Source organism: Carassius auratus, chromosome 45 (genome assembly GCF_003368295.1).
Source record: "Carassius auratus strain Wakin chromosome 45, ASM336829v1, whole genome shotgun sequence".
Taxonomy (NCBI): Eukaryota; Metazoa; Chordata; class Actinopteri; order Cypriniformes; family Cyprinidae; genus Carassius; species Carassius auratus.
Window position 1 is genome coordinate 1,729,326 of NC_039287.1, and position 115,147 is coordinate 1,844,472.

Sequence of the window (115,147 nt, forward strand, 5' to 3'; positions counted from 1 at the left end):
CGGAAATAATTTTTAGCCATTGTTATTATTTAATTAGCAATGACAACATTGGTTGTGCAATACCATGAGTCCGATTCCTGTAGACGTTTATTTTAGATTCTGAGTTGCTTTGGATTGAAAGTATGTTTTTCTCTTTCCTCGTTTATCATTATTATTTATATTTTTGACCCAATTAACTATGCATGATTAGCACAAAAAAAAAATTATTTGCCATTTCTATCTCCACCTAAAGTTCAACAGTCCTGTATTGCATCTAAATGTCTTTCCAGTAAGCATGGGGACAGCTTTCATACTTTAAAGATACAGTGTGGGCTCCATTATGGACTTATGTTTTTGAAATTACTGAGCTGATGCAGAGGTAGGAAACAGACGGACACACTCACATGGAAAATTGGAAAGTCCCAAGTGAAAATGTCCCTGTTCCACATATTAGGTAAAATACATATTCCTAGCATCACTCCTCATTTGCCCGCATCCTCCACTGAAGTATTTTTAGAACTTCAAAGTCTCTGTAACCCAGACAGTTATACGAGCTGACAGGTCCATTTTTGGAAATGCTATTTATTTAATGTTTATAGTTGATATTGAGATGAATTGCTACTGGGGCATGTTGTCACAAAGGCCAATGTGTGTTTATTGAACTGTATCTTTTTATTTGTGGGCAATAACAGTGAAAATATCTGGCTTTTTTACAGACAGGATTTGTGTATGTACAGAAATAGATTTTTGAAAATAAATCTACTCTTATAAAAAGACACAGGAATAAAAAGTAGCCCCAGTAACTATAAACTGAAATGTAATTTCACATGCAACAGCCATTCATGGACTTTTTATTTGGTTTCATGATTATGGTTCATGGTTTTTATAAGAAGAAAAAAATAATACTAATAAATGTATGGTTTTTATTAAATGCTTCAATATAAAGTCTTTTTGTAAATACTGCACAGAAGGATGTCTATCAAGGCTCTTGCATTCCACAAAGCTGAAGTTTCTTGACATGGAAAGTCAGGAATATTTTTTTAAAAGCCCTTAGTTGACAACTGTGAAAAATATAACTGCATTTTGATATTCTCTGCAGGGAGCTATCGAGAGAACGCCCTAGATAGCACCAAAAGGTCATTTTCATTTATAAAACAGAACTGACACATTCTATCTTTGATAAGGAAGCCATTTCTGCTCTTAGCAGCAATCCTCCTTTTCATAGTATTGATTTAGCTACTACTAACATGCAACAGCATCAGCAGTATTGACCTTTAAAGCTGATTGGTTGATTTTATTGCACCCTTTCTTTGCCAGGAATGTGCTCCAAACTCTCGGTGGGTGATTTCTGTCACAATACGGTACAGTTTAGAGAAGCAGCCATGGAACGTTTAGTCATATTCTTAATTAAGTCTGATTTTGCACAGCTAGCATAAACCATTTATAGAGTTTGCATAAATGATAAATGGCAACTCCATGAAGCAAGTGTTTGAAGCAGAGAACCTGTGCTGTCATGTATGTAAAACCGTTTGGGTTTCGGAGCGTAGTGCAGAAGTTTTCCTGAGTGAAATTTTCTTGTAATGCAGGCTAGTCTGTCTACAGCAATAACCCTGACCTAGAAAAAGGGATATGTCTCAGTGTGGATAGCATTTCTTAAACTCAGTTGGTTGAGCTTGCATTTTCTGAGGCAAAGATGCATTATGACAAAAAAAGGTGTGTGTGTGTGTGTGTGAGTGTTTGGGGGTTCTCTTTCGGTTCCAGCACTTGCCTTTGGAAATGCAATTAGCCAATATCTTCATAGACTTTCCTGCAATGGGTAATTTGAGTTACAGCTTCCATGCTGCTAAAATGCTAATGATCTCACTGTTGTGTGTGGCATAAATTAAAATATATCACAACAGTATCAATCCAAATAGAATCTGAGAATGCAACTAACAGCACTTGGGGTTTTTACAGCGTTGTTGATTTACATTATAGTAGGACATTTGATAGGACATATAAATGGACTTGATAATATACGCATATTCAAACACAGGGATTGGAATTAGTGTTTCCTCATGTTGTTCCAAGCTGGTATGATTTTCCTTTTTCTGCAGAACATGAAATATATATTAAAGAACATCTGGTTCCAAACAACATTGGACCCCTTTGACTTTCCTTTTACACTTCAACATCCAAACCACTGCACAAAGATTCTTCATAATTGAAGAAATTGTTTAAGATTATTTCAATGTTCTTCACACAAGAAAAGAAAATAATGGTTTTTTGGGAAACCATAAATGGTTCTTCAATGGCATCACTGTGAAAACTTTCTTTTGGTACTGGTTCTGAGTATGGACAAAAATAAAGACATGAGGGTGAGAGAATTATGACAGAATTTTTCTTCTTCCATAAACACTCTCTTTAAAAATCACAATCTCCTTTTGAACCTGGCATGTTATTCATATGCTTTAACTAATTTGGCTTTACCTGGGGATCATATTGTTTCCTGCTGTTCCAGAACATTTTGTACTGGTTCCTTCTTGTAAGCAAAGAGTTTCCCTCCACAGTGCTTTGGTGCTCATGGGTATAACTTTACACTTGCCAAATGTCAATCAAGTGAAAAACATAATGAGGACAGTGAACAGAAATGAATTGTCAATGTCTCAAGGAAAGGTGTTGTGCTTTTAAATTCAGCCCTTTACAAAATAGAGGAGAATCATGACGGCTGAAGCCAAATTCAATTTACACACCAAGATAGCTTACAGCAGATTTTATCACAGCAGACCTCAGTACAGATGAAATCAATTGTCATATTGAGAGTTTATTAGACCATTTTCCCTGATCGGATTTTGGAATACAGTAAAATGGCTTGCGTGGCTTGTTTTCCTCATGAATGATTTACAGAGTTGATCTGGCACAACTATTGTGTCTATCTTAACATAATCCTCTTCCACATTTTGTTTTCTGTATTAATTATGTGAGTGATTTGGGGAATGCATATTAAATCATGTGCATGTGGATTAGGATTATCTTTAATCATTGTTTCTGTTGTTGTTTTTTTCCAACAACTTTAATGACAATTTTAGAGTTGGCAGACTGTCCTGCTCATCCCGCTGAGGAATGCAGAAAACAAGGAAGAAAGATGTTGGTATGCCAAGTTGTAGTTTAATGCTTGCCATTCTTGTCTGAAAAAAGGAAAAGATTTTTCGGATATAATGAAGTTTTGATTGTGGTTAAAAGCTGTTAATTTTAGTACAAACCAAGTGTCAGAAACCTTAGATCTCTGTATGGTCCTATGTTTAGAAACATGTGCATTACATCTGTAATAGCTCTAATAAATGGATTAAAAAGCAACAATACTCCAATTGTTATTTCATGGAGTCTGTGAGGTATGGACTATATTATTATATTATTTATTTAATGCATTGCATAGATTTGAACATATTTCAATCAGATTATTTTAATGTCGGAGCAGGGATGTAGGTCCTAATTCTACTTAATATGTCATATGAACATCTGTACAGCTTGCTCGATGGAAATATAAATACGCTGTGAATATATTCAGATGACTAGGTGAATCCAATAAAACCATGCCACCTATGATCCAAACCATGGCCTTTTAGTGCAAGGGAGTCAGCAGGTTTCAAAGTGCTCATTAGTAATTAAGTACTGCCTAAGCCCAGTTTAAGCCTCATCAAAGCCACTATGACATTAAACCCTGGCTTTGGAGAGCAAGAAGCTTTTACTGAATAAGATAAAAACAGGTCTATTTTTAGTTGGGACAACTTTTTAGAGGTTGTGTATTCAAAAGATGAAGTCATTTGAGAATTCAAAAAGAGGGACAGTAACTATAAACACACAAGGCATTAAATAACTAAACTCAGTGAGTACTCAATAAGTTTCTTTTTCAACATTCTGTTAGTGATGAAAACCACTTTTTAATGCTTTACACAATGAAAGGTATAGCTTGTGATGAGCTTTGTTTCTTCACTTGTCTTTGACTTTACCACCTGTGTTATTATAGAGGTTGTCAGCATGTTAAAGAATCAAAACAGAGTTTGTCAGCAGTGGATTCAGCAAAATTCAGCATAAAATGGCTGTTGGATTTATCTATTTATTTATGTAAATTACAATAGATTTAAACTGTAAAACTTAGGTTGTTCTGTAAAGGATTTTTTATACACTGTATCACAGTTAGCTTATACTGTCAGCTATCATACATACAGTTATAATTTTATTTTTGTGACATGTGACAAATTAGTAATTACTAATGTTTTGTGCTTCTGATACTGTTCCTAAAGCAAGTTGTTGAAGCACCCTACTTGTGATCACCTATTTAGTAAATTCTGACTAACTTGTAATCTACTGTTGTGAGGTGACTGAAATGTTTTTTTTTTTCTATCCCTACATTTTGAAAGACACCCTGGGCCTCCTCATGGTTTTTGAACACACTTGTTAGACTTAGTGTTTAGGACAGAAAAATTAAAGGAAAACAAATGGTGGTTATTTATCCTAAATAACACATATTTAAAATATTATAACCTTCTAAATGTGCTTTCCTATTTTTGTTTTGCTGAACTTGGTTTATTTTGCACTGCGGGCAAATGCACCATTTCTCCCTTTCTGTTCTACTAAAAAGCACCCCAGAAAACTCAAAGGAGAACTGTAATAGTTGAAATATTTGAAATAGTAACAATGCTATGTTTGGCCAGTGCTTAGAGATATTCAAGCAAAAAAAGTGGGCCTGAAAAAGTGGTCTGTTTGTTCCATCACTTTCAGTGAAAAACCACCAACGATCAGCAAAGGCACTTATTTGGCAGTAGCTGCAATTTGCTTAGATTTACCAGGCATTTTCAGCAAGTGAATGTAAGTAAGGCTGCCGTCAGGGGGTGGGCAACCAGGGATATTTTTCAATATTTTTTAAACTGTAGAATGTACAGGAAGTCATGAGACGACCCTGTGTGAGTTTAATGTTTTAGTTAGTTAGTTTAATGTTTTAGCAGGTGGTGTCTTGACCATGTGGTGAAAACATGAACACATCAATTAAATACAACAGATTTAATACAATAGATCAACAATACAAAAGATCAATTGCTTGCACTGTTCACCGGTGAAATGCAGTCATTTCAATAGGAATGCATGCAATCTGGAATTTTGTGTGAGGGTAAAATGTTTCCCCATTCAGATTTCGTAACTGGTTTTGAGAACTGTTATGCAAATTCAGTGTGTGAGCTGTGCTTCATACATCTCTACACATCTCTATGACCTTTTTGTCAGGAAAATGTATTTATATGAAATGCAGTAGCTGATAGTTTAAAAGCCATTTTTAACATTTGTCCTCATTATGTTCTTTTCCGTTAATTGACATTTGGCAAGAGTAAGTAAGGTTATACTCATAAGCACCAAAGCATGGTGTAAAGAAATTGTTTGTTCACAAGGAGGAACAAAAACAAGATTCTGTTCTGGAACAGCAGGAAATAATATCAGCCCCAGACAAGGCCATATTAGAACCTGTTAAAAATACAACACATTGAACTCAAATAAATCCAGCATTTGAAAGTGATGATGGGGATGTGCTACATTTAAGAGACCTATGTACAGTCATCCAGCATTTCATTCTACAGACCTCATGAAATCAAAAGTAGAATATGGTTGTTTTTGAAAGGATAGTTCACCTGAAAATAAAAGGTTTTGTCATCATTTGCTTACCCTCATGTCATTCCTGATGACGTTTTTCTTGTGTAGAACACAAAAGAAGATGTTTTGAAAAATGTGTGGGTTTTCTTGTCCGTACAGTGAAAGTCATTGAGGTCCAGAGTTGTTTGGACCTCAATGTTCTTCAACATTTCAGAGTACCCACCAATTCTGGACCAGAATGCTTTAATATGACCTTTTGTTGTCATTATGATACTAATCAACTTTGACATGCCCTTGCTCCAGGTAGCTCCCAATGATATCCAGTTTATTCAACTGTTCACAAAGCATGAAATGAGTTTAATTTCCTACCATGAGGCATTGTGTGATTTACACCATGAAGCCAGTAAATCATTCCTTCCCCTCGTACTGTTTGACGGACTGGCTGTTCTCTCTTGTCCAGTGGCTCTCTATTTTAAGACGGTTCAAGCCCTGTCTTAAAAACATCTTTGTGCAGCTCATTGGCCAGTGCTACCTTGCCAGATCTGAAGAGGCCATCAATATATCTGGCATTTTACAAGCTACATTACCTTTACTAATCTGTTCCTACCCAGCATGCATCTTTCTCAGGCAAGTGCCAGATTCCACCAAATGTTACCCAAAGCCATTTTACAGATTGCACTTAGCATAACAACTCTGCTTTTATTTTCTGAAAAAGCCTGCTGTCTATTGTAATATAAAACCATGTCCTTGAAACCATGTCATGTTGTTGTAAGAAACATTAAGTTACTGTATTTATCTCTTTTCTATACCACCTGCCAAGGGCAGGAGAAAATGACCAACATGTGGGCAAATTTGATGTTTTTACCTGTTGTGTACATCCGTTTAATTACTTAATGTGATTGCTTCTTCCTCTGTCAAAATGTTATTCTCTCTATATTCCTGAAATTGTACCCATATTGAGTAATCGCCCTCTTTTGTATGTAAAATGTAAAAAAGTCTGATTCATTCTTCTGAATAATTTTGTTCGAACAGTTTGTATAACAAAACCATGGTCATTCAGCATAATATATGTATTTACTGTATGTAAAAATGAAAAAAAAACATACTTATTCTGACCTGTACATATTCAAATTTATGAGTGATCATACTAAATTGTGTTACATTTTTGAAGGATTTTCACTTCCTTACAAATTCCTCTTGCTGACAAATGCGTAAAACCTAAAAAAATATATCTATAAACTAATTGGTTAATACTGAAATATCAATGTCTTTCGTAAATCTTGGTCAAAATGTATGATAGTCAACATTTCTTATAGAAACAAAAATTCGAAGATGTATTAAACGTATTATTTATTTACTTATATCTCTGACCCATAAACGGACAAATGTCAAACTGCATTAAGAATAAACCCAGAGCTTCTTAAGTCTTTCTGAGCTGTGTTTTGAGTCACAGGTAGTTGCATGATAGGCTACACACACCAACTTCTGTATATGATCCTTTAGTATAACCAGCATCACTGACAGAGAGACTATTATAGCTAAATTTCTAAATGAAATTTCTTTTACAGCAGTGTATCCTTTGTTTTCCTATATCATTATGGAATTTTGGAAATATATTACACATGCATTTCTTTTGTTAAAGTTGCTATCTGCTTACACACACACACACACACACACACACACACACAGACACACACAGTCGGTCACTTTTATGAAGGAGAGAAAATGAGAATTAGATTTTAGCTAATGAAAAACCTAGAGTCTGCTGACACTTTTGAGTCGGATAAGTGGTGTCTAACAGAACACGGTATGCACAGACACAGACAGTCATTCTATATGTGAAAATAATAATATATTTGTGTTCTATTTTTGTGCAACTGTGAGATTTGGCTTTAATTGATAAAGGTTAGCTCTTTTTAGGACATTTCAGTCCTTAGTTTTGCTTTTTATATTTGTGGAAATATTCTTTCAGCCATCTGCTGTCATTCTCGTTAGCTTTGGAATGCTCATCATATCACAGAATCAGCCCATTAAAGAATTTTAGAAATGCCCTAATGAAATACACTCCTTATCTCAAGGGCAAAAGATCAATTTGATAAGGCCCAAAATCCTTATCAGAAAGAGATTACATGGGAAGGTTTCCTATTGGAGTCTTTCCTCAGACAAGCCACCTAATTAAAAATCAGAGGGAAGGATGGGTCTTGTGACTCACTTAATGTGACTTAAACATTGAATTAAAGCCCCACATGGACCAACATTGCAGAAATCTGTATGAAGGCTATCTATGTATGTCTTTCTCTTTGTCTAATTACTAATTAGATCAAATTAATGGTGACGTCTCTCTCTTTGTCCAATGAATAAATAGATGGTGATTTATTAGTTGACTCCAGTCATTCATGTAATGCATGGTATCTGCATTTGAAAGAAAAGTCATTAACAGATTTATATGCTTAGTGATTTCCAGCCGTCATACAGTATGTCATACCTTTTTACAAAGGCTTTGTAAATGGATTGTGCATGAACATCCCAGTCAGGCCTTTTCATAGTCAGCACGTGTAAAACAGCTCATTTATAAAAGTGAGATTAATTCAAATCATATTCTTTTGAGTATTTAATTAACGGCATTTTTTTCAATGTGCTGTTTGAAAGCATCTGTATGTAAAAATGTATAAAAAATAAAGAAAATAGATTAGCGCTAAACTGAATGTGCACCATAAAAATTATATTTTTGTGCATAAAACAAAGACTATAGGAGTATCTTTTACAAGAAAATATTGTAGTCTTTCTACTTCAAAATTCTATGTTTAATTCAATGTGTTTCTATGACTCAAAGCAACTTCTGTATAGGATAGAATGTAGGGAACGAGGAGAGAAGGAAGCACAGATCTCCTTAATGACAGTCAGGAAGAAATGCTGCATGTTGACTCATCCTTATCAATATGCATGACATCATTTTTGGCCTTGTAAATGTGCTGATTTAGGCGAGCTAAATCCTCTTTGACGTTGAAGCCTGTTTGCCGAGCACGAGACACAGGAATTGCTTGTTCTTTATTGCTTGGGGCTTCTTTGCTTTTTCTTAATGGACTCTCCTATTATCACAGTATTATTTATGGCCTCATGGAACTTTATTGATGTTAACTTTATTTCCTATTGCAGTTCTTCATATCACGCCTGAAAACGTCCTCAAAGTCCAAAACATTCAATATACAGGGTAAACTGCGGGTAATTAGCAACATGAGCTAATCATGTGTCTGATGTGAACCCACACACTGTTTTTGTGCCATCAGGAACCGTGCATATGGATACAAACAAAGACGTTCTTGAAGACTGGGCCAAAACAGGCCATAATTTAATATTTATTTAGTTTCATCTACAGGAATTACTGGATTTTGGTCTGAGGGCCGGTGGTTTTAGGAGTTTTGAGTCATTATTTTGATTATGGAAATCAAATGATAGGGTTCATAAATATATATTTTTTTACTTTTTTTTTGTGGAAATGAAATTTAATTAATGCAAAAAAAAAAAAAAGGTTGGTTTTGTCCCTTGTCTCAAGAATTATTATTATCTTAAGAATTTGTATTATCTTAATTCCTTTTATTTATCTGGTTGCTATTCAGTTATCTTCACTGCAGTATTTACATATGAGAAAATCTTGCTTCCAGTGTTGAAAAGAAATAATCTAATGTGCTTGAACTGAGGCACTGTTGTTTGGTGCTGAGGTGCATGCACAGTTAATTAGGAAAAAAAAAAAAACACATTCAGCTGGGACATAAGTTTTTTTTTTTGTTGCTATCATTAGGACAAATCCAAAAGTAGAAATTGTATAAAAACAAAGTTTGTTTTCTGCAAGCACAAGAACAAAGTCAAAGATAAGCGCACAGAACTCTTAATGTCCTCTAATAAAAATAGGTCAGGCATATAGCCACGTAGGGAAAACAGAGCACAGTATTGCTGAGTTGCAATCTTGTATAAAATGAAGATTCATGATCAGCTTAATTACCATTTAAGGGTTTTTGAATAATGACACAGTCATCAAATAATACCTATGAGGGTTTGTGAAAGAACCTGAAAGTACCTTTTTCGTGTGTGTTCCTTCCTAAGCAGTGAGTCGATGTTACCACATGCACACACACATAGCAGATGCTGTTTCAGAAAAAAACGCATGCTCTCTCAAGAGGCCTTGCAGCATCTGGCATGCCGTATCACTCTCTGGCTCCTCCATGGCGAGTCTTCTCTAATTGTCAGCTGAAAAGACACAGAGATGCTCTGCCCTCTAACAAGTGTAGCTCTCAACTTGAGTGTCTGATGCACCATCTCAAGGAAGGGATCATTTAATGCAGACTGCATTGTCAACTGTCATTTCTGTACTGTTAAGTGATACTAACATTAATTAAGCTGACATTAGCATTATGTATTTGATAACATAGCATTATGTATACGATATTTGTATCAGCAAACTGTCTTTTTAACCATTTATATTGAGCTTACCCACAGTTTTCATTGTATTCTCCTAGCGATGATCAACTGTATAGCAGAAAAAAATTACAGATATAGAACTTAAGACCTTTTTCTTGAAACCTTGCAGTTAATATTTATAGGGTACTGCACGCGGGCAAAAAATGCCATATTTTGCATTGCTAGTGATGATGCAGCTTCATCGGAGAGATCTAAATTATTTCTTACATTCGTAAAAAAAAAGTTCTTTATTATAATAAATTGGTTGGTTCAAAGAAGAACCTTTAACATCTATGGAACCATTCTAGAAAAAGACTCTTTGGGGAACATTTTTACTTTATTTTTTTTATAGTGTATTTCTAGTAAAAACCCCTTTAGAACCTTTATTTTAAGAATGTTTTTCACAAAAAGAAGGACTCCATTAACAATATGCATTTCTGTTTTACTCCTAATGTAGTCAGAAAGTAATGTTCTGACAGTGCTGATCTATGACTGAACAATGACAGTTATAAACAAATGAAGTCCTACTTTGTTCTCGTTCTAATTAGATTTGGTCTGCTTGTTTCTAATTTTTTCATCAAGCAGTGAAATGTTATTCTTCTCTTTCTCCTTCTCGTCTGTGTCCACAGATTTGTCTTGACCAAAGAGGCCATATGCACAGAAGAAGACAATTGGTTTTAGGACTCAAAAAAATTCTAAATTGGTGTTAACTGCCAATCCTATATTTGCATTGTTACTAGGGCTTTGTAGGGCATATTAAGTCTTATCTTATTCCAGTCTGGTGTTAATCCTCAAACAGACATTTGGGAGATATAAGTACAGAGCTCTCAAGTTAACAATGAGACATTAACCATTTTGAATGAATTAATGTATTTGTAGTATACTAAAGATACGTAATGTAGTATACTAAAGATCGTAAATGCATTTCGTCCGCACGGATCCGGCAGTTTTGGATAGTGGATATTTTTTGAAACTGGATCCAGGGTTGATAAATCTGAAAACGCCACCCTTGCGCTTTCATGTGGACAGCGAATCCATATATTTTCTGTTGGCTGATATCGGATAGGGAAAGCTCTAAAAAGTTCGAGTCTTGGGCTGGCAGGAATTGCGGGTGGGGGGAGTGCATGTACAGTGCTCTCTCTACCCTCAGTACCATGACTTAGGTGCCCTTGAGCAAGGCACTGAACCCCCAACTGCGCCGCAGCATAAATGGCTGCCCACTGCTCCGGGTGTGTGTTCACAGTGTGTGTGTGTGTTCACTTCGGATGGGTTAAATGCAGAGCACGAATTCTGAGTATGGGTCACCATACTTGGCTGAATGTCACGTCACTTTATTTAGCTGGTCAAATTGGGAAACCATCTTAAACCAGCTAAATCCATATAGGTTTAAGTATTTTTTAGGCATCTAATTATATGAGTGCAATCCACATTTAAATGTGAGAGTTTAATTTTCTATAATCAAACTAAATGCCGGAGTCACTCCCTAATTTGGGATGATTGACATAATGACCGTAACATTAACTTCTTGTTGCTGTAAACAAGATATTCCTTATTTTTCCTTTATTGAATTGTTTTTAGCATTTTTAAATACTGTAGGAAAACTATCAGCACTGATTTAAGCTTAAAGTTAATTCAACTTTTTCCTATCACATTTTCTCTAACACGGCCCATTTTTACACAAGAGTAACACATTCCAGTTTTCACACAACTTTATCACTACCAGATCTTCCCCTTGAGTTCATAAGCCACTCTGTCACACTGATGTGCAAAGATCTTCCGCTGTAAAGTCTTCCCAATCGTTAAAGGCTGGAACACATGCCCTTAAGGCTACGTTTGACCTTCATCTGAAATGATTGTTTCAGCAGTATTACAAAACTGGGCCAGTCAGATGAGTCACCATCGTACATGAGAACTCACTTACAGGGATAGGCCAAGAGCGCCAACCTTTCACTGGTGCCGCTCGCTAACATTAGTTACTGGGCAATAAAAAATGAAATCCCTGCCAATGAATTTCACTCTCACATGAGGCAACGTAGTTCTGCGGGAGGAACTGTGGGTGAAGTCCTTTGGCTGAAGATAATGTATTCCCAGAAGAGCAATGTCAACATGGTGTACATTACGACATGTGAAATGATCAATGAGCTTTGAAGGACTACTGCAGACATTTAACAAGGGGTCATATTTTTGATGAGGATGCTTTGGAAATTGAATTATATTTTACATTTTAAAATGCTAGTCAGATTACAGTTTACACGTTATTCATACAATGACAGTACATGGTTCAACAATAATTTTCACTTTTTTCTTTTGTTGACAGAAAAATTATGTTTATAACTATTATATAAAAAAAATTATAAATGCATGTACAGTATATGTCTGTTTTACTATCCAAAACCCTTTCAGAAGAGGCCTGCAACCCATTTTTGGGTCACAAACCACATTAAAATACACTTAGAGACTCATAAAATATGGTCTTTTCATCCTACTAGAACTGTTTAAAAAGTTGTTAAACGGTGTCTGATCTTGATGCATTGGTAATCGTGCATATAACACACAGCAGCAATGACAGAGAGGACGCCCATGCTGTCTTTCACTATTACAGCCTGTTACCGCCTCTCCTCCTCAATGAAGTCTTACTCAGGGAAATTAACATCAGATTTGAACAGCAGGTGGTGCTTCCTGTTTTCCTGAGTGGAAGCCAAAGCAATTCATGACTCAAGGTTGCACGGACTCTGCTGGGAACGAGGCACATTCTGCAGCAGGACAATATGAAGGCCATTCATAATACTGACAACAATAGCAAAGCACACTGTCACCTCAAAAGGAGACCTGTTTCTTTCAGCAATCGTTCACGATTTGATTAATTTATCACAGCTCGCGACTTGAGCAGCAGCGCCAGGAACTGACTTCACTGTCAGCTGCATTATGTTACTGGTCTTTTCAAATTGTTGGTGTTGTAGTGTTAAACAGATCAGTGTTTTCAGAGGATATGAAGAAAATCTTTAATTAAGGACATGATTTAGAGTCTTTTGGTAACTGTTCAATTAGATGTGAATAAGTCGTGACATTATTTTTCATGGAAAAGGTTTTTTGGAGTTTAAAAAATTTGGTATTTTTAATGGGCACTTCGTGTCAGGATTATGGACCTGTTTTGTGAGTGTTTTCTCCCTCATGTGAACATATTTGGTCATTCCTGTTCCTGTCCTCATTATCCAATTATTAGTTGATTCCCCTCATCTGTCTAAGCTCAGTCTGCTCATGTTTCTTTGATGGGCCAACCATTTGTGAAGCTATCTTCCTTCCCTTCCAAGTGTGGATTTACCCTGTGTGTGTTGGATTTAATAAATGACTGTTTCGTTTATCAACAGCTCCTTTGTTCCTACCAGCAGCATATCGTGACACTTGGCACTTTCTTTTTTAGAATCTGTTTAACTGACTTTCAGTTTGTGATATATACACATATATATATATATATAGGTTTTAAACTGTAATTAGACAGCCTGAGTTTTGCAACAGCTATCAAAAATTGCAGAACTCATATAAAATTAATAGAAATGAAAATAACTCATCTGCAATCAGCATTTTTCAAAAGTTAAGTGCCTTTATTAACATTTTAATAAGATTACTTATTAACATAATTTAATGCATTTTTTCCCCTTATTTACTTTTGAAAAGTGCAAGTTCAAATTTAATTTTCCCTGTAAGAACGAACATCTCTCCTACGTTGTCATGGGCAGATATAAGCAAGGTCCCAGGGGCTTCTTTAAAACTGCATTAAACAACTAAGCTATTTATAATGCATGGGATCACTCCCGTGAAATGGATGTATTGACAGCAGCCAATAACATGAGGGCTAATGGCAGGGAAGAGGCTGTTTTAATTAAGACAGGTCATTTCTTTTCTCTTGGAGGCTAACGTGAGCTCTGTGTCAACTCATATGTTATTGGCTGTTCTCATCATTGGTCGAAGCTGTGTGGAGAGGATGTTTGTGAAGGAAAGTAAGCTGTGAACCAAGCACAAAGGAATAATAATTATATTATTTTACCAGCTCTATTGGTCATAATCCTCAGAAGAAACATGGGTGTTAAGTGGAAAGTGTCTGTTCACCCCAATAACTGTCACAATTTTTATATCATGTCAAACCAACAGTTATCAAAGATAAGTTCGGAGGGCTAAATGGAGCTAAATACGTCACAGCGTAAACAAATTGTCCATCTCTGTCCAAGTAGATAAAATATCACAATTCAGTTCTATCTTGTATCTTTAAAATATAAGCTTTACTGTTTTAAAACCATCATCACAGACATATTTTTTTAAGATAATAATAAAGATTCGTAGCATATGTTTAAATGATAATAATAATATTTTTTATTTATATAGCACCTTTCCCGAGCTCAAGGACGCTGAACATTGTACACCAAAGCAACAAAAATGTATAACAAGGAACAATTTCATTGGAAATTTGCCAATGAAATAGTGATAGTGTTGATTAAACAAATAAGTTTTAAGTTTTGACTTGAATTCACTAATAGAGGTGACTGTTCTGAGTGCCGAGGGAAGTGAATTCCAAAATTTGGGTGCAATAACGGAAAAGGACCTCCTCCCATTGAAGATAGGTGGAACCTAGGTACAGAAAGAAGTTCAGAATTAGAAGACTGGAGTGTGCGAGAAGGTATGTAAGAAGATAGTAGGCCGGAAAGATAGGAGGGAGGAAGACCTTTAAGTTCCTTAAAGGTGAGTAGAAGAATTTTGTATCGCACACAAATGGATACAGGCAACCAGTGAAGATAAAATAAAATAGGGGTGATAAATGACTTATATGTTAAAATGACTTGTATATTAAATATACGATAACATGCACCAGTCACTTTGTGCAGCATTGGTCTGCTCACTAACTCATTCACAATGGAACTGGCGTCATCCTACCAACTCATCATCACTCAGTTAAATAAAATAACTGCTCTTGAGCCCTTTGTCAATTTAATCAGACTGAATAAGATTCTTTTTCCAATAAAAATCTTTTATCTGCACTGTTTGTTCACTTCACTGATTTGCACTCTATCTGCCATGTGCCTTCCGCTGCTTTATTTAACTAGATTTTTAATTTTATTATATGTCTTTTTTACATTCCCTTATTGTATAGTTGTATCTACAGTTTATATTTGATCTAGATTTTTAGGACCTACTGTTAATGTTATTTGTATGCACCAGGGTCTGAGAGTAACACAATTTAGATTCTCTGTATGTATGTACTGTACATGTGGAAGAATTGACAATAAAGCAGACTTGACTTGACTTGACTTCACTTGAAATAACTGTAAATGAAAACCCAATATAAAGAACTGTAAAGAAAAGCCACCATACAATGTAAATGATCTTTAGGTTAAAACCATCGTACGGATTACTATACAGGTCTCGTGACTGACAGCCGTGGCCTCAGGCTGTGATGTGAACCTCAGAGGCGCATTATTCACAATCTGCAACATATTTTTCTCTGTTGCACTTGCGCTTATGACTTGAAGTAGCATCACACCGTTTATGGTTTCTCTAACGCAGCACACTGTTATTTGATATATATGTTAACTTTCCATATAATACAGGGTTTGTTATGTTCTGACATCGCTTGCAATGTCTTTTTTTGTATTTGTGCATTTTGTAGCAATTTTACAATGTGGTTTCTCCACAGCTGTGCTTTTAAGATACATGTTTGAGTGCATTTGGCCTGCCAATCTTGCATAAACCCACTACCTGGCAACAGCGGCTGGCAAGAAGTGCACATTAAGCTTTGACTGCAGGCCCGTATCAACTGAAATTTCAAAAAATATGGGATTACTCTCAACCACACAACACCCTGTCCCACTTTCTGCTTTAATGTCCTTCTCCAACTCCATCACTATTTATCTCTTTTTATCTGGGTAGTCCAATGTTGCCACAACTGCTAATTCTAAGAAACTTGGGGCTTATTTTCCATTGCATTTGTCATTCTCATCCCAAGTTGTGTATTTTTGGCTTACTTCTATAATATGGGCTTTCTAGTGCTTGCTTCTTATAGTGCAATAAAATGTGGCTACAACAAATAGCAACTCCTTTTGAATGTCATTACTAATCAGTATAGTTTATTTAGTTTTTGCTCCTATATTTCATCACTTACCTTCCCCAAAAATGCATAAATTCACCCCATTGTGCCACCTTTCTATCTGAAGCAGCAACCTTGCTTATTTAGACTTATTTTACTCATGTATGTTGCCTTTTTTGGGGTTGTTATTCTAGCGAGATCTGGCAACACTGCAGAAGTCTTTACTAAACAGCCCAAATGTTTGCAGTGTCGATACTTACAAGGTGTGGGAAGTGTTGAGAATCTACATATATCAATAATTGTCTCATGTGTTGGTTTTAGGAAAACTTTGATTCCTTTGAGCTCAAGAGGTAAAGAAGACGACTGCTGATGGCTCTAAATTTAGGTTAAATTGAAAAAGGAGTGCAATAATTTTGGTAATAGTCTGGGGAATAAACTAGGACAAGTTATACTATTCTGTGATGGTCTCCATTTTTATCCCAATTATATTGCAACATGCTGTTTTCTGCCATTTCACATTTATGTAGAGTGGGAGGCGTTTGTCTGCACCATTCATACTGTTCAATCCATGAGTGCATCCAATGCTCTTGCTGGTTAGCTTCTGCAGCTATCCCCTGCTGGTAAATGCTGTAACTACAATGTTTTACAGGTTAAGAGCATCTTTCTTCACCAGGTCATTCTGACATAAAGTATGCATTGATTTTGATGTTGTACCATCTCAAAGTAGTTTGTTTAAAGTAGTGGTTCTCAACAAATTCTGCATCCAGTTATGTTCCAGATGCTCAAAGGTGTTAAAGTTCTTACTATTCATAACCAGCAACAACATTACAGTCTTTCTGTGTCAATGACCATGTTTAGCCATTCACTGGTTGTAAACACAACATCATCCACACATAAATAATGAAGAAGCTTTAACCGAACAGGATTACAGGTCATCTCTGCAGTCACACATGATCAGCAGAGCAGAAAATTATTTTATGATGGGCTTCTGTTAAAATATTGCACAAACAGTTTTGCATATGTGTAGAGAGTTTTGTGTCAAAGCAAGGGTAGCTGTTTAGAACTGTGCATTCACTTCACTTCATAGGTTATGCCATTAGGGAAACATTAGTTAAAAATTGCAAATAACAATGGGAAATTATTCTAATGCATGATCACAGTGATTTATTCTTCATTATTTAACTCAAAGATCTTGGTTAAATCTTTTTTTGACTGCTTATTTTTTATTTACTTTATTTTTTATTATTTTGCAACAATGTTACAGACTTTTTCATCATGTTGTCTAGCTATTTATTTACAGAATATGAAATCATATACACGAGTTATGGAGAACCCCGGTTTTTATTACAGGTTGTATTTCAGACTTGTACTGTAAATTATATTTTAGATCATATTAAGTTAGAGCCTGAAGTAAGTTATGTCCCAGAACCACCATTTAACAAAAACGGTTCCTTAATCATGAATAACAAATCTAAAAGAATACAAATAAATTAACTAGACCACTAAATAATAATAATAATAATAATACAATTTTAAAGATAAGAATAACATTAATGGAGAGCAATGTCTTTTTTTTAATCTATTTTTGGTTTTGACAGTGTTCTGCTGTGCTCATTAAAACATGCTTTATAGCTATTTCTGCTCCACAAAGAAATAAAAACATGAAGCTTTTAACAGGAAAGTTTAATTTCTCAAGACTTCAAGTCAGTCGTCTTCTAACTGAAGAACCACCCCAGGCAGAATGTATCTGTATGCAGACAATCATGAAAAAAGCAAAAGCAAAGTCCTAAGGACTAAGATTTGAGTAGCCTCGTATATTTAACGTTATTTTTAGCTTGTCTGCATCGTAACTGCATTTGGCCTTCTGTGTGCCGCCCTAAGCCTTTAGATGGGAATGCCTCATTCATTAGCTAGTAATCGAGTGGCTATTTCAAGAGGTCCACGATCGTGAAGGGCTTGGAATCGCGCGTGTTCTTACAAATGAGCCCCCACCCACCCAGATTTCCCTGTCGTGCCTCCTTCCATGCACACAGCAGCACATGGTTACAATCAAGCCCATAAATCAGGCGCCTCCGATCGAATAGTCCGAATTAAGCACACATGCACATCAGACTGGGGCTGGCTGCTGTTGCAGCAGAAGAAGCGAGAGAAACAGTCACACATCAGGGGGATGGATGGACCCAACAATCCTCTATAGTGATCAATATCTGACTGTCTTTTGCAAATCGCTGCAGTGCTTCACAGGTGTGCACTCGAGTATTCTCATACGGATTGATTCAGCTGGAGCCACATGTCACATGTGCTTCATAGGAAGAACCGGGGCATCATCTGCTGCAAGCTGGATCTGGAGGAGGATGCTGCGGCAAGTGATACACAGAGGGCTGAAATCTTCTTTCTACTGGCTGGGTTTGTTCGTGAGCAGGCATCCGGTGTTCTTCCTCACCGTCCCCGCAGTCCTGACCATCATTTTCGGATTCACGGTGCTGAGCCGGTTTAAGCCCGAAACGGACCTGGAGATCCTGGTCGCCCCGACGCACAGCCTCGCGAAGATCGAGCGGAGTCTCGCCAACAGCCTCTTCCCCGTCGACCAGTCGAAGCACAAGCTGTACTCGGACCTACACACCCCCGGCAGATATGGAAGACTCATTCTGCTGGCCAGATCCGGGGGAAATATCCTGGAACTGGCCGAGCAGGTGCTCCAGGTGCACAAGAAGGTCCTGGATATGCGTGTCAATTATAAAGGCTTCAATTACACTTTCGCGCATCTCTGTGTCCTGAGCCACCGGGACAGGAGATGCCTCCTGGATGATATCATCACCATATTCGAAGACATTCGCTTAGCTGTTCTGTCTAACAGCACTTTTTCCAAGGTCCCCGTGAGCTATCCAAATACAACATTAAAGGTAAGAGGCATTGTCTGGCTGTGTTTCAAAACCTCGCGAGCCGCCTAACGAGACGGCGTTTTTCCGAGGCTTTTGCGACGCAGCCTTTGTGTGCCATGGAGCGACATCGCAACAATGAAACTGTTGACAAAAACCATCTCGGCATATTGCGACTTTCCATTATAAAACCTTACAAAACGCCCAGAATTATGAATAGACTTCTTGCTGCTGAGTGTGCTGCCTCGGAATCAGCTGAATAGTAAGTTCTCTAGCACTGCACTCGAGAAGCCTGCAACGTGCACTAGATAGAAGACACTCACAGAGTCCAAACTTTATTATTTATCCTTTTTTTCATAATAGATAGCCTACCTATTCAATCAATAAAATTATGAGAACATATAACAAGCAATATTATGAATTAAATACACTGTTTAGAATCCAGTATACGCTGTGTTACTGTAAATCATTCAAATGCAAACAGATAATTAATAACACTGAGTTAACTGCAATTACAAGAACCACTAACATTGAGATTCCTTACTTAAATTAGTTGTATGTAATTTTTGAAATGTTTTACACACATTCACAAGTAACAATCAACGAATTATAATTTTTAACAGAGTAACAAACCCATCCTGCCATCACAGACAAGAAAAGTGACTAAAAATTACAATAAAGCAACAATAGTTGTTCGGAAACAGTGAAAGCATATATATTTTTCAGACCCAGTGCATGCTGGGAAGACCATTGCTACAATTATGAGCAAAAACTGTGCTTATATAAGAAATGCTTGAACATAAAACCGCCTTAAACTACTTAGATTCAGCAGTAATCTAAATCTGAAACAAAATAATATCTAGTACATTTTTCCTCAAATATTTTCAATTATATTTATCCAAATTTAGATCATTTTGATCTGTGAAATATACTGTCCTTAATATGTTGCGTTTCACGATCTAAAATAGCACATAATCATAAATTGCAGTGTATTTGTACTACAGTAAATATGAAAAAAAAGAAGCATCAATCGTCGGGAAACAGTGAAACCAAGATTTTAGGCCCCAATGCATGCTGGGAGAACCATTGTTGGAATTGTGAATAAAAGGTGTGCTTATATAGGAAATGCTTGTAAAACTGCTTAAAATACTTAGATTCATCAATAATCTACATGAGTGATTATTTAAAATTATTGAAATATTCTAAAAGAATTATAACAGAATGTATTAGTACTTTTCCCCCCAAACATTTTTAAGTGATTGTTAGCCCAAATGTTTAGCATTAAAACATGAACATAATTCTGTTAAATATAGTTTATATTCATGAGTGGCATGGAGTTATTTAATGCAGTGTAATGCATATTGTTAAAATAAGTGACCTAAGCTGAGTCTGAACATACACCGAATATGAAGATACATCTTGTATCTTGAGACCTGTAAGACTAACAGTCTTTTTCAAAATGCTGCAGTATTCACAGACGAAAGACTAAATATAACACAACAGTACAGCAACCCAGATATCTTATTGTTTTCCCAAGCTTACGTCAGTAGGAGTAGGAGCAAGATCTGTGTGAATGAGGTGCTTACTGTGGCCTCTACAAGAGCTCATTCATATTGTGCCAGTCTTTTTCAGAACATCTTGAGGCTGTATTGCTGCATCCAAGACTACTTCGCTTTCCCAGCATAGCGAAATGCACTGTCCAGGATGTTGAAATATTGAGACTACTGAGAAAAAAAAAACAAAAAAACAGTAACACCCAATCTGCTATGGATTTTTTAAATTCAGCACTCTTTTGGTGCAAAAATTGTGTCATTCAACTGTGGAGACTGTCTTCACATATTTATCCAGCATTCCAGCTTCAAGCTGTTGTTTGATATCAGCTTGTGTTTTAGCCATTAAGCTAAAATCATCAAGTAAACACTGCTTCCTTTAGAAAACCCCCCTTTTTTGTTATGGAAGAACATTTTAATAGATTGTTGAAATGTGTTACATGCATTCAAATACCAGAACAAATCCACACCAACATAGCTGCTCATTAACTGGCTTGCTGATCCTGCAAGTTACACACGATTATAATGTGGAATTAATATTAAAATGCAGCAGTGGCAGCAAGTCAGCCCTTAGCTCATATGCAAAGAATGTTTTAACGGCCTCAAACAATAAGTGCAATGAAGAATCATAGGATATTCGAAAAATACCATACCAAACACATTGTGTCACAAATGACTTTTACAGAATATCTGTATATCTGACGTCTCTACCCTCTCTTTCCTCTTTAAAGCCCCATCACTTTTATGTTTGTATTTTATTGTCCATTCTAAACCTTACCAACTACGGAGCCCTGCACATATTTAAATATTTATTTATCATGGCCACAAATTATGAATTTGTCCCCTCATTTTAGTAAATGTGGTCCCTTTTTTTATTTCTTTCCCCGTTTACCCGTAATGTAGTTTTTAAAAAAAGACTGACACTGCAAATTGCAGTACTTCAATGTGTTATTATTAATCCACTAATAAAACACTAAACTATACAAATGTATAGTGTAAAATTGTGCAGTATATTGATTTATTAAACAGACATTAGGATATATTTTATTATAAGCGTTATATATATATGCATTCAAATTCAGTTTTATTCATAAGTTTCCTATAATGAAATAAATAAATTAGTAACTGGTTTGTTTTTCCTCTAGGATGGTCGAGTGTCCTTTATTGGCCATCAGCTGGGGGGCGTGGCCTTGCCTGTAAATAGCCGTGATCAACAAGTCAAGTTTGCTCGTGCCATCCAAATAACATACTACCTCCGCAACCTTGGACCAGTGGTGCAGGACATCATTTCTGAGAAGTGGGAGAGTGAATTCTGTAAGCTGGTGCACCAGCTGGCCACAGACAGCCAGGAACTACACATCCTGTCACTTACGTCCTTCAGCTTATGGCGGGACTTCCACAAGACAGGCGTGCTGGCCAAGAGCGAGGTACTGGTCAGCTTGGTGCTGGTGCTCCTGGCAGCCACCATCTCCAGCTCTATGCGGGACTGCTTGCGTGGGAAACCCTTCCTGGGCCTGTTGGGGGTCCTTACCATCTGCATCGCCAACGTGACGGCAGCTGGGATTTTTTTCATCTCTGATGGGAAATTTAACTCTACGCTGCTTGGGATCCCCTTTTTTGCCATGGGTAAGTGCGGCTTTGTTCACGGAGACTGCGGTGATTGTATGTAGGATTATTATAATTGCTGTGTGACTCCTCGGGGGTGGGTATAATTGTTTTCCATGGCAGTCATCAGGGTCAGTGCTTCAGCAATAATGGGCTTCATCATTACGGAGGGAGAATCTGTGATATTATAAATAGAAATGGAAGATTATTTTTTCTTTTTTTGTTGTACAATGAAAAAATCTGAGAAAGTTTGCCTGAAAATTAAAATGTATATAAACTGATGTAGCATTAACATGATCTGCAGATCTGATTCTGAATGATGGTATAGTTAATGTACTGCTAATGATAAACCACTTAATGTCTCAGTAATTTGCATAGAACAGAACCATGTGGTGGGACACATTGATCCAGCACAGTGATTCTCACTTTGTGGAAAGCAAGTCTGTTCTGATAGGGTCATCAACAGCTAGAAATGAATTAATTAATAATAATATGCAATGAATAAGATAAACATTTTTAGATAGAATAGTGAAACAATAAGATTTATAAACAGGGGAAAAGGAAGAAAACACTTTCAATATATATCTAAGAAAACACTTTCCACTTATTGTTTTGTGTTCACTTCACAAGATTTGCATCCAATCATATTCTGCCATGTTTACATATTCATGTCATTTGGTAAAACCCCAAATCAAGCAGATGTTAAAATGAACATGTTGGATGCCCTGATTGAGAAAACCATGAAAGGAGAAAGGTAAAACAAGACTACAATAAATGTATTAAACATATTATTATCCTAAAAACATAAGTATAGTTCCCGCTATGTTTGATATTCAGAATACAGTAAAATTGCAAGTGTCATAAATAAACAAACTCAATTAACAAGTATTTTATATCGAGTAACTTACATTTTAAGTTAGTTAATTCTTATTTTTTTTACTTTGTCACCTCGAATAGTTCCAACGAAGTCAACCGTCTCCGAGCAACTCCCTACAGTACAGTGCTGTTTTTTTGTTCCTGAATGAATCAGTGTTTTGAACGAATCGGTTCAGTGTGAAAGATTCATTGACTCACATAAGTAATTTGTCGCCACCTTCTGACTGATGTAACCTGTCGAGAGAGAAAAAACGTGGATAAGATGAAGAATATAGAATAATACATTTTAGTATTACATTTTTGCTGACATTTTGTTTACTTTTGTACCATTTTGTTACTGTGTTGGATCCACTTGATGACAAATGTTTTGATTTAGTCTCCTCCATAATAGTGTGTGCCTGAATGAAACTTAATCCAGCAAATAAATAAATCAATTATATTAGATAGAAAACATGTTATTTCACCAATAATTGTAGTGTGAATCTAAAGGAACATTAGCTCATGCATTTTGGGAGAATAATAAGGAACAGTCATTAATTTCCGACAGTGCTGTGTTCGTTCTTACATGTTATTTTTGTGGACCCCTGGGAACACAATCTAGCCAAAACAAACTTGGAAATTTAACGAACTCCGAACTCAACACATCTTGCAGGTGTTAAAACACCCTTAGATTTCACACCTGTCTAGGTTGCATTAGATGCCCTTAGGTGACGACTGTCACAACCTTCAACTGAGTGGAACTAATTAGCCTCAGATTTAAAACGTGTCAATTTGTTTTTCTCCTTTGGAGCTAGAATCATGATTCTCTCCAAACAAGGATATACAGGGTGCAAAAGCACAATTACAACCTACAGAGAATAACTGCTTACAGCACTCTTACTCTCAGTCAGTGCAATAGCATAATCAGCCATCAGTTACATGTGGCTTCCTAATTTAAGAAGACAGAAACATTGTCAGTAAAGAGACTGACTATACTGTAGGATTTTATGATCATGAATGTCCTTGTGGATCAAAGGTAATAACACTTGGTGCTGTACTGTATACTCACCTCTTAAGCTTCAGCCAGCCGTTTATGGAGTCCCTAATGATCTGGACCCCTCAGATGCTCAGTCTTATTGCAAGGCTAGCCCTGTGTGAAAGATTAATTGCTCACTGAACAGTGGATTTGGAGCTTTTTTAAAATACCAGAGGACCTGTGATTTACTGTGCTTTGCATTTGAACTTCGCAGGAAGGACAATCTGGAGAAATAGATTTTGTCCCGCTGGCGAAAATGAATGGTGACATTCTACAAGGCACATCACAATGTGCTGCGGGGACCCCGGGGACAGGGGTTGGCTCCATCGAGTTGGCGAAGTGACATTGGATTCAAGTTTGTGGATGATTCTGAAAAGTTTTTTGATAGTATAGACACAATTGAAATCATGGGCTTTTCCTCACACAAATTTATAATATGATTTAAAAGTCTCGAATTTGGACTACTTTTTATGTTTTTTTTTTCAATCCTTTTTTAAACAGACGTGGTCAAGCTAAATAAAGCTACTTTGTCTATAATGGGACAAATAAGGTTTGAAATGACACAAAGGTGAGTAAATAATGAGAGAATCTTAATTTTAGGGTGAACTGTCCCTTTAAAAGGACTTTGGCAGAAGATGGATGCGCTGCAGAAAGCACTGTGCGACACTGTTGTCTGTGACAATGAATGGAGTGCATGCTATACCTTCAGTTGAAGTTTAGAGGTTATTTTTGATCAGACGCATACAGCAAAGGGACTATTTATAGACTTGCTTCCTGCCACACATCTTAGTGGCAGAGCGGCGAATGCTTTGTTCTGCTGGGACAAATGACAGGATAGGAAATCAATGTCAGAGTACTCACTCACCTCCTGATCACTGTGCACAAAGCTGTTGACGTATGATGAGCCTTGATCATGAAAACCATAGGAATTATAAAGCTAGTCCTCATAATAACACACTTATAAAGATAAATAAATATCTTTAAAGGACAGAGATATGTATCAAGAATGTAATTTGTGTCATTATTTACTCACCTACTATTGTCTGTTCATGCACCTCAGAAGAATTATTTTTTAAATCTTCAAGCAGCCCTTAAAGCTCTTATTGTGTATGTGTGTGTACATATTTGCACAGTCTTGGCATTCATTGTGGACAGTAAAGTAAGAATTTTATTGCTAAGGGAAACTTGTTTTCCTCACTGGGTATGGTAAATGCCTTGAAAGGGGTCATTGGGTTATACATGCACTTTTACTAGTAGTTTGAACTGAATGTGTGTTGGCAGTGTATAAACAACCACCCTATAATAATAAAAATCCACCCAGTGTTAAAAAAAAAAAACTTTTTATCTACTTGCATGTTTTCCCCTTTATCAAATCGAGTCTATCTCAGATGCCTGTCTTTGTGACATCACACAGACAGGCCCCTCCCACAATAGTTTGATTGACAGTAGTGTTTCATCACAGACTGGAATGGTGTCTTAAAGGTCCCATGACATGGATTATTTCCTTTTCTTTAAATGCTTTTTAATGTGTCCTTAGGTGTATTTATATTGTTAGTATGATTTTTACATTTAAAATTTAGAAATAAAAAGCATATTTATATCCTGACATTAGCCCTCTGGCTTGAATGCTCTGTTTGAAGGGGAGTGTCTGCTGTGAGACTCTGAGTAAACCACAACTGTTGTGATCGGCTGACATCTTTGCATTCGAAATGCATATTACATGTGAAACCCCTCTCAAATATATATATATATATATATATATATATATATATATATATATATATATATATATATATATATATATTCTACTATTACAGCTGTCGAGATTAACGAATCTCGGAAGTGTTGATTATATAATTATTTTTTCGATCTTTTCCCATCACATGAAAGGCTGCAGTGATGAGCATTGAGTAGACAGAGTCTGTTTATCGCGTGGATGCAGTGATCTCGTCATTATTGCAACACGTTTTCTCTCACAAAATGCTTTCACCACAGCTAACAGCAAACACATGAACACAGAAAGAGCTCCGTTGTGGAGCATAACAGCGTCATTCATTGTAACGGCAGTTTGGGCAAGAGTGCAGATATACTCGCGATGTTTAACAGCTCCGGAAAAAAGCGAGCGTTCTTTGATCACTCTCTGTAGTTAAATCACAATTTAAATAACAGATTTGTTTCATGCTACTAAGAGAAACAACGTGAAGTTGATCGTTTGGTCACTGGCTTGATTCACTGATGCATAAACAGTATTAAACGATTTAGAAAGAAAGTCTGTGTGAACTTGAATGATTAGCTAAACATCAGAAATCACTGATCACAGATCAGGCATTAATGAACACTGTTACTCACTGTTTGTGCCAGTGCCGTCGAATCCATATCATAAAAGTCTGTTTGAAAAGCCTGTGCTGACATTGCGACTGAATTATATGTAAATATTTGGGCGGGCAAAGCAGAGAAAGGGGAGGTAACAATTCTCGTTACAACGTCACAACGAGGAGATTCAAGATCAGCCCGTTTGAGCTTCCATTTTCTCAAAGGCAGAGAAAGATAGAAAAATCTCAATTTACACCGATTCAAATTTCTAGAAACTTGGGGACCATATACAGGCTAGGGGAACTCATATTAATGTTAAAAAAACTCAGAAAGTGAAATTTTCATGTCATAGGACCTTTAAATTAGACCCGCCCTGAGTGAGCTGTCATCAGTCCGCCATTGTTTCACAGCTGGACCAGATGTAGACGAGAATGTCTCCTAAGCGATTGAGGTGTTTTGTTGTTGGATGCAATAATGAACAGAGCTGTTTACTCCCAATGTCTGAGCTGCCGAAGACACAGTGTATTACATTTGTTTCTGAAGGGAATGCTCCACCGATCTACCTAAATGTGTCTATCTTTGCGCGAAACATTCATGATCCAGCTTCACCTACAGAAAAAGTGAGTATAAGGTTGTTTGATGAATCTTTGCAAATCGCCTTTCCTAATAATGTGCTATTTAGCAAGTTTCACGATGAATGTGGCTATGATTAAACCAGGCGGCAAGGAAGTCGACCGGAAGTTGAAGTCGGCTGCGAGGTGCCATCTTGTAGCAGAACTTCACTTGCGTTAGCATTCCCATTGACTCCCATTCATTTTGGCGTCATTTTGACAGCGAATAACTTTACATCTGAGGCGTTTAAAGACTCCGTTTGTCCATTATTTATTTTTAAAGATACACGACAATGTATAAAGGGCTCCATTACCTTCTATGTTACATTATGGCCCCGTAGAAACAGTTTTTGTAAAAAATAGGCTAACGATTGCATCATAACCATGCGACTCTCTGTCGCATTACCGTACAGACAGGAGGAGAAGCTCGCAGGCAATTAACTTAATATGGCGTACTGGCGTTACATTTTAAAATACTATACAAAATAATTAATCAGAATACTTACTCCTGCTCACTCACGACAAAGAACTCCCCGCTCAAGCTCGCCGTCTCTGCAAGATTAACAATGGCAGTTTGCACGCACAGCTACTAGAAGATTTGCATCTGTCAGACAGGTTGCTGACGTCGTCACACTTCGTTTGAGTCTGCGCGTCAGAAACGGAAGTGCTAAAAAACGCTAAAAATGGGCTTCATTTGTCTCAATTGAGTTCCAATGGGGTCGCTGTGTCCATTTCTTTTACTGTCTATGGATTAAACAGTCTCTCTGAGAGCAGCTCGGAAGAGGGGGGCGGGATCAGTAGAGCTCATTAACATTTAAAGGAAAATGCTACAAAACGGCTCTGAAAGGAAAAGGTGCTTTTTTACACTACCATTGAGAAATTTTAACCAAACTATGTTACAGACTTTTCATTAAGACCCTAAAGAATCATGTAAACTTGTAGAAAATGGGCATCCGATGACCCATTTAAAATGCCATAAAAAATCCACAAATTGTGTTCTGTCATGCAACTAGTTCAATCTGTGGTCCCCTTCACCCTCTCTAAAAATAGTTGGAGTCTGCTATGCTGAATATTTTGAAACTGAACAGATGCAAGAAGTTCACATGGTGAGAAAGGCCTGTTGACAGCAAAGAAATGAAAACTTATAAAATGAAAGAGAGGTGAAGCCAGTATTGTGCAGTAGCACAGTGCCAAAAAAGCTGAAATTAACCAAAAATTCATTAAAAAAAAATAAACAAACCAAATTATGTTAAGTAGATTTTACAGACCACTGGTGCAAATGCGGCAATCTACACAGTAAAAACAAATATTTAAAATTATCTGAATATGTTTTACAAGAATATACTATACTTACTCAAAATCTGAATTTCACATTTATTTCAGTGTTACTTGCAGTTTCTCTGTAAATTTTTGTGAAACTTACTAGCAATTTCTCAGCAAAAATTGACTCAAAAGTACATCCTACACCAAAAGTTTTGCGGTGTACTTAGGTTTCTGAAACTTTGGGGAAGCTCATCTACAAATGTTTAAACTTACTCAGTAAAATGTAGCATGCTAAAGCTGTCAGTTACAAAGAAAACATAGCTGCACCTTTAGTTTGATATCCTACAGCCGTTTATGAAATTTGGCTAAAATATGATGATAGATGATAAGCATAAGAAATTAGATTTTTAAATGAGAAAACAGATGGAATATAAATATATAACACTGACAAACACAAATGAAAAACAAATCAAAGAGCAGATAAAGCCAAAATTAGGAGAAAGATGACTAGATGTAGCTTGTTACTAGAATCCAGCTGTTTTGAAAATGTCTGAATTGTGCTACTGGGAAAATGTAGTTAAGTTAGTGTCTGGGTTTAAAGATGTGTATGTCAGTTGTGAGCCAGATTGTAAGTGTGTGTACGTGTGTGTGCAGTGGCGTAGTCACTCCCCAGCACGTCAGTCCTATTGATCGAGCTCATTTAGGACCACAGACTGTGGAACAGCATGTGCCCTGGGATCTGGACCGTCTCCTTGCAATTCTCTTCACACAAGCATGATTGTGCCTGGTCATGGCTAACACACATTCACAGTGCCCGGGAAGACCAACCCCATCTCAATCACCATTCTAGAAACAAACACATGCAACCGCCAGCATTTACAGCAGACCTTTGCTGTCTCCCGCAGGAAAATATAAATGATGGAGTGTTAGTAGATTGAAAACTGGCCATAGTGAATGTCATTGATTTGCCTCTGTGCAAGAGGGCATGAACAAGTCCTGGGGAAGAGATTAGGGGTCTTACAGATGAACTACTAATCACAAATGTCTTCAAGCGTCACATGTTACATGCCATTAAGCCTGTGGCTGGATAATTTGCCATTATCAGAAAGAAGAATCAGGATGAGAAAGGTTTGTTGAACATCGCAAGCCAAGAGAAAAAAAAATAATTTGCATAGTTTGGTCAGGCATGATGAGCGACCACTGAATCGGTGCGTGAAATGGAAATAGTAGCAGACGTCCATCAATTCTTCATCCTCCCTCCATTTGTCATTAATATTCCAGTCCTTTTATCCTTCAGCTGTATGATTTATGTTTCACTTTTTTTTTTGATTGAATGGAATAATTGGCATTAAAAATACAACTGTTTTGGATTGAAGTTGTTTGGACTTGACAATAATTTTAAAAGTCATTTTTATGCTTCTTGGGCACTAAAAGGAAAAGTGATGTTTTGGTATGGGAGTACAATTGTTAAGAGAGATCGATCTTCCGGTGAAGGCCTTGAACACACTGACACATGCTGAGAGTGGCATGTTTTACGATGACATGAAATGCTGTCATAGATTGTAAGGTAGATTCTCCCATGAGTTTATGTGACTGAAGCCACGGCATATAGAAAGTGAGTGATGGAAAAGGGTGATCATGAGCTATCCAACCACTTCCTTGATTGCTGCTTTCCTTTTACGACTATAGTTCATTGTCTTTTTGATTTCAAAGTAGCCTCATTACTTTGTGCAAAACTGATAATGAACGATTAAATTGCCTTCCTAGTGGGTTAGAGGTCAATAAATTTCAATAGTGTTGCCCATGGTACAGTAAATGCAGGGCGTTTTGTTCAGCTCATTTGGGATCTCGACAGAAAAGTAGGCCATAAGAAAGATCTGAAAGTTTTAACTATTCATTTGAGATTGATATAAAGCCCCAACTTTTTTATTAGTCTTCTTTTATTGCAGTCTTTTTCATATGTGAATACGTTGTACTTTCCCTTTGCTATTTTTACATTGGTTCTTTATGTTTAGAAAAAAAAAAAACGAGATCTTAGGGTAGCTTGTTATGTCTTATTTATAAGTCTATTGATCAAATAAATTGATATTTTATTCAGCAGGGATGCTTAATCTGATCAAAAGTGATAGTACAGACTTTAACATTGTTATAGAGAAAATAAAAATGAATGCTGTTCTTTTAAACTTGCTATTATCAAAGAATCCTGTAAAAATATCATAGTTTCCTGAAAAATATTAAGCAGCAAAACTGATTTCAGCATTATAATAATCAAAGTTTCTTGACCAGCAAATCAGTGTATGATTTATGACAGATCATGTGATACTGAAGATTTAGCGTTGGCATCACAAGAATTAATAAAACTTTGAAAAGTATTAAAGTTGAAAATAGTTGGTTTACATTGTAATACTCCACTATATTACAATTTTTTTATTATTATTGTATTTTAATCAAATGAATGCAGTCCTGGTGAGCATAAGAGACTTCTGTACACCAAACTTTTGAATGGTAGAGTATCTTGAAATACTAAAATTTTAAATGGAAACTTATTCACTGCCAAACACAGCTAAATATGGTTCTTAAAGTCAACAGCAGGACCGATGAGATTGATGAGGTCCACTCCAATGAAATTACATGTGTGAACTCAAACCTTCTGCTGATTTACATGTGGTGCATTTGCACAAGCTTTTTCATTAGCAGTTGCAGATGCAGCAGATGTGTGGGGTGCCACAAGAAGCAGCAGGCTTTCAATACAATGATTCTCATTACGACAGAAGTGTCACACCATCCTCTCCATCTTCTGACTGCAATCATTTGACTGGCTCTGCAGAGCGCCCAGCTTTATACTTAGACACTGTTGTGTTGAGTTTTGTGCAGATCACACACCTAATCCTCAGCAGCAGGATTAACGGTGAGCAGTGATGTGTGTCGTGTTAAGATAAGGACATTTTTACTGTCAAAGGAGATGCTAATTTTGGGTACTTTTGTAATGCAGCATTCTAAGCATGTTTTTATTTTATTTTTATTTTTTTGAATGAGAAGTGCTTTATACTGGTAATGTCATGAAAACAAAATGAAGCCATTAAAAAAAAAAACTTTCGCACTGCAAATGCAAGATATATTTATTTTAGAAATAAATGTGGGGTAAGAAACGTTTATTTAATGAAAAAAAAAAAAAAATATATATATATATATATATATATATATATATATATATATATATATATATATATATATATATATATATATATATTACTTAAATGAAAAAAAAAATATTTGAAAATTGTTATTTGTTAAATTTATTTTTGCTTCATAAAAAAAAAAAAAAAGATATGTATACATAAAAAGCACTTAGTTCACCCCAAAATTAAAAAAGCTGCAAATTTACTCACCATAAGGCCAACCAAGATGTAGAGGAGTTTGTTTCTTCATCAGAACAGATTTGGAGAAATTTAGAGTAACATCACTTGCTCACCAATGTTTTTATCAGCTGTTTAAACTCTTATTCTGATGACACCATTCACTCAAGGGAATCCATTGGGGAATTACTTCAAATCTGGTGAATTATTCCTTTGAATCAAGCCATTTTTGTTGTTGCATTTGCCCCAAAGAAGAACTATGGTGATAATGCCATGTTGCATTATCCAAAACATGTGGAAATACCATTTGAAAGTAAATATAAATTCAAAATATATTACAAAAATATGACGCACTACTTTCAGAATATATATTCAATGGCTATATAGGCTATTGTACATGTCTTTTCGGAGCAGCATAGAAAGACTGATGTATTATGGAAATCTGTGTAATATTTTCCCCATCTTCTGTCACAACTGGCCATGCTTTATGAGAGGTGTAGGGAGGGTCCATCCGTAGGGTGTTTTCCTGCCAGTGATGAATGTGTTTGCAGCTGCTCTGGTGCTGAAGTTTTAAAGCAGTAATTTTGTTTAATGACTCACTGCACTGCAGTGAGAGAGGTGATGCAGCTTTTTATATTGAAGCCACGGCTTCAGAGTAGCTTTCCTCCAGCCGGTGCCGGCTGGAACTGTCCACGGGAGACCTGTGAGAAACTGCCCTCTTTAGCGATGTGGAATGTTGTACCTGTGCACCAGCACCCTGAGACATGAGGTACAGCCTTTTATTTCCTATTGTACTGCTTGTGAGACTTTCAGGGAACACTGCAGTTCAGTTCCCAGGTGTTCTCACAAAGCAGCATGGGGAAAATGCTCTGGGATAGGGAATTCACTATGAATAAATTGTGCCCTCTGTTTATTTGTGCACATGGTCTGCATTGTTTCAGCACCCAATTCACTAAATGAATTATGCAAATCCTGTGACACACAAACATATGCCTCCCCAAAAAAACAAACACAAAAAAAAAAACACACACAGTTTGCACAGTGCAATTTCTTCTAGTGCAGGTCAGTTCTGAGTGTTTGGTTGTGTAACTATGCTGTTTACTACTCTGTGATCTGAATCTGCTTTTTTGAAATACTGGAAGTCTACTTGACTGCCATTGTTAGGACGTAACTGACTAAAAGACAACACTATATATTTTTCACTGTTAAGAATAAAACTGACTATTGGAGTATGTTTCACAAGAAAATTAGATTATTTTTAAGTAGAAAGACTACAATTGTATTTGATTCAATGTGTTACGTATGTTGTTTTTCAGTGTATTAACAGTGAACTCTATGTTTCAGTATCTCATCTATAACAGTGTTTCATGGTTCTCTCTCTTACAGTATGTAGTGCTGGAAAGTCTGATTCTTTGGTGAATCAGTATTTTTGGGCATTATATGTAAATGAACATATTCAAAATGAATCACACATTTGAGTCCCTATTTGTTCATGGTTTAGACTTGTAAATTATGATATTTTGTTGTATTTACTATAAATTTAAGTGTTCAAATTTAGATTGGCTTATATATTATTATTATTATTATTATTATATAAAATATTGTCACACTGTACAATAAGGTATTATTTGTTAACAATAGTTAATTACATTTAACTAACAATGAACAATACTTCTACTACGGCAATACAGTACATCTGTTTACTTTTACATTTACTAATACATTTAAAAAATATTGTTTTCAGCAAATAACCATGATTTTGCATGTCATTTTTTAAAACTTGCATATCAAACAAGAATATTCTGCAACTGGTCTACCATAGAAGTCCTCTGACGGTCTTCTCATTAAAATGTTTCACTCATGGGATATTTCATAAATGTTAATGTGAGTAAATTAGCATATCTCTGGTTTAGTGCCAATGCAGTGATATTTGAGTCTTACCAACGAGCCGTAAGACTAAAAAGGTTGGGAAACACTTATCATAACATTCTTATTATTGATTACAGGCATTTTAATGATTTAAATATTAAAAAATGTAAATAAACAAAACACACAAACAAAAACACAAATATGATGTGTTATTTTGGCATTAGTACTGCACTGTTGCACTGTGAGTTTGGACAATATCACCTTCCAGATGCTAACATATCACTTAAACATGATGCAAGAGGGATTTCCTTATGTAGGACAAAAGAGAGGCACTGGAGTGGTGTTTAATGTAATACAGAACTCTTTTCTGAATTACATGGCGAATTCTTTAGTGTGGGCTGAGAATGAATCACCACAACACAAATGGAGTGCCATCAGGCTGCTGGTCGAGGGCAGAAATAAAATGCGCTCAGTTCTAAAGGTCTAATGAAACAGGAGAAAGACAAACATTACTAAACTGCATATCTGCCTCGATCCAGCCTTTTTTGTCTTATGCTCCCCAGCAACCCCATCAAAGGGGGCTCAAGCCGATCTGCATCTCCACCTAATCAGGAAAAAAAAATTCTTATTATACTACATATAATTTGAATCAACATTTATATAATCCAAATGACCATTATTACGAGGAACCACTTTTTTTCCCTTAAAAAGCTTTCAATTACTAGAATCTTTTCTATACTAGAATCTTTTTCTATTTTATAGGTAAAATCTTAACAAGGACCTCCACGAACTTGCTTAAGTGCCCCCTGTACTAGCACTATAACAAATATAAGAAAAATATTCTCCATTATATTCTATGCATTATAAATTTATTCAGTTATTAATATCCACTATTATGTTATTCTTTTATTCGCTTCTCCTTTGAAACACGATTTCTTTGAGACAAACGTAATTTTTGACAGTCTTGTGACAGCACGCAAAAGCTTACTCCTAAAATAGCATACTACATCTACTGTATGGCACTGATTTTGTTTCAAACAAGTTATGTCAAAGGGGGTCCATCCATTCAAGGGTGTAAATTAAATCGGGGCCACTAGAGGAGCGTTTAGCAAAGTGACATCTTGAAACAAGATTGACACTTTTTGCCACAACAGCAGCGCCAAACATTAAAGAGTGCAGCAGCAAATAGAGTGTATTCAAAACGGAAAGCACAAAGCCCTGAGTTGGCACGGGGGTGCCGCTTATACATCACGGAATAAGACCGAGATTATTGAGGCATTTTAAATGAAACCATTTCATCAAAGCCTAGGATGATTTCACTCAACCAGCACTTGTGTAATAGGGCCAGTGGGGCTCTGACTGTTCCTGAACGTGGAGTAGTGAGTCACCTATTGCTGTTGCAGACATACACACATTTACTTCACTATCATACATCAGCATGATCATATATCATTAACATAGAACAGCGAGTACATACAGTATAGGAGCAAACCCATTAAACAATATTTTCACTGCTCAGTGTACTTTCTTGACTAGATCCACAATGCTAAAATGAAGTATATGTCATTCTGTTGGAGTAGCCAAGGAGAAGCTTTTAAAGTGTAGACTGCCAAGTTACAAGCTAAATATAATGTAAACTAGTTAAACTACAGCCATGCCACCATTTAAAAAACTATATGAAAAATTAATGTTAACAGATAAAACTGTGGAGTTCAGTGTTCTGAGGAAAGTATATTGCTTTGAGACATTCAGTGGGAGAGCATTATTTAGTTTTTACAACATTTACAGAAATGCTACTTTATTATTTTGTGCTTATTGTTAAAAAAACGAACATAAAAAACATTAAACATAACTAACATAAAAATTTGAATTTTGGAATTCTGGAATATTGCAATGTTTACAGGAACATACTACTTCAGTATTGTGTACAGTGTTTCAGTATAGTGTTACTTGCTGTTTCTTTGTAATTGTTGTTGAAATTCAATACTTTTCTGTGTGAAAATTCTTTCTATGCCTTTTTTTAATGTTATAGTTGTGGTCTATCTACTAAATACAAATAAAACTTTCCTGTTTGGGAATCACTGAACTAAATAAATTAGCCTTCATCAGCCTATAGAGATTACAATTCCATTTACATTTTTTCATGCATTAATTTTACAATTCTTTACACATTTCCAAAATGATAAATGGCAATCACTTCATGAATCTAATTAATCTTCTTAACTGGAGAATTCAAAAGAATTGCTCAAGCAGTAAAAGTGTTGTTCTAGATATGGCACGGTCAGCAGCTAATCACAAATTCAATTCTTTGTACATTGGTTTTGTTGATCTATATAATTTGTCATTTGTGATCCACGTTCACGCTCAGATTTGAATGTTTCATTTCTACCAAACTTTGTCTCTAGTTGTTTAGGTTTTAATTGCCATTAAGCAGAGACATCCCTTTCAGAGCAACCTGAGGCTAAGTGCCTATCTTAAGCATGCTTAATGATAAGAAGAAAGATTGTGATGCTCCTTCTATGAGTATATGCTACTGAACATGAAGTCTTTGTATTAGCAACCTGGATCTTTGACCACTGGGTGACCACCAGCCCACCACGTGTCCTCCTCATCTTGCAGATGAATTCACAGAAGCTAATGGACTTGCTCTTCCTCTTAATAAAGCTAAAAGCAGGGAAAGCCGGTCCATCTGACTCATTACATTGGCGTAATCCTTTATTGTTAATTAGGTTTTTCTCAGTGTCTTGTCAGGTCAATGAAAATTTATGATTTTGTAGAAAGAGGTAAGAGAGTCGTTTTTGTGACATATTCTTGACAGTGACCGCATGCGTAGAGATGAACTGCGGTGTCCTTGATGCTGAGTGAAATATTCAGTGGATGGATGAAAGTCAAAAGTATTAAAATGTTTAAAGGAGTTATTGTGCACACAATAGATGAGATGTAGAATGGTAGAAGGTAGAAGATGGATGGATGGTAGAAGAGTATTTGTATTACTGCTCATCTTACAACTCAAATCATGAAAGGCTTATTAGTCCATAGTCTCAGCCTCAGACGTCATGCTCACAGACCACTGGCTTGACGTCTGATGCATATGGGACACAAATTGGAAACACTTCAGTGTCGAAGGCATCATCGGCTTGGTTGATTTCTACAGGATTTCCACGAAACGTGTATCGCGTTCTTTAATGTTCTGTCTGGAAACAAAGACATGGCATGTGTGGCATTAAACCCCTAACGAAAGAAGAAAGCCAGTGTGTTAACAACTGTGACGACAAGCGCTTATCAGGATCAACTGAATGCTGGACTTCGCAGCATAGAATCTTTAAAATATGTCAGAGAGTTTTACATCCCGGTCTGTTGTTGTGGCGACATTTCCACGCCTCGAAACATTACGATGAACATAACAATTTGTGATTGGTTGTTTGACAAGACTAATTTGCGAGACTAAATATTCCATAACTTTAGTTGTTGACCACTATGACCAATGACCATGCCATTATCTAGCCAATGACTGAAAAAAATGCTATCTATCTATCTATCTACAAAAAAATGTGTATTTAATTGATCTATTTATAGAATTTAATCAGTCGTTTGGAATATGAATTTGTAATTAATTTAATTCAGATGCTTAAAATTCACTGGAATAAAAAAAACTGGGCTGTTGTTAGATTTTGGAATTGACACAGCTATCACTATAATGAGCCAAGTGGGTACAGTTTTCACCCAGTGCTAATAATATGAAAATGGGTTATTAAATTAATCACCCTGGCTGATATATCGGTCTTACACTACTCATGTTTTATTTTTTTGTACATATTATTCATGCTCACATAGCACATGCTGTGTAATCAACTATAAATTGCTTCTTTTTTGTTTTCAGGACATGGAACAAAGGGTGTGTTTGAGCTTCTGGCAGGCTGGAGAAGAACCAGAGAGAGCTTGCCCTTCAAGGAGAGAGTGGCAGATGCATTTGCTGATGTGATGGTGTGCTACACCATGACTAGCTCACTCTATATTATCACCTTCGGCATGGGTGCCAGCCCTTTCACCAACATCGAATCTGTGAAGGTCTTCTGCCAGAGCATGTGTGTAGCAGTCCTGGTGAACTACTTCTACGTATTTTCATTCTATGGCTCCTGTCTGGTGTTTGCTGGGCAGCTGGAGCAAAACCGCTATCACAGCGTCTTCTGCTGCAAGATCCCCTCGGTGGAGTATCTGGACCGCCAGCCCACTTGGTTTAAGACCATGATGAGTGACGGCCATGACTTGTCTACGCACCACGACAGCGTACCATACCAGAACCACTTCATTCAGCACTTTCTGAGGGAGCATTACACAGAATGGATTACAAACACCTACGTGAAACCTTTTGTGGTTATCCTCTACCTGATTTATGCCTCCTTTTCATTCATGGGATGTTTACAAATCAGCGATGGCTCCAACATAATTAATCTGCTAGCTAGTGATTCGCCTAGCGTGTCGTTCGCCCTTACCCAACAGAAATACTTCAGCAACTACAGTCCGGTGATTGGGTTTTACATCTACGAACCCATTGAGTATTGGAACTCCACAGTACAGGAGCACCTCAAGACGCTGGGCCAGGGCTTTAATAAGATTTCATGGATCGATAATTACTTTCACTATCTGAGGGTCGTGAATGTCAGCGCCTCAACCAAAACTGATTTCATTAACATCCTCAAGACTTCTTTTCTGAGGAGCCCAGAATATCAACACTTTGTGGACGACATCATTTTCTCCAAAAATGGAGACGAGTATGACATCATCGCCTCCAAGATGTACTTGGTGGCCAGGACGACTGAGAAGACCATGGAGGAGGTCGTGGAGCTACTGGAGAGACTTCGACCTCTCTCCCTCATAAACAGCATCAAGTTCATCGTTTTCAACCCAACGTTCGTATTCATGGACCGCTACAGTTCCTCCATCATCTCCCCCATCTTAACATCAGGTTTCAGCGTGCTCACTATTCTCATCCTCACCTTCTTCCTGGTCATAAACCCACTGGGGAACTTCTGGTTGATTTTGACTGTCACCTCTGTGGAACTGGGTGTCTTGGGTCTCATGACACTCTGGAATGTAGATATGGACAGCATCTCTATCCTGTGCCTTATTTATACTCTCAACTTTGCCATGGATCACTGTGCCCCCCACCTCTACACATTCGTACTGGCCACTGAGCACACACGGACTCAGTGCATCAAGATCTCTTTAGAGGAGCATGGGGCTGCCATTTTGCAGAACACCTCGTGTTTTGTGATTGGGATAATGCCTCTTCTATTTGTGCCTTCTAACCTGACCTACACACTGTTCAAGTGCTCCCTTCTCACAGCCGGCTGCACAGTGCTGCACTGTTTCGTCATCCTACCAGTGTTCTTGACATTCTTCCCACCTTCTAAGAAGCGACACAAGAAAAAGAAACGGGCCAAACGGAAAGAGCGGGAAAGAGAGAGGGAGCGGGAAAGGGAGAGAGAGGAAATCGAGTGCATTGAAGTCAGGGAAAACCCGGACCACGTAACCAATGTTTGATTGAAAGATGTGTGTGAATATAATTGGTTAGATATCAGCTCCAGTCCACTAGGGGGCGACGTCAGGCAGGCCTTCACAGGTCCAGAGGTGGCCGAGTCTGGCACTCTTGCCCCTGGGATGACCTTTGCGACCCCAGCAGTCAACAACAGTGCTGTCCAGAGTTAAAAACCCCTTTTCACTCATTTCTTGTGTACACTTCGTCCAGAACAGTGTATAACATCTGCAGCTGCTAGATTACATTAGCTGTTAATGTGAGAGGTTTGCGTATAAAGGTTGTCTGTATACATGAACTAATACAAAAGACCTAAACAGAAGGCCTCCAAAAATGTTAGCATGAATCTAAGAAGGTAGTTTCCTGCTTATTTTAGATTTGGGTATTCCCAAGTGTATTCATATATGTTTTGCAAGAGCAGATATCACAACAAGTTCATTTGGTCTTATTTAGCACCAACACAATTATTTCTGATCACTGTTTTTCTAACTGTTATGCACCTCACATTCCTTCAGCCTTTTGCTTACATAATTAATCAAGACCAACTCTGTTTAAAAATAACTAAAAAAAAAATAAAGTAGTAAAAAAAAATAGCAGCAAGCGGAAGTAGCAGATTTCAGCATCCATCAAATTATGCAGCACTATCCTAGAAGTAACACTTGGCATGCATTTATCACAAATGTCCTGTAGCAAATCTAAAAGTGTGTTTGCAGTTTCTCTGGTAGCAGTTATTTAGACATAATCACTCAGACTCCCCAGGAGGCGAAAGGTCCCACCTTATACCTGGAAAATATCCTCAGAGCAAAGCATTAATGGTCAATAGAATGAAATATTAAGGCTTGTAAAAGGTGTTTTTCTCCATTAAATGTTCGGTGAATTTACATTTGTCAGATTTGACATTTAGCAGATATTTAGACTGTAATTTGTTTAACTCTTCCGGGTATATAAACAGTGTCAGCAGGTGTTTTGTTAGGAGACCACCAACATGAATCACTTAAATGTTTTGCATATAATATTAAACTGCATATGCCATTTAAAAAAAAAAAAAAAAGGTTTTCCAAAACACCCAAGTGACTCATTCACGAGAAAAGATACTTGTAGCATGTCTTAAAGCTGCATTGATATGATCCGTTTGTTTACTTGCTTGTGTGATTGTTTGTTACAAAACCACAAATCTTACACCTGTTCATGTAGTTAAACTGCGCAATGAAAAAAAGAGTAGAGTTCTCCTTTCTGTTGTTTTGTTATTTTGCACATTAGACAGTTTCACTGATGGCTGTCGTCTAAAATACAGTACATGTCAAATGACAAGAGTAGATATTGTTTTTGAGTGTAGCATGTTTTGTCTGTTTTTGTGAGTCTTTGCAGAGATTAGCAGTGCAGATGATATACACTGTGTTCATGCTGAAAAAATTTCTTGCACAAATCAATATAAAAGGTATCAAGGTACATTCTGGTGGAAGTTAGTAAGTCTGTTATGTTAGAATTGTTGGTTCTCTTGTCCAGAGGTCAAGACATCAGCTGATGTTGTGTATTAGCAAAGTCGTCGATCCAGACCGTTTTAAACTATGGGTTATTTTATGTGTCACAATTATGTATCGCACCAGTCAAACCTACTGTAGCTCTTGAAGAAACAACACAAAGTGTAAACATCAAAGAATACTTCACCCAAAAAAAATACTAATTCGGTCATCATTTACTCACCCTCATGTCATTCCATACCTATATAACTTTTCTTCTGCAGAACACATACAAAGATATTTTGAGGATTGTTTTTGTCCATACACTGGGGTCCAAAACAACTCCAGGTATGTTTGGAATTAAATGTGGGTGAGTAAATGGTGACATAATGTTCATTCTTGGGTGAACTATCCTTTTAATGTAAAAGTATCTGGAATGGACTGTGTAGATGGAGGCAAAAATCAGCCGATAAATCAGTTTGCTTTTTGTCAGGCTTATACCCCCCATGCCTGCTTCCGGGAAGCCTTTTGGTTAATGTTCCAATAATCACAAATTAACAATATTTTGTATAAATATTTCATCAACCTCTGATTGTCCTAATCAACCGTGTAAAGGTGTAATCAAAGTAATTATATCCTTATCTCATACTACAACAAACTGTTCTCATTCTTACCATGTTTTCATTTGTTCAGATGTAGATTCGAATTGATTCTAAGTCAGTCGTTGCAATGTATGCCTCAAAATGCCCCCCCCAGAAAAAATGCTGAATTTTTCCTGTTGTGTATATTGTACACATTTCACAATCAATGAACTGTGCAAAACGCATGTGGTTTCCAGAGCCTTACTGATCCAGTCAAACAGCTGGGTTCATTATGGAGTCATTTCAAGGGCAGAAGGCTTCTCGTTGGGGGAGGTTTCATTGACTAGAGTTTACTTGAGAGGTTGAGATACATGGACCAAAGGTTTCCTGTAGAAAAGTCCATTAGAAACGATAAAACACTTCATGTACAGCAATGATCTTATGTTGTCATTGATTGGTGTTTAAATGTCACAGGTACTGGGCACCTCAAGGTAATGGCCAACGTGTTTAGATGCAACATTCCAAAACCAGTAGGTTTCATAAATATTAATCGATGGAGCTTTTAATGTCTAATATCGATGGCATCCCCATATATGTAAGAGCTATATAATTTGTGTTGGAAGAGGGCATGAAAATTAAATATACGAAGACATGAGATGCATAATGAAAATTATGAAAAATCATTTACTTCCCAAAATGACTGTGTATGCATGCATTGTATGTATGCATGTATTTGGTTAGTGTGTGTATTATTTTTCCTGACTTTTTGAGAGCTGTAGTTGCTGGAGTGGACACTTTGTTTTAATGCATACTTGATACCATCTTCAGAAATTTGCGTTTTACTTTTTTTTTTTTTTTTTTTTTGGTGTGCTTTTATGCCAGTATAAAAAATTATGAATTGTAAAATAAATGTATATATTTTTATATTTTAAAGAAACAAGAGGTGGAAACATTTTTTTTTTATATTAAGGTCATGTTATTATAAAAAGCAATAAAGAACAAAAAAAAAGGAATAAAATAAAATAATTCTAAAGTCAGTAGGCCACTAATAACGTATGGAATGTTATTTGCATCCTCACAAGTCAGTTATTACCACATCTTTTGTTGTTACTTACTATATTTAGTAGCCTACATGAAAACCACAGTGTAATTTTGCAGGATACAACATCTCTCCCGGCATAATCCATTTCTTTATAAGTTGCCAAAGCTGAATCTTAATTAACAATCTTGATTATAATGCAACGTGTAATCATAGTTATAGAGAGTTTATAAGAAATTTGCTAAATATATCGATAAAGCTATTACAACGCCAAATAACTATGTTGATAATTCAGGACACTTAATTAAGTTGTAATTTTGTAACTGAACTGTGTGTATATTTGTCTACTAGACTGCTGATCATAGCTCTAGAATCAAGACTATTGATAAAAATCTGTATACTGTTCTTTTTGTTTTGATGCATTTTCTTGGATCAGACCATAAATCACTCAGTCGACGTTCTTATTATCTGCTTTATTTAACTTGAAAGTGGCCCACAAATCAACACAAAGTTACCACCATTTTCAAGGAAACTACAGACTTCAGGCGCGCAGCTACGTATTCTGAGGGCCATAAATCAAATATGCACTTTTGGGCTCGAATCATTTTGACAATAATCTTGTCATATTAGATTTCATAAGCTAAGACTGTAAGTCATTGCTAAATATATTAGTTGTTTTCATTAAAGGGGGCTCATTTTGCTGAACCCCATTTTCTGCAAATGCAGCATCAGAGGTCAAAAAAAAAAACGATAGCGTTTTGATTGATTTTCAGATAACTTCTGACTTCTGATTAACTTCTGAAAGTGAAAAACAGCACAGTTGAACATTTAATTTAATAACATGCATATTCTTTTACACACTGAACATTTACATTACAACTGGTGTTTGCTATATTTAATACAAATAACAGCATAAAACTTTTTTCTGTTGTTTGTAGATTTAACTGTACATTACATTTGACTTTACATTGCCATGGACAAAAAATCATCGCAATACACAGAGGGACCTATTTAATAAAGAAAGTTGCATTGAAGGTAATGATAAAATGCTGGACATCAATTAGCTTTTCAGCACACAGCAGCATGCAGTATTTTCCATGAACAGGTCATTTATACTACAGAGCAATAATGTAACAACAAGTGCAAGCTTGTATGCTGTTGTCGTTTCCCCTCTGGTGCAAATCTTTTTCAGACTCTGGCACGGTCCAAAGTTAAACTTTTTAAATTAAAATCAGTGCAGTTCTGTAAGGTTTGTTGAGATTGGAAAAAGGAATATATTAGTATTATTTTTCTTCCGCTTTGCAGTAGAATGGCTTTGAAACCGAAAATGCAGTAGAATGGCTTTGATGGCTAACTTCAAAAGTCACTTCAACAAAGTACATGTACAAATGTATATAATATTTTTCCCCCTATATGTGAAATTTTATTCACAGTTAAGCCAACAAAAGAAAAACATATATATTAAGAACAAAAGCAACAATTCATCTTCATATATTTGTGCAGTTATATTTCACTACAAGTCTATACAATGACCTGCTAATTAATGTCATCAGGATTTTTGAAAAATAAAAATAATGTGAAACATTTCCATGTCAGATTACAAATGTTAACAATGTAGCTAAAATTTCTCATTGCACTGACAATTGTAAAAAAAAAAATCATGTTGGATCCTGGCCATTTTTAGCTAGGTTTATCAAAAAAAAAAATCAGCTTGAATGATCAAGCTAAATATAAATCTGACATCTTAGGCATCAGTTTTACCTTGCTGAATGGTATAACAAGCTCTTCACTGTCGAGAATTTAGATTTACAAGATGCTACATAATTTGTGACCTCAATTCAAATAAAGAGCCCAAACATTCATGTCTTGTGTTGTATAAGACAACAATAAGAAGAGAATCAGCTTCTTCAAGTTGTTCACTGCTGTATCTGAATAAACTCTGCTGTGTAGTTTTTACAGTAAAGCCATCATCAAGCATAATAAATGTGAGGGCCAGTTTTTATTAATTTCTTTTAAGTCATTGATTATTAGGAGTGACGTATTTTTAGTGATCTGATTTGGAGTCTAATATTAGGAAATGATACTTGACAACGCAGAGTTAATGGTGTTCAAGATAATGTTCTGTTCTTTATGTCTGGTCATTTTGGTGGCATTTACCACCAAATTTATTTGTTTAGTGTTTAAGCTAATATGATAATGAAGCACTGAATATGTGCGATTGTTATGCGAGTGCTCATCAGCTTTGTTGAAACAAAATTAGACAAGAATTAGACTGCTATGGATTGTGTCATATCAAAGCTTTTAAAATGTTAGCTTTAACAATCAGGGTCCTACAAGTTCATAAAATATGAGACAGTTCGAAGTGGAACATTTATTTTAATGTGAGCATTTTTATAAGCTGCATACAAAATATAAAACATAATGTGAATTTTCAGTGGTTCATGTAATGCAATTAGTACATACCGGTACCTGATTGGTAAATAACAATGAGACTACCTAAAGATAGATTACCCAATTACTTACTTGAGATTATTAAAGATTGGTGATTATTTTTTTTATTATTATTAGGAAAAAAATTTAATCTACAAGGCTTACTGTTGTCTGCTTAGTATTTATGATAGTTCTTAAAATAAAAAATATAATGAAAAAAATAAGTCATAAGTCAACATCAATACAAAGCAGTAAATTGGTATTACTTTATTGACAAATATAACCGTTGGTCAAATCGATTCATGGGCCCAAATATATGAAATTACAAAACATAATAGGGATGTGAAATGGTATTACAGTAACATGGTAGTCTACTGCATTTTATTCTTTAGGGTCTTCTAAGAGACACACTAAGTGAGATCTTTAGGTAAAATAGCAGTGTAACATTTTCCAAATGGCACTAAAATGATCACCACATTAATGTTAAGATTCTACAGTACGTATGCAAAGATGCTCTTTGTCTTTTTTTTAGTTCCTGTGCTTGTGTATAACACTGTGATGCTCATAAAAAGTTTATTTTTATGGACATGCCTGCATTGGAACGGGAGTGAAGCCATTGGTGTAATGTAAATGGGACATTCGATTCTAAACCTGGTGATAGTGACAAACCCATTTATAAAGAACAAAACACATCAGTAATGAAACCGTGATGCTAACAATGGCTTAAAGCTAGACAATGTTATGGTTGTGTGGCCAAAAACCCCTGTTACGTAATTCCTAGTCTGTGTTTACTTGTGTGAATATGTATTGTGTTCAGTTCCTCCTTTCTTATTTCTCACTGCTTTACTCTCAGCAGCTTCAGTGCTTAATTCAATGAACTGCTGCAAATGGGTTACATAACCTCTCTGCAGTGTATTCTTACTTACTTGATTACTTCTGTGCTTCGTTCAAAGAGTGTGAATAGCCCTGAAAACAGGCCCAAAGCGCAGATCAAATCTTTTCAAACAGGCGAAAGAAAGAAGAGTGAGCGAACCGAAAGATTGATGTCACATACTGATAAGAGTCTGTTTGTGCAGTTGTACACTTGTAGGGTGTCTTGAAATTTTTTTCTGTTCACTGTGAAGTGGATATGTCAGACTTAAAAACATGACGTTTTCGATTCCATTCTGATGCAATGACTTTGTTTTATTGTGTCCCAGAATGCACAACGGGAGACATGAGCATAGCATTAAATGAATATGTCTTCCATTAATATGGTGTTCAGTTTTAGACGCACCAGAACACCGTTCCATTTGAGTTTCGTCACAGTTCAAGGTAGCAAGTAACATGAACTGAATCCATCAGCCAAAAATAGAAAACCATAAAGCGATCATTTAAAGGAATGTCTTTAAGTCTGAATTTATAAGATGTTTGCATTTGAATGCTCTGAATATTTTCATTGTAAACTATTTTTTACTGCCTGCTATGTTGAAGCTATAAATATTATGCTGATGTACATTTTTATATGGAAACATGAAAATATGGATTTTTTTCATTAAAGCCTTTTGTCTATGAAACTTCATGGCATTATGACTGGGAGCCCTTTGTGTATAATGCTTACCGGGTGGGTGGATCGGCCGTCTTTCTCTCTGGCACAAAATAAGCATCTTTCTTCTCCGGTGACACAGAATGATGAATGAGAATCCTAGTATTTACCATTAGTGTGAATCAAACTCATTTCGTTAGTGTCATCCATAATGTAACAGTTTTTGTCTTTATAGTTTCCATTAATTATTAAGACACATGTTCTGATAAGATTTATAATAATAGAGAGTGACACCCGCAGGTCCGTTTGCATGCTTATCAGTTACAGTATTTTACCCAAGAAGGTGGGTAAGGAGGCCCATGGAGGAAATGTTTCCGTTCTTCTCATCGGTTTACCTGGTGAAGCTTTGCCATCGCAGAAATAAATGACATTTTAAAGAATGTTAAAACTGAAAACAGTTGTTTTAAACTGTAATAATATTTCATATTATTATCTGTAAAAAAATCTATCTATCTATCTATCTATCTATCTATCTATCTATCTATCTATCTATCTATCTATCTATCTATCTATCAGCCAATCAATAGCTTTATTAAGAAAACAAAAATATATTTTTATAATAAAGTAAATTCTTTAATTTGAAAACTACTATTGAAAAATGATAGACACTTTAGAGACCCTATTGCACTTCAAGCTATTCATTTTCCAAATAAACTGTACTTTGATCAAATGATAAGTATAAAAATGATATACAGATTATATTCCTAGCTGTTGTTGGTGTGTAGTTTCTGAATAAAAGGTTGAAAAGCATCGGACACCTTCTCTGATTCAAAACAGCCGAAAAAGATTACATAACATACCCATCTTTATAGCTGAAAAATTGTCAAGTAAAAACAAATGTAGCGTTTAACAGCCTGCTATGCTTAATAAAATTGTTCTGCGACATGATTTCTAAAAAAGTGATGCTGCCACCGCTGAGAAATATAGTATAATCATGCTTTGCCAGCTTTCTCGAATCTACCGTATAGGCCTATGTCTGCATTGTACAAAGGAACTAGAAAATAGATGAATGAAAATGAATGAAAATTCTGTCATTAATTACTCACCTTCAAGTCGCTCCAAACTCCTAAGATCTTCATTCATCAAATGATAAATTATGACATTTTTAATACATTCCGAGAGCTTTCTGACTCTCCCACAGCAAGGGTATTATTTTTGTTATTTTATAAAAATATATGTTATTGCATATATTTTTGTTATTTTTGTTTTCTTTGCATAAAAAATTACTCTTGTAGTTTCGTAAAATTACGATTGAACTGATGTCACATTAAATATTTTACTGATGTCCTTACTATGTTTGGACGTTAAACATGGTAGTACCCTTGCTGTCTATGGGAGGGTCAGAGAGCTCTCGGAATGCATCAAAAATATCTTAATTTGTGTTCTGAGGGGTTTGGAATGAATTGAGGGTGAGTAATTAATTAGAGAATTTAAATTTATTTGGTGAACTATCCCTTTAAATGTCTAAATGGGAAGGGACATAAGTTGTTCCAAGAGTGAATAAGAAATGACTGCAACTGTACAAGGCGTTTTAGGCTAACTGTAGTTCCCATCAGGTCATAAGAATGAACGATCAATTTGGGAGGACATGTGTTCGCGCGTGGGTAAGCTGTGTGTGAGCTCATCAGCTCAGCTTGTCTATTGTGTTGAGCTGAATCTCCCGGTTCTCCGCCGCTTTGGAATCAGAAATTCGTGGTGTGTATCATATAATATCGCGGCCCCGGCTGCGATCGTACCGTTGTAATCTGGATTATGTAATCACATTTCAAAAATGTAATTAAATTAAATTATATTTTAAAATACTTGTAATCAGAGTTACATTTTTATTGATTGCATATTTACAAAATAGCAATAAATTATTCATAATCTTCTTTTTTGTCTTTTAAATGTTCCTTCCTAAAAAAGCTTAGGAAAATGCTTATCTAGCCTACATTCAGAAAGTCTTCTAGTTTTGTGGACATTCACACAAAGACCAGTAATTATCAGATTTCCACACAGCAATAGATTTACAAAAATCATTTTAGCTTAAAGAAAGTAGTAAGTAAGCAAAAAAAAAAAAAAAAAAAAAAAGAATATGTCTAAATATTCAGTATTCGTTAAAGAGTAGGCGAGAATTGCCTGCGTGGTGCACTAATTCCCGCGAGATTTGAACGTGTATATTTAAGTTGTGTCCGAATATGCCTAGTGCCTACTTACCTGCTATATAGTAGGAAAAAAGACTATGTCCAAAACCCCAAAACCTCAGTATTAATAATAGAGTAGGCTTCAGCCCAGATTCTAAAGTGCTCATCCGATGGTTACTTTTCTATCCCAGGAGGCCACGCGAGAGGATATCGAACAGGGCGGAAAACAGCGACAAGGGTGTTTTCAAATGTGAGTACTATAAATCAAATACACGGTTCCCTATGTACTCAACTTAGAGTAACTAAATATAAGTTATCTATTTTATTTGTCCATTAGTACTGTTAAGAAATTGAGGAGCATTTGATATGGAGAAAAAGTGAGTTAACACAACATAAATGTAGTATTGAGCACATAACTTGAATCTTGTCTGGATGTTACAGGAACAGATAAGAAATGTGTTTTTAATTTGTGTAGAGTGACTGATGAAGAATTTTTTTTTAAAGTTGTATTTTATTTTATCTGAACATTTAAAAAGGTGTATGTATACAGCGTGTTTTCAAAAAAGGGAGTGGGTGGGGGGCTTATTGGCACAGTGGTTAACCAGAAAAATTAAAAATGGCACTTCATACCCCAAAATATAAGAATTTGTTTTATTTACTTCTTTAATTTAATAAGTGATTGATGTGATTTTCCATCCAACAATGTGTGGGTTAATATTGTTTATTGTTTTTGTTTTTTGTAAGTATATTTTCTGGTTTGGTGTCAGAAATGTCTGAACTCTATTTTATTTAGTTTCTAAAATACCTTGCCATAATATTTCCTCCCTATTGGGTTGCTAAAACTTTTACATTTACATCAGTTTCTTGTCCATCAGCTTTAGAAGTATTTGACTGGAAATACTGGCAATCAGACTTTTTTTTAAATTTATTTCTTCATACATTCAATTTTGTCCAACCAAATGAACTCAGACACAGCTCAAGTGTTTAAACAAACTTTATTCACTGCTTTTATCGTTACTGTATGATACATTGACATTACATTTTTTGACATGGATACACACAAATTATATCCAGCCAACTATTTTGTCATCTGGTGAAAGTGAATCTTAAAGTTATAACAATTATAGTTCCAACTATTTGATGAGCACAAGCGAATTGCTATTAATTTTACATGTAAGAATAAATAGATGACATCATGTGCAGGTTTTCAGAGAAACATTTATACCTGTGGAACTGAAATCTTAAAACCCTGTAGACCATATTGTAATGTAATCAAGGTGCAGTATGATTTACTGTAACATCAATAAAAATATTAAGGGTTGTGCTAAGATATCTGCAACAAAATGCTGAAATCCTGAGGGCATTATATAAACTGACTAATGCAATGGCATTTTGAAATTGAATGCACCAGAACAATAATTTGTTACTGTATTTATTGCAGAAGCAAAGCCCTGAAAATAGTATAGAAGATATATTGTGCGCCTCCCGCTTGTGAAATATGCAGATCTTTGGTTTCCTTCAATCTGACAGCTTTGTCTCCCAGATCTCCACTTTAGTTATCCCATTTTACATCAATTCACCATGGCAATACATTTTCTGGTTACTTCTATGTGCTTTCTGCGACCATATGTGAAAACCATTTTGTTAGGTTTGATGAGTAAGGTCAAATGTTATTTACTGTAGACTAGTCTATTCTATCATTTAATGGTGATTTAAAAGCGTTATTTTATTTTTTTTAAGGTTAATCAGTCTTATCCATTGACAAGCCTGTCAGGTCTGATTGAAAAGGATACGATATCCTATCTACCTAAATGAAACAATGCCATGATTGGTTTACCTTTGGTTTCATTACTTTTCGCTTAAGGTTTAATGTGCTTATCACTCATACTCATACTCATACATACTATACTGTACGGTACATTACATTATTCATCAAGCTGATTAAAGCATAAGATACATGAAAAGGCTTTCAATTCAAATCTCACTCAAAGACAACATGAGAGGTGGCTTTTAAAGCTTTCAGTGGAAATTGAAGGGTCTTTTAGCACATTGTCTGGTTGTTATTCTGGCTCCTGCATGCTGTAAACTGCATTATGACAAGGACAGTAGAAGGCAGGCAGTGAGGCATCCAGTGCATTATCTACTTCCTGCAACTGGGGCATTGATTTGCAGGGGAAGTCACCCTCTCTGTCACATTGGCATGAAAGCATCAGAAAAAAAAGATGTTGGCTTTATATTGAACAGCTGAAAATGGGATAAACTGTTCAGGGAAAACCAACACTATAAGGATCATCTACCAAAAGCCTGAAAGGATTTGAAGTACCTTGGGTAATACAGTTATCAGAGGCTCAGTACTGAACCCAACAAGATCAGACCATACATTTGCAAGGTAAACTTTATTCTAGCTTTCGTCGATAAGAGCACACCACAAAGCCACTCATTTACAATAAAGCTAAAGACCATTGTAAACCATTGTCTGAGCTATATGAAGCATTAAAAAAAGAAAACTTTCATTAAAAAAATTAATTTACTCAGTTGAGGTTCAAAGCTTTTTGTTCACTTTTTGAATTGTTGTTCACTTTTTCAAAATGATTAAAAAAAAGGAAAAAAATTATAAAATTAACCTGGACATTCTACTAAATATTTTGCCTTCCAAGAAAATATATTTCTGAACAATTCGCCTTTGTTTATTTAGTTTTTATCACTGTACATTGTGAAATATTTTTTTTTTCAAAGATGTAAAAAACAAAACTATTTCAGTCTATTTCAAAATTTCATGTTAAACTCAATGGTACTTCTTTCTTTGTAATTAATTTCTGCAACAATTTTTGTAGTGATAATATAATCAAACCTACTGATACAAAAATCTTACTGGTTGCCATTCAGGTAAAACAGTGATCTGCATCTAAATAAGTTTAACCTTTTGTATATTTAATTCTATTTAGCCATTATTGTGCTAGTGTTTTGTTTTGAATATTTACAAGCCTCTCTCTAATAATAAAACACCATTATACAGTAAATGTTCATTTTAGGCCTTCATTGTCAAATCCTTTACATCTGAAGTCATACTTACAGACTGTGAGTCAGAAGCACCAGACTGTCCTTGCAAAGTTGTAACTGCCCCACTTTCTAAAAACAGACACCGGCATTGTAGGCTACTCTCACCGAAAACAGTCCTCGTCCTCAATAAAATGCGCTGCACACATCTGACTATTTAGATTGAACTGTTCTGGAACAGTGTTGTAAATACAACTTAATCACTGATTTCTAGTTGTGTCCTCTTTTGGAAGACCAAAAGAAACACAACGAAAACGAAACACACAGCATGACATAGTGCAGGCGGCAACAGCGGGACTTATTCGTTACATTACGTATTCTTTCTTTGCTTGAACATTTGGGTGGTGTTATGCAAATCTTCCCACATCGTGATGTAGACGTGGTGGGCGTGTTTGAATGAGCCATTTTAGGAGGACGTGGTTGACTCATAAATTCTATAAAGAATATCTCTTTGGATTTGATTCTTTAGTCTTTGCAACTTTACAGACCTTCTTTATGCACCAAGAGCTTGTAACACTCCAAAAAGAGAAAGGAAAAATTTAAATCGCATCATATGACCCCTTAGAGGCTTAGAGGCTTTCAGCAGGTTGATAACATGCAAAAAGGTTAATATTTAAGAATGTTAAATGAGATAAATGTTTAAAAATAAAATGAGGAAAACATAAAAATTGTTAAGACCATGGACTGAATATTTGGGGGACACCTTTCAATGTAAAATTTCTGATGTACGTATATAATCATTGCACATGCCCTGAAACTATCAACCTACTGTATATCTGTTATAAAAATATAAACGAAATTAAATAGTCTCAAACAGTGCATCGGTGCATTTGATAAATAATAATAACAACATTATGCACTCATTTCGTGTATACTGTGTATAGCTATATCTATATATTGTTGTTTATCTGTGACCATACTGTTGTATAGATGTGTGTGTGACCAGTTTCAATAAAATACAATAGACTGAACACAGACTTGTGGAAAAGTGACGCCACTTTAGACTTCAAGCAGATGATATATAGAGTACATTGTGGTTCTGTGAATGCTGGAATAGAATACAAACAAATAATAATAATAATAATAATAAAATAAAAATACATAATATTTTCCACATAGTTATTTTATACAGACACAGATGAACTTTATAGATGTGTTTGCAGAGTATGTGAAGTTGACTGTAGTAGGATAAAATGGCAAAGTTAGGCAGGTGTGAACTGTTGATGACTAAATTGCACAATAACAAATTGCCCAGTGTCCTTTCACAGGCCATTGTGAGTTCCTGTCATTTCCTCATATCTCAGTTGGAACTTCATTGGCTGGTCTCTGTTTCAGGGAGGCGGAGATGGAGTAGAACCTGGGAAAAGCAAGACAGCTGCATTCAGTAGCTTTCGGTCAGTCAGATATTTCTGTTACGTTCAGCCTAATCAAGTTATACTAGATTTTATGTCAAAATTCTTTCCAACGAGCATTAAAAAACTTATTTGACAATATTTTATGGTGTCCCAGAATGACAATGAACATGTAAATGCATCACATTCTTGCTGCACACCAACAAATCGATAAAGACAGATGTTTTTGCATTCAGAATTTCCATTGTTTTAAGAGCTCTGCAAAACCAAATTTGTAAGACAACTACTATTATATCGAAATATCAGCAATGGGTTGCTTAAAAAAAAGATATAAGAATACGTGGTCACTTTTGCATGGCATAAATGGAAAATAATGCCATTTTCTGCAGCTACAGAAAATCTACATGCAAAGGCTATCAAAGCCATGCTAACCAGGTAAAACTTCTCGACACAGGTAACTGTTTTTAAGTAACTTAAATATAGTGTTTTAACACAAGACTAATGAAACAAGACCGACAGCAAGATGCAGCACAGCAGCAAAAAAACATCCACCCACAGTGGGATGAGCATTTGCATAGTGCATATTGATTCATAATATAATGATATAAATCATAATAGGAATAATTCATGATCATTTGTATACATGTACCCAAGTGTTTCATGTTCTGATTAAAAGTATTTTAAAGGAATAATATCCTCAGGTAAGATGGAGAAATTGGTGGAAATTGCTTTTGCAATAGTATTTACAATTGCATTTGCATCAGAATGAGAGTGCAGACAGCTGATAAAAACATTACAATAATCCACAAGTAATTTTCACGGCATCTATTCACTGCAGAGGATCTATTGGTGTGCAAGTGATGTAATTATACATTTCTCTAAATCTGTTCAAATGAAGAAACAAATCTATATCTTGGGTGGCCTGAGGGTGAGTACATTTTCAGCAAATTTAGGTTACCGTATTTTCCGGACTATAAGTCGCACTCTTTTCATAGTTTAGCTGGTCCTGCGACTTATAGTCAGGTGCGACTTATTTATCAAAATTAATTTGACATGAACCAAGAGAAAACATTACCGTGTATAGCCACGAGAGGGCGCTCTTATGCTGCTTAGTGCTCCTGTAGTCTACCACTGAAGACATAGAGCGCCCTCTCGCGGCTGTAGACGGTAATGTTTTCTCTTGGTTCTAAATAAATGCGACTTATAGTCCAGTGTGACTGATGTTTTTTTTCTCATCATGACCTATTTTTGGACTTATACTCAAAATACGGTAAATACTCCTTGGATGTAGGATGTTCATACAGTATATTAAAATGTGAGAAGAAGCCAGTTCTTCCCTAATTTTTCTAGAATTTGAACATAGCACATACCTTGATGTCTTGCAGTGTTTCTTTTTACTCCAAGCTTGAAAGCAAGATGATTTTGCACACTTCTTCTTACAGTCGATGACTTGGTATATGATTGGATTGTACATAGCAGAGGACTTAGCCAGCAAAGTTGGCACAACAGAGACCGAGATAGGCACTGAATCAGGCTCTCCAAAAGCAGACACCACCGATACCACAGCATAAGGGATCCAAGCTATTAAAAACCCAGCACAGATCAGCATCGCCACCTGGAGGACACAAGTGGAACCGTATAACAAATGATATGGCATTTCCAAAGAGCATTTCTGATTATCAAAACATGCAAACCTTAGTCAACTTCATCTCCAAGATGTGGTTGTTCTTGTTCCGTGTGTCGAAATGAGAGACTTCTTTGGCTGAGGATTTCACCTTGGAGATGATCATGACATAGGAGAAGAAGATAATGCAGGTGGGGAAGATGAGGCAGAAGAAGAGCATGCACATGACAAAGCTTTGGCCAGACACCGAGGCCTGGGCCAGCCACCAGTCCAGCGTGCAGGAGGTGCCAAACGGCTCAGGTGCGTAGTTGCCCCAGCCCACCACTGGCATGGTGGCCCAGAAGGCCGCGTAGATCCATGTAAAAACCACAGATAGAAAGGCATGATGCCGTTTGAACCATGAACCTGATGGCAGAGTGAACTGATGTTAGTAAAGCTAGCTAGACAGCTAGAATGATAGATACACAGAAATACAGAATGACGGATAGAACAATAGACAAAAATACAGACCGACAGAAATAAATATTGATAAAAAAATAGAATGACAGACTAATAGAATAGATATAACAACCGACCCAGACTCACAGATACAACAGTAAAGAATGACAACAGTAAAGAATGACAAGTAGGCAGACAGAATGATAGAAAGAACTACAAAAAGATAGATAGAATACAGATAGAATAGATATAATAGACACCGACAGATACAACAACAGATATAATAACAGACAAAAAGAAACAGAACGATACATTGAAAAAAGATAGAATAACACACAAAAAAGCCGCTGACAGACACATCAATAGAAATGATGACAGATAGATGGATAGAACAATTGATAGAATGGCAGACAGATAGAAATATAGAAGGACAGTTAGACAGACGGATAGCATCACAGACAAACAGATAGGCTCATTTTAATTACCATATTTTAAATGACAGATCTTCAAGTAGCGGTCTAAGCTGACAATTGTCATGGTAATGAGACTTCCGCATCCGAAGAAAAAGCCGGCCCAGCCGTAGTAGCGGCAGCCCTGCCAGCCAAACAGCCAGCGATGGGAAAAACTAGACACTATGAAGAATGGTTTTCCAGTGACTGACAAAACATACAAAAAGAACTTGATGTTAAACAACCATAAGAAATTTTATACGCAAATATCACTGACAAAAGAATACTTTTGTTTTACAGCAAGCTCTCAGGGCTATTTCACAGAAAGAAACTGGGAGCAACCAAGAGTACCTGAGCAGTATCCAAGTTTTGGAGCAATGACCATATAGATAAAATAAGATCTCATTCATGTCCTTAAAGGAAAACACCAACATTTTTCCATATTCCACTATGTTCTTTCCTCAGTTTAGATGAGTTGATACGTACCTCTCCCATCTCAGTGCGCGCACTCAATCGCTGTTACCACTATGCTAGCATTTAGTTCAGTACCATTCATTCTTTAGGATACAAACAGATGAATTTAAAGGCTCCATGTTTTCCCTATTTAAAGACGGTTACATGAGTAGTTACACGAGAAAGTATGGTGACACAAAATAAAACGTGGCGATAAAAGCAGATAAAAATTGATAACTATAATGTATGGCAGAAGAGCAATTTGCAGCACTTCGACCTCGGCACAGTAATATCATCACTCTCGAAAAGTGCTCTTCCACCATACATTATAATTATCATTTTTTATCCGTCACCATACTTACTCGTGCAACTACTCATGTAACCGTCTTTAAATAGGGAAAACATGGAAGCGTTTGGTGGCTTCTAAATTCATCTCTGTTTGGATCTTTAGGAATGAATGGTGCTAAGCTAAACGCTAGCATAGTGGAGCCACATGCTACAGCGATTGAGACGGGAGAGGTACGTATCAATTCATCTAAGTTGAGGGAAGAACATAGTGGAATAAGGAAAACGGTTGCGTTTTCCTTTAACAATAACATTCAAGAGCGCAGCAAAGTGCAAACTTTAGTTCATGATGTTTCTTAACCACTCAAAATGGCTCTTATATCTTTGACATTTGATATATGATGCAGATTCTCATCAATACATATAGATTACATATATGTGGACAAAAAAACGAGGAAGAGTAGCCAGAGGTGGAAAGCACAAGATGACCCCAAGTCAAGTCATGCCATGTGCATGACTCCTGGGAAACAAAAGCCTCATTATTTTTCAAATACAGCGATGTCATCCTGATAAGAGGTGACAAGTTTAGCCAGTCTTCTTCAGTGACATTTTGGAAGTAACTACTGATTTGATTCTGAGGGTTTAAAACTATAAATCATATATGATTTTATATATCTATAATTAAATATACATATACTAACTAACTATACTTGCTAGCATGTAGTCAAGGTGGTCAATAATTGCACATGAATTTATATGACTTGTGGTATAATTATAAGTTAGTTAGTTTCTTGATTAGTACATGCCTTATTCATAATTTCATTGGATATTTAATTTAAGCATTAGTACATGATTATTCGTGTTCATGATTATAAGTGTTACCACAAAAGCGTATTTGCATGAAAATTGATCTGTAAGCAGCATTTAATATCAGCAGCGGTCACTGCACCCCTGAGGAAGTGATACTAAATATCCACTAGGTGGGGCTAGAGTAAAAGTATCAATCCAAATATGTTGATCTTTGAAGAAGGAACAAAGGCCAGGACATTGGAATCAGTGGTTTCTCCTTTTACTGGGGTACAAGCTCCAGTGAAATAGCTCTGTGACCCATTAAAAAAGTACTGATAGATTTGTCTATAATGGAGATTATATTATACCAACTTAAGAAGAAGAATTTTCCCTGACAATATTTCAGCAATCATGTTGTGTGTTTTCTATTAGACGTTTAGTGTCAGAACTAACAAAACTACATTTGAGAATGAAATACACTTTAATCAATAACCATAAGAACTTTATGATTTTTACTAAAACTAACATAGTTTTTTCTTTGGTCACACCAAACTCTTGGAAATTTTACATCACGCTGCATTTCTAAATTTATGTAAAATATAGAGCTATATTACTATAAATATATATTACTATATGTGACCTTGGACCACAAAACCAGTCTTAAGTGCCACTTTTTCTGAAAACTGAGACATATTCTGAATGCTGAAAAAATATGATTTCCATTGATGTATTAGGATCGGACAATATTTGACCGAGATACAACTATTTGAAAAACTGGAATCTGAGGTTGCAAAAAAAATCTAAAAACTGGCAAAATCGCCCTTGATGTTGTCCAAATTAATTCTTAGCCATGCATATTACTAATCAAAATTTTTTGGATATATTTATGGTAGGAAATGTACAAAATATCTTCATGGAACATGATCTTTCCTTAATATCATAATGATTTTTGTCATAAAAGAAAAAAACAATTATTCCGAACCATTCAATGTTTTTTTTATTTTGGCTATTGGTAAAAATATGCCCCAGCGACTTGTGACTATTTTTGTGGTCCAGGGTTACAACAGACTTTTTAACAAAAGGTGCAAAATCACAATAAGACAGATGTGTTCATTTTAAACAATAAAATAAGAAAAAGATGACCTGAGTAAGGAAAAGAGAGTCAATCAAGGCATTCACTTGATCTTTTGTTCACTTATATAACCTTGTGGCTTAGAATTCTGGGTATAATTTATGGAGGTGCATCATTTCAATAACAGCAAATAAATCAGTAAGGAGGAAAGTGACAAGTATCATAAAAGAGACAGAACTGAACCTTTGCTGATTTACTGCCATGTTGTCAACTCAGAACATAATGCCCAAAGCCCAATACAAGCTATACATACTACACACTGAAAGCCTTATAGTACCGTATATTCCAGACTATAAGTCGCACTTTTTCTCATAGTTTGACTGGTCCTGCGACTTATAGTCAGGTGCCACTTATTTATCAAAATTAATTTGACATGACCTAAGAGAAATGAACTATGAGACATGAACCAAGAGAAAACATTACCGTCTCCAGCCGCGAGAGGGCGCTCTATGCTGCTCACTGCTCCTGTAGTCTACCACTGAGCAGCATAGAGCGCCCTCTCGCGGCTGGAGACGGTAATGTTTTCTCTTGGTTCTTGTTTCTAAATAAATGTGACTTATAGTCCAGTGCGACTTATATATGTTTTTTTCCTCATCATGACACATTTTTGGACTGATGCGACTTATACTCAGGTGCGACTTATAGTCCGGAAAATACGGTATCTTCAACACACACACACAAAGACAGAGAAAAATATAAACAACAAAGAGATCATTTAAGTAATCTAATACATCTTTTTACTTCTATTTCACTTTATAAATAAGAATTCATTGTTGCAGAGCACATCTGACAGATGAAAGCAATATTTCAGCAGCATGACATCAAGTCAGTCAAACTCACAGTCTCACCTGATATGCCAAAGTCGAACACAGCTAGGTTCAGTGTCATGAACTCTGGTGGCTTTAACTTGCTCTTCCGTTTGATGGTCTTATATATGACATAACCATTTCCAGTGGCTGACAAGATACCTGTAAAAACATAAAAATAACTGTTGTACTGCATGTTTTCTCCCAAAGATGTAAATGCACACACAGTACATAACACCTTTTTAAATAGTGAACACAATTTGACATTGATGCTGTTTTTAAAATGCCTGAAAAAAAGTATTGGACCTTAACAGTCTTATTCTTTCCATTATATTGAGTCATTTATATCAGTTTGAGTCGCAGGTGTTTGCGAGCTGTCTATTTGTGGAAATACAATGACTGCATATTGAGACTTCTGTTGTACCAATTATTTTTAGAGAAGTAATAAGAGTCGAATGTTGCTGGTTGTCCCATTTCCCAGTGAAAGGGCAAAATAAGGTCACTATAACAAAAGAGCAAAGTGATAGTTAGTCTTTTCTGGTTACAGCCACAAACATTCAAATTAAACAATGTTTCCATTCATGTTATTCCTCTTTTCTCTCCTTTTGATTTGGGATGATCACATATGTGCCTGCTAAAATGTATTTCTCTTAAAAGAGCTTTCAAAGTGTCATAAAATTGAACCACATAAAACTTATATTACTCAAAAATCTTATGTTCAATCCATAATGACCAAGGCCCCTTTTTGAAAATCAGATTTCTAATACAGAGGTCATTGTGAAGAGTGCGGTACATACAGTAATTTCACATCTTGTCCTTTTGTGTCAGCTGACTAATGAAACACTTCAAAGAAGATGGTTTATTTCATGTGACTACTCAATGAATTCTTTCACTTTCCTGTAGTCTGCTGTTCTCATATGATCATGAATCAATGTGCATGGATCACGCACATTAAGATCACTAACAGATACATGTAATGCTCTTAAACAGTCCATCCATGAATGAAAATACTGCTGTTCTCATATGATCATGAATCAATGTGCATGGATCACACACATTAAGATCACTAGAAGATTAATTTTTATGCTCTTAAACAGTCCATCCATAAATGAAAATACTATATTGTTGTCTTAAAGTCTAAACTGAACCCTGTTCATCACTGGCATATGTTGATCTGTATGTGTTACTGAGAGTAAATGTCTAATGCAACACCTTCTGTCTGATCCTGTGATTCAAACAGAGGAGAACAGACTGTGAAATACAACAAGGAAGAACTATTGATTTAGACTTTTCACTGAATCACACACATCTTTCAGGTCAAAAGAGAATTTCCATTACATGGAAATCTTGGCAAAGGAAACTATCTGAACAAAAAAAAAAGCAATGCAACGTCCTTCAAAGAATAGTTTTAATACCATGGTTGTTGATGGATGGCTGTACTAAATGATGTTTCGCTGAACAAAAAAAAAAAAATTGATTATGAAATTACATTTTTCTAAAGCGTATTGCACAAAAAACAGACATGCATTGGCAAAACATTTTTAAATAGCACTTTTCAAAAATGCATTGCATAAAAGACAGACATTGCTTTGGAAAAAACTCAATTATTTTTAACAACTATGCAGATTGGAATTAGCAATCATCCTCTTGGAGATGTTATGCCAATTAAAAATTATTTAAAACTGCCAAAGTGAAAAATAAATATACTGTATCTGAATACTATGAATACATTTACATATTTATGTACTTCATAAAAAATACCATGCAATTTTTTTGTATTTTTTTTTTGTATACTAAACTGGTATATTTAAAGCCTCCTAAATTGGAACAACTAATTTTGTACTTGATGCACTTTAATTGTGCAGAAGTAGTGCTGGAGTCCAACTAAACATATACTGAAGTATATTTGATTGTACTCAAGTAGAACTATTGTAGGTGTACTTCATGTACACTTGAAAGGACTTGCATTTAAAGACCGATATTATACAATCCTCATCAGTAGCAACATTAAAACACATTTAGGCTTATTATTAAGAAAAGTGCATTGTGCACAAGTTGTACTCCAAATAAAGTGTAAGTATAATTTTTACATCAGTAAGCCTTGAGTGATATGTCAGTAAATATGGTAAGTTACAAGTCAAGTTTTGGTTCTTTCTTAAGAATGCACCTTTAAGCCTCTCTATAACATTTCATTTAAATGTTTTTGGTTTGTTTTTTAATTCAGAAAGAGTTAAAAACATGTTGGCAAACAGGCATTCAGAACACCTTAGAAAGTGTTAGAAAAAGCTCTATAATGTGCTTAAACATTTTATACATACTGTACACAGGCTACTTTTGTTAGTCAATACAAACATCTTCAAATGAAATTCATCCATTCATAAATAAAGCATGGATAATCTTGCAGAATCTTTTCTCTTTTGCCAGAACACATGGCAATGGCGCACACATATTTATTAAAAACAAACTTATTAAAGCTATATTCAGTTAAGTTACAGTTCTAGGGTGGGCAATATTATATTCATAATGCACCATCAGGGTTTGGACCCAATGTTTTAAAGATTATGTTAATGTGTCTACTCCCAAGACTGTTCATTAGCATGTAGGCCCTACCAACCAATATGACGTTAAGTGGTTCTTATCCAAGGCTGTTATATGTTCAGGAAAGATTACGTAACAGAATAAATCTGATTGCAAAACCTCATTCTCTGACATCACTGAGTATCAGTATGATTTCTGATGCTTTTATCATGTTATTGTTGGTAACCCGAATATAATTAAAACATTTCAGTTCATTAAATTCACTACAGATACTTGCTTGAAGACATTTTACAAGACAAACTTTCTTAAAATCAACAAGAAATAAATACAATCATTCCCACTAAAACTCTAATTATTATTATTAAATTATTATTTCTGATCTTATCCATGACAAGTCACATGCTGCTTACAAAAAACTTTCACATCAACAACCACCTTGCACACTTACCGATGATAAGGATGTAGAACGCCGCCACTATATCTGCCTCCTTGGACAGCTTGGAAGCAAAGGGATCTCCTCGAAGAAGGTAATGTGGGACGTAGCCCGAAGGGATGGTCTCATTCTCCATTAGTGCCTTACTTAGGAGTGTGATTACTTTCCTGCAGAATAAAAGCAAAAAATTCTAAATAAAAAACGAAAACAGATTCATCTTTGAACTCAGTTTTGAGACATACTGTAAGCTGGACGGAAGCCATATCCAACAGTAAATATAAATGTATGCACTTATTTGTTTGTCTACTAAACTGTCTATAGACTGCTTAAGGGCAGTCCTTGAGAATTGTTGAATTTAAGTATTTATTTAACATTTTTAATATTATATTAACTTGGACAATAGGACATGTAGAAAAACTGCTACATCAGGATTGTTATACAACGTTGTTTTTGAAGAGATGATAGTGTGTCTTTTTCCCGTCACGCATTTTAGGAGAATAGCAGAGGAGATTACTAGTGCAATAGACAATAATTGATTCCCATTGCAGCAAAGTTACATTTGATTTTGTAGTCATCATATCACATTTTTGTTCTGTGAGTCCTGTAGACTGTTTTTCCAAAAAGGTGAGGTCATGTCAAAAGAATGCTATTATTTGGCAGTGGCCAAAGAACACCTGTCAAACACCAAACAGCCAACGACAATCATTTATGAAAAAAACCAATTGAAACTACAACTAAAATGGACACAGTATTGCATTTCCTATCACCACTGTTAGTCAATATAAAGCTTCTAGTGGATTTATGGAGAAAGAAAACCCAGTAGGCTTAACTTAATGAGCATTCGCTACACTCTCAGGTGACACACAGCTTTTGCAATCATCTCCCATGAGATCAGAGGTGAGGCTGCATCCATGTTTTAGTTAAAGCCCCTCCAAATCGTGTTAGGAAATGTGTGAGGTTACTAAACAGTGAATCTCCACCCCAAAATAAAAAAAAATTCTAAATAATTAAATCTCATAAAATCAACTGAAGTTCTAAGAGATGATCACTTGATGCATGCGATGATCATTTCAAAGCTGTCACATGACAAGTCAGTTTTTGAGTTACATTCATAAAAAAGGATTCTAATGTACAACCACGAACCTCTGAGAACTAACAAGAGAAATGTGACTTTCTATAAAGAGCAGTAAAGAATAACTGCTCTTTTGTTGGAGGAATCAGAGTGAGATGCTATTAAAGTGCACATCTGTCTGATATAATGGTTGTATGCTCATTAACTTAATTTTGTATTAAATTCTGTAAAAAAAAAAAAAAAAAAAACGTACAGAATTACAAGTTATTAAAAACACAGAAGTCGATTTCTGTATTTGTATTAAATTTGATAAATTCCTGAACGATTATTAATATCATATCTATTAAAATTTGTGCAAAATCAGCAGAGATGACGCCAGATCCTGCACTTAATTCTTGTAGTCTATGTGTTGACTTTAAAAAACTTGTTATTACAATGTTATTCTCCGCAAATAATTGTGTAATAACAACACAGGGCTAGCTGAAAACTGTCTGTATCTGTCAGCTGTAATGATGTACTGAGCATCTTAAAACAGAGTATCATTCATTTGAAAATTCAAAGAACAAAAAAACTATATTGAAACAAGACTTTGCAGGACAGTATAATTTGAGTAAAATAAATAATACACTAATTAAAGTTTAAGCAACAATGCTATCAAGGCTTTATTTGAAACCTTCGTTAATTTGAATCATTATGACTGAGTTCTCACAGATGTATGATCGTAAACAAACAAAGGCACAAAAGCAGACGCAACATGTGCATGTAACACAACAATAACCGCACGAAAGCGTTCAGAATGCCACTGATGTTTCCCCAGAAACAAACGCTTACCTTGCTATAACTCTTCAACCATCCCGGTGGATCTGAGCACTTTTCTCTAGTCTGGAAATGATCCTAAAATTGATCTGATAACTTCTCCATAATCCACGTTTTTAAATCACACACACAGCTGATTCCTTACGTTATTATGTTGGTACGCTTCAGTTGAGCGGCTGTTGTTCTGGCTACTTCTCTTTCTGATGATGATGATAGTCGTTGTTCAGCACGGTCCCTTAGAGCTAGGAAAAGCGATGACCGATTATCTACAAGAAAGTGGAGCTCAGTTTATAACGAGAAATAGTGGCTGGTCAAAGTAACCGGCGATTTAGAAGAAATCCAGTCAGCTCTGCACGGTTTCCTCCACTATTGGTAGTTCACATGCTGTTGCACTGACAGTTCTAATCCGTGAAGCCCCGCCCCTCATGTGATAGATCTGTCAATCATGCAATCATGTGTTTACATAAGTATATAAATCGTACGAATGGGATGCACAGCAATGTATATACTTTTCAGTGTCGGTATTAATGATATATAATAATTACATTATAATGAATTGCGATAACAACGTGAAGTAACAACTGCAAAACCATAAAATATTTATTTTGATTTCATTTTAGCATTAAGTCATTGTACTATATCTTACATTTAAATTTTTCTATTATAATAATTATTATTAAAATATCAACTTTTTACAAGTAATAGGGTGGGGTTCTATCAAATTAAAAATAAAACACATTAGCCCAAAACAAAACAATTAAATTTGATTTAAAGTAAAAAAAAAAAAAAAAAAAAAAAAAAAACTTTTTCAGCTAAATAAGTTAACTGCCGACTAGAAACAGCACAAACAACATTCTAAATACACTTACATTTTTCAGCAAAGAACAGCAGCCATATGTGAGCAAATATAAGAAAGTATTGTTTACTTTAAATATCTCTGGTTGACAGCATATTCAACAAATACTTTTAATACTAAAGCCTCAAATTAAGCACAAGTTCCACTCTTCAAAATGGTAATCTCCAAAACTCCAACCTCATCTCATCCACAACACAATAAAATATGTAACACTAACAAGTGTCCTTTTTCTCAAAACAAATCTGACCTTTACGCTCCACATTCAGTCTAATGCACTTATGCAAAGCATGTTGGCACCTGAAAATCCACTAGTATCAGGCCTGAATTTAGTAACACGAAATTGCATTTTGATTTAAAGCTAGTGGCTTCTATTAAACCAACTAGAAGTCATTTAAATGTAAATTAAACAATTCTTTAAGTTTAATCATGACGAGCCTTTTGTCTGTTATGCCATAATAAGAGGTTAATGTGCAGTAAATGTCAAATCTATACTGAAATTGGTGAAATTTTTTGGTGGTCCTAAAATTAATGTATCAATAAAATCATTGTCAACAATTTGGTAAAAGTAAAGAATGTTATGACACTTTCTCCATCAGGCCAACAAAACTCCAGTCAGCAGTGACAAATGTATGCCCCTTTTGGCATTTGACAATTCACAGTGAAAAAAAATTCTTCATAACTTTCTAATTTAGTTTTACACTAAAGAGAGTGAGTTATACAGATTTGAAACAACATGAGGATGAGTAAATGGCAGTAATGGCTGCAATTCTATTTTTAAAACATTCACTGTCACAGGAATTTCATGTCCATCCAACTGCTGAAGAAATGGAAACTAGAACTGGCTGCACACTATGATGCATATTTCTGCATATACTCAAGGGATGCAGGTCACAGATGTTGATGTCTCCCTGTTATTTACACAAGCACTGGCCATTTGCCATGTTTCTTAATTTAGTTAGACTTAACACAAATTCACACAACCTTTGCAACTTCTCTTTTATTTAGCCAAAAATGATCAGAGGGCCGATCATTTTTCTCCCCGTTTCCTCAAGATTAACTGAAATTTTACATTTATATTCCATGCACAATGCTTAAGTTTCAAGTGTTAGAAAAGGATTAAAATATTTCAATTTGTTTCTACATTTCAGCGGGGAAAACATCTCATCCTACATCATACTACTGGAATATACAACCTATTCACACCTCTCGTGCTCTTTCTTCAAAGCACGAGCCTGAGAAGGTTTACCTAATTGAGATTTATATTTTATAAATTACAAAATATGAATATAAATGTATATTATTAGTATTAGTATTTTTATTTGCCTACGAGAGCCATAAACCCATGAACAACAACAAAAAAGGCTAGAAGAATGCCATAATAGTTAATAAAAGCAATGTATATTTTCATATAGGATTATGGTAATAATGGCCGTTTTATGTAAATTGCTTCAGTAGCTGTAGGTTGAGACGATTTCTCTAGTGCTTTGTTATTTGGGTACATGTGCTTCAGATCAAAATAATCAGACTCGAGTGTTTGTGGCAGTCTCTCGCTTACATGCATATCAATTACAGCAATCTATGATATATATTGTACGTTAATTTGCATTATATTTGGCTGAAGGTTTCATAAGGGAACCAGTATTACATGACAAAAAATAATCACAGAAATTAAAATGCCAAGGCAAACATCAGTGCTGGCTTGACAAAACCTTGTCTTAAAGATTGATCATAATGTCTGTGAAGAAGACACATCTGGACTCAATAACTACATAGTTTTATAACAATGTCAGATTTATAAACCTGGAGAAGAGCAAAAATTTTCTTGTTTCATTTTACTTTGTTTTATTTGCATTAGTGCTGCCAAAAATAATCTGTGAATATGTAATCAATTTTACCAACTGATATATATATATATATATATATATATATATATATATATATATATATATATATATATATATATATATATATATATATATATATATATATTGTGTGTGTATTACTAGACACTTAATATTTCACCTTTCAAATTGAAATTTCCTGTATTTACTGTTTGCTAGCCACATCAATTCAATTGAAAAGCTGAGATAACATGATAAACAAAGACATTTGCAACTGATACCTGAACATCCGATATCAACATCCATCAATATCAGTGCCACTGATAAGTATAGTAACATTTTTGTAGCATGATTATTAAACCTAACAGAGTAAAATGTGTGACAACTAGCCCAAGCTTCTATACTGTATTAACTAAGCATACATTTGCTTCATCATTCTTGTTCAATTTTAACTGTCACTCACATTTTTGAACGTAGACAGTACATGATCCAAACTTAATAATTTTTTATAATTCATGACTGAAAACATTTTGTAACGTGATTTTGATGTATCATTTTTCTTGGTAATGCAATGTTTAAATTTAAAATGGGTTTCAAAAGATGAATTTTGAGATTTTAAGTTTTCAAGTGATATATAATTTCTGATTGTTTCTAAAGTGTGAGAAAAAGGCAACAAAGAAGACTTCTGAGACATAAGACATAACTCCTGTTATGATGTAGGTTTTTCGATGTGCACTCTTGCCATAAATTAATCTATTACTTTTCCCACATAATTTTTTACAAAAAAGGTAAAATATCAGTTTAGGAGTCTTAGACCTGTCCAACGATATACTGTATAGTTTGTCATGATTAGTTTAGGATTTAATTGCAATATAGTGAAGTAAATCCCACCGAGGGGCCGGGTGACAGTTAACAAGGATACATTTGTTTTGTGTTGCAAGTTCTCTAAAAGGTGATGTTTAAATATTCAAACAAGGCATTATCTAATTAAATATGCACTAATTTGCACACACGAAATCTGAACATTAGATTAAAGTCAGGCTATTGTTTAATTTTGAACAAGGTTTTTACAAAGGGGATTTTGGATTTCTTTTTATCACTCTACAAATCTGAAAACAGCAATAATAATAATAAATCAGAAAAACCCTAAAAAAACAAACCAAAACAAATAAACAAATAAATCATAGGTTTGCATCACATTTTATTTTCAGATATAATACAACATTGTTTGAAAAAGTATGTTAGTAAAATGTAATTTGTATTTTGGTTCAACTTATGAGCAAATGTCAGAGCCAGAGGACAGAGTTATGTGTGAGGAACAAGATCCATTAGCACCTAGTAGCTTGAAGTGTTGGCAACATATCAGAGAAATGCATTAGCAAATTCACACACACACACACACACGTGCACGCACGCACGCACACATACTCACACATAAACACACGCACACACACACACACACACACACAGTATTTGGATATATCTGTAGCCAATGACACATGAAAAGGCAGATTAAAGACAGCCCACATACAGGCTAAATTATATCATCTGTAGCATTTTCTCATCTCCACAAAAGGAACATAGGAATATGATTTTATATGTACTGAAAATTGTCAATTGTAAAACTGACACATTTAGCTGTATTATGTAAGTATAATTCCATTTACTAAGGTAATCTATGTTATTCAACAAAGAACCTTCTGTGACTATTACAAATTATTTAGTAAACCACGAATTTCCAAAATAACTTGTCTGGAGCTGAAGCACATTCAAAGACATATGTATTTGCAATGGCATCCACAAGTCTGAAATCAGTCCGAAAATCAAGGAGCTTTTTTCCATTGAAACCTGGAAATAAACAGAAATTGTTTTAAATACTGAAATTTTTTAAAGAAAGATCATGTTGTAATGTGAAGAAGTAAGTTATGCAAACGCGGGTGTACAGTCAGATGTTCTTGTTTCCATTAAAGAAAAAGAAGGACAAACCAAACACTAAGTCATTATGAAACAAATAACTTTGTCAATTAAATGTTTCACTTAATTATATGCTGATAAGCTAATTTTGTATTAGAAAAATTGCATTAAATTATAAAACATTAATGGTCTAAGACCTTGGACTTAAATGAGTCTCGTCCACCAATTTAAAATACATGTAATAAGAAGTCCTCGCCAAAATAATTAACTGATTAACTGAAACTCAAATTGCATAAAAGAAAAATACAGCATAAACAACTATTCAAAGAATAAGATAAATGTACAACAGTCTATTTAGAGAAAATAGTACCTTCCATCTAATTATAAAATATTAACTGGCGATTGCTGTGCCATCAAATGTTCATTTTAATAGTCATTTCAAATCACTGATTATTGTTCAAATCACCGGACATGATGACCAGCATTGATTCGTACTCGGGAAATCAGCCATAGGTCAAGGTAATGCATTGATTACTCTGCATCTCTATCCATGGATTTGTTTTAGTCCACTATTTAAAGACAGGATGAACAGAAATGAAGAAGATGCAGTGCAATCATTGTGAAGGTCAGAATAGTCAAGTGCCATGGCAGTTCATCTGACTAACCCTGTGAGTGCTTGAAGATAACCAGTCTGTGGATGAAAAACCTGCACTTGCTAATGGCCCGGAGCAGTGTGAGGGAGTTAAAGTGACCTATACCTAATGAAAAAGAGCTAGAGGGACAATCTATTATTTCAAACTTAAATGCAGGTAACTTTCAGGCACAAATAATGTCTTTCAAACATACAGTTTTATTTACAGCTTTGAACTATATGCCATGTTATATTACATTAGGTTACAATGTAAGAATTTCTCATAGTGACTGTTGATTAAGGGTTTTCATTAGAATAAATCACTGCATTTTCATTTACATAAAGAATAATATACAGCAAGACAGTCATCATTGTCAAATGATTGGAGCACCCTGGTAATGACTGCAGATGTCCATTATCCCTTTTATTTAATGGCAGCATACCAGAAGTCAAACTCTTAATTTGAATTTAATAATTATATAATCTTACCTTAATTATCTATCAGCCGGCAATCGGATTCTGTTCCTGAAGCGACCACAGATAATGTGGACCCAATGTTCATACTATCCATCTTAAATAGTATGTGAGATTAAAACAAGTGTGTCCCAAAGCACAGTACGTTGAAAAGAGCACTCCAGAAGTCCGCGGATGGTCGACTATTTCAGGTAGATTTTTGAAGTGTGGATTTGTGCACACTCTAATGGCTAATATTGCCCATAATACATTGTTCTTTGGTGAAGGATTCAGTTTAGAACTACAGATACGAATAAAAAACATAAAAAAAGGAAAGATATGACAGATGTGCACGACTGACAGTTAAGAAGAGAGGTTTAAATGAAGGGGTTTGAATTACTAATAATGAACATTTAACCTGGCATGAATATTTATTTAATGTCATCTGTGTTATATATCATTGTAGAGGATGTTGACTGTGACAAGCTGTACTTTGTCTTCACCAAAAGAGTACATTCTTTAAAGGCGTAGTATAAGTACACACATTGAGATGCAGAATATGACAAAAATATTCTAATGGGGACTGCAACGTCAATAGACGGCAGCGTTGACAAGTGCTTGTGTGAATGATTATTTACAGAAAATTGTGCAACTAATATTTAACAAAAAAATTGATTGACAGCACTAATAAAAAAATGTTATGGATTGACAATTGTGATTGAGATTAATCTTTTGAAAATCCAATAATTGAATCAAAGGAAGCAGCATGATATCCTAAAGCAGTGAGAGTGGAGTGGAGTGGAGTGTTGGCTGCTGAAAATTCAGATTTGCCATCATGTAAGTAAATTACAATTTAAAGAATATTCAAAGAAAATAGTTTTTTTTTTTATTGAAATAATATTTTACAATATTTTTATTTTACTGTATTTTCAATTTGATCAACACAGTTTTTACAAACATAAGAGTCTTCTTATATTTTTTTATATTTATTTATTTATTTATATTTACTTTTTTACTGCTCCATACCGAGTTTATCAGAAACCATTCCCATTTATGCAGAGTTTGAATTCTGACTTGCATTACCACGTTAGATGAAAAAGGCCCTGAGTGAAACCATTGTTATGGTTATGGCCACAACAAAAGAATTTTAAAAGGGCACATTACCACACAAATTAATGGACACCACTGACAGTCACGGGTTTGGTTCAAGGGCTTTCAAGGAAAGAGCACAAAACAACCCTATGAGAGTGTCAACACTCAAGTTTATGAGATGTCAGCTGATTTACTAAATTAAGCAATTATGCGGTAGAGTTGTGCATTATTTTTATTATTATTATTATTATCAATAAGAAAGGTTACGTTTGTAAGCAAGCAATTAGCACTCAAAATCTAATTCAGTTCATTACTGAGGATGCAGCATCTGTATAGTGTCCTTAGATTGACCAAATTTGCCTTCAGAATGTCACGAATAAACAATTCCCTGATTCAGCCATGTTTAAGAGTAAATACAAAGATTCTATTTGTTCTATGTACTTGTATTTTATTTATTATAAAACTTGACCCTCTAACATTAACATTCTTTTTCTATTAGCTACTTTTAATAATAATAATAATAATAATAAATCAATGAACCCTCTATCTATTCAATTTCCTTTCCACTTTTTATTCCTACTGTTTTTATTATATATATATATATATATATATATATATATATATATATATATATATATATATATATATATATATATATATATATATAAAAAATATTGTATTATATAAATATATTGCATATATTGTATTATATATTGTAAGTTGCTTGGGATAAAAGCATCTGGTAAATGAATAAATGTAAATATAGTCTCAGCTTAGTGTTAATACATGGTTCTGTACCAACAATCAACTTCAACTGAATAATAACGGTTTATGCATTTTTAGAAATTGCACTATATATAAATAAAGGTGACTTGTCTTAATCCTGATATCTGCTTGGCTTTGTTATATAAGATCAGTGATGGACTGCATGTATCCGTGGTCAAAAACAGAACTGAGCATAGTCTGGTAGGCCATGCTCACAGGCATGCTCTCTCAGGGGCTGCAGAGACCAACCGTTAAGGAATGTAAACTGGCTCTGATCAGCTCGGCAGATGAAAATGTGAGTGTTTTTGAAGCATGTCATTCTGTCCAGATCTGGGCTGAATCCAGCTCTGCGGTTTCCATTAGTTTCCTGTTCTTTGTGACCCATTTAAAGGGTTAGTTCACCCAATAATCAAAATTATGTCATTAATAACTTACCCTCATGTTGTTCCAAACCTGTGAGACCTCGAGAACGAGTCAATCTTTTGTTCATTATCTGGCTTGGCTCGGTGTTCATCTTCAGTTCAGTCGGTGTACTGTTTGAGTAGATGAATTACTCCAGGATATTGGTTTGTTTGAACTCAGAGGGAGTGTTAGCCACATTAAAAAAGTTAACAGCTTAAGTTATTTGTGGATTATTGCGTATTGGAAACGCGAACAGTTTCAAATGATTCAGTTCGATTTGGTGAACTGTTTCAAGAAGATCCGGTTACATCAAATGATTTGTTCGCGAACCGGACATCACAAACTGCTTTGTTTTCAATTCTCTCTCACAACAGACCCGGAAGAGAAGACAATGCTGAATAAAGTAGTTTTTGCTATTTTTGGGCCAAAATGTATTTTCAATGCTTCAAAAAATTCTAACTGACCCTCTGATGTCACATGGACTACTTTGATGACATGGCAGTATACCGTACACACAGTTTCAATGGAGGGACAGAAAGCTCTCGGACTAAATCTAAAATATCTTAAACTATGTTCCAAAGATAAACAGAGTCCTCGGGTTTGGAACGACATGAGGGTGAGTTATTAATGACATAATTTTGATTATTGGGTGAACTAACCCTTTAAGTACATAATTGTGACATCTCAAAATGTCCTTGCTCTCTGATCGAACTAAAATATGAAAATTCAGAACACCTTAAAAATTACAGAGACCAGAACAATCTCTGTAAATAAACATGACATTTATTTAGTTTGGGGGGTGTTAATCATGTAAACAAGATCATTTTGATAAATGCTGAATGCGCACAACAGATCTTAAAACAATAAAATGGAATGTGTTCTACCAAATTTCAGATGACAGAGATGAATAATTTCTTTCCTATGTACTTTCACGAGAGATCCTTTAAAGCTGTTGCAACAAAACAAAACATAAACAAATTCTTCCAACAATGAAAAATGGGAGAACCAATGGAAAAATGGAAACCAAAAAAGGGATGTCTGTTTATTGCTTTAGGGATCAACCTGTCATCCTTCCGCTTCAGCAACCTCAATCTCACACAGAGACAAACATACAATCCCTGATCAGGAATGCATTAAAAATGTATTTTTAGTTTAAGAGGCCTGAGGAATGGGCACTTTTCATTGTACCTGAAAGTGCTTAATTTACTGCATGTTTCTAGGATCAGAACCAATTGATAAAAAAATCAATTTTGGTCAGCAGTACTTCTACAGCACAGCCGGTGTGGATACATTATTTCTGGTTGATGTTAAAAGACAGAGTATTGTTTTATTTTTTTAAACAAGCTCCCATGTTTGACTGTGGTTTAACACCTGTATTAGATCGTGCCAGCTGTTTCAACTAGCCAACCAGTCAAGTAGAAAGCATTTTCAGAAAGGCTTGTGCCAAAAAACAAAAAAAATCTTTCCAATTTCCATGTTTCACTGTTATACGTTCAAGGGGGTGGATCAGCAGATCAAAACCACTGGCAATATGTGCCATTAAACTGCAGCTTAAATTGCAAAATGGATTTCTTGCCATTCATATGGGGAAATTACACTGCTCGCTGAAGTCTGAATGTTTTAAACCAGAGACAGATACAAAAACCCAGTACATTTTCTTTATGATGTCACAATCAGTAGACAATAAAAATATATCATGCTGTAGATCTAAGTATATACACACATAAACACACAAACATATATTATATATATGTGTGTGTTTGTGTATGTTTGTATGTATATATTTATATTTATATAGTATGAGATCTCCCAGTATTAACACTTGTAAAAATCTTAACAGGCACAATAGTGTTACCCTGGATAGGAATGTTAGAGAAAAACAAAAAATAAACATTCTCCCTTTCGAACAAACAAATAAACAAACAAACAAACAAACAAACAAACAGAATACATCATCCCTATGGAAACAATAGTATGCCATACATTTGATAATCATCTAGAGAGGCTAATATAGACAGAATATTGCTGAGATCATAAGTTTTTTTTAAAACTAACCCATGTCATAAAAAAGCAAAGAAATAACATAATCCAACATTTATACAGGCTCAGTAGTTTTGAATGCATAATCCACTGCACTTCTCAGTAAGTGCACAGACTGCATATCCAGCACAGTAGTAAAGTAAGGCTTCAATCATTTTTGTTGGCAAAAAAAAAAAAAAAAAAAGGACACCAAACATATACATCTGTCATAATTACACTTTTCTAAACCTAGAAAAAAAACCTCATCATGTGCAAATATTTGAATCTTACAATTTGTGGAGCAAGTCAGTGAGTGTAAAGATGACATGAACGATATCCGACGCTTCATCTGAAGGTCGCTTTCCACTCGTGATACATCAGCGGAGCCATCAGTTCAGTTCAGGATGCCTGATTTCATGTTGATTGTACAATCTTCTTCAGTTTTTCTATCTCCATCTGGAAACAAGCAGACACATTTTTCTTCACATAGTGCATTTTTTTTTAAATAAATATTTTGTAAGCACTATTAACCTGTTTTAAATGGAATAGTTCACCCAAAAATGTAATTTAATCGAACATTTACTCAAGATGAAGAGTTTGTTTCTTCATCAGAACAGATTTGGAGAAATAAGCTCATTCTCTTCAGTGAATGGGTGCCGTCAGAATGAGAGTCCAAACAAAACATCACAAGAATCCACAAGTGATCCACATGACTCCAGCCCATCAATTAACGTCTTGTGCAGTAAAAAGCAGGATGTTCGTACGTTTTAACTTTAAACAGTCACTCCTGCCCAAAATACCTTATGTGACCCTGGTCCACAAAACCAGTCTTAAGTGTCAATTTCTTTGATAAATTGAGATTTATACATCATCTGAACACTGAATAAATAAGATTTCCATTGATGTATGATTTGTTAGGATCAGACAGTATTGGCCGAGATACAACTAATTGAAAATCTGGAATCTGTGGGTGCATAAAATCTAAATACCTTTAAAATTGTCCAAATTAAGTTCTTGCAAATGCATGTTACTAATCAAAAGTTATGTTAGGAAATTTAGAAAACATCTTAATTGAACATGATCTTTACTTAATATCCTAATGATTTTCGGTATTAAAAGTACAATCGATAATTTTGACCCATACAATGTTTCTTTTTGGCGATTGCTAAAAATATCCCCCAGCGACATAAGACTGGTTTTGTTGTCCAGGGTCACATACATGTCCTATCATATCAAAATCACAGACATATTTGTTTAGAACAATTTTTTGCTTGATCTGTGCATATTTCTCTCTTGATTCAGGTGAGACAACTTGTTCCACTGGAGAAAGCAATATTATGGATGACAGATTTGTGTTTTATCCAGAAGCAAGTTAAAAACATCTTGATGGATCTGTTTATTATAAACACACAGCTTTTATATTCAGATGTTGACTGATGGGTTTATGTGGATTACTTTTAGATTATTGTGATGTTTGGACTCTTCTGACGGCACCCATTCACTGCATAGTATCCATTGGTGAGCAAGTGATGTAATGCCAAATATGTTCCAATGAAGAAACAAACTCATCTACAGTTTCTCAGAACTACATTTTAGAATTTTCAAAAATAACAGAATTATTATTAACTATAATAATTTGCTCAAATTCACTTTTATGAGATGAATGAAAAAAAAAAAAGGAAAAGAAATTTGGCCAAACATATCATCCAAAAAAATCCGCATCATATATCAGCCATCGGCTGCGCTGATCTCTAAATAATGGCATCATTAATGTGAGATAAAAGCAATTTACAGAAAACACAAGGCAAATGTTTTATCAGTGAATATAAGTTTATAAATATATCTACAAATGCAAAGAAAATTGGTCTTTTTTGAAAGCTTGGTGAGTTTCAGGTTGTTTTCCAGATCGCCTCAATCACCACAACCGATACCTTAGGCTTTGTGTGTGCAATATCTCTTAGAAGCTAGTGGACTTTAGGTAAAGTATTGTTCATTTTTATGTTCAGTGAGTGTGAGAAACGCTCAGCAGGAGAATCCGAGCTGAGTCAGACCCCTTTGTGTTCACCCAGCTGAGAGTGGAAGCAAAGCCAAGGTATCCCGCCTGCATTTCACTGCCCACAGAAACAGCACTATGACATCCGTTTCCATCAAACTAACAAACTCTGACAAGCCGTGAAGAGAACTTCTGATTTAAAGATCATTTTACCTGCAGGGCCACTCGTTTGAGTCGTTCATCATCCAGCTCTTTTCGGAGTTCACTTAGCTCTCTCCTGCAAAGTTATGAAAGAGGTTACAGAATTATGAAAATCAGCAGAGGTTTTCAACCTTTATGTCATAAGTGATTTCTAAATACTTCATTTACAAATGCGATGATATTTCAAATAAACAGCTTTTGTGCATTATATTTTATAGACAAAACCAGTACAGAATACAAGAAAACAAACAGCATGAAGCAACATTATCACTTACGATTGTATTGTCTTGAGTAATTCTATAGACAGCACTAGCTCCTTTATCTGAGTCTTCATTTCCTCCAGTTCAGATCCTTTCTCCTCTTCCTTGTCAGGTTTTGGTTTGGGCTCAGGCGTGATATGGGTTGCTGAAACTGTTTTAGGCACCGAAGATGGTAAGGGTGATGAGACAGACGTCTGCAAGTAAAACAAAATCCAGTGTATCAATTAGTATAAAACAACAAAATACTCAATGCCATGTGTTTCGCAAACAGTACAACTGTAAGAGTATATGGAAATACACTTAACTTTTATAAACTACTTCCAAACTAGTCCCCTAATAGCCTAATTTACAAGACTGACCTCAAACCAATCTCTAAGGTGTTTCCAGCTGAGAGACTGACGTCATGATCGTAATTGCTGAAAATTTCTGCTTAAGAGGAACATTAGTCATTCCACTTAAATGTAATGAAATGAAACATTTCTCAGGCTAAAAATGTGAGATATTAATAAAACACAAGAAAAAAGTCAAAAGAGGTGGTCTGAGTTCATTTGTCCAAAGTGTGATTCACTTATAGTGTGCATTCTGAATGCAGAGCACTCTATGATATATTTTCCACATAAACATCAAATAAAGATATGTTGATTTGTGTGACAATATTTAGAGTGAATAAAATAATGTTAATGCTAAATAATGCCGATGCTAAATAATGCTAATAATAAAATCAAATATGGATACAATGCACATGCAAATACATAGCATAACTTAACTGCTTGATTTCTTGAAATCATTTGTAAAATTTTAACTATATTAACACCTCTTGTTCAAATGTTCATTGTTTTACCAACTTTAGTAGAAACTTGTAGTAATTTTTTTTAGATAAATAAATTATTTCAGTACTTTTTAGATTGTATTTTTTATGTGCACCCTGCTGAACATGAAAGCTGCTGCTTTAACGAGAAAATATCATCCATCAAACTACAGCCACATTATTTTATAAATAAATCGTGATAAACCAAATAATGACATGCTAATTTAATAAAAAAAATTACCAGACACTCAAACATGATTCAGATGATACTGTACAATCAATAGAGCATTATCAATCTCTTTCTTCTCTTTATTTCTAAAAAGAGTGACCGTGTGGAAATGTTTTCAGTCGACTTCACATAAGCTTAATATAAAGAACACTAAATACTAAAATAAGTCTTTAGAACTGAAGCCTCATTTAAAAAGAGAGCCAGACATTCAGTCGAGATCATATCAGAGTTGCTGTTTATCTCACAAACCCTTGAAAACATAATTTCATGGGATGTATTTTCAAGGAGCCACAGGTTATCTAATTACTTGGTTCAGAAATTACAGAATGGCACATACAGTAAGATTCTTGCATTAAAGAGTTCAACAACAACAACAACAACAACAACATGCATTATTTATGTGCCCATGTCATTCTTCTTTGTGTGAATTGTGCAGTGGTCTAACTTCGTTACAGTACTTAAGTATTTTTTGGGAGTATCTGTACTTTACTTGAGTTTTTATATTTCAGCCAACTTTAACTTTTACTCCACTACATTTCCTAATGAAAATCTATACTTTTACTCCGAAACATTTCCCCGAAGCATATTTGTTCAGAAGAGCAGAAGAAATCAGAAGAACACAGACTCCAGGAAAGCAGGTTTGATGAATCAGTGGTCTAGCACAAGTTAGACTCCTAAAACACCTTTGGTCATGTGCAAACAAGTGCGCGCACAACTGTCAATGATTCATTTCCCACTCAAGCCGAGTCAGGGGTGTTGCGATACAGCAACATCTCCATAATATGTTAAGTGTTGTTGTAATGATGCGTGATCGGACATTATTAAGTATAAATCACGCACATGATTTATTAGTCTATTTAAACTAAAAATTCAAGGAATTCTAAATTTCAGACAGCAAAAATGTTTCTGTATGACTTTTTATGTTTATATAATTTAATATAGTCAACTTAATCTATATCACACAAAGGTTCTTCTGCAAATATCAGCAAGAACACATTTAATATATTTTATACAAGTTCAGTAAAGCAAAGAGTGACTTATGTTTTAGACATAATATTACTTGTTATTGACGAAAATAGTTCCGAACAAAGATCACAGCACTGATTTGCATCAAAGAGTATATATGTCTTTGTCTCTAAGCAATGGTGTTTACTTATGGTGTTTACAGCTTTTTGAACGAATCAGTCGAATAAATGATTCAGTGATTCACTCATTAACACAGTCAAATGCTTTGTTTCCGAATGAATCAGTGGTTTGAATGAATCTGTTGAATCTCAATGACTCACTCATTAAAAGTCACTTGTTGCCCCCTACTGGTGGTTGTAAATTTTACATTTCGACTACTTTGTTCATGTTTTAAGTTATTTCAAATATCAGTATTCAACGTTTTATGTAACAAACAAACAAACATTATTTATCCATCTGTAACTGCAGGTTAAATGCATCCATGTCCCCTCTGAGATACGTAAACTGTTAATACACCTAAATGATTTTTCGGATGCAGATTTCAAAAACAAATTTCTTATGTTTGAATGAAAGACATTAAGTACAGATGAAGTGCTTCTCATTCTTATCCAAATATAAAATGGATAAAAAGAGTTAAAACTGAACAAAATGTTGTTACTCAAGCTGTGTATGAACATTTGTATATATATTTGCTGCTTTTCCATTTTGCATGTACTTGTACTTTTATTTTCAATACTAAAGTACTTTTAAGATAAAAAAATATATATACTTTTTGTACTTAAGTATAATAAATAACACATACTTTATGACTTTTACTGAAGTAGTATTCTAAATGGTGACTTCAACTTCTACCAAAGTCGTTTTCTGGTAAGATATCTGTTGTTCTACTTGAGCTTTCAGGTACACCACTGGAATTGTGCACTACATATTTGAAGTACCTTGAACGAATTTGGCGTGGAAGATGCAGTTTCAACTTCATCCACCTTATCGATTTTCTCAGCTTTCTCAGCAATTTCATTGCTCGGCTGCAAGACATTACAGAGCATGTTACAAAAACATGAGAAGAGAGAAGCACGAATAGCACTATACTTGAAACGCATCCTATCTGGGACTTCATTTGTAAAGCCTTTTTTATCCAGAAAAAAAAAAACTGCCAGATACCCCCATTATGCCATCCTTCACATCATAAGAAAAATGGGTCAAACTTTATTTTAGGGTCCAATTCTCACTATTAACTAACCATTAACTATGACTTTTGCCTCAATTAACCCCTTATTTGCTGCTTATTAATAGTTTATAAGCTAGTTGTTAAGTTTAGGGTATTGGGTAGGATTATGGATGTCATGTACTTTATAAGCACTAATAAACAGCCAATATGTTAATAATAGACATGCTAATAAGCAAGTAGTTATTAGTGTGAATTGCACCCTATACTAAACTGTTACCAAAAAATGTTATATTTATAAATGAAAATAGATGTAATAAAACAAAAAGTGTGCTTATGGTAGCACAAAGAGTTTTAGTAGGTACTAGTTTACCCATCCTGCAGGACTATATTTCACTGAATTCCTTAGTATGGAGAAAAAAAAAAAAAAACACTATTCAAGTCAATGGGGACCAGCAGCTGAAGGTGAACTATCCCTTTAAGGAAACATCTCAGATTTCACCCATGACATTTTGTAAACTCAAAAAAAGTACTAAAACAACATTTCTCAACTTTTCTTAATTTTTTTTATTAGCAATTATAAATGCTGACTGATCAATACGGAGAAAGTCAATACGCAGAATATACTTTTATCAAATTTGATGTCCTTATTATGTTTTCTTTAAGGTGAACACAATTAATTAGTTTTCTTAATGAAATGAAAAATGTACAGAATATTGGTGCAACATGTTTTATCTCCACGTGGAAGGATGTCACTTAATGAATGTGCTAAATTAATGTTTTACATTTTTATGTTATTATCTATGACTTTTTCATTAGTTTGTTTAGTATTAAATTAAATTAAATTAAATTGCCCAAGGCAAAACTAAGCAAAAGTGCATCTTGTACTCACGGAGTGGCCTCTGTGACCAGGAGGTCTTTTGCCAGGCATCTTTGGTCGCTGTGCGGTAGGGTGGGTCAACTTCTCCGAGACCGAGGAGACATCGTCAAAACTCATGAGATTAACTACGGGAATAAGACACAAAAGATTCAGTTCACACATAAGAACAGCCTTCAGTCACACAGTCAAACATGATCCATCTCAGCTGAATTAATTCATATTTGAGCCGAACTGGATGATTTTCTAAAAAGAATCCAGAGCCCTGCTGCACTGACATGCTCAGAACCTTTCAAAAAGATGCTTTTTATAGCAGCTTTCGTGCTACTTTTGTCAGCCTTTCAGCCTGAAGCAACATCTTGGTGCTTTTGTGTCCACAAACAGAGGATCAATTTAAATATTACGCTTCCTTTTTGCAGAAATCTTCTTTTCCATTGTTTCCTTTTCATCTATTTCGTACTTTAAAGTAGATTTAAGACATTTTCCAAGTAAAACACAGTGCCTTCAAGGTAAAGAATCTTCCAGTATACTTGTAAGAGCAACTGCATTTAAACATGTCTTTATCACAGTATTAACAAGTAATGCATAAAAACTTATTGAATACAAACAGCTAGACTTAACTGGAACTTATCAAAATAATCTTGAGCTGATAGTTGCGCTTATCAGGTAATTTAATAGATTTTAATTACATTGCAGTGGTTATAATAGTGTATCAAATGTCTAAAATATTCACACGAAAATAAGATTCATAATTCATAGAAGCTGACACCTTCTAACAGTCGAAAATACATTTCTCTGATCAATGGTTAAGGGGTTTGGTGAGAATTGAGCAGTTTTATTTCAAGGATTCAAAACAGGGTAAATCTTCGAAAATAACATGCCAATGACTTCTAAATAAATCCTTTAAAAATCCACCAAAAAACAACAACAATGGAAAGATGGCGCCTAGGGCAACTGAACAGAAATAATTGACCAGTCTTTCACAGCTAGTTTTTTACATTTTTAACCTGCTCTACAGATCTGGCCCATCATCCTCTGTACAGGAAGAGTAATCATGCTCCCAGCAAGGGATCCATGGTGCTAATCCACAAACACAGCTCTTTTACACCCAAACCCAGTTGAGAAAAACTGAGCTAACAAGAACCAAAGCCATTCCAAACACTTACATTATGGCCTCTGCTGGTGTTTATCAACTGGTGGGTAGCAGCTGAGTTTCAGTTAAAATAATAATTAATAAAAAAGAGGCACACCTGTTCTTTTATGTTTTGCTGTTATATGTGTAAACAGAGTGAGCTGGGTCTATTTTTCATGCAAACAGTCCTAAACTACTTTGTTATGGTTTTGTTGCCACATGATGGTCAATAATACAAACCAATATCAGTAGAAACAACTTACCCGTTTCTGAATTCTTCTCACTGCTGTCCACAGTTTTTGGCTTGATGGGTACAGGTTCGCTCTCTGACTTTGTTCGTATATGGGGAACTTCTCCATTTTGCCTGTGGGATTTATGAGGAAAAGTTATAACAACTGCCTGCAACGTCCACTATCAAAGTATACATAAAAAAAAAAAAAAAAAAAATTTGATTAAAGATGTATGGTATACTATCACATATACATCTTCTTCATAGAAAAAAAAACAACAACATTATAATGCATTGCAACAAGCTCGGAGTAACATTACCATGCTTTATCCAATATGGCAAAATGAGAAATATACTGATATACTGGAAAATACATTTTTATGCATACATTACCAAAATACACGTATAAATATAAATAATAATATTGTTTTTGGTTTATATATTAAAAAAACATTATTTTAATTAAATATGCCCTATTAATAATTTGTAATGCTTGATTTAAAAAGAAAGGTCTACAAATGAATATGAAATACTGAAACAAAAAACTAATATTTTTAAGTGTGCTACAAATTTGTTGTGCTTGTAAAATCTCAAACTCTATTAAGATAAAGCTTGTGACACCAACACTTGCTTGGCGGCTGGTGATGGTGATGGAATGAGAGGCAAGTCAGGTCGTTTTGTGTGGATGGAAGGACGTAGAAGTGCCTTGCTGGGAGGCACAGGTTTTTTCGGGGGCACGATGGGGCCAGCAGGTTTGGCCGGCTTCTCAGGCAAGGGCTTGGCAACTTTAAAGAGAAAAAGGACAAATATATGTGTTTATATATGTTTGATTTAATACCCAGACATAGCAAGACAAACTATTTTTGCACAACACTATCTTATAAGGTTCTGAGAGTTAATTATCTAGATGCAAGACATTTTAATGAGGTTAATACATCAAAATTTTTAGTTCCTTCAACTGATTATAAGAATTCATATAGCTATCAATTATTTATCAATTAGCTCTTAGCCCACAATTTCAGAAATCAGTTGAAAGATGTGAGAATTTGAAGCCAATGCAGTTACTCATAATGCACCTAAATGTTCTGAACTGGTCCAAATGACATCGGGAACTTTCACTTTCAAAGTGTTCACAGTGACGTGACTCAAAGTAGGTCAGGAGAGATTTTGGCAGGATGTTTGCATCACACTGATCTGCTTCTATCTTCTCAATTCAACGTTTTTGTCATATAAATCACTCTTTCTGACATTCACATCGCAAGTCCTCTGTTCAATTTGTGACACTTGCTCTAAATAAGAGAGACTTCTATCTGAAAAACATGAAGGCCTGCTTTCAGATACCACAGAGATGATCAGATATATGTTCCAGAAGAGGTACATTCGTTTGAGAAAATAATTGTCAGGAAGTCTTTGATGCAAACACAATAGCAGATACTATTCAGAGTGAACGACATTTTATATGAAGTACTTCCACACACCAGATGACCTTACTGACCTACTAGTATATGAACTATATTAAGCTATATTAACTTTGTAAATAAGGCTGAGTACCGATACACACTTCCTGCTTCAATCTGATTGCAAGTCATAAGCTCTCGATTTTCCATTATTAATTTTCAGTATGAGTAAAAATTCCATTCTAATGTCCATTTTGATCATATATGAAAGATTATAATGAAAATATGAATTTTGAAAACAACATGGCTCAGACTATGCAGATCAGCTGCTATTTAACACTATCAGTGCCAGCTGAAGTAAACTTTAAATTGCATTTTGTGTGTATGACTTTTATTATAAAACTGCTGTTCAAAGGTTTAGGGTGGTTAAGATATTTAATGTCTCTTATGCATTGGGTTAACATTGGGATATAACAATTTATAGTTTTTTATTCTAATATTTTTTTTATATAATATTTATTCCTGCGATAGTAGAGCTGAATTTAGTCTTTAGTGTCACATCATCCTTTACAAATCATTCTATTACATTCATTTGGTGCTTAAACATTTTTATTATCACTGTTGAAAAAAGTTAATGTTTCTGTGCAAGCTATGCACTTTTAAAGGATTTTTTTGATGAATGGAAAGTTCAGATGAACAGCATTTTTTTTAAATATATATATTTTGTGTAACATTATAAATGTCTTTACTGTCACTTAAGATCAACTGAATACATCCCTGCTGAAATTATTTTCATTTAAAAAAGTCATACTGACGTAAACTTTTGAACAGTTGTGTTTAAAATGATAATAATAACAATAATCATCTCTAACAGAAAAACACTTTAAATAATCCAGTTAGTTATTATAAAATCTATTTAAATACATTGATTTTGATTGCTTCCATTGTCCTCATCTGTTAGTCTCTTTGGACAAAAGTGTCTGCTAAATGACTAATTGTAAATAACTACATTTTTTAAATCATTAAAGCGGCCGTCTACATCGTGAAGGTTGTGATGTCAGGCTCTTGCTCTTTAGCAATGTAGATGCATTGTGACGCAGTGCTTGTTTGCAGGGAAGATTGTGTATAAAGCTGAAATGACAGCATCACAACAGTTCCTGATTGAAAGCATGCCTGAATAAGCAAGATTCACTCCCAAAAAGTGCTTAGCAAATGAATAAAAACAAATACACAATCAATTAAATTATCACCGTGATATTTGGTTATAATAACCAATATGAATAACTACACATCATTTTCTGCTTTTTCATTCTTCATGACATTGTGTGTCACCACAGTTGGCACACAAGATTTTGTGGTATAAAAGGAACTGGGCAGTGAACCCTCACTTACCTTTATCTTCAGGCCGTGACTGCGGGGGCTTCTTGTCCACACTGGGGGCCTCTGGTTTCAGGGCTGAGAAACGAAGCATAACGACTGAGTTAATATGTTTTTATTTTATTTAGATTTTTTTAAGTACTACGCTGAAGATAGAGCGGCTCTAGACACGGCAGATAAAAGAACAATATGACTTCTGAGACAGACGTTTGAAGAGAATAGGAAACATACAGTCAATGACTTGCATTTCCTGTGTGGGTTGGAGAGACAGACAGAATCTTTGCAACCCTCTATGCAAGCCTTCTGAAAAGCAATTGGAAAGACGCGGTGCCCTTTGATGCATAACAACATCCGCTTTTTTTGTTTGCATGTTCTGCAGAAAAAAGCTGTGAGGGACAAACGACTTGAGCAGCATTATCTGTGTTGCAGATCATATGATTTTGTCCCCGCCCTTCTAAACTAATGCTAGTCAGCTGTAAGTGTGTGTGTGTATATATATATATATATATATATATAAAATTAAACAATTATTTCCAAACAAAATAAATAAAACAACTTATTTAAAACTAAATGAAAAAAAAAAAACATTCTGGACAATATAACTTGCTGCATATAACACATTTTTTATGGGGTCAGTTAAAATACCCCCCACCCCACTTTTATAAATAAAATACAAGCAAACATACAATTCTGAAGACATTTTCATTGCTGCAGCTTAGGCTAAAAATAGATGAAGAGCTATGAAAGAGGTGTCCAAATCAATTTCAATATGCTGCTGTTGATGTGTGGGCAGACAAGGGATCTGCGTTCAATTACAATAATTGAATATGCCAGATAAGCTGGCATCACCTCTTATCTTAGCGTTCACCAGCAAGCTCTTCCGAAAACCACAGGGGACGCATCTTAAATCAGTATGCCATCTTGCTCCAGTTATGATCCACTCACATACTGACGTAGACATATTGGCATGTTCCCCTCAAGTACCACTATTAAAGACCATCAAATCATGCTAGCTGCCTGTAGCTAATAATCGAACAGCAACTAGCATATTTTGAATCTTGATGGTGGCTGGCAGGCAAAAACAAGTGAAAGATGTTTGATGACAATGAGCTTTAAAGGGTTGTTTCACCAAAATATGAAAATGTTGTCATCTAACCAAACAGCCACCCAAACAGCTGCTGGTCCCTGAGACCTGACATGGTTTGGTAATCCACATTCTTCAAAATGTCTTCTTTGTTAAAAAAAAGAAAAAAAGAAAAAAAATGATGACAATTTTCATTTCTGGGTGAACAACGGCCTTTTGTGGCTCTTGTCACATATGATTGTGAGAGTGGCACTGAGTATAACCTCAGCCAGAATGAGTATGATGACACTTCAGACTCTTTAATACCTCAGCGGTCTCATAGCAGCTTAAAATGAAAAGAGAAGAGTAAAGTAACGTAATCAAATGTATGTAAACAGTGAGATGTTTAATGCTATGTTAAAGATGTGACATCATACCTGGGGTTTTAGATGGTGGTGGGGGCTTCTTTGGCTTCTGTGGAAAAACATCAAAACCAAATAAACAAACCTGCCATTTAAAATATCATTTAAACCTTGAAATAAACCTTTTAGGTCTGTTAAACAAATGATATGTTGACATGAAAAAAATTTCTTTAAAAATGTGCCTTATTTCTAGGTTAACGTATTTTTCGGACTATAAGTATAAGTATGAGTATAAGTCGCATCAGTCCAAAAATACGTCATGATGAGGAAAAAAACATATATAAGTCGCACTGGACTATAAGTCGCATTTATTTAGAACCAAGAGAAAACATTACCATCTACAGCCACGAAAGGGTGCTCTATGCTGCTAAGTGGTAGACTACAGGATCACTGAGCAGCATAGAGCGCCCTCTCGTGGCTGGAGACGGTAATGTTGTCTGTTGGTTCATTTCTCTTGGTTCATTTCTCTCGGTTCATGTCAAATTAATTTTGATAAATAAGTCGCACCTGACTATAAGTCGCAGAACCAGCCAAACTATGAAAAAAGTGTGACTTATAGTCACAAATATGAAAATATGGTAAGCAAATTTGTGAATTTGATCATGTGAACTCTTCCTTTTCCTCAGATTTGATCATGTGAACTCCTTATTGTTCTCAAATTGTTATTCTGATTAAATATTATAAATGACAAAATAATAAGTGCATAGTGTATAGTGCATCATTTGGGACACAGCTATTTAATCAGAATGATGACAAAGAAGGGATCTTCACCTCACACGTGATCTCTAGAGGCTGAGTAACATAAAATACAAGCTTCTAAAGATCTTGACAAATTAAAATGAACAGGAACTGAAACAGATGAAACTGCTGAGGCTGGAAATCCCCCGGCCACCTTTTTGACCGCTCTGAAGGATTTGATGACTAACATATTAATGAATCTCTGCACAGATTATCAGAAGAAAAAAACACCTTACTTAACACAAATAATCACAGCAGGAGAAAGAGTTCAAACAGTAGCACAGGCCTAGATCAACATATGCAACTGATATAATTTATGCACATGCATGACTTCTTTCATGTAAAGTGTGAGTCATTCATTCACTCCTGGATGACCACTTATGAATGACCAATTATGCATGCTGATTTAAGATGATCATATAAGGGTTCTGTCATATTCTAAGAACTAAACAATACAGATTGACTGTTTAAACAAGACAGACAGACAGACAGACACACAGATAGATCATATATAAATACATTATTATTATTAATCACATCTTGGATACTTGTGTATTTGAATGCACTATTATAATGCACTACAGAAATTGCCTGCCTGTAAATGCCCTCCGTCCCTTTCACTCCTGACACAGAGATCAATGCCTCATCACCTGACCGGATGCTTATAGGATAAAGGATTGATCATGGGCTCCCTGGAGTCCCTTGGAAGAATGAACACTTTCACATTTTCATTAACTGCTCGATGACCTCCACAACCCATCACATGAGCTTCAGGTCATCCCATTTTAACTGTAGCATCACAAATACAATCATTCAATGATTGCAATGAGGTTGAAAATGAAGAGGTTTAAAAAAAGATGAAAGAAAGAAAGAAAGTCACTTATGCCTTGAGCATATCAACCCATGACCTCATTCGGTGGAGGGGTATGTGGCTTCACAGAATTTTTCTGGAAAATGGATGTTGCAGAGCATAATTTTTGCCCACACAAACCCTCTGTTTGTTCATGGTAGCTGGTGCTCTGAACAAATAGTATGATTTCACGATAAAAATGGCCTGTTGTTGCAGAGTTTGCCAAAATGTAGTTAAACATGCATCCTCAGGTTAAGCTTGAAGAACCCAAAGCAAGAATAAAGCCATGTTTATGAAACATATGGTGATGATAAGTGGCTACTATTGATTAAAACGCTTCTTTCAAGATCAAATCCCCAACATCTCTCTAAATATGAAGTGTACTCCAAGAATTAATTGTGTAACAAGAGGTTAAGAATTGCCTACCTCCTCTGGTTCCGGTTTAGGAGAAGCTTTAACGAAGCCTTTGGATGGGAGTGTCTGCATAGAAGGAAAAAAAAAAAAACTTTTGATTAAAGATTACGGTTTAGTACGTATTTACTTACCACAACTGAGAAGTAATTTTGAGAATAATAACTTTCCAAAGTACAGTCAGATTTTTTTTTGTGTGTGTGTGTGCGTGTGTGTGATTTTATTTCCTTTCCAAAAAATGCACACTCTCAAGGTAGACATAAAAAGCAGCATTAATAAATATAAATGTACCTCTTTGCCTGTCTCAGGAAGCGGAGCTACAAAGTTGTCTGGGAAAACTCCCTCTCGGCCGTTGATCTCTCCTCTCCACCAGCCTGGCTCTCCTGTGTCCTAAAATATCAAAACCATCAAACCCTCAAGCATATAAATGGCTCATTTCATAAAAATATACCTTAAAAGCTTAAATTCAGATTATTATGAATGGGAAATGCAGACATGTCCCTTGCCACTAGATGGTGGTCATTTCTAACTTTGATCTGCTTCCTGCTCAAGGCCTTTGACAAACATCAGCTGACTATGGGAAAACCGTCTCCATGTGTCTTAAAACAAACACATCCTTAGGTTCCTAACAGAACACTGGTATGATATATAATACAACAGCTGCAGTTTCATAAATTGTCAATGTATCTGCAGACAGCATCAGACGCACACAGTAAATAATCCACAAAAAAAAAAAAAAAAAACTCTTCATTTCAGATCGCTACATCAGAATCCTCATCTGAGAGTTCTGTACTAGCAACAATTGCATTAAAAGTCCTACAGGTTTTTGTAAATGAAGACAAATTTCATCTTCGCGTGATTTTTTTCCTTTAAACCATTAACAAGAGTGATTTAACCCATGCATCAAATGTCAATATTCTTCATATTTATATATTTATAATGTATAAATACCTGTACTTCTCTGGCATAATTAGCAAAAATGTTGACCAACTCCAGCTAGTTTGCATCAATGAGCGTTTTTAGAGGCTATTTAGAGATTATGCTATGCTTTTACCTTATTTCTACATAATTTAAATAATTACAAAATAATTGTTGTGCTTCATATTCCTGATGTGGATGCTCTGTCTTAAAATGCTTCCTGAATACGTGTGGTTTATTTCGAGATCTCAGTGGCTGGGTAAACATTTGCTTAGCTTGTTCCGTACCTTGCTCAGTATGTGGATGATGTCACCCTCCTTTAAATCCAGCTCATCTTGGTTAGTTGCTTCATAGTGGAATTTGGCCTTACAGTATTCTTTTACTGTAGAGAGACAATAAAAAACGAGGATGTATCAATGAGAAGCACATGCCGTAAGTGCACTTTCAATACTATCAGAAAGACATACTAATCTATAATTTGGGTTTAGCTAATAAACAGGTGGAGGAAAACTCATGTCAGTCAGCCAGAATCACTGCAGTCCGTTATCAGTCGTTCATGTGTGGTGCATTTCCATAAACCTCCTGTCATTACTTTGGATATCACATACAGCTTTATGTCAACCTTCCCATGAACTCACCTTTTCCTTTGCTCTCTGCTTCTTTTTCTCCCTTAGGGGGTTCAGGAGTGCTCAAAGAGGTGGTTTTTGTGGCAGATGGTAATGATGGGATTGGCTAAAATGAAGCAGAATCACAAATGGATTTACTGACACAGCAGCCACATGAACACATGCATTTGCACACTGAAAGGTACAGACTCGGAGGCAGATCAGCCACGCCTGAGTGAAAGGAATGCTGGGTAAACAATAACCATTGTTATATACGTAACGTGTCAATGGGAGAGCATGCTAAAGGTAGACTTTTTCAAATCCAAAATGGAGTAAGAAACCTATAATTATTTAGTAAATCATTTGAATGTCACATTACAAGATGACATGTTGTAAATAATGTCTAAGCTCTTGAAATGAAATGCAGGGGATGATTCAACTGATCAGAATGACCTAAGGGGATGGAAAATGTGACAAAAAAAGGGAGAGAGGAAGTTTTGGTTAAATGCATTAATGCTGTAAATAGAGCCAAATTACTTTTTGTGTGTGTGTGTCTGTATGTATGGCCACTTTAACAACTAAAATACAATGTACACTATCATGTAAAGTGTTTTTTCTTTTTAAGAAATGAATAATTTTATCCAGCAAGGACGCATTAATCAAAACTTTCAGTAGAGACATTTAAAGATTACAAAATACATCCATTTCAAACAGATGCAGAATACAAAATAAATATGATCAGTATTGATCATAAAAATGTTTCTTGAGCACCAAATCATCATATTAAATTGATTTCTGAAAGATCATGTGACTGGAGTAATAACTGTTGAAATGACTGTTTAGCTTGGCCATCACAGGAATAAATTATATAAAAAATAAATTAAAAAAATTGCAATATCACTGTTTTTACTGCATTTTTTGATCAAACAAATTCAGCATAGGTGAGAGTTAGGGAGTTCTTCAAAACATTTAAAATCATTCAAAATCCCTTATTTTTTTAAAAGGTAGTGTACTACTAAGTTAAAAAAATTAAGGGGGAAATGTAGGATGGAGTTGATTTTAATCAAGCCCCAATAATCATTATTATTCAATTATAGATATTTATATATGGATGTGAAAAACAAAACAAAACATGACATTATGAAGAAAACTTTACATAAAAGCACAAATACATAAAAAGTTAAGTAGTAAAAATATAAATAATAAAAAGAATAATATTGACAAATATTTGTTGTCAATTTTTTTGCTTGCCATTCATTTGTGAATTGCGTCCTATGTATTTGTAGATCACTGCATGCATTTGTGGATTGCTCCCTGTACATTTGTGAATGGCTTTCTGTGCATTTGTGGATCGCTGCGTTTATTACAAATGCGCTGACCAATCGTCACATGTTCTCTATATAGCCAATCACATCATGCTTTCCAATCTCATCCTGAAATAAATTCATTCATCTGCATTGGCTCAAATAGGAAATATAAGGCCCATAAAAATTGGTAAGGTAAAAGATGTTTAAGTTGGATTTCGCTAAACCATTAGACTGTGTATCAAGTCAAACACAGTATTATATTTTACCTTCAAACATTCGAAATATGAAAAAAAGAAGTGTCAATGAATAATAAATAACTGGATTCCACCCCATGATAAACATGCAAGTTAGTGTAATAGGTTAAACTGCAGTAACACAACAGAGTTTCCCAGTTTTTCAGCCAAGCTGTTTAATTGATCTAGGATGCAAGTGTCCATACAATGCATACCCTAAATAAATCTGCTACCTCCCTAATTGTAAAGCCAAATGTTATCAGCTATAGGGAGAACGTGCAATGATTGTTCAGCAAAATGCGGCTGTTATCTGATTGGCTTGAGCAGACGGTGGGTATAGTACAGGATGCGATTCACAAATGAATGCCGGGAAAAGTTGTGTTTGTGACATAGTTTATTATTTCAAAAATCTCTTTTTTTTATTTATTTGTGAAAGTCTAAGATTTATCTTTGGTTTCATTTTGGTTCATCTCATTAGATTTATTTGTGGGTCGTGATCTATTTATTTGGAATTATGCGAAAATTCTATCACCGTATCCAGCTGTCTGCAGATTTAACAAAAGCACAGACGGGGATATTCTGCTCTCGGTCGGAGCTGTACAGAGCACAAATGATAATAAGAGAAGTAGTTCATACCAAAACGCTTCAAAAACAGCCACTACATAACAAAGTCCAAAAATAGAGACACATTTCCTAAAAAGGAAGGTCTCACCAAGAGACTTTCTGCCTATACGGTAAGGTCTTGAGCAATCACTGGCAAAACTTGTAGAGCAGTTAGACATATAATTACCCTTCAACGCTCCACTGCTCATGGGAATAGGCCACACTGATTTTCATACATGCCAAGACAATTATATAATCTTATATGTCTCTATCATGTGCTAAACTGGTTTGGGGTAGAGGTCTACTTCATCAGTACTGGCATATCTTGCACATTTAACTACAGGCACACAAAGGCACCTTTAATGTAATCATTTTGAATGTGTCAATCACAATACTAAAAGTTTTCAGTTTAATCTGAAGTGTTTGCTGCAGTTACTGGGATGGAGAGTGGTCCTGCAGTAAACAGGAAGAGAGGGAAGGCAAATAAGACATTGTCTGGCGCAGAACAACACTTACTTTTTCTTTCTTTTCCTCATTTTCAGGTGGTGTTCTTTGAGAGGCTCTGAGTTTTACAGATCCCTCTCTGAATATGTTGCCAAATCCGACACCTTTAATCTTCTTCGGTTGGGCCATGACCCCGTTGCCTTGGTAAGGGGACGTGGGGCTAGTCGCTCCATCTATGCCATCTGTGAACACACGCCACTGTAAGAGTACCGCCACAACAAGCATAACAAAGTTTTGATTGCAAAAAAGTAATATGGAAAATAAACTGTGTAAACATTATTCAAATAACAAATGAAGATGAGGATGAATTCACAAACACAAAAGCACTACAAAAGTTATCATAAAAGTGATCCATATTTTGGAATGTTTTTGAAAGTTTGATCCAAAATAAAGTATAACAATAACATTGTGAAATATTATTACAATTTAAAATAATTGTTTTATAATATTTTTTATTCCTGAGATGGCGAAGCAGAGTTCTCAGCAGCCGAGTATGTTGATTTGATGCTCACAAAACATTTCTTATTATTAGCAATGTTGTATACAGTTGTGATGATTAATATTTTCACGGAAACTGCGATACATCTTTTCGGGATACTTTGGTGAATAGAAAGTTCGAAAGAACAGCCTTTATTTGAAAAAGAATAACATTGTAAATTCTTCATCTCAGTAAAAGTATTATTATTATATAGTTTTTTTTTTTTTTTTCTGACTCCAAACTTTTGTACAGGGGAGTACACTGGGTGGCTTTATGGAATTATATTCAAACTCTGACTGCTTCAGATGGTATAATTCCTCAGAAAACAAACAAACTAAAAAGTTGTCAACTGCAGATGCCAGGATTAGGTCTAACACCAAAAAAATACCGCACACACACCCTTAAACGTACAAAACAAAAAGTGTCTGTTGAGTGTTTTCTTGTAAGGACATGCCCTCTCTGTAGATACATGACAGGGTGAGCTGAGAAGTACCTGGCTCTTCTGTTACATCGCTCGTCTCGGTGTCTTCAGTTGATTCTATTTCTTTGACAAAGTTGGAAGGAAAGAGTCCAGACTTCCCATTCATGCTTCCGCTCCACCAGCCCTCCTCAACCTAAAAAACACCTACAGTCAGCACTAATACAGGAACTGTCCGGTCAAACACTCATTTTCAAAGACAGTGGGTTTCAACTGGTTTCACTTCAGGACACAGATTGTACACTGGGCACCAAGTGCCAAACCAACACAGTAGCAAAATTGTTTAAGGCATACATTGCCCTACAATACTTCCCTAAAAAAAGGCTTAAAATATATACTTTTATATAATGTTTTTTTTTTTAATGTCTCTTGTATTTTGATTAGACAGATCTGCACCACAATTCCACAGAGATTGATCAGACACACTGTCTTAGACATACACAACCAACAAAGCATTTGGTGAAGCACGTGAAGCATTTAGCCTATGTATGCCTATTTATTGTATTTTATATATTTACTAACTATTCACAATGCATTTTATATTGTCATTTATATTTTGGGGCCAAAACCTACCATTGGAGAACCACAGATCTGATAAAGTCACAAACTAAAAATTACAAAGAAACTCCTCATTTTGCATGAAATGGAATAAAAAAAAAAGAACATCTCACCACTTTATCATCATATATCACACTGCAGCGTGCATAAACCCTATTAAAGAATATTTATAACCCTTTAAATAGAGAACTATTATATTCAGCATAATTTCAAAACATTCAGTTACATTAAATACAAAAGACAGAAGCAACAGACCTCCTCAGTGATGTCAATGATATCTCCAACCTTCAGTTCCAGCTCGTCTTCATTCAGAGGCAGATAATCAAACAGGACTTTGCACTGACGCTTCTTGAGCTCTGTAATGAAAACACAACAAGTCACTCTGGAACTGGCCTGACACGCTTAACCAATAATGCCAGTACGCAAGGGGAACAATTCCTCCAGCTACCTGAAGAGGGCTCAGCGAGTAAAGACTAACACAATCAGGAAGAGTCTTTATTAAACTTAGATGCACACACACTCTCACACACAAACACCACACCCTGACCTTGAGATGATTCACGTACCCTTTAAAGAGAAAAGTTTGCTTTGTTTGCTCCACATACGTGCCAAATTAAGACCTGTTACACGTCCCTCAAAAACTCAACTGAGAAATCTTCCCCACTGTTAAATCTTCTACAGCTTGTGGACTGTGAGAAATGTCAGAAATGAGAAAAGCTTGAAATGAAAGCTGCACTGAGCAGAAGCTAAACCAAAAAATACGTTATTTCCTCAAGGGTACAATGCTATTAACCTGCACAGGAGCACAGAGGAAGAGAGTAACCACATTCCACTGCTATCACTGTTGTAGATGATTTGTTCAGCAGAAACCTTGAATGTTGGACGGCATCACGGTTGCTGTGTGTTCTGTGACAATGTTCCTATACAGCTGGAGAGGATCAAGTGGACTTCCTCTAAAATCTGAGACAGCCATACACTCAAGAATCAAGACAGAGGAAAAGAAAGCAGCTTTATGAGCAAATAAGAAAGCTACTGCTGCCCACTACAGGCCAAAGTGGTCATCTGCTATATCTGCTTCTTGTGCTAAACTCTCACCAGAACACTAAATGATTTTACCATATGCTGTACTATGGTTACCAATGATGCTTATTTCCACTAGACTAAATTGAACCACCACAATCTATTGACCGCATGGCCTTCATCCAAAGACATGTCAGTAAACATAATGTCAGCAAACTCAAACGCGCAAAATGATTTACGGGTAGAACGCATTTCTGATTGGCTACTTTTTCCACAGTGGCTAAAAAACGTGGGCTCCTTCATGACTACTATTTTTTTTTATTGTCGTTAATGAATCTTGGGCTGTCACAGAGACAGATGTGTGGTCTGTCAGGCAGTCGTCAAATTGTATGTGTGCGATTCTAAACAAAACAATGTTAAAGAAGAGATAAAAGCTGTTAGAATTTGAAATGAAAAAAAGACACACTCTTTTTTGAGGCACGGGGATGAGATTGGGGAGGCAAGCCAATTCCTCCTGCCGGGATGCCATAGGTACTGATCCTCTGTACCAGGCTCGCAACATTCCCTGATGCTCGCCGCTGTATTTGATTCTCGATTTTCACTTCCTTTTCTTTAGCCTCCTTTGACTCCTCTTTGGACTTTGGATCATCTTTTTTCACCTCCTTGATAAAAAAAAAAAAAAAAAGAAATTTCAAATATAAAATCATATATAATAGCAGTATGGCAATTCATACATCATGTTAGGAGTAATTTTATACCACAGACACAAATATTTTTTTTTACTGGAAATTTAAATAAAAATGCTTTATATATAAAATGATAATATGACTCCGCCTATTTTTGGAAAATCCAGTTGACGAAACACTGTACAAATGAAAGGTAATACATCATTATTTAATTATTTTAACAGTTTATTTGAAACATAAAGTATGGTATAAATAGTGTGGTGTCAATTATTTAGCAAAATCTGTTTGACAAATAAATATTTTCAGTAATACAATGAATAAATCAGAATTTAAGGCTAAGTTTACACAACAGCGATGTAGTCAAAACCGAAACATTTTCCCTTGTATTTTTAAAAAGTTTCACGTATACACGGTGATGTTTTCAAAAGATTTGCGATTACATGTGTCCACGAAAACGGCCAAAAACGCTGTATTATGTATGCTAGGCCAGTAGTTGGCACTGTAACCTTGTTAGTAAACAGCATAGAGGTGTTCCAATCGGCCGATCGTTAATGCGCATCTCGTCAGTAAAGCCGGTTCTCTAATCAGCTGTTAATTCCATCAGGTGCGTGATTTCACATAGAGCAGCTGTTCCTACACAGAGCCGTTGTTAACTGAGATGATGCACCAAAAAACGCTGAAAATGAAGTGGATTTGCGCATCTTCTCTATTAACAACGGCTCTGTGTAGTAACAGCTGCTCTATGTGAAATCACGCACCTGATGGAATTAACCGCTGATTAGAGAACCGGCTTTACTGACGAGATGCGCATAACGATCGGCCGATCGTGATCGGAGCACCCCTAAAACAGCACCTGTAGGGAAGTGACGATTATGTGTTGTATATGTTGCGTCTCCGTTGTTTGTTATAATATTGGTGAAGTAAATCCACATTTTGCTGAAGAAGCGTTAGCAAACTCTTGAGCAGCAACAACAGTAAGTTACCATATAGTACACCATTGTTGTGCATGTTTGTTTGCGCTTGCCTTTGAAATCGACACGTACTGTGCATGTCTACATACTGTACCTAACATACATACATACATGCCTAACATAACTACCTAACTACGCACTGACATCTCAGTTTTCAAAAACTCCCATATTGGGTATTTACACGGAAATGTTAACGTGGCATTTTTTTTTTTTTTTTGAAACCTGTTTTAAAAGATATTTTTCATTCCCCAAACGTTTTGTCGTGCAAACGAACAGGCAAAACTCATAAAAAGTTTCCCATTTTTGGCTGAAAAGGCTGTCATGTAAACATGAACAATGGAAATGTCTGAGAGAATTCAACATCTACAAACCAAACAGCAACTGTACGTTTTCGTTTATTTTACCATGAATGCATGAAATCCATGTTGTTAACATTCTACATTTACATTCTTCATACTCACATCCTGTAAAACTCCAGAGAAACCACCAACTAGCACCTACTTTCACAGTTTCCAAACACATGTAAATTCACCAACACCAGAGCCTCCCTCACACATTCAGAAAAAGGTGGGAAGAGAAAGAGAAGAGAAACGAAAGAGTGATAAAAACTCCAGCAACTTCAACAGCTGTTCTCATACACCCTGAGACTCAACTAGTTGAAACTTGCTCTGTGCCTCTCTTTTTCAAATGTAGCTATCTCTACTATGCTTTGTTCTAAAAAGCATATGGACATTAAAGGGTCTGATGTATAACACTCAATGCTATGAACAAGAAAAAAGATTCATTTATTACATGTATTACACCAATGTAGGGATAAATTCAGCAATTAATTAAGAATCGTTTTAATTTCTTGAACTTTACGCAAGGTATCAATTAGAACGTAATGAAGTAGAATTAAAGTTGAATTAAATTTATTTTACAATTTCAAGTGGGTTTTAAATAAAATTTCTCCATATAAATTACCAATAAACATGTCAGTAAAAAAACAATAAATTTCAGACACTTGAAATTATTTAAAGTACTGTATGTGCAGTGATTGTATGGTGAAATCAAAATATGTTACTTAAAATTAGAATTAACAGGAATTCAAAGGTTAATAAATTAATTATAAATAAATCATGCAATCATTTATTTCAACTTTAAATCAATTTAATGGAAAATTTGTTTAAAATATTGTTTAAATCATTCATGCAATTCCATTTGGTGAACCTAGTGGCACAATATACATTAATCAACTTAAAATAATATAAACAACAACAACTAAATTAAATAACTTAAACTGCATTTGCTATGCAAATCTCAGAACACTTTGCATTTGCTTTATTTAGTCTACATTAATCTCATCCAACCAAAAAACTACCATGGTTTTTTTGGAACATGCTACTATGTTGTTTTTGGTTGATAACATGACATTATTTGAAGTACACTTTAATCCTATGGTGATGATTCAATGCTATGTAATACATCAAAGTACCATAGCATTTTCAAAGCACTGCCTAGACTGCATAGACAGGGTTTGGGTTTGAGAGAAAGGCATGTGGAGTGGCGCTCTTTTTTTCCTGGCAGCCCCGGTGCAGAATGGAGAATGCCAGAGTCTACATCCGCTCCAAACTTCCTGAATGAAAAGCTGACAAAGAAATTCCTTTTTGAAACTCCCCGCTTAATAACTAATTTGAGGTCAGATTTCCTAACCTTTTAAAGCTCCTGGTTTTCTTAAAATATAAACACAAATAAACTGACAATGAACTGATAAGCTGCTACTAAATATTGTAGACACTTAATTTTCTGTAAAGTTCCTTTGCAACAATTTGTATCACAAAAAGCGCTATGCAAATAAACTTGAACTGAAATAAACAAACTATATACTAAAGTACTCTTACAGACAGAAATGTCTAGGGTTTATTTCAGTGGGTTTTGTGATGCATCTAGAGCACATGATCTTCACATGTGCAGAGAAGACACTCCTATCTTAGTAAAAACGATACTAATCATGTCTGAACCAGTACATGAAATTACATATGTCTTCGGTTAAAGTGTAAAATCACAAAAATAAAACTGAAAAAATAAATATATAAAAATAACTTTTCTGGCTATGGTTTTCCTGTAGGTGACTTTTCAATCCTGTGCTATGTGTGATCTGTCTGGTGATTCAGTAAAACAGGCAATCAAACCCAGTGCCACGTTATGAGAAACTGAATGAATAGAAAACCACCTAAAGACATAACATTACCAGTAACATGTCTTCCAGACACAACAAGCTCAAGATCTTATTTAGCTACAAACTGACTGACAGACAAACTAAAATGAGCTCCTTACCTGCTCAATTTCCATGTTCTTGTCCTGACTATCAAGTGCTGACTATCAAATTTTTCCAGGATCAAAGTTCAGTTAAGGGAGTGGAAGATTCCCTCACACCCTACTAAAGGATCTCCGAAAGGAAGCAAAAGCAATAATTTCCTGCCTTTGACAAGATTTGCCATTACAACTGACTTTAATGTGGTTTTTCTCAAGCGGCCTCAGGAACAATTCAAAACACTAATTAAGAGGTACACAAACTGAAGATGAGATTGCAATACTTGCAATATTGCAATCCTTCCTTTCTGTTAACTCTTTTGGCCAACTACAACTACTCCAACTACAAATTACATAAAAAAAAAAAAAAAAAAAAAAAAAAAAAAAAATCCTGAAATTACCTTTACAAAGTTGTCCGGGAAAAGGCCTCGTTTCCCGTTGAGGTCTCCTTCCATCCATCCCTCTTCCTCAATTCGTCGCACGTTTTTGATCACATCTCCGAGCCTGAGGGTCAACTCATCTTCTTGGAGGGCTTCATACTCATACTCCACCACCACCTCGACTGCAAGGAGAAAACACAGTCATCCTGAGACTGTGATCTGCTAAAGGCTGTTCGTGACACGATGACACATATATTTAAAGGGTTAGTTCAGCCAAAAATGAAAATTAAGCCATAAATTACTCACCCTGAAGTCATCCTAGGTGTATATGATTTTCTTTCAGCTCTGGTGGGTGAACTCAGAGGACTTCTATAGCTAATTGATGCATGTTTGTAAGAAAATTATCCATATTCAAAACGTTAAAATTACTTTAATCTAGCTTGCGCTCACAGTTGTAAATGAAGCAGTTCCGGGGGAATGACGTATGAGGTCAGCTTTGCGTGAATGCGCCGCTCAGAAGTAACGCACGTGGAAACGCAGCGGAGAGATTAAAACAAAACAACGGTCACTTATTATAAGTACAAAACGAGGATTTGTAAAGAATGTTGGAGGATTTTTATATAAGCCAAGAGGATTTTCCTTTGCTAAATTAAGGAAACTTTGCTTCCTTTGCTCCTGTTAACAAACGTTAGTTTTCACGAGACTCACCGGCGCATGTGCAACGCTGACCTCATACGTCATTCTCCCCAGAACTGCTGCTTCCGTTTTACAACAGTGAGCACAAAGTAGATTAAAGTGATTATTACATTTTGAACATGGATTTTAGCTACAGAAGGACTTTATTCACCCCCCAGAGCCATATGAGACACTTTTTTTTAATGGATGAGCTTTTTATTAAACTTCTCATGGAAAGATGAAGTGCAACACTCGCTAAGTTGCATCAAACTGCTTGAAAGATCAAAGACAATTTTTTAAATAACTTTGACTGGATTCGTATGAAAAAAGAAAGCCATATACACCTAGGATGACTTCAAGGTAGTGTTGTCACGGTGCCAAAATTTCAGTATTCGGTACCGATACCAGTGAAAATCCACGGTTCTCGGTACCAATTTCGGTACCAAAGCAAAACAAAAAAATATTCTAATTAAAAGAACAAACACTTTTTATCACTAAAAATAAAACCAATGCTATTATTTACACTTATTTACAATTATGTAAGGTTTTTGTAAGTTGTAAGTTTTTCTACAAGTAATATAATTATGAAAAACAGTAAACAAGTTTCACCAAAATTTAATTTGTCTTTTCATTAATTATTTTTTTAATAAATAAAGGGGATTTGCTATTAAAATTTAAACATGGAAGAAATATTGTGTGATTTATTTCTTTAAAAAATAAAGTTTTATTAATTTTTTCAACAGTAGTAGCAGTATCACATGTCAGTCTCACAACTGACAAGCTACGCAATATCGTGTTCATTATCGAAGGCGATTCATCTGCGATAAACGTGATATTGCTTAGCTTGTCAGTGATCTACGGCTCTGTCTATTAAATGCTGCTCCATTTAAAAGCAGGTGATTGGGATTTAGCGGTAATCAGGGAACCAGATTTACTGACTAGATGTGCATGATCATATCGTTCGATATATAACCCAGCCCTAATTTATATGACTTGGCCTCCATCTTCTCCAAAAATCACCATAAAGGTATGACGCATTTCGAATTGTATGTTGTTAGAAGTACTGACTAATTATAATTTTCTTGAATTTTTTTCTCACTTCTGATCATATACATGCTTACAACGTGTTGAAAATTTAATGTGTTGTGGAATTTACAATATTGCTATTTCAAACTCATGTTATCATTTTTATTTTTTGTGTTAGTAATGCAAGTATTAACGTTAAAGGGCCAAAAACGCACAGCTTATAGACAATGTTTAGTCAAATATAAGTTTGTTCACAAGGACATATCATTTCCAAACCAAGAAGAGCACTTCAAGCACTTTTATAATGACTTCGGAATGACCATTTCCAATTAAAGTGGTGTCCATCAAGTTTCAGGCAAACAAAAACAACAATGTCTAAGCGATGTGCATTTCCTCTGCTACCAATCACTACCACAGACACCCAGACACAAACATCTCCCAACCATTTCCAGAGTTTTTGGAAATTGGCCCATGTTAGACAATGCCTTAGGAAAAGTGCTAAATCTGGCTGTGAGAGTCTGAGAAGAATGTGATCAGCTGCATACGCACACAGCACTTCTGTTGACAAAGGTTATTTACACAGCTATGCCAGACATAGCAGAAACTTCTCATGGAAAACACAGGGAAGAGGTCAGCGTGTTTGACAGGATCTCATCCCCACCTTATCTGGTTATGTCTGTGTACAGTATTTCTACAAACAAGTATGTGACAGTTGTAATCATCAAACAGAATTGCATGTACAGCCCGCACAGTTTCTGGGGAATTCTTTTGGTAGCATCTGTTGAGAGATGCAAAATAAACCAGTTTAGGCCAACATGATGAGGAAAAATCTGTTATACCTCTTTCACACTGATTTTATCGGCGTAATGAAGGTCACTTGTAGCTGCTGGATTTCCTATTGTTATCGTGTGCTGTGTAACTCATCATAGTTTTGAAAACCTGAATCCAAATTAGTTTCATTGGCGGTTAAGAAATATGATCTGGTTTTGATTTGGGTTTTGACATGGAAGCAATTTTCTTGCTCCTAAACCTGGATGCATACAAAATGCAGAAGTGTATATTAGAGTATAATAAAGCTGTCGCAATATCCTATTTTCACTACATGATTATTGTGGCCAGAAGAATTCACAACAATATTATTATTGTATTAGGGCTGTCAGTAGATTAACTATAACTTGCTACAATAAACTCCTAATTTGCTGCTTAATAAGAGTTGGTAAAGTAGTTGGTAAGTTTAGGTATGTGGTAGGATTAAGGGATCTATAATATTACCATGCAGAATAAGGCATCAACATGTGCTTTTAAAGTACTAATAAACAACCATTATGCTAGTAATATGCATGTTAATAAGCAACTAGTCCAAAGTGAAAATATGTTGGCAGACATTAAGCTGCATTCACACAAGGCTCTGATTCTGGAAACTACCCAGAACTACCAAATTCGATTCCAGCATTAGACCCTAGTAACATTACCAGGATAGGGAAAGCCCTAGCAGGGTGTGAATAATCCAAAAAAATTCACAATATGCTACAACAGTTTTCTATTTTTTATGGAAACTCTGTGAAAAAAAGCTATATATAAAAGTTACATCGCTCAAATTTCATACTTCATTTGCATCTTACACAGCTACACTTGACTAAAGGATCTCATAAGGGACAGATGGCACAAGGTCAAGAATCTTACAGCTCTCTGGGAAGTAAAGTTTAGACAATAGATAACCAAGTACCCAGCTCAAACCTTTATGAGCAAATGCCAAACCGTGTTCCATCATCCCTCCTCTTAGATGGAAATCTTTGGCCACTGTCTGTTTTTAACACTGTGTGAAAACAGTCATTGTCTCTTCCTCTTCTTGTTGATGCAGTTTGCAAAAGACAAAGTTACATACAGTATAATGTCAAACCACCATAAATTGTGGCTAGTTGGTTTTGCTTCCAATGTAGCCTTGACCACATTTCCATATGGGGGGAGAACTTCCAAATTAAGATGAACTCCAAATGAACTCACTCAAAAAGCATCTTAATCACATCATCGAGTATTTAAAATGCATATATTTTATGTTGTATGTTGTACTCTTATTGCAAAGAACACCGGTCAGTTTTGAAATGCATAGGCTAACTGAGGTCAAGATTTTGGAAACTGAAAGTGTCTAGTAAAACAACAATATGGCTGCTTCGTGTATCCCATGTTTCAAGGGCAGTTTGCTGACTTAGCCTCTCTGCTTTCGCCTGCCGAAGCATTCTGATTTAAAAGAAAGCTTTGCAGAAATTGACATAATGACATAGTTGGCCGACTTGGCATGAGTGTCAGGAGCAGATCTCAAGCCTGTGACTCTGCTTTCATTTGCTCTTATTCCCCACGCCGCCATTTAGAAAAGAAAACGGATTAGGTCATTTACTTCTATGCGTTCTGATTGCCAAATTCTCTTAAAGTTTTGCTTACAACACTATTCAAAAGTTGCCAGCTTACAGGAATAAACCGGGTCAGTGAAGTAACACAAAAGCCTAAAGAGAGAAGGAAATAATTATGGCCTTGAGTCCAAGAACCGAGGCATTAAAGGACTGTTTATGTTTTATCCAACAAGTAAAAAAATCTCTGAAATTACCTCTCAAACTAATTTCCATAGGTGGAGCTGAAGATAGTGGCTCCTTGTTTATTCCTGACTCTAGAAACTGAAAAAAGAGCTGAGAAACAAGAGCTAGAAAGCTTTCACTTTATAGTTCTTAAGGAACAGTTCATTAATTAATGAAAATTATTATTATCTATTATTTTCACAATTTTTAAAAAACTAATCTTCACATCGGTTTTTCTTCAGTTTGTTTTATGTTCCATGAAAATAAAAAACAACTGTATATGGGGTTAGAACAACATGAGCAAATATTACTTTATTATTTCACAATATTATAATTTTTTTATATTTAATTTGGGTGAACGATTCCCTGAAATTACAGTCTGGCAATGCAAATTATGATAACTTTGATCATTAGCATCTTTAGGTCATTTAACACAATGTCTATAATCCTGTTTTTTTGTTTTTCTTACCATTTTCCAGAATTTTAATAAACCATCTGATGCATAATGCACATAGAAGAGTTGTCAGAAGTTTGCGATATTTACAATTCATTTGTGTCTGTTCAACTTTTCATAGACTACTGACCACTTGGACATTGCTACCTTACTCCAGTATTATTAATTTATGAAAAACCATGAAAAAAAAATAATTTATCTCTATTTTAGTATAATTTATTTATTTTTTTTCAAATCTACAGTGCTAAAAAGTCAGTCCCTCCCTGGCATGTACACTCTTTGTTTTCTGAGTTTGACATTTTCAAGACTTTCAATGTTATCTGTACAACCTTTCTGTACCTGACATATGTGTATAAAAATAATGAATGAAATAAACAAGCACAACTGGTTGATTACTTAACATTCATGTCAGAACAAATGGGAGGCTCTTGGGCTGGTGTTTGTGTCTATAGTCAAAAAGTCTGACTATGCAAGACTAATTAGACACAGAACAATGACTCCACAGTAAATTCTAGCAGTGATTCTAAAACGTCCTTGATTCAATCTGAACATTAATAAGAGTTGCATGAAGATGCTCTATTTAAAAAAAAAACAAATGCTGTTAACAACCTCAAAATTAGACAGAAAAAAAAATATTCAGAGCATATGTTCACTGTAGAAGCGCAAGCCAGGCGAGTCATGTGTGCCGTGAATCGGAGAGAGAGGTCAAACGTTAAATAGGTCAATGGTTTAATAAAATAAAATTACTACACTAAACAAAATCAATATGTGACTGGAGTTTGGAGGAAATAGAGCAACTAATATGGCACATTACATTTTAATCTAACCTCACAGCAGTGCCCTCAAGCAGTTTGGATTGAGCGAATCAAGACCCTTGGTTGACACACACACACACACACTAAATAAACTAGTACTCATTTAAAGATTTGAACTTTACACAGGAAGGAATACTTAGACCAACCAGAAAGGAAGTTCCTGCAGAACTTCAAGAAAGAGGGTTTTTCCAACATACATGAGGCAGGTGTGAAAGCAAAAATTATGAGGGCCTTTTGACTAGAGAGAAATGATGGCGACAGCTTTCAAGATCTTGAACAAGTTTTTCTTTCTTTCATTTTTTTTTTTTTTGGAAAGGACCATTATTTTGTCTACATTTTTGAGCTAACCTGCTCCTCCTCAAAGTCATTCAAGAAGCGGCATCATTTTTGGGTTCTCCAAGCAAAACTTTTTCTTAGGGTGCTATCACATCTCTAGTTCGGGTTATTTGGTCTGAACCAAGGGCAAACAATTATACATTGTAGCATTTTTCAGCTTTTTTGGCTCCTTTTCACACCACACTGATCGCTTTGGTCCAAACCAGTTGAAACAAAACCAAAATGCAGTCACATGACAACATCCACATCACTCTTTGGCCATGACGTATTTCCTAAACTGCTTTTCGATTGGTCAGAATTTACACGCGGGAAAATTCCAAAATAAGAGGAAAAGAAAGCAAACAACACTGAGACAACACAACTATGGAGAGACGACTGGGTGAGCTGGTTTTGTCCCTGGCCATAATCTATTACATTGTTTGTATACATCGCAAACAATACATTTCTATAATAAAGTGCGGATACGGCTTGAAAACAGTGTTCTACTGCACTGCAAACGGCCAGCGGGCATCGTTCGTAACTTCAAGCGGAGGCGTGCATTAATTCTTCTTAACTCTGACATGCTCATGGTCATCTCACCAAATTTCTATGAGGCTCCGCACCCTTACTACTCCAAGTTTTTCCTCGAGCTGCCATGCTAAAGTGCAAACTGTCAACAAACACTTCCTCATCCTATAATCCACAGCGCAGCTGAATATGGCAGCTGGTTTAGTCCAAAAATGATCAGTACTTTTTGCAGTTGGGTCTGTTCGAGGTCGGATCACGTTCTCACCACAAACGAACCACTCCAGAGTTTGTTTGAAAGCAGTAATCACACTCACCAAAGGTGGACCAAACAAGCGTACCGAGACCTGCTTGAAGAGGTGGTCTTGTTTGGTCCACCTTTGGGGTGCACCCGAGTGTGATTACTGCTTTCACACCTGCCCAAAAGAACTGCACCAAAGGGGGAAACGAACTCTTGTACGATTCAACTGAACTAAATGAGGCAGGTGTGAAAGCACCCTTAGGTTCAGAGTTCCACAGTTTAGACCACAGAGAAAATCTGGGATTCCTAATCATGTCAGTCAAACACAATCAAACATAAGATTATTAAAGTCCTTTCTTTAAAATCACTTGACAAAATATCTAGAAGTACAGTAGTCAGCATGTAGGGAGAGGCTGCTGAAATTCCTCACATATTTTCAACCTTTCGCATGATGTTAAGAGCTGTGTTTGACATGATGACAGAACAGGTTCTATTTTTGTTTTCTATAAAAATACTGAGTTATTATTTTCATGCATCGGTTATTATTATTAATAGGCCTTCACTATGACATCTGCACTCTTGTGATGTGGAAGGAACACAGGAAGGAATAAAAAGTTCTAGCTCTAATTAGACTCAATTATTTACTGAATCAATCAGAGCATTTTTTTTTTTTTTTTTCACTGAACTCAAAATTAAAAGATTTTGGTTTAGAAATGACTTTGGACTTGAACGGAGGAATTAACACAATTATATCTAATGCTGTAGTATTGAAGAGATGTTCTGTTAATAAAGAAATCTTTTTTTTTTTTTTGCTCATTTGAAAAATGATTTGATCTGTGACTCAAAGTATGGAATATGATCCAAACCGTGAATTGAGTGATCTGTTGCACCCCTACTATCTTGACTAGTTGTGTGAAGGAAAAATCAAATCACAGAAGTTTTTGATCATGCTGATTTGTCCGCAGTGAAGTTCAGCTGATGTCTCTTTTATTCAAGCTAGATACATTTATTTTGCGCTACCAAAATCTGGAGAATGCAACCTACACAGATTATGAAGCGCACTGCTAATCACATAAAAGTTTTTAGGCCACCCTTTAATTGTTAAACAACATGACAAGGCCATCTGTAGAGCAGATTCGCACATGAGGGGAAAACAGATCAGTGTTTAAGATCCACACTGAAACCAGAGATCAGTCTGAAATATTCACCTATTGTCATTTTGCATTGTTTCCAACACATAGACTTGGGCGGGCAGCCCATGTAAATTAAAGGGCTCCTATTATGCTTTTTTACTTTTTAAATTTTAGACAGTACTGTGTAGTGTGTATGTTTGGGCAAAAAAAGATCTATGAAGTTACAAATCCCAAAGTCCACTCCAAAGGTAGATTTTTAATTTTTCAAGAACTATAATGAACGGCTCGTTTGGACTACAGCGTTGAAAAAAATTCCGGCCTACAGAAATTCAAAAGGTTGCGCAACTCTCTACATTGCGAGTAAATCACTCACATATAAGACTAAACCTTTACTCTGGGCGACTAAATGATGTCTAATATTAGCCAATGGCTAATCAATTCTCAGATTTTACTCGCCAGTGTGTGAGTTGGAGGATAACTATAAGTTTAGCTCAGATAAATGTTCACTCGAACACTCTCTGACTGAGTGCTTTAGAGTTTCTCTCTCCTTCAGGTGATCTGTGATAATTCTCACTTCATCTCAATGGAGGCACAGGCTGGAGAGAACGGTATTTTAATAATGTAAATTATATGAAAAATAATGCATATTTAAAAAACAAGCATGAGAGCATGTTCCAGTACACCCCCAAAACAAAATCAAGACTTTGTAAAAGAGCATAATAGGACCCCTTTAACGGCAGCCCAAGTATATTTGGAGAAACATTTTTGCTTTTATTATTTTTATCCACTAATACTTATTTTTTTATCTGCCATCCGCAGTCGATTAACTTGTGCAAAAACTCCGCTCGCTCAACATGTTTTGTATCTGCTCATTATGTGTGCGATACAGCCTATTGACAATTAAACTTCAAAAGGCTATGATTTCATAAAATAATTTTTTTTTAAATAAAATAAAACAAGAGCGCTACACGTTACAGTGTCACAAGGCATTACAGGCTCACACAGCTGCACTTCAGACTGCTTCAAAGTGATTCTCAATCAATGAATAGCACACATTTATGCCAATCGATTGTTCATGAACTTGATTTGATGAATTATAATAATGTCCCGCATTACTTGTTTGCATATTTTATCTCTCATCTAATGGATCAGCCCGCAAGAGTACAGACATGCATTTCAAATGTTGTTAAATTGTTTATTATTAAACGTCAGACATTAATTAATACAAATTTTCTGGGCATTACTGGTATTCATTTTGGTTACACAATAAATTGTATTTAATTTAATTTCCATTTAATTCATAGTAAACTATAGTAGTTTCTAGCTGGGATGCTTACCCACAGGAAGAAAAGTAATTATTTGACACATATTATTCAATATATTTTACCAGTACCAGTAAAATAAATATCCCATTCACTGAGAAAGACAAACTATGATAAAGCAAGGTGAACTCTACCATTTAAATGTTGTAATTTTGCATAATTTACAATGCATAATATGAATATGTAATTACATGTAATAGTAAGCTATGTAATTAATATGAATTTCAATAAATAAAAATACTGTTTAATGTCACACATTATTTGTTATAGGCCACATGTAGTAGACCATTTTTGTGCCGTGGGTAATAAGGCCGCCAGTATATTTCAAACCTGTGAGAAGCACGGTTTTGACTGAACTGATTTTGTTTGAAGTCAAAGACGCGACATGATCAAGCAATGTCCAATCACACCTGAGTAAACTACACTTATTACTCTAACACATTTCCATACTTCCTGATGGGTTCAGATTCCAATCCAGCGCTTACATAACTCTGGAACATGATGACAACATGATGAATTACTATCGAGAGGGGGAGGCCCTCAAGGCCACGAATGCAACCTGTCTGCCAGCCGGCCGGCAGCCCACGCCACACATTTACTCTAACCTACAGCTGGGAAAACAAATGACCATTATGCCCCATCATGTAACTTGTATCTTAAAAACCAAAACATTTCCTCTGAACTTTTTCCTTTCAGCCTTAGTGCTTTTGTTCACAACCAAAAGAAAATAAGAACACATTTAACACATCTTCCACTCAAGTATGCATCTTGAGGAGGTTGTGTTTGAGATTTAAAAACTCTCCCTACAAGTGTTATACTATTAAGACCCATAATTTGGATAATCCCATGGATGACAAAAAAAGTTCTAAGAGAGTTTTGTGAAAAGCCATATTTACCAGTCACAAAAAAAATATGCTTCTGAAAATGGAATACGTTTCTGGCTAATAGCAATAAAAGCATGAGCCAAAGGCTTGGTCACCCGACATAGAACGTAACGGGGGAACTATGATGTCAGATTCCGGAAGTGTAATTTGCCGCAGGTTTTTTCAAGATTGGCCTGTGGTTTTATAATGGGGTTTTTCACTTTATGAGTAAAATAAAACCTGTGGTAAAGGTAAATTGACAATACTTTTACAATACTTGTTTTAAAATGCAAACTCCACAGACTCACAGCCCTAAGATACGCAACTACTTCTTAAAAACATAAGTTTTAAAAAATTAACATAACTGATTAAAAATTTTTTTGGGTATGGATGTGTGTAAGTCACATAGTAGAACAAAACCTCAAAGTATCGTCAAGTTATGTTTACCACAGGCTTTATTTTTTTTCTCATAAATGGAAGAACTCCATAGGAAAATCTCGAAGGAACCCATGGCAAATTACACTTCCGGATTCTGACATCATAGTTCCCCCACTCTATTCCAGTAGTACAGTAAAAATAACTGCAAATAAGAAAACACAGTGAGTACATTAATGGTCAACAACCTGAAATCGAGAGGAGTAAATATGGAAATGAAGCTCCCAAAAGAGGATTTGCAGACAATTCATGCCATTTACACTTTATTCAAAAACCAGCGCAGTCCTGCTCAAGAGCATGACAGTGCAAAACAGGTACAAACCTAACGTTTTCCACTAGAACATTTGTTTACCTAATAACTGCCTAACTTCTAGCAAGGGAGGTGCTTTTTTTCCTATTAAAGGCACAGTCAACTTAAATGTGCACTCTGTAAGGTTTTATTAGTCTTTAGTTGGCTTTTATTCATCTTATTATTAGTTTTGGAATTGACACTGAAAAGATTATTACTGACGTTATTAATAACAGTAGTAAATCAGGTAATCGCACAGCGTGTTGTGACGTAAACATGACGTCGCCCATAAGGGGGCGACCCGCTTGGTGTTAAACAAAACTGATTTTTTCTAGAAAACTGACATGGTTTGAACTCTCCATCGTATTGGAGTGCATATCATCGTAATGTGATCTGTCAAAAGTGCGTTTTATTTCTTGACTTATAAAATATCAGTAAGTTACACCTTTAAGGGGGCTTCCTTGGAATTAAGCCACTAACGTTAGTACAAACTGCTTAAAAACCAATCTAACAACGTCAAAGCCACTTACATCCAAAAGGTAAACAATAATAATCTAGTAGCAGAACAGGGAGTCATTGGTCTTGACGCAAAACGCCTGGAATTTACTGGTTTGGACAAGTCAAGCCAGTTTACGACACAAATATTCATCTGATGATCACACTTTTTTCTTCTTTATTCAACTTGGATACAGTTTCTGTTTTTAAAATGACGCTAAAGTGACTCGATCGCGGTGTTTCAGTGGAAAATAAACGCGAAATGACACTGTAACAGATCCATAAGAAGCGAGTTGAATCAAAGTCCCTTTAAGGCATTCTATAGTTTTTGGTTGAACTCACCCATACTGTCCTTCGATACGAAAGCGTCTTGATCTGATGTCTACAATCTGCCGTCCTGGTAGCTGATGGTAGCTAGCAGGCTGGATGCTAGCGGTAAATCCTACTTATGCGTGGAATCGTGAGGGAGAAGTGCTTGTTAGAGTGTTTATTTGCGCTACAAATCCATTCGACTTGGTTTTGTTGTCGGCCTGTTGTTTAAGTATGAGGTATGATTCTTGAGAGTACTGTGCAGGAAGTTATCCCGAAGTCTCCACCTTTCTTAGATTTACCTCCGCGATATTTCATCGGGAGGATCCCGCGAGAAGTCAGATTTCCACGCTGGAATAAAAGAGGCTGAGGTGTGACATTTGAGTGTAAATTGATTATTAAAGCATAAATGTTTATATCCACGCAAATCTTGCAGTGATTTACTTATATAAAGATATGATTTTATATAAATCTAAAAAATATATCATTTCAAATTACTTTTAATTTATTTTATGAATATCCAATAATTTGCTTATCATGTAAGTCAAACATGTTAAATCTATTATCTATTATTATTATCATACCAAAAGTGTATAAGTAATGAAAAAAGCGTATTTTTGTTGATTCATTTCTTAAATATAATAAAGCAATATGTTGCATTTACATTGGGGGTTTGGAATTCCAGTCATTCTGCAGTCATCTTCTCACTTTCTCGTGATATTTTTGTCAACAGACTATGTAGGCGGTGAAGTAGCTGTGAAATCCCATCTTCTCTCAGCTGTCTGTGGCTGAATTATTTGCATGATATTTGGCTATTAAGCTGTTAACGGTAAACTGAAATTGCCCCAATCAAAGCCGATTTCCATAACCATGTACTTCCCTAAGTTTTTATGGCAGGATTGAAATAATATCTTCTCAGCCTATGTTCATAATCACAAAGAATTACATTTATTGACAAAAACTGGTTGCTTTACACTTTTATATAAATAAAATGTCACATTCTTTTACATGGCAATTCAGAAAATATAAATTTGCTGTGATCTGTGCCAAATATTGATCGACAGGCCTATAGATAGATAGATAGATAGATAGATAGATAGATAGATAGATATTGGAGATTTAGAATGAAGTCATGCTTTCCATGTCCTCCCTAATCATAATATTTAACATCAGTGAAACTTTATGGGTATCTGAAGCACAGATGTTAGATTAATATGTGCTTAATTCTTTCTCTCATAAACACAGTTCAGAATTAACAGCATTCCAAAACAGCATTTCAAGGGTGAAGGGTGGTCATACATCTTAAAATGTCCTTAATATTGTTTGATGTTTCTGTTATTTTGTTATTTTTACCCTCTTTATATAGGCAGTATACTTATAATGTGAAGTATAAGTGGCATTTCTTTCAATATATTCTGGTGGTTTCTGTCTCTCCCTGCTGGGAACTCCATGCAATTGTTAAGATATTTATTGTCAATCCGCTACATGTGTGAACATACAGTGGAACAAAATACATAAATATGATAATGCAACAGTAGACATAAAAACAATTTTTTTGGACCTATATAGCTAACTTTCTGAAGCGTTAATCTAACTATACATACACTATAAATAGTTGAATATACATACATATAATATAAAACAGACTATACTTTACATAATAGAATGATATTGTGCAAAATAGGTATTTAAGGTTAAGAAGAAAGTACAGTATGATTTGTGATACATTCACAAGTAAACATTTGTGTTATCTTATTAAGTCCTTGTAACATGGAGTGTTTATAAGAAACTATCTGTTGCATAGAGAGAAAAGTGTGTTTTTCTACAGGTGGTTTGTTCAGCCCACTCACCTGGTGTAGCACACTCAGAATTGCACAATGTTCTTGAGGTTTTCATGATCCTGGTTTCAGGAGCTAGGGTTGTAGTTGAGGTTTCAGAGGGGAGTGAGGTGATTGAGGAATTGAAGGCTCTCACAGCCTGGGGGAAAAAAGCTGTTGAACAGTCGTGCAGAGTGGGCTCCAGTAAATATACCATTGAAACATTGTCTTTGAAATGCCTTAGTACCAACTGATGAAACTTATTTAGTCCTAATCTTATGTCTCTCTCAATTAAATGTCCTTATTTGTTGTATAAATGCTTTTCAAAATCAAATCATTAAATAGGTTCAAGATATTCTAAAATTCTCATTATGTCCTCAAAACTGCTTTTTATCTAGCCAGCAGAGGGCAGAATATGAACAACCTGCAAAACTAAGACATAAGACATATTTAATTATAAAAACTGACAAAAATTGTGAAAATATAATTTGATTGTGTAGATTCAGACATGTTCATGATCTGAACTCTAGAACTACAGATGCATCTCTTTATATCCTATAGCAGATGCTGAGTGACAAACATAATGTCAGCATACGTTATACATAAAAATAGAAATTAAAAGCTTCAGTCCACAGTGCTGGTGGAATATTGTATATTTAAAGGACTAGGTAGTGTGTGATTGCACAGTGGCACAAATAGGTATATTGTTGTATATTTCAGTGTGAATCCACTAATGTTAGTCAGACCAAGGCTTTTCTCTTAGCCCATCGTCTAACTCACTAACCCACTTAGAGAGAGCTCCCCGGGCAAAAACTGTATGGCACGTGAGAGCATTTCCCATTTATTCCTTTTAGCTCTCAGATGCACGTGTAGGCCTGTGCCAGATGGTGTGCTCTTCATATGCCATTGGGCTCTGAGCTCAGCCTGTCTGAGACACTCTGGAAATGATCTCAAAAGAGCCTTATATGCTGTCTGCATACGTCTGAGGCAGGAGAATGACTGTTTGGATGAGTTAATTTCTTTTGAACAATACTGCAAATGAGACTGATGAATAGGCATACATGTGTGTACATACATGATTGATTTCTGATTTAGTAGGCTACTTGATTATGATTATTTTTTTAAATTACTAGTAATAATAGTAATAGTTGTATATATGTTTTTAAGTTGTATGTATATATGTGTGTGTAATTGTGTGTATAACTGTATAGTTGTGAGTAGAAACACCATCAGTTTAACCATTTAGAAGTTAGCTGAAAGGGTGTCATCACTCATACCACCACTCTGAGGTAAAAATAAAAGTCATGTGTAAAAGATAGCCATGTAAAATTTTATAATTTCATACTATAAATTATATAAATATAAATAATAAGTAATATTTCTATAATTTAAAACCTTATTTATATTGTTCTTATTTACATTATTTCTAAATCTGTCATGAATTTATGATATTAATACATTTTTATAATATTTATAGATGTTTAATACATACATATATATATTAGTGCTGTCAAAATTAGCGCGTTAACGCATTCGATTAATTTGAAATATTTAACGCGTTAAAAAAAAATAACGCAATTAACGCGGTTGCAGTTTTTTTTTTTTATTTCCAGTTGTGTCCTATGTGTGTTCAACGTGCAAAGAAATATGGATAAGACCAAGGAAGGACTTTTAGACGGAAAGTTTCAGTATAAAACTCTGCCGGATTACTCTTCAGTCTGCCACAAGAAACATTACTCTTCATTTAGTCTGCCACAAGAAACAGCAACATTAAAATCATGAACTCAAATGTCATTGTTTAAAAAAAAAAAAAAACAATGACTGTAACAGTGCGTAAATCAGACCTTTCTATAACGCTAACGTTAATAAGCTTAAATGAAAATAACGAAATAATTGTGTAGCGGAGTATTTTTTGTACACAGTGCCGCGAACTGTCAATCACTCCTGTGCGCGTGCATCACTGTCCTCCTCAGCTGCAGCAACTTGCGCTCTCTCTCTCTTCATCAAGCTTTAAAACAAAAAGGGGACAAAAAGATCATATTGTCTTTGTGCATAGGCTATAGATTAATTAGATAAATGAATATCTAAATTTGTGCCTTGCCGTCTACGGTATTTTTTTAGAACTTAGAAAAAAGATGCTGCAGCCAATGAGCAGCCAGCAGGGGCTGCAGGGCGACTCAACCTCCGCAGACAGTTTGTAATGTTTATCAGACAATAAATACTCAAGATTTTGCTTTAGTATAACTCACAACGAGTTTCACACACCTTCTCCGGCCACGTTGAGTTGTTGACACTTAACAGTGGGAAAAGCGACACATGCGCTATTCACTTGTATAACTTAAGGGTGAATGGGTAATGTAGTTTCTGCTCTGGGTGGGATGAATTAGGAAGCTTGCATTGTGAAGGGCGCTCTGAAAATCGGCAGTGCAGGTGAAAGATTAAAACCTCTATTAAAACAGATGTCCAAATGAGCGTACCGGTACGCTACAAGCCTGTTCTGGGCGCACGGAGAGGTGGCGGTACGCTCAAGAGCTATATTTGGAAGTGGCAGTACTGAGTACAGGTGCGTACTGGCCCACTTAAAGCACTGGCAATGACTATACTTTGGAATTTTTTTTGCAGTCCACTTAGAATTCAACATGGAAATCATTTTTGTTTTTTATTGGCATTGATTGTTTTGAAATTCAAATGGTACTTACATGCCTGTGTTTTTATTTCTGTAATAAATATGGCTTTCAAGCCAACAGTTAATTTGGAGGATATTGATGGTTTATTGCAGGTATGTTGTTTACATGAGAAAATCTGTGTTACAAGTTAAACAAAAATTCCAATAAACAATCATATTTTGAATTTAAATAGTTTCTTTGTCTTGAGTTTACATTAATTATTTACATTTTACATTTACATATCCAAAAAGTTTAAGTCTTTTAATTGCGATTAATCGCGATTAATCGCGATTAATTTTAAAAAATTGTGCGATTAATTAGTTAATTTTTTTTAATCGATTGACAGCACTAATATATATATATATATATATATATATATATATATATATATATATATATATATATATATATATATATTATTTGTTAATATATTCATATTAAAATAAAATGACAAGATTACTCATTCTTGTTACTAGAATTTCTAATTAATAGAATTTTACTAGATATGCACAAATTATGTGTGTTATTGTGTATAGGGAGTTGCAAGTTTAAATTACTAGAGCCCTGCAATAAATAATTATTTGTTTTAAATATAAAATATAAAATTTT

The 115,147-nt window shown here is 35.3% G+C and overlaps 3 protein-coding genes across 5 annotated transcripts; 1 reads left to right on the forward strand and 2 right to left on the reverse strand.

The window, feature by feature from the left end:
- Positions 1-17,748: 17,748 nt before the first annotated feature.
- Positions 17,749-39,484, forward strand: LOC113062842 (patched domain-containing protein 1-like). The gene is made up of 3 exons (XM_026232868.1): positions 17,749-19,032; positions 21,704-22,184; positions 37,347-39,484. The coding sequence occupies exons 1-3, from the start codon at positions 18,304-18,306 to the stop codon at positions 39,008-39,010; spliced, it is 2,874 nt and encodes a 957-aa protein (XP_026088653.1). The 5' UTR covers positions 17,749-18,303; the 3' UTR covers positions 39,011-39,484.
- Positions 39,485-49,949: 10,465 nt separating this feature from the next.
- On the reverse strand, positions 49,950-63,841 carry LOC113062843 (opsin-5-like). 2 transcript variants are annotated; one of them, XM_026232870.1, is made up of 7 exons: positions 63,610-63,841; positions 61,592-61,743; positions 58,648-58,767; positions 55,177-55,347; positions 54,324-54,658; positions 54,000-54,244; positions 49,950-52,634 (listed from the first exon to the last, which is right to left on the reverse strand). In XM_026232870.1, exons 2-7 carry the CDS (start codon positions 61,710-61,712, stop codon positions 52,571-52,573), a joined length of 1,056 nt encoding a protein of 351 aa, XP_026088655.1. In that variant the 5' UTR covers positions 61,713-61,743; positions 63,610-63,841; the 3' UTR covers positions 49,950-52,570. The 2 variants fall into 2 exon arrangements, with proteins under 2 accessions (XP_026088655.1, XP_026088654.1); XM_026232869.1 differs by having other exon boundaries at positions 63,480-63,841.
- Positions 63,842-72,179: 8,338 nt separating this feature from the next.
- Positions 72,180-110,357, reverse strand: LOC113062845 (CD2-associated protein-like). Of its 2 annotated transcripts, none has more exons than XM_026232872.1 (19): positions 110,089-110,357; positions 98,610-98,770; positions 94,726-94,921; positions 93,495-93,595; positions 92,697-92,817; positions 91,738-91,907; positions 89,112-89,205; positions 88,761-88,855; positions 87,847-87,945; positions 87,571-87,624; positions 85,572-85,608; positions 84,087-84,149; positions 81,929-82,082; positions 81,332-81,432; positions 79,952-80,064; positions 78,833-78,919; positions 75,907-76,085; positions 75,644-75,707; positions 72,180-73,893 (listed from the first exon to the last, which is right to left on the reverse strand). In XM_026232872.1, exons 1-19 carry the CDS (start codon positions 110,090-110,092, stop codon positions 73,852-73,854), a joined length of 1,935 nt encoding a protein of 644 aa, XP_026088657.1. In that variant the 5' UTR covers positions 110,093-110,357; the 3' UTR covers positions 72,180-73,851. The 2 variants fall into 2 exon arrangements, with proteins under 2 accessions (XP_026088657.1, XP_026088656.1); XM_026232871.1 differs by having other exon boundaries at positions 81,923-82,082; positions 110,089-110,355.
- Positions 110,358-115,147: the final 4,790 nt, after the last annotated feature.

Excerpts from the sequence above, each read along its gene's own strand:
- LOC113062843 (XM_026232870.1), bottom strand. The coding sequence starts at position 61,712 with ATGGAGAATGAGACCATCCCTTCGGGCTACGTCCCACATTACCTTCTT. Across the intron at positions 55,348-58,647 it reads GTTCGACTTTGGCATATCAG|TCACTGGAAAACCATTCTTC; the intron begins GTGAGACTGTGA and ends ATGTTTTGTCAG. Across the intron at positions 52,635-53,999 it reads AAACACTGCAAGACATCAAG|GTTCTACTCCATCTCCGCCT; the intron begins GTATGTGCTATG and ends TGCTTTTCCCAG.
- LOC113062845 (XM_026232871.1), bottom strand. Across the intron at positions 94,922-98,609 it reads TCCCGGACAACTTTGTAAAG|GAGGTGAAAAAAGATGATCC; the intron begins GTAATTTCAGGA and ends TTTTTTATCAAG. Across the intron at positions 81,433-81,922 it reads TCACCAGCCGCCAAGCAAGT|GCAAAATGGAGAAGTTCCCC; the intron begins GTTGGTGTCACA and ends TAAATCCCACAG.
- LOC113062842 (XM_026232868.1), top strand. The coding sequence starts at position 18,304 with ATGGACCCAACAATCCTCTATAGTGATCAATATCTGACTGTCTTTTGC. Across the intron at positions 19,033-21,703 it reads ATCCAAATACAACATTAAAG|GATGGTCGAGTGTCCTTTAT; the intron begins GTAAGAGGCATT and ends TTTTTCCTCTAG. Across the intron at positions 22,185-37,346 it reads GATCCCCTTTTTTGCCATGG|GACATGGAACAAAGGGTGTG; the intron begins GTAAGTGCGGCT and ends TTTTGTTTTCAG.